General features: G+C 36.7%; 8 protein-coding genes and 7 long non-coding RNA genes across 27 annotated transcripts in view; 8 read left to right on the plus strand and 7 right to left on the minus strand.

Moving 5' to 3' along the window:
• The first annotated feature begins 4,337 nt into the window (after window positions 1-4,337).
• Window positions 4,338-5,683, plus strand: LOC126876772 (omega-amidase NIT2-A-like). The gene is made up of 3 exons (XM_050639653.1): window positions 4,338-4,516; window positions 4,917-5,085; window positions 5,361-5,683. The coding sequence occupies exons 1-3, from the start codon at window positions 4,433-4,435 to the stop codon at window positions 5,492-5,494; spliced, it is 387 nt and encodes a 128-aa protein (XP_050495610.1). The 5' UTR covers window positions 4,338-4,432; the 3' UTR covers window positions 5,495-5,683.
• Window positions 5,684-6,576: 893 nt separating this feature from the next.
• On the plus strand, window positions 6,577-33,252 carry LOC126876779 (uncharacterized). The gene is made up of 3 exons (XR_007694512.1): window positions 6,577-6,832; window positions 14,731-14,921; window positions 32,701-33,252. It is a non-coding gene; the product is annotated as an uncharacterized LOC126876779 (long non-coding RNA).
• A 3,576-nt stretch (window positions 33,253-36,828) lies between these two features.
• On the minus strand, window positions 36,829-37,546 carry LOC126876789 (uncharacterized). Its single transcript, XR_007694522.1, has 3 exons — window positions 37,434-37,546; window positions 37,126-37,221; window positions 36,829-37,049 (listed from the first exon to the last, which is right to left on the minus strand). It is a non-coding gene; the product is annotated as an uncharacterized LOC126876789 (long non-coding RNA).
• Window positions 37,547-43,199: 5,653 nt separating this feature from the next.
• On the plus strand, window positions 43,200-47,393 carry LOC126876773 (omega-amidase NIT2-A-like). The gene is made up of 3 exons (XM_050639654.1): window positions 43,200-43,378; window positions 43,779-43,947; window positions 47,170-47,393. Exons 1-3 carry the CDS (start codon window positions 43,295-43,297, stop codon window positions 47,199-47,201), a joined length of 285 nt encoding a protein of 94 aa, XP_050495611.1. The 5' UTR covers window positions 43,200-43,294; the 3' UTR covers window positions 47,202-47,393.
• A 6,202-nt stretch (window positions 47,394-53,595) lies between these two features.
• On the minus strand, window positions 53,596-56,386 carry LOC126876777 (uncharacterized). Its single transcript, XR_007694510.1, has 2 exons — window positions 56,241-56,386; window positions 53,596-54,223 (listed from the first exon to the last, which is right to left on the minus strand). It is a non-coding gene; the product is annotated as an uncharacterized LOC126876777 (long non-coding RNA).
• Window positions 54,217-58,773, plus strand: LOC126876767 (katanin p60 ATPase-containing subunit A-like 2). Of its 9 annotated transcripts, none has more exons than XM_050639637.1 (7): window positions 54,217-55,395; window positions 55,539-55,728; window positions 55,818-56,106; window positions 56,250-56,451; window positions 56,510-56,640; window positions 56,836-57,035; window positions 57,186-58,773. In XM_050639637.1, exons 2-7 carry the CDS (start codon window positions 55,646-55,648, stop codon window positions 57,544-57,546), a joined length of 1,266 nt encoding a protein of 421 aa, XP_050495594.1. In that variant the 5' UTR covers window positions 54,217-55,395; window positions 55,539-55,645; the 3' UTR covers window positions 57,547-58,773. The 9 variants fall into 9 exon arrangements, with proteins under 9 accessions (XP_050495594.1, XP_050495586.1, XP_050495587.1 ...); XM_050639629.1 differs by having other exon boundaries at window positions 54,217-55,114; window positions 55,188-55,728; XM_050639630.1 differs by having other exon boundaries at window positions 54,217-55,114.
• LOC126876763 (survival motor neuron protein-like) lies at window positions 58,703-65,508 on the minus strand. Its single transcript, XM_050639625.1, has 6 exons — window positions 65,491-65,508; window positions 64,977-65,145; window positions 59,833-59,985; window positions 59,148-59,445; window positions 58,948-59,027; window positions 58,703-58,879 (listed from the first exon to the last, which is right to left on the minus strand). Exons 1-6 carry the CDS (start codon window positions 65,506-65,508, stop codon window positions 58,821-58,823), a joined length of 777 nt encoding a protein of 258 aa, XP_050495582.1. The 3' UTR covers window positions 58,703-58,820.
• Window positions 65,509-66,339: 831 nt separating this feature from the next.
• LOC126876770 (adrenodoxin-like protein 2, mitochondrial) lies at window positions 66,340-68,188 on the plus strand. Of its 4 annotated transcripts, none has more exons than XR_007694505.1 (5): window positions 66,340-66,663; window positions 66,794-66,984; window positions 67,079-67,191; window positions 67,356-67,591; window positions 67,856-68,188. XR_007694505.1 is itself a non-coding variant. In XM_050639650.1 (4 exons), the coding sequence occupies exons 1-3, from the start codon at window positions 66,515-66,517 to the stop codon at window positions 67,544-67,546; spliced, it is 453 nt and encodes a 150-aa protein (XP_050495607.1). In that variant the 5' UTR covers window positions 66,349-66,514; the 3' UTR covers window positions 67,547-67,591; window positions 67,856-68,188. The 4 variants fall into 4 exon arrangements, 1 of the variants encoding a protein (XP_050495607.1); XR_007694506.1 differs by having other exon boundaries at window positions 66,342-66,663; window positions 66,794-66,930; XR_007694507.1 differs by lacking the exon at window positions 66,794-66,984 and having other exon boundaries at window positions 66,349-66,519; window positions 66,617-66,663.
• Window positions 68,189-70,963: 2,775 nt separating this feature from the next.
• Window positions 70,964-72,210, minus strand: LOC126876764 (protein odd-skipped-like). The gene is made up of 2 exons (XM_050639626.1): window positions 71,642-72,210; window positions 70,964-71,500 (listed from the first exon to the last, which is right to left on the minus strand). The coding sequence occupies exons 1-2, from the start codon at window positions 71,681-71,683 to the stop codon at window positions 70,964-70,966; spliced, it is 579 nt and encodes a 192-aa protein (XP_050495583.1). The 5' UTR covers window positions 71,684-72,210.
• Window positions 72,211-73,021: 811 nt separating this feature from the next.
• On the minus strand, window positions 73,022-74,812 carry LOC126876785 (uncharacterized). Its single transcript, XR_007694518.1, has 3 exons — window positions 74,414-74,812; window positions 73,903-73,988; window positions 73,022-73,049 (listed from the first exon to the last, which is right to left on the minus strand). It is a non-coding gene; the product is annotated as an uncharacterized LOC126876785 (long non-coding RNA).
• Window positions 74,813-81,596: 6,784 nt separating this feature from the next.
• On the plus strand, window positions 81,597-84,138 carry LOC126876788 (uncharacterized). Its single transcript, XR_007694521.1, has 2 exons — window positions 81,597-81,985; window positions 84,010-84,138. It is a non-coding gene; the product is annotated as an uncharacterized LOC126876788 (long non-coding RNA).
• Window positions 84,139-111,301: 27,163 nt separating this feature from the next.
• Window positions 111,302-111,937, plus strand: LOC126876781 (uncharacterized). Its single transcript, XR_007694514.1, has 2 exons — window positions 111,302-111,449; window positions 111,601-111,937. It is a non-coding gene; the product is annotated as an uncharacterized LOC126876781 (long non-coding RNA).
• Window positions 111,938-117,773: 5,836 nt separating this feature from the next.
• On the minus strand, window positions 117,774-119,923 carry LOC126876780 (uncharacterized). The gene is made up of 2 exons (XR_007694513.1): window positions 118,784-119,923; window positions 117,774-118,682 (listed from the first exon to the last, which is right to left on the minus strand). It is a non-coding gene; the product is annotated as an uncharacterized LOC126876780 (long non-coding RNA).
• A 60-nt stretch (window positions 119,924-119,983) lies between these two features.
• Window positions 119,984-140,082, plus strand: LOC126876775 (uncharacterized). The gene is made up of 5 exons (XM_050639656.1): window positions 119,984-121,005; window positions 136,900-136,985; window positions 137,840-137,880; window positions 138,224-138,325; window positions 139,389-140,082. The coding sequence occupies exons 1-5, from the start codon at window positions 120,056-120,058 to the stop codon at window positions 139,923-139,925; spliced, it is 1,716 nt and encodes a 571-aa protein (XP_050495613.1). The 5' UTR covers window positions 119,984-120,055; the 3' UTR covers window positions 139,926-140,082.
• A 2,618-nt stretch (window positions 140,083-142,700) lies between these two features.
• Window positions 142,701-144,179, minus strand: part of LOC126876771 (adrenodoxin-like protein 2, mitochondrial) — a 2,158-nt gene continuing 679 nt past the window's right edge. The window contains exons 2-5 of one of the 2 annotated variants that reach the window (XR_007694508.1): window positions 143,905-144,095; window positions 143,698-143,810; window positions 143,298-143,533; window positions 142,701-143,033 (exon numbers count right to left, since the gene is read on the minus strand). Coding sequence is in view for 1 of the 2 variants with exons in the window: in XM_050639652.1 (XP_050495609.1) it covers window positions 143,343-143,533; window positions 143,698-143,810 (304 nt within the window). In the remaining variant the exon portion in view is untranslated. The remainder of the gene's footprint in view (window positions 143,034-143,297; window positions 143,534-143,697; window positions 143,811-143,904; window positions 144,096-144,179) is intronic. The other variant, XM_050639652.1, reaches the window with a different exon arrangement.

Genomic DNA, 144,179 nt, shown 5'->3' on the forward strand with positions numbered 1-144,179 from the left:
CACTTATAAGCATAAGACACAATACCTATTAAATACGAGGTTAATTCATGTTGTATCAGCAGTGATCCGCCGCGGTCAGCCTGAAAGGATCGTTAAATTTTTAATCAAAGATACTGAAATATATCGATCGAATTGTATTGAAATTATACTTATATACAGTAATAATCTTCTATTGATTTGTGTATTGAAATACTCCAATTTATAACGTACATGTTATATGTATTTTGAGCAAAACTAAGATTAGAGGAAATTAGATTAAATACCATAACGAGGTGTGAGAAGTGGGCAAAACTATTAAATTGTGTTTATCTATTATTTTTAATGTTTAAGACGTCGATTTGATGTTAATTCGAATCGACGTGTCTTCAGATACCGTATAGTTTGTAGTAACTCTGTAACTTAATTACCGTACAAGAATCCTCTCCACCCTGAGCATGTTCGGCGCATATTATACCATCAGTGATATCAGGTGCATTAGGAAATTTGGAATAAGCTATTTTGCATTCGGCGTTCTTAATCACTGGCATTTGTACTTCCATTAATGCATTAGGTCGTGGTCGTCCTACGAAGAAAATAAGAAAGATATTTAAGACTGGAACTATTTAATTTTATTATAAAATTGATATCACTTACTATATCTTAATGCTCCCGATCCAGCAACAAGGGGGTTATAGCCGACGAAGTTGCTCTTTCGTAGGGGCTCTTTCGTACAAATGGGATATACGTACCCTGAAAAATAAAAAAATAAATGAAAATGCAGGAAACTAATGACCAAAAGTATGAGAAAGAATTATACACGCTTTATGACACAATATATGTGTACAGTAAGAAATTTCAGGATATGATACTTCAGTAATACTCAATAGCATATATATATATATATATATATATTTGAGGACTTACTCGAAAATGGCACCTCCTCCACCAATCTAAGAATGGCAATATTATGATTGTGTATGTTTTCTATTCCATCCATATGTGCACAGTGTGCTGCGGTCAAAACATGCCTAGCCGATATCAGGGAACCTCCGCACTTCCATAGTGGTTTGTCTGGGTTTCGGGGATTACGAAAACCTAATGCAGCGATTCATGGCCAAGCGCCTAAAATGCAATAGTCATAGTTGTGAATATACATAATTTTTTCTCACATAACGAGTAACAACGATTATTACCTATTCGAAATTCGATCATACAGCAGACGATAAGTACATACGTACAAATACTCTGAAACAGAGATTTGATAAAGACAGAAATTAAATTTTTATTCCAGTGGAATACAAATTATTAAATAATTCTATATAATTTCTATTTGAACTATACTGAACTATAAAGTTCAAACGTGTAATTTCTGCCCTAACAGTTTTTGATCTCTATCCATATTATTACTCCTATATCAATTTTTTATTTCAAGCAAAAAGATACTCTTCCTAACATGAAGTAAAAGAAAGAAATAATTCAAGTTAATAAGTAAAGTTACTACCGATAAAATCATAGCATTATTATTTAGTCTAATTGAAATGTACATTGATGTGCTGTTTAATGCCTTTAAAGTTCATTCTTTGCAGTAAATGGCTTATTATTAATCGGAAAGAAAGACATAAAACGTACCAAGTTCAGCTGGTTTACCATCGACCACCCTGGTATGAGAGACGTTGCTAAAACCTCAGTATGGTGGTCGCAAAGCCTTATACTTATACACAGTTTTTATTAAAATTTCTCTCTTCTCTTTGTTTGGATCGTTCGGACAGCAAACGATCGTAACATTGCCCTGGTATCTGCACACTGATCGTCTATAAAAATCGGTGGCTGTACGGTACTGTATCTGCCATATTTCTTGCAGAGGTTTACATTTTCTGTAGTCAAGGCACCTGCCTTCTTGATTGTCCGGTGTGGTACATTCTGGATCAAACAATTTTAAAACATTTATACAGTTCAAAGATGCGTAAGAAAGCGACACCGATTACTCAACTTTCGAAGTAAAAAGCCGATCGAGTCCACCGGATTGCCCTACAGACACGTATTAATCCGTAAGAGTTAGTCATCATGTTGATAATAATTATCTAAAGAAACTTTTCACGTGAAAATATAAAATTTTAATTGATTAGATATTGTGTTAGCCATACTTAAGAAAGAAAATGAAAATGAATGAAATGAAAGAAAAGGACTACCTTCAACCTCATTTTTTAAATAAACACTTTGTCAGTTTTGCGGTAAATAAGTTCTTAGGAATTCAGGACAGTTTTTAGTGAATCATTTTGTTTCGACCGTTCGCGGAGAGACGCGATCGCGAGATAGCACGTCAACGAGAGTTGTAATTTCCCGTTACGATTAAATAATCGACGCCACGAACTGATCAGTTCAGTAGTTCAATGAAATTCCACAGAATTAACACAAATAAATTAATGTTTATTTCAACAACTTATTAACTAGAAAGATATAAATGGAACAAAAAAAATGTAACTGCGTTTTGGTTGATAAGTAATGCGCGACATACCACCTGTGTTGACGGTTCGACTTCTCGAAAAGTTCTGAACGCCTTTCGATTTTTTTCGTTTTTTCTGGAAGGCGACCCCCACTACGTTCGGATCACGCCACATTCTTTTACGCGAGGTAAAATAACGACCACGAGTCGACGTTTCTGGAAGTCGCCCTGCTTAATGAATCATGCGCTTGCCACTACAATGTTTGTTTGCCGGGCAGACGCGACGGTCCGTCTGCGACATTATAGTGCCGCGATCGATAGTTAAGAATATGACCTATGGTAAGCCGCATGGCGTAACATTCTCCCCCCGTTGAGAGGGTACCGATCAAACTAGCGAGGTGTGGTTGAAGTTCCCATCTTATTTCGTCTCGGTGGCTAGTTGTTCGGGTTTCTCGAGATCGGGTTGAATTGGCAGTGGGACAAGCCTTTTGACGCCCCGATCCAAAATGCTTTTTGCCGTCTGAACTGTAGCTGTCCGGATGACACTGTCACGACCGGCATACTTCAAATCCGACGGACTGACGATAGAGATAAAGCACTCGGCGACAATGTATATCGCTGAAGTGCCTAATGAACCATCAACATCCCAACGGTCCTTCCACCGAAGGTTCTAGAAGAAAGAGCACGTGGCAACGGTCGCGGACGCCTAGCAAATGCATGGACGGTGGGGATGTTGAGGGATGACAAAAGAAAGTAATCGGATCCGATCGAAAGTAAAATCATAAGAGTCAGTCTTAAAAAGTCACGCCCAGAGTTCGGAAGTAGATTGTAAAGTGTATTGATGTTAGAAAAAAAATAAAGTTTTCTTTTTTTTATTTTTTACCTCAAATTCCTTTTTTATTTTGTTATTTTACGTGACAACACCATCGGCGCCTGGATGAACTCGGCCCAGAGGCCAATGCATGGAGGGAACGTTGTCCTCTCTGAGGATGACGATTGTGCCCTTTTGGATGCTGTGTCCACCCTTGCTCCATTTATTGCGGTTGGTTAGCTCGTTCAAATACTCCTTATGCCAGCGGTTCCAAAAATGTTGTTTAAGCTGTTGGATATGCTGCCATTTGGAGAGTCGGTTCGATGGAATGTCTCTGAAATCTCGATCACGTAAGCACATTAATGAATCGCCAATGAGGAAATGTCCGGGAGTGAGGGCTAGGAGATCATTTGGATCGGTGGAGATAGGAGTTAGCGGGCGGGAATTGAGGACTGCTTCTATTTCTATGATAAGAGTATTACGGTGTTAAGCTCATATGTTTCTGTTTCTCCACTCGCGCTGCGCCATAATATCCTTTGATATTTCCGATCCTCTGGTCGTACGAGGAATTGCCGATACATTTTCTCGATCTCGCCAGTGAGTACGTACTGATGAGCGCGGAATCTAATTAATATACAAAATAAATTGTGAATTGATTCGAGAATATAGGATTTCCCCATTTTCATGATTATCGTGATTTTTGTATAAATATATTTTTGAAGATACTAATAATTAGGTACTTATAAATTAGTATTATCAATTATTTTGCATTTATAATTCCGCCTCTAGTATAAGTGTTAATTGAAAACTAACTTTATGTTTCAAAAAGTACTAGCAAAGTCGTTGAGTAACAAGCCACTGATGCTAACACAAATAGCATTGTCGTAATTAAATATTTCTAAATATTCATTTTTCATTTTGAACCTGTAGAAACAATTTATTATATATACTATTAGCTAAGTAATTGCATATTTAATTAAGTCGAAATATAAAACTTAGTTATTTTAATAATTTAAAAAATAAAAAACTGACAAACATTTCAATTTAATTTATGGTTGGAACAAAAGACATTTCATTAATTGAAATATTGTAACGCAGAGTACTTTCCAAAATACGCCGAGAGTATTCCTGATGGTGAAACGAGCGTTGCTTCATCGAACGCAGCTAAAGAAAACAACATCTATGTAGTTGGTGGTACGATGCCTGAAATAGAGGGCGATAAATTGTACAATACCTGTACTATTTGGGGTCCCGATGGAACTTTGATAGCAAAACACCGAAAGGTAAGTAATATATTCCTTTATGGCTTTGAATTTGAAAATATTGGGGCGAAGAAAGTGACTCTATCTAGGAATAATTTAGGAATATACATATGTACATACGTATACTATAACCAATTCTATAATTTACGGTTTATAAAATACGTTATGATACGGGAAACGCCCATTTTTGTTGTAATGTGTTTGTGTTGTATAAATTTTTCAAATACTTAAAATATTATTATACTTATTTTTTCTCCTTTTTAAACATTATTAAATGATAAGATTTTTTAATAAAAGAAAGTGATAAAAACGCTGTCAGTTATTAAATAAAAAATAATTAAAGTTTAGGAGTTGGTAACTTTGATATTAAATTACAAAAGTTGCAGCAATAGAATTAGCGACTACATTTTTATGTTATTAGGTACATCTATTCGACATCGACATTCCTAATAAGATTACTTTTCGAGAGAGTGATTCACTCAGTCCTGGTAACTCCCTAACGACGTTCGATGTGAAGGGCTGCAAAATAGGTATTGGCATTTGCTATGATATTAGATTCGAGGAAATGGCACGCATTTATCGGAACAAAGGTACAGTAACTTAATCGATCAATACTTAACTAGCAAAAAATTAAATATCTTTCTTAAATATATTCTATATAAAATTAATATAATCTGTAACTCTGTATAAACAGAAGCTTAATTTAAAAAAACCAGTATATTTGCTGAAAATGAAACAAATAAAAGAATTAAAAGCACAATAAGAGGACTGTCCTCGCATATTCAGAAATGATGGAATGTGAACCGTGCAACTACGAAGTTAATTGGTATTCGGTAGCTTCATATTTCCTGCTTCTCTGGGTTAGGTTGCCAAATGCTGATATATCCAGCGGCATTCAATATGACCACTGGACCACTGCACTGGTCATTACTTCAGCGTTTCAGAGCGAATGATAATCAATTATACGTTGCCTGCATATCACCGGCTCGTGTTCCTTAAGCAAGTTACGTCGCATGGGGACATACACAGTTGACCAATCCCTGGGGAAAGATTCTTTACGATTTGGAAACTCAAGAGAATATGGCAGTCACCGATATCAAAAAAAAAAAAAAAAAAAAAAAAAAAAAAAAAAAAAAAAAAAAAAAAAAAAAACTGGCGAACCGTGTGTTACCACAACGAGACACGCGATGCTATTTGTCGCTTTAAATTGTGCCGCAACTCGTTTTTGAGATCTTTGCCAGGGGCGCGTTAAAACATGCTGAAAATATATTTCTGGCTTTTCTGGGGTTTAACTGAAATATGACAAATAACGTTGTAAAACATATGTACTTATGACTTACAGAGTAATTGAGTGTACAAAATATATAGTATACAAAATAGCCAGCGATTTAGGGCTTTAAAAGATCAAAAGGAAAGAAAAGGAAAGAAAAGAAGAAAGATAATATATTGTGGCAGTCTAAGTCGATCTAAGAAAATAGATAAAGGGAGGGAGGGGCAAAGCTAGTTAATCTGGAAAGAATCCAAGCGTCAATTTCAAGCATTTACAGAGAATCAAGCGGGCTGGTTAAAGTCGTGAGTTGAGCAATTATCCCGCGTTAGGTTCAATCAGGTTAGTCCCACGCGAAATTGATCCAACCATGCGAAAACGAGTGTATTCTGATTTCTGTCGCAGATACTTCTGGCTAGTGCAGTACCTACACGGTGGTTGTTGAAATAGCCGCTTCTCATCTATTTTCCCTAGCGCGGACATCATCCTTTGATCCCTTACGACTAACGAAGTTTTCTAAGATGTACGGCAGTTTGAGATTCTACTTGAAAATGATCATGATTGCGGTCTGTGTGTCGTCTGCTCTTCTTTTTGTCCTTCCGTTAAAGACTGGTAAGTTGATACTGATTAATTATGCGATCGAAACCCTATATAATGGCTACAAAAATGCCGCTAATATAATATTCCTTCTTTCTTGTATCTTCTTTCTTGTATCTTCTTTCTTGTATATATATCTTGTATATATATATATATATATATATATATATATATATATATATATATATATATATATATATATATATATATATATATATATATATATATATATATATATATACACAATATATATATATATATATGTCGGAGATGAAAGAACACCGGAGCCTTTGGAATTTTGGATAACCCCGCAACATTGTAACCTAGAGTCTACTATAGCTGTAACTGAACAATTGTAGTTATTCAACCCGATTGTAATTATTCGAGAATTGTGATAATGAGCTTGGGCTCGAGGCGACAGTCAGTCGCCGAACGTAGCCGCGGTCACGGGATGAACGCTTTGCCTGACAGAGGTATGAAGTAATTCTATAGCTCTCCTTAAAAGAAATATTTGTGGCGACACGTGACAGTAAACATTCCAACGGTTTCTGTCCCGTGGCTCGCCACGTGCAGACCCTATTCTTCGAGTAAGATGATTGCCAGATGTCGATGCGTCTCCGCAGTACATGTTCGGCTAGCCCGAGGGCCCGTCATAAATCTTAAGGTTTAGTTAACTAAAGTCCTTCTAACAGACAAACAGTTTTTGGCCCAACTACGGGAAGATAGGGGAGACATATTTTTCAACGAGCGGCGTCTCCCACTAGCAACTTTCCCTCGAGGGCGGCTAGCATCCTTTTCTAACCACCGATATGGAGATTAACCAATTAGCAGCAACACTTTCTGAACGAAGGCTTTTCTCGACGAATCCGATGATCTCGTACCCTTAGACACACCCCGTTATAGTTTTCCTGTGTGGCATCATCGGGACGGGAAAGGCATTCTCGCCCGCGATCTCATCGATCCAAGAGTAACGCCTTCGCGATCAGTGATTATTCTCTCAGACTTAGACTTTGTGAGTACGTTCTGTTGTCATCCCGTTGACCGCGGATTCGTTATTGAACCTAGGATCATTGTCATTAGTATCTCGAGCACCTAACTACCGCGGTTACTTGTCCGGTTCTATAATAATCGTATTTGCACTAGTCAATGTCTTCTCTATTGCATAACGACAACGTGTAACCCAAACGAAGATTCGTTTCACGCCCCTAACCCTAATTCTAATGTAAACCCGACATCAGAAGTGGGATCAGTGCCGGTTATAACAGTGCAAGAGCTTACGACCATCGTGCGCGAGTTAATTCCGTTGCTAGTACAAAAAATCGAGTGTGGAATCTATCAAGTTTTCGACTCCGCTGCCTGGTGCGCAGCTTCCAACCTGATTATGGAGGAAGATCCTTTACAAAGCAGTGCCCTGAATATAATTTCAATACCGAGTGTCGAATTGACTTCTACGTAGTGGAGGCGCTAACTGGTAGATCAAGCCATCCGGGTGAGTCGTTTCCATTTTACCCCGATTTCGGAGCCGAGTGTTCGCTAATCAAAGAATCCGTAGTCTTGAGAATTTCTGGCAAAAGAACGATTGATATAGTAGTAATGCGAGGAATAAGAGATATTGGTACTAAACGTATCGCTCAAATCTTGTCCGTTGCAGGTGTTAGTGGTTAGAGATAAATTTTTCATGTCCTCGCTGATAGTTATTTAACAATACGATATCGCGATTACTCGTTAAATTTTAAGCCAAGATTTTGACGTAATATTACACAAAATAGCCTCGCTATGTGTAAAACAAAAATAATTAATGCCTGTAATAAAACCGCCGAAAACGAGATCGATGTTAATGAAGTTGACAATGAGGTACGTGGTAGTGATAAGGGTAGATTAATCTTTCTTTTCGAAAATTCAGAGATTCATCCGTTACGGGTTCCCTACGTACTCGTACAAAAAAATACAGACCAGTTAGAAGTACAATTAATTGATCCTGACATCGCCGTACAAGGAGTCCTAATAAACTTCGCGAGCGCGGAATAGTACGTGAGAGAACAAGCGATTTAATTACAGCCAAAAATCATAAAGCCTAGTAATTCACCGTTCGCGAGCCCTGCGTTACTCGTGAAGACGAACAATGGTTCAGATAGATGATAGGTAGATTTTCGAGAACTAAATAGATACACGGTCGCGGATCGGTATCGTTTACCCCTCATTGCGGATCAAGTCGCGAGATTGCAAAAGCGAGATATTTTATTATTCTGGACATGGCCGGTGGGTTTCTCCAAACCCCTATTCATCCTAATTCTAGGAAGTATACAGCCTTGATTACCCTCGATGATCAATTTGGATAATAAGTTGTTGTTTTCTTCGAATTCTTTTGTGCCTTTGTTCGATCCATTCGATGTCCTTTATTTGCATAACATAAGTGCGTGCGCGTTTAATGTTTCTTCCGGAAGTCATTTTCGGGACGGCGATACTATGCTGACTCCGTCGAGAATGGGGATTCTTATATTTTCGGACAACCCTAATAATTTTGCAACTCATACTTGTCTAAATATTCTAATATTTATGTTCTTCCTTGCTACCATTTTGTGTAAACCATCAAAGCGTTTACTACGGAAATCCTCAGGAGTAGTGGCATGCCAAGTCTTCTGTAGCATTTGACCCTTTTTAATTATGGTGACATAAGAAATCATTTGGTCGAAGTGATCTGTACTACACTTTCCTTCATTGTATTCAGCAGCGGCTGCTGACTTCGATGTTGCGAACAAACAAAACGAGAGATCATTCTTGAGATCCCTTTGAAAACACGTATAACAGCCGACGTGCCATTCGTACGTTGTCGCCTATTTGGACGATGTCCTAATTATTGCCGACGCGATAGATCAAGCCCTAACAGGATTGCACACCGTACTAGATACCCTTGTAAAAGCCGGATTCTCCTTTAACTTTGCAAAATGTTCTTTTCTAAAGGCATCGGTACTCTATTTGGAATATGTAATTTACGACCTAGAAGTTTGTCCCAACCCGGGTATAATGCACGCCTTGAGTTCTTTACCTGCGTCAACGACCGTCACACAGCTTAGGCAGTTCATAGGTTTAGCCTTTTATTTCCGAAAATTCGTCCCTAAATTTTCACGGGTAATGAAACCCTTGTATGCGCTTACTTCCGATAATAAAAACATGACTTGGACAGATAGGTATGGAAAAATAAGGCAAAAGGTAATTTCCGCCCTGACCTACGCGCCGGTATTAATGGTATTTGACCCGAACTACCCGATAGAACTTCGTATCGACGCTAGTTCGGATGGATATGAGGTTATTTTAATGCACAAAAATTGAAGGTAAAAATAGAGTAATAGAATATTACAGTATAAGAAGTAACCCTGCGGAATCTAGGTATCATTCTTACGAACTAGAAACGTTAGCAGTTGTGAACGCCGTCAAGCATTTCCGTCATTATCTCCACGGACGAGAATTTCTTGTCGTCTCCGATTGTAATCCTTTGAAGGCATCCAGTGGTAAGGTAAATTTAAATGACAGGGTTTACAGGTGGTGGGCTTACTTACAAACTTTTACTTTTGACATTCTGTACCGGGAAGGTAAACGAATAGCCCACGTAAATTTTGTCTCGCGAAATCCCGTAGACTTGGATCACCTTACGATCAACGAAGTCATAGAGAAGGAAATCAATCTGACCGAAATCTCCGAAGACTAGCTATTAGTGGAATAACGTCGCGACTCCCAAATTTCTAGGATCGTCAATAAATTACAGAACGAAGAGCTCGCGGAAGACGTCGCGAATACGTATGAGTTACGGTTCGGTACCCTTCATCGTAAAATACAGAGAAAAGGCAGAACTCTCTGCTTGTCCATTGTCCCCAGAGGTTTTAGATGATCTGTTATTAACCATGTGCAACAGTCAATTATGCACTTAGGTTGGGATAAAACGCTTGAGAAACTGTGCGAGTGTTACTGGTTCGAAGGAATGGCGGAGTATGTTCGCCAATTCGTAGAGAACTGTCACGCTTGTCAAGTTTCGAAGGCCAGTTCAGGTAAAATACAAGCTGAATTACATCCTATACCTAAGACCAGCATACTTTGGCATACAGTTCACGTGGACATAACGGGCAAACTAAGCGGTAAAAGTGGTTCGAAAGAGTATGTCATTGTTTTGGTCGACGTCTTCACTAAATTCGCATATCTGCATCATACTTGTAAAGTAGATTTCCTTAGTACCGTTAAAGCACTTAAGTACTATATTTTTATTCGACAGTCCCTGCCGGATAATAGCGGATCAGGGAAGATGTTTTACGGGCAAAGAATTTCCAGACTTTTGTCAAGATAAATACATTAAACTCCATTTAATTGCGACCGGAGCTAGTAGGGCCAACGGGCAGGTAGAGCGTATTATGAGTACGCTAAAAAACATGTTCACAACAATAGAAACCACCGGGCGGTCCTGGCAAGACGCGATCGGGGAAACACAACTGGCCTTAAATTGTACCACCAACCGCGTGACTAAGTCAAGCCCGTTGGAACTACTAATCGGTAAAACAGCGAGACCCTACGGCTTATCCCTACCCGACAGTATCGAAGAAAGAGAGGTAAATATCTCCCATGTAAGACAGCAGGCGATAAAGAATATAGAAGCAAGCGCCAAATACGATAAGGATAGGTTCGACAAAAACAAAGCTAAAATAGTTAGGTTCAACCTTGGCGATTTCGTGTTACGTAAAAACGAGGAAAGAAACCAGACGAAGTTAGATCCGAAATTCAGGGGTCCATTCGTAATAGCCGAGATTTTGGAAGGAGATAGATATACCCTAAAAACCTTAGACGGCAAACGATCATATAAGGACAGACACGACAGACTGAGAAAAATGCCAGAAGGTTGCGTCCCTGCTGAGTTAGACGTCTGCGGTGATGACAACGGCGGTGATAATAACGATGCAAGTACACTGACCTCAGAGGATCATTAACACTGCGTTGTGGTCATAGTAGTACACCGAGTGGTTTTATGTGTTTTTGTTGTAACCCGTTGAAAGGGTTGATGTGTTTTTGTTGTAACCCGTTGAGAGGGTTGATGTGTTTTTGCTGTAACCCGTTGAGAGGGTTGATGTGTTTTTGTTGTAACCCGTTGAGAGGGTTGATGTGTTTTTGTTGTAACCCGTTGAGAGGGTTGATGTGTTTTTGTTGTAACCCGTTGAGAGGGTTGATGTGTTTTTGTTGTAACCCGTTGAGAGGGTTGATGTGTTTTTGTTGTAACCCGTTGAGAGGGTTGATGTGTTTTTGTTGTAACCCGTTGAGTGGGTTGATGTACTTTTTGTTGTAACCCGTTGAGTGGGTTGATGTACTTTTTGTTGTAACCCGTTGAGTGGGGTTACGTGCTTTTGTTGTAACCCGTTGAATGGGCTTACGTGCTTTCTGGGTGTAATGCACCCAACGTGGCAATATGATCCAACAAACTGAGGTTCACCGGTGTACGAAATCGAAAATGATCTGTTATGTCATTACGGTCTGACTGGCGACTCACAGAACGCACCTAACACTTTGAATACAAATTATAACATTACAAATTCCTATTCTCTTTTATTTTCCCGTTGTCAAACCTCCGAACGAAACTTTGTTATTGCACTGGACCCTGGACTTACTTGGACATTTAGCTAAATCGCAAATAATGTTAGTTGTATCGAATCTAATGTAAGAAATACGATATTTTAGTTACACACGAGGACGTGTGATAGTCAGGATGGCCGTGTCGGAGATGAAAGAACACCGGAGCCTTTGGAATTTTGGATAACCCCGCAACATTGTAACCTAGAGTCTACTATAGCTGTAACTGAACAATTGTAGTTATTCAACCCGATTGTAATTATTCGAGAATTGTGATAATGAGCTTGGGCTCGAGGCGACAGTCAGTCGCCGAACGTAGCCGCGGTCACGGGATGAACGCTTTGCCTGACAGAGGTATGAAGTAATTCTATAGCTCTCCTTAAAAGAAATATTTGTGGCGACACGTGACAGTAAACATTCCAACGGTTTCTGTCCCGTGGCTCGCCACGTGCAGACCCTATTCTTCGAGTAAGATGATTGCCAGATGTCGATGCGTCTCCGCAGTACATGTTCGGCTAGCCCGAGGGCCCGTCATAAATCTTAAGGTTTAGTTAACTAAAGTCCTTCTAACAGACAAACAGTTTTTGGCCCAACTACGGGAAGATAGGGGAGACATATTTTTCAACGAGCGGCGTCTCCCACTAGCAACTTTCCCTCGAGGGCGGCTAGCATCCTTTTCTAACCACCGATATGGAGATTAACCAATTAGCAGCAACACTTTCTGAACGAAGGCTTTTCTCGACGAATCCGATGATCTCGTACCCTTAGACACACCCCGTTATAGTTTTCCTGTGTGGCATCATCGGGACGGGAAAGGCATTCTCGCCCGCGATCTCATCGATCCAAGAGTAACGCCTTCGCGATCAGTGATTATTCTCTCAGACTTAGACTTTGTGAGTACGTTCTGTTGTCATCCCGTTGACCGCGGATTCGTTATTGAACCTAGGATCATTGTCATTAGTATCTCGAGCACCTAACTACCGCGGTTACTTGTCCGGTTCTATAATAATCGTATTTGCACTAGTCAATGTCTTCTCTATTGCATAACGACAACGTGTAACCCAAACGAAGATTCGTTTCACGCCCCTAACCCTAATTCTAATGTAAACCCGACATATATATATATATATATATATATATATATATATATATATATATATATATATATATATATATGTCGGGTCACGATTCGAATTTTGGGCGCGCGACGACTCTTCGTGTGGACTAGCCATCGTTTCACAAAGCCGAGATTTTATTTAGACATATATACAGGTCTATCACTAAGCTTAACAAATAATAAGTACAACTAATAATAAGTCTAACAAACACTAAGCCTAATGAATAATACGATCTACGAATAATTAAATTAAATAATACTATTAGCAATGTTTGAGTTCAAACGAATCCACGATCACCGGGATAACTCCTTACTAAGCGAAACTAACTTAGACGCAAATGCGATCGTCGAAAATGCTCGATGTATCACTGCGCCAAATACGATAAGGATAGGTTCGACAAAAACAAAGCTAAAATAGTTAGGTTCAACCTTGGCGATTTCGTGTTACGTAAAAACGAGGAAAGAAACCAGACGAAGTTAGATCCGAAATTCAGGGGTCCATTCGTAATAGCCGAGATTTTGGAAGGAGATAGATATACCCTAAAAACCTTAGACGGCAAACGATCATATAAGGACAGACACGACAGACTGAGAAAAATGCCAGAAGGTTGCGTCCCTGCTGAGTTAGACGTCTGCGGTGATGACAACGGCGGTGATAATAACGATGCAAGTACACTGACCTCAGAGGATCATTAACACTGCGTTGTGGTCATAGTAATACACCGAGTGGTTTTATGTGCTTTTGTTGTAACCCGTTGAGTGGGTTGATGTGTTTTTGTTGTAACCCGTTGAGTGGGTTGATGTGTTTTTGTTGTAACCCGTTGAGTGGGTTGATGTGTTTTTGTTGTAACCCGTTGAGTGGGTTGATGTGTTTTTGTTGTAACCCGTTGAGTGGGTTGATGTGTTTTTGTTGTAACCCGTTGAGTGGGTTGATGTGTTTTTGTTGTAACCCGTTGAGAGGGTTGATGTGTTTTTGTTGTAACCCGTTGAGTGGGTTGATGTGCTTTTTGTTGTAACCCGTTGAGTGGGTTGATGTGTTTTTGTTGTAACCCGTTGAGTGGGGTTACGTGCTTTTGTTGTAACCCGTTGAGTGGGCTTACGTGCTTTCTGGGTGTAATGCACCCAACGTGGCAATATGATCCAACAAACTGAGGTTCACCGGTGTACGAAATCGAAAATGATCTGTTGTGTCATTACGGTCTGGCTGGCGACTCACAGAACGCACCTAACACTTTGAATACAAATTATAACATTACAAATTCCTATTCTCTTTTATTTTTCTGTTGTCAAACCTCCGAACGAAACTTTGTTATTGCACTGGACCCTTGACTTACTTGGACATTTAGTTAAATCGCAAATAATGTCAGTTGTATCGAATCTAATGTAAGAAATACGATATTTTAGTTACACACGAGGACGTGTGATAGTCAGGATGGCCGTGTCGGAGATGAAAGAACACCGGAGCCTTTGGAATTTTGGATAATCCCGCAACATTGTAACCTAGAGTCTACTATAGCTGTAATTGAACAATTGTAGTTATTCAACCCGATTGTAATTATTCGAGAATTGTGATAATGAGCTTGGGTTCGAGGCGACAGTCAGTCGCCGAACGTAGCCGCGGTCACGGGATGAACGCTTTGCCTAACAAAGGTATGAAGTAATTCTATAGCTCTCCTTAAAAGAAATATTTGTGGCGACACGCGACAGTAAACATTCCAACGGTTTCTGTCCCGTGGCTCGCCACGTGCAGACCCTATTCTTCGAGTAAGATGATTGCCAGATGTCGATGCGTCTCCGCAGTACATGTTCGGCTAGCCCGAGGGCCCGTTATAAATCTTAAGGTTTAGTTAACTAAAGTCCTTCAAACAGACAAACAGTCTTTGTCCCAACTACGGGAAGATAGGGAAGACATATTTTTCAACGAGCGGCGTCTCCCACTAGCAACTTTCCCTCGAGGGCGGCTAGCATCCTTTTCTAACCACCGATATGGAGATTAACCAATTAGCAGCAACACTTTCTGAACGAAGGCTTTTCTCGACGAATCCGATGATCTCGTATCCTTAGACACACCCCGTTATAGTTTTCCTGTGTGGCATCATCGGGACGGGAAAGGCTTTCTCGCTCGCGATCTCATCGATCCAAGAGTAACGCCTTCGCGATCAGTGATTATTCTCAGACTTAGACTTTGTGAGTACGTTCTGTTGTCATCCCGTTGACCGCGGATTCGTTATTGAACCTAGGATCATTGTCATTAGTATCTCGAGCACCTAACTACCGCGGTTACTTGTCCGGTTCTATAATAATCGTATTTGCACTAGTCAATGTCTTCTCCATTGCATAACGACAACGTGTAACCCAAACGAAGATTCGTTTCACGCCCCTAACCCTAATTCTAATGTAAACCCGATATATATATATATATATATATATGTATGTATAAGATTTATAAAATGAATGCTCGGTAAAATGTCTGTGATAAATAATAGCAATTAAAATGGAAAAATTTTTAATTGCATTGCTTCGACTATACATATACATATACTTAATGTGACTTACTTTGTATGAGAAAAATTCTGTTTGCCAATTCGATATCGAGAGCTGATAATGCTAACATACGATGAAACGATAACAGAAGAATCCGAATATTCAGAACTTTTCACGATATATGTTAAATAATATTATGAAATAAATTAAATAATTACCCCGCATTGCTTCCAGCGTACGTGTTCACGATTCTCGGCGAAACCGAATATGGCAGCAGGAAATCAACCAATCACAACTTCGGAAGAAAGTAAAGCGCGGGAAGAAATCGCGGCATCCAGCTTCCTGCGAATCTATTCTCGATCTCGATGTAAGCAGTAATCTTTCGATAATCGTTTTGCAAAATGGCGTGTCTTAAACGAAGTGTATAGTAAAATTCGTATTTGAGAGACGCATAAATAAACGATATCAGGCTATTTCCCGCGAGAAATTCACGTTCGGTTGCAACATAACATGTCACGTATGTATTTTCGTCGAAAACTGATTTCGAGGGACGTGTATATGTGCGTATCAAGTTACTTGGCGAAAGTTCAACGACAGACTGTGACTTTAAAACAGTATGTATGCCTATGTTTGTTGTCCGAGAATTGGAAGAATCTGTCATGTTTTGTTTACGTCGGCTGTAATGGAGTGGTGTTTTTGTCTTGTGGTAACTGAATGTCTCAAACAACAAACTCGAGATTTCAATCGATCTTCGAAAAGAAGTCATACCCATTGGCCTTGGGTGAGTTGTGATTTCATTAACTTTTTAATTCATAATTGATAACATAAGGTTATTGTAAGACCGATGAAAATATGGATAGCAACCAATTGCAATTGAATATCTGGCCTGTCTTGCACTATTGAAATTTTGCAAGTCACTAAAGTTACCAGCATTAATATGTTCCCTTGCACAAGTTTGACGATAAAACAAATGAAATTTTACTATTTGCAAGTTATTTGATTATTGTATTTAACGAAAAATTATAAAATCATAAAATAGAATTCTATATAACCTGTAAATCGTAACTTGTCAATCTACTAGTACATATATTATAAATTGGTAAACTTTTGTGTGTGGGGGAGGGGGTGCTAGATGTAACACTGATACGACATTTTGAAAAAATATTTAATTATAATCATGAAAGGCGTTATTGAAATATTGAGTTTTTATTAATGTTCCTTGCAACTTCGAGTTTGCGTACTATATTTAAAATGTACATAAGATATAAAGTATATTGACAAGTAACAGTCACAAAATTGTTTCAAATGAGGATAATCATCCTAATATCAACTTATCAATTGTGATCTGATAAACAAGAATTCAAAATACAGTTAAACTGTGTTCTACATACAATAATCTTTTTCGGAGGAGATTTAAATATATGAACATATTGTGATATTTTGTCCATAATAACATGAATAATATAAAGTTTCGTATTACATATACTCTATTTTTTAATATATTCTGCATATCTCATTTTATGACAACAGACAAGCAAACTATATTCCCATTATAAGCTTCGCTCTAATTTCGCATCGTTTCACCTGAATATATCGTGAAATTTCATCCCGTCAAAATTTTGCGTCAATCTTTTTTATCTTAAAGGATTAAAGACAGTTGCAAAACGCCACGGTGTTTCGGGGTTTGTTTAAATTTCCGCCAAATGAAAAAGAAGTTTCGCGAAAAATGGTAGTTACTAACGGCACGTCTGGTTACAATTTTCGTTTACAATTCTTTTGGCGAGTAAATATGACGTACTGGGTCGATACTAAGTAGTCGGTTGTCCCTGAAATTTGAACTGTTGAGAACGAGGTAATAACAGGGCGACTGGTTTGTTGCTGTGTAACGTATACACGTTTCTGAATAGTTTTCTACTTTAAATGAAATTAACTGCTACCCGACGGAGTTTCGACGTAGCGATAAACACGCCACTGAAAAAAGCGACGAATGGGAATGGAAAATACGTAAAGATTTTTTTGACAAAATAAAGAATCATTTTGTCAGATTTCAAGAAGAGTTTGGGTAAATTCAATTTATGCTCTTTGCTACTTGACTTATGTTTATAACACTAAAAGTTATCTTTACAAGCAGCGAAGTGATTTAGTTTCATCCGTAGTTCGGTTGCTTCCAATTTTTTCATTTTCACATTGTGTAAATTTCGACCAATTGCGGGGAGACGTAATCGCGAGGAGAGACGTCAACGGGGGTCGTAAATCCCCGTTACGATTATAACAATCGACACCACGAATTGATCGATCCCCTGATTTCCGTTGAGATAATAGGGGTGATTGAGTTTGTATAACACTGTGATTCACAGAATTATAAATTATATATTTCCAACACTTAGATTACACTGACGTAGAGAAATAAATAGTTAACAACTTGTCGCATGAAGATGCGATAGATATGTACGCTAGAGCAGGGCTCTTATAATGGAAATTAATGTATTAATGGACTTAGCACTATAATATATTTAGGAGAGAAGATGTGTGTTCGACAACACCGAGAACCGACAAAAGATTTGCGTGAAGTATGCGACTCTCGCGCTATGTGTAGACTGCCGCGTTAGGCGTTAGTTTTTAGACTGTCTGTCGCTCTTTTTCTAATACGGAAGAAAAGTTCGGTGTGGGTGTGCCCCTGTGCCTAAAGAACGCGGATTCGTTGTTCCCACTTTCGTTAGAAAAAGTGAGGGCCACGAAGCGCGGTGTCGATTGGTCATGACCTGCACTACTGCTCGAAGGGATGAGTATCGAGTCTCCTACCATCGTGGTGGATAGATGACTGTGTGCGTGAGAAAAACCTAGCTTGTTTTATTACAGGGCTATTCGGATTTTCCTAATGGGTGCATACCCGCTTTCTCCGTGTTTTAAGTGCGACTAATAAACCCAAGGACCTCTCTAAAAACCGACTGTGTTTCGAGAATATTTTTAAGCTTTAGAAATTCTTCAAGACAAACGGATTGAAGACACATGGCGAAACAATACAGGGAAGTGAAAGTTATGGTGGGTCCTTAGGTTTATTGAGGGTCGAAGTGACGTTACGCAGGTCGGTTGTTGCCCGGTCGCGCGGGCTGGCGTGCAGATGTTTTAGGCGGCGTAACACATTGCGTATTACAATATTGATGTTAAAATATTATTATAGAAAAACATGTTAGCAACTTAATTTTCTATTTGTTCGTTTCTCTGTTTTCCTTATTCTGTTTTTGGATTTGTGGTGGATGATTTAAATAATGACGTGACGAGTTGATACTTGATATTGTCAAATATATTTAAAATTATTCTAAATACAGAATTAATCGCACGGGAGACAAAGATTTTGTAACGAATCCTAGCGGCTGCCATTTGTCGTTCACGCGCTGTTGCCGATACCGAATGCGCTAATGTCACGTAAAATAACAAAATAAAAAAAGAAATTTGAGGTGTAAATAAAAAAAAGAAACTTTATTTTTTTTCTAACAACAATTCACTTTACAATCCACTTCCAAACTCTAGGCGTGACTTTCCAAGACTGAAGCTCTTATGATTTGACTTTCGATCGAATCCGATTACTTTCTTTTGTCATCCCTCAACATCCCCACCATGCATTTGCATTTGCTAGGCGTCCGCGACCGTTGCCACGTGCTCTTTCTTCTAGAACCTTCGGCGGAAGGACCGTTGGGATGTTGATGGTTCATTAGACACTTCAGCGATATTGCCGCCGATTGTCGCCGAGTGCCGCCACATCTTTATCTCCATCGTCAGTCCATCGGATTTGAAGTATGCCGGTCGTGACACTAACATTGTGGCGTCAGAGACGATGCGTTTTGACTCGCGAAAGGCGTTTTCGGTTTGCTTCGACCACTCGATTCGCCGCGAACAGCTCGTACGTATCTTTGTTCGCGGATCCGCGTAGTTTGTTGCACGAGTATACGTTTATATTGACACCGGTGTTCACAAGAAAAGAGATCCTTGGTGCCCTGTCCGTCACGAAAATGCGATGGGATACTAAAGCCATCGCCACATGCCGCGTTTACGGACGGCTGGTCTCGTTTCACTGGGTCCAGTTGCAAGGGGCCCGGCACTTCCTTGCGCGGTCTCGAAAGGTCTCGTGGTAATAGCAGAGACCAGACTTCTGCGGTCTGTCCTTCGAACTTGATATCAATCTTGCCTTCCGTATGTAGAATAACGATGTGAGGTGGATAGTGGGTGAAGGTGCCCACAAGAAATACTCTTGATGTTCAACAAAAAAGTTAATTAAATTATTAACAATCAACAGTCAACAATTTATGATCAACAATTAACGACTAACGATTAACTGTCAACAACAATTAACGATTAACGATGAACGATCAAAAACAATTAACGATTAACGATGAACAACGATTAACGATTAACGATTAACTATCAAGAGTCAATAATCACGTATCTCTAATTGTGTTTGCTTCGCTATGACGCTTAACCTTTCGCACTCCGCAGCTCGGGGCAGAATGAATCTTTGATTCGAAACCAAATGGATTCTTTTCTTTGTTGCCCCTCGATATCTCCACTACGCACGCGTTTATTAGATGTCCGCAACGGTTGCCGCGTATGCATTCTTCCGAATATTCGGCGAAAGAACTGTAGGGATATCAATGGTACATTAGGCGTGTCGGCCTTACGCTTTGAAGGTATAGCGCTTTGTGTCGCGAAGCCGTTGGAAAGTTCCATGGTCGAGTGCCACCACAGATGCATGACGATTAGATACAAACGCTTCAAGTATTACAATTAATAGCTGATACAATTGCAACAAAACAGATGTCCTTTATGCAAGACTACTGAAATTACACAGCTACAATAAAATAAGGAATACGTCTGTACTATGGGAAACATAAATAAATATACACATAGTAGCTTATACAACATGTATGTGGAGGACGATTAAACGCGTTGTTGATTAATGACCAGACGAGTTGATACTTAGTGTAGTCAAATGTATTTAAAATTATTTGCAGTACAGAATTAGTCGTCGTTCGCTTAGTGTTGCTCGATATGTGTATACAAGGTAATGCTTACGTTCGTTCGATATTAATTCGCTATAAGAATGTTCGATACTAACTGTCTTAACGATCGTGTTCTTTTATTTATACTCGGGGGAGTATCGAAAACTTTAAATTCAACCTCGGTTGACGATTGCACGTAGCGGCAACATTGTTTTGCCCGGAGTTTGTTTATCGTTACGCTTTGCTTGTCACGTAAAAGTAATGGGAAAATAATAATAAAAAAATGTTGGGTTCTTGAACCAGAGTTCGAGATACCTCTATTCTATAATAGGATTACAAGTGTGCGATTAAACTGTTACCGAAAGACTGAAGCCTCGATCAAGAACCAGCCCTTCTAGATGTTCGTTTATCTTATGCCTACGTGCCGAATTCATAATCCTTTATTTTGGGAGTCGGTGTCGTGTGCAAGGCGGTTCAGGTTTCCTGAGTCGGTTGGACATATTTGTTGACGTTACATTCCCCCAGTGTTAGAGTGCGGCTGGTCCTCCAGACTCTTATTTTCGGTGTAGTGCCTCCTTTTGTATGCCCTTTTGGAATCTTACATGCCTTGCTTCGAGGATGACTGAATTGGTGTCTTCAGGTAATTCTCGTAATGGTTGTATTTCAGGTGTGGAATATGTGTTTAAAGGTGCGCTCTATTGGTCTAGAGATATTGCTTATACCTGTGTCTTTTTTTTTCTTTGGTTTTACAACATAATACGCGAATACATAATTTGGAAGGTAGGCATTTGCTTATAATATCGAATAATCCTATTTTGTTAAATATACATATGTTCCTAGTAATGCTAGATCAATATAACTAATAATTTATAAGACACTTAGTTCCTATTTCTTAAGACTTCTAATTCTATGTTCATAATTAAGAGAGTTTACTTCGTTGGAAATTTGATTGAGGTGCATTCTATACGATTATACATTATTAATGATTTTTGGAGCGTTTTCAATTTTTGTTAGGATTTCTTCTAGACTGTCAGTTAAGGGTAAAGCTATAGTTTTGAAATTTGTTTTGTAAGTTATATTGGTTTTTAAGTTATTGTTTTCATCAAAAAATTTATCTATATTTTTATTCATTAATTCTAAATTATCGTTATCCAGAGTTACAAATAGACTTCTAGAAATGGATCCAACAAAATTCAATGAGCCTCTTCGGTAACAAGTGTGTGTCATAAATTTAATATGCATGATTACATTGTCTAAATTTCTTTTGCGAGCGCGTGTAATCATTTCATTGGAATACGGGCATTCACTTTTAAAATGTTCTGTTAACATTAGTCTAAATCTTTTAATTTCGCTGAGTTTTGCATATATATCCTTAATGTCTAAACCTATAATTACGTTTACGGATTCGCTATATAAGTATGCATGAGCTAATTTTTCTTGATATATAGAACTACCATTAAGGGGTATAACGTTTAGCTTAGCTAACTATGAAGAAGGTGAAGATCGTCCTGGAAAGTAAGGTTTAATACGGTTACCATGTATTTTCCTAATCGAGTGATTTACTATTATTTCATAATAAGGGGTTTTTCACTTTTTCAATGGTGTATGGCCCTGGCCATTCAGTATCTATCTTGTGTTCTTTATGATCGTTATGAATTAATACTAAATGTCCTTCTTTAAAAATAGATTGAGGTTTGGCAATTTTAGAGAAGTTTCTAATAAATTTTCTATAGTATCCAGCTAGCCCAAGGAATGATTTTACATCTGTAGGATTTTTTGGTAGTTTGAAATTCTTTACTGCTTCTATCTTTTTAGGGTTAGGTTTTACTCCATCTGCTGTCACTACATGTCCTAGATATTCTAATTCGGGCTTTAAGAATTCACATTTATCTGGTTGTATTCTTAGACCTACTTTCCCGAGTCTTTGGAATATAATGACTAAGTTTTTAGTATGTTCTTCCATCGATTGCCCGAATATAATGATATCATCGAGATAAACGAAACAATGATTGTTAATCAAACCTCTTAACGTGGTATCCATCATTCTTTGAAAGGTAGCAGGTGCGTTCTTGAGCCCGAATGGCATTCTATTATAGTGGAAGTGTTCTTATGGTGTGCTAAATGTAGTGTATTTCTTTGAATTCTCGTCCATGGGTATTTGATGGAACCCTGAGGATAAGTCTAAAGAGGAGAAATATTTCTTATTTCCTAGCTGTGATAGTATATCGTTAATGTCAGGTAGTGGATACGCGTCTTGGTCTGTTAGTTCGTTTAACTTCCTAAAGTCAATCACTACTCGCCACTTTTGTTTCCCTGATGCGTCGATTTTCTTTGGAACGACCCAGACAGGAGAGTTATAGGGAGAGTCGGAGGGTTCTATAATCTCTTTGTTTAACATTTCAGTCATCTGTTTATTTATTTCGGTTTTATGATGTTCGGGAGGACGGTAGGATTTTACGTTGATGATCTTGTTACGTAGATGATACATTTACACTGTACACGTGAATGTGTGTGTAAGCGTCAGAGGGCGTCCAGGTCTCAGTAGAGACAAAAGACGATTGGAGGCTGTTAGGAGAATCTAGAGGAGGTGGTTGACAACAAGCGTGCGTGCAAGAAGGTTATCGAAGTCTTCAGAGTGTAATATATATATGTATAGCTGTTGTGTGCGAAATAAAGTAAACTATTTGTATTTTCGAATCCTCTCTATACCTTAACATGGTAGCAGAGCGTGGTTACTAGTTTTGCAAGCTATTTAGTGCGTGGTTTTTAGTCTTGCGAGTTTAGTAAGGGAAGAAACGTTCAAAGAATATAAAATAAAAGAAAAAATACTTCAAGCACGTAGGAACGCTTGAGTAAAGAATAGGAAATCAATTAAAATGGAGAGATCGGAAATTATGCTATCGATATTCGATGGTGAGGGTTACGGTATGTGGAAGAAAAGAATAACAATGTTTCTGAGATATAAAGAATGTGATATTGTTATAACTAGAGTGAAGACTGAAACAGACAATCCAGACTGGGATAAAAAGGATCTGAAGGCGATAAATATAATTTACAGTGCCTTCTCAAATAGACAATTAGAATATATTAGGGAAGAAAAAACAGCGTATGAAATAATGAAAAAGTTCGACGAAGTGTACTTGAAAGAATCGACGGCACTAGATCGTGTGCAGAAGGAGATTGGAGAAGATAAGTCTTGATAAATACAGTGATTCAGCATCGTTTTTTAGCGATCTTGAAAAATTAATAAATGAATTAAAAGGTGCAGGCGCAAAAGTGAGTGAGAGGGAAAAGCTGAATTACATGATAAATACGTGTTACGTCGCGTAACTCTACCTAGCCCAGGCCACACACCGCGGGCAAGATGGCAACCAGATGTCTTCGGATACTCACTGCGTACCCTCAATAGTCTCAAGTATCTTCCATAAATCTTAGGAATTTCCTAGTCGAGGTCCTTCAAACTGAACAAACGTCTGTTTCCAAAGCATTTCTAAAGACCTTTGTCTACTACGGCTTGACAAGGGAAAGTTGGTTTTTCTCACGTATGATGCAACTTTCCTCCCACGAACCACTTTCTCTCGAGGGCGGTTAAGACCCTTCGTTTAACCAATTAACAACGAAGACTATTTCCCTCACTCCCTTAGTCAAAATCGTCACCAACAAATCCGATGGTCCCGTGCGCTAGACACACCCATCCTTAGCTTTCCTCCGCCACAGCATCGTCTCCGAACATCACTGACTTTACATCCTTCGAACAGTCAACATCCTTCGACCGGGTTTACACCCGAAGATCAGTCAGTCTCAATCAAGCATCTCGTCAAGCGGTCAGCAATTCGAATACAATGAGTCGACAAATCCATCAGTATACGCGATAATCCGTCTAGAGACTCAGGTCGCACTCATTCGTAGTCATCTCATAACAAATATTCATTTTGTGTTACACCGAAGTTGTTGGTTTGTGAAAATATATAATAACCTGTTAGCAACAGCGTTATCCTTCATTTAACTACCCTTATTATCCTAAACGAAATAAGGGATCGAGCGATTCGCGGCGTCGATTAGCAAATCGTAACGGGAATTTACGACTCCCGTTGGCGCGCTTCTTCGAGATCGCGTCTCCCAGCGAACGTGCGAAAACAATACGTTACCCGAAGAGTATAGCTACATAGCGGATATAATAGATGCAGTGAAAGAAGAGAAACAAACGGTAGCGTGCGTGAAGAATAAAATAGAAATAGCGGAAAAGAAAGATAAGTCTAATCGAGGAGAAATGAAAACTAATGCCTTTGCTGCAAAAAAGGAAGGATGCTTCAAATGTGGAAGAGTGGGATATTTTGCATGAGAGTGTCAAAATGGCGTCCAAGCGGGAAGCAGTAACAGTTATCGGCGTGGGTCAACACGTGGTCGCAGCAGAGGAAGAGGAAACAAAGGCAATACGAACAGGGGGCGTGGAAACTTCCATCGTCAATCAGCAGCCGGCACGAGCGAATATGGCAACTCAGGAGCAGGCATATGGATGGCAACAGCGCACGCAGCACACAGCAGCGAGATGAACGAGATAAGTGGTAACGAAATAACATACTTATTTGTTAGGGAAGTGATACATTTACACTGTACATGAGAGTGTGTGTGTAAGGGTTAGAGGGCGTCAAGGTCTTAGTGGAGACAAAAGACTGTTGCCAGATGTTAGAAGAATCTAGGATAGTCGGTTGGCGACCAGCGTGCGTGCAAGACGTTCTTCAGAGAGTAATATAGATGTATAACTGTTGTGTGGGAAATATAGTCAATTATTTGTATTCCCAAATCCTCGAATTTCCTTAACATGGTAGCAGAGCGTGGTTACTAGTTTTGCAAGATATTTAGTGCGTGGTTACGATCTTGCGAGTGAGTTTTCAGTAAAGAAAAAAAAACTTTCAGAGAAAAAAAATATACTTCGAGCACGTAGGAACGCTTGAGTAAGAAAAGAAAAAAAAAGAAGAATCAATTAAAATGGAGAGATCGGAAATCATGATACCTATATTCGATGGTGAGGATTATGGAATGTGGAAGCAAAGAATCACGATGTTTCTCAAATATAAGGAATGCGAGGTTGTTACAACTAGAATGAAGAACGAAAGAGACGATGAAGACTGGGACAAAAAGGATTTGAAGGCGATAAATATAATTTATAGTGCAATATCGAACAGACAATTGGAGTATGTTAGGGAAGGAAAAACGGCGTATGATATAATAAAAAGGTTCGATGAAATGTACTTGAAAGAGTCGACGGCACTGCAGATCGTATGCAGAAGGAGATTGGAAAACATAAGACTGGAGAACTACAGTGATTCAGCATCATTCTTTAACGATTTCGAAAAATTAATAAATGAATTAAAAAGTGCGGACGCACAAGTAAGTGAGAGGGAAAAGCTGAATTACATGCTGAATACGTTACCCGAAGAATACAGCTACATAGCGGACATAATAGACGCATTGAAAGAAGAGGATCAAACGGTAGCGTATGTAAAAAATAAAATAGAGATAGCAGAGAAGAAAAATAAATCCAATCGAGGAGAAAGGCAAACCAACGCCTTTTCTGCAAAAAAGGAAGGATGCTTCAGATGTGGAAGATTAGGACACTTTGCGAGAGAGTGTCAAAATGGCGTCCAAGCGGGAAGCAGTAACGGCTATTGGCATGGGCCAACACCTGGTCGAAACAGAGGAAGAGAGAACAAAGGCAATACGAGCAGAGGACGTGGAAACTTTCATCATCAATCAAGAACCGGCACGGGCGAGCATGGAAACTCAAGAGCAGGCATATGGACAGCAACGGCGCACGCAGCAAACAGCAGTGAGACGAATGAAATAAGTAAGAACGAAATAGTGTGGCTATTAGATAGCGGTTGTACCGATCACATAATTAATAATATAAATTATTTCGATAAATCTATCGACCTAAAAGAACCGGTAAATATATATTTAGGCGATAATAGACCGATAAAAGCGACAAAAGTTGGGAATGTTATAAGTTATTTTGAAGCATTCGGAAAACAAAATAAAATAAATATGAGGAAAGTATTTTACGCGAAAGAAATGTCCGCAAATTTGATTAGTTTAGGTAAACCAGCAGACGATAAGAATACGGTTATTTCCAAAGGAAATATTGCGAAAGTAATAGATGAGGATAATATACTTACAGCTCAGTTCAAAGAGAATGGGACATATAGAATAAAAAGTATATTGAAAGGGAAGAAGCACTTAGTAAACAGCGCCGAACGTAGTGGTATGAGTAAAAAGGAAAGATGGCATAGGATGCTAGGACACGTAAATTTTAAATATTTAGAGATTTTGGGTAAAGAGCAGCTAGTGACTGGCATACCGAATGAATTTGAAAAGGAACTTTTGAAATGTAGGGTGTGTATAGAAAGCAAAATGCATAACTTACCTTTCAAAAATAATCGAACTAAGGCTAGGGAAATAATGGAAATTATTCATACGGACGTATGTGGTCCCTTTAAGACTACCGGATTCAATGGAGAAAAATATTTCATTTCATTTATCGATGATTATAGTAAAATAGCTAGGATCTATTGTATAAAATCAAAAGATGAGGTCTTTGATTCTTTCGTACAGTTCGTAAATGAAGCCGAAAATTTAACGGGCAAGAGGTTAAAAATATTAAGATGCGATAATGGTAAAGAATATTTAAATAATCGAATTTATAAATTTGCTAGGGATAAAGGTATAAGAATAAATAATTGCCCAACATACGTACATGAATTAAACGGGACAGCGGAAAGGTATAATAGAACAGTGATGGACATGGCGCGTTGCTTGTTAGCGGAAGCGAAAGTACATAAAAGGTACTGGCCGGAAATAGTTTGTACAGCGGCATACTTGAAAAATCGAATATTAGCGAATACTATAGAAAGAAAGACACCTTTTGAAATATTCTTCGGGAGAAAACCAAGTGTTAAAAATCTACATCTATATGGAAGTAAAGTTTTTGTAAGAAGGCCAGAACAAAAAAGAGTTTCCAAATGGGATAAGAAGGCAGATATGGGAATTCTGTTAGGATATAGTGAAGTAGGTTAGAGAGTCCTATTAGGTGTAAAAATAACAGTAGCGACATGTAGAGGTCGTAGAAACAGACAAAAAATGTATCGGTTTTGAGGAGAATTCATTCGATGCAGTTAGCGATGATAGTAAAGATAATTATTTATTGGACAGCATGAATAAGGAAGAGTTAGAAAGTAGAGAAGATGAAAATGATAATAGTTCTGAAAGCGTAAAGATTCCTAGGAGATCTACACGTAATAAGAAAACTCCAGTAAGGTATCCAGAAAAGGAAAACAGTAGTGAGATTCACGCAAATTATTGTAGAGTAGATATCTTTTGCACATTTGAGGAGGCGATTTGTTGTGAAAATAGTGAAGTTTGGAAACAGGCTATGGATAAGGAAATAGAATGTCTCTATAAGAATAAAACTTGGAAATTGGTAGAAAGGGTAAAAGGCAAAGAAGTATTAGATGTAAAATGGGTTTACACGAAAAAATCAGAGGACAGGTATAAGGCTAGATTAGTGGTAAGGGGATTTCAACAAAGAAACGTAGCCGATGACATATATTCTCCAGTGGCGAGTAATCAGACCTTTAAGATATTGCTATCATATTGTTGTCAAAATGGAGTAATAATTGAGCAAATGGATGTAGAAACTGCCTTTTTAAATGGTGAAGTAACCTCGGAGGTATATGTAAATCAACCAAAGGGATATGCGGACGGAACGAATAGAGTTTGTAAATTATCGAAAGCGCTTTATGGGTTAAAAGAAAGTCCGAGGGATTGGTATGAGTGTTTTGATAGGTATGTGACGACATTGGATTTTAAGAAGAATAACATAGAGTTGTGCCTATATACTCATGGAGAGGGGGAAAATGTTGTTTATTTGCTAATATATGTAGACGATTTGTTAATCTGTAGTAAAAACAAAAAAAGGATACAAAATGTAAAGAAGCTATTACCTGATAAATTTAAAATGAAAGATTTAAGTGAAGTAAAAGAATATTTTGGAATAAATATAGAGTATGATTATATAAAAAATGAAATGAAACTAAGCCAAACGAAATACATTGAATCATTAGCGAACAAATATAAATTACAAAACAGCAAATTGTACTGTACACCAACGGAAACAAATTTAAAAATTGAAAACGCTGAGATAAATAGAAATGACATTGGATACAAGAATTTAATTGGCGCATTGCTGTATATTAGTACAAATACCAGACCCAATATAAGTTATAGTGTGAATTATCTTAAGTAGATTTCAAGATTGTTGTAGCGAGACACATTTTAAATATGCTTTGCGAATATTGAAATATTTGTACCGAAATATTGAAATATTTAATATTAAAGATTTAAGGTTACATTAGAAAAGGAATGAAAAGTGTGAAACGATAGATTGTTATGTGGACGCTGATTGGGCAGGAGATCATTTAGATAGAAAATCTACTTCTGGATATGTAATTAAATTGTATGGAAATGTAATCGGTTGGAAATCTAAAAAACAAAGGTGTGTGACAAAAGCCTGGACGTATGCAGAGTATGTAGCTCTATCGGAAGCGGTGAGTGAATTAATGTCTATTAGAGAAATTATGAAGGTCTTCAATGTAAATCTAGACAATAACCCTGTAAAAATTTATGACGATAACTCTGGAGTGATAAGTATAGCAAAGTACGGAAATTTCACAAAAAATTCTAAACACATTGAAGTTCATTACCACTACGTTCACGAATGCTTAAAGGAAAATAAGATAAATATAATTTAAGTAGGTACAGACGAAAATACTACATAGGTTCTCTAAGAGGTTTTTCTATGTGCGATAGTCGAATCAAAGATTTGAATTTTTAGATTTGATCTACAGTGTTTATATTTTCAATAATGTTAGAAATTTGGACTGAAAACTTACCACCATTGATAAAGCATACTGGCGTTGGCTTTCCGTCGAAGTATACAATTTTTTGAACGATTTCTCCCGATGCGAGGGGTGGTTCTTGCTGCAGCAGAAGAGTATTATTATCTAATTTTAATGTTTTATTGGAGAGTTCGAATCGATATTGATTTAAACCGGGTAAGCCTAATATGCCGTCTTCTATGATAGGGAAATTATCATCTACTAAGGAAAATTCTATCTCTTTGTTGAATAAATTTAGTTTAATTTTGGAATTGGATTCGTATTTGGAATGTTCCATGGAGAATTTCTATGTGTCTGGTATTATTGTCCTTCCTGGGTAGCATCCTCGTTTAAGCAAGTTGATTCCTGCTCCCGAGTCAACGAAAAATCGCAATCCTCGTCGTCCTGGTAATTGTAGTCGTATTGTGGATAATCTTCCTGAGGTAGCATTGTTAATTCTGATTGTTCTTGAATGTGGTTTATTCCTGGAGGGGCTTTTGTTTGAGGCGGTATTCGAAAATTTTGGCATTGATTGGCAAGGTGTCCCAATCGATCGCATTTGAAACATTTCGTTTGTGGCCTTTCGTTTAATGGTCGATTTTCAAGCTTTGTAAAATTATTCATTCTTGGTAGAATGTTTTGTGTGGGTGGAGTTTTGTTATTCATGTTACTTGTAATCGTGAAGCGGTTACCTACTGGACGAGACGTCTGGTTACGATAAGATGGTGGAGTGGTTGTTTGTCGTGTCATCCGTCTGCGAGCGTTGTCTTCGCGAAAGTATTTTTCCACGTCCATTGCCTTTTTTTCTGCATCGATGATGTTTGGGGGGGGGGGGATTAGCCAATAGCACGTGTCCTATTTCTGAACGAAGGCCTCTTACATAGTCAATCACAGAAACCATGTATAGTCGATCGTTCATCGCTCATCGAGTTAGTTCGTCTTTATATTCATTGGTAATGCTGTATTGAAGTTTGTTGAAAACACGTCGAAATCTAATGTTATAATTTTGCACGCTTTCGGTTATTCCTTGCTTTATCACTCTTAACTGATCTTGGTGTTCTCTTACTGATGCTTGAGTAGCTACGTTACGTCTTAATCCTTCGTACAGAGTTTCGAATTCGTTAATATGGATATTGCGGATTGTCATTGCGGCTTTTCCTACAATTTTCTCTATTTTGATCATTTTTAATAATAACGTTTGTTCGCTACACATCATTCTCATTTCTTTTATTTCACGAATAAAATCTTCTACACTTATATCGTTTTCTCCGTTTAGTATCGGAGATACTAAACAGCTTTTAGATTTCCAGAGTTTCCAGCTGTTGAATTGGATGGTTGGACATATGTTGGTGGCTTTTGTGGCATAGGTGGAGGTGGATTAGTATCGTGTTTTAATACTGATATATTATCGTCATCGTCAGTCATCATAGAACCGAATTCAGTTGATTTTACGTTTATTTGTGGTAGTTTAACACGAGAGAGGTTTCTACTTAATATTTCCATTTCGTTAGCGCGTTTTCTATTTTCTTCGTTCGCTAATTTTAAAGCATTCTTTATTTCGTTAAATTGTTGTCGAAATTCTTCGTTCTGTCTCTGTATTAAGTCTAAAATTGCTCTGGTAGAGGAATCGAGTGTTCCCGTTTTATTTTGAACTCCACTTGTAGAGGGTAAACTTGTCTCGGCTTTTGTGTCTTTCTTGTTCATATTGTCTCTTCGCTAGAGTTACTAGAGAAACTAACTTTTCGCGTTCTATATTGTTTAAAAGAATTCCGACTTTTCTCACCTTGATACGTAAGTTCGTAGAATGAGGTTCCCTTGCGGTGTTTTCCTCTGTGGCGCGTTCAAATGCGTTTGAGTGTCAAACTCGTTCTGTTGATTTGTTCTATGCTGACAGTGGCCCCGTTAATTTGGTCCACCGTGGTAAATTATTGACAGCAAAGTTCATAACACAAGTAGTTCGAATCCTTCGATCTTCAATAATGTCCGTAGACCGAAATCGTAACTTCGTTTACACTGAAGCGAATGGATCCTGGCAGGATCGCCAAAATGTCACGTAAAAATAATGGGAAAATAATAATAAAAAAATGTTGGGTTCTTGAACCAGAGTTCGAGGTACCTTTATTTTATAATAGGATTACAAGTGTGCGATTTGACCGTTACCGAAAGACTGAAAGACTCGATCAAGACACAGCCCTTCTAGATGTTCGTTTATCTTATGCCTATGTGCCGAATTCATATTCCTTTGTTTTGGGAGTCGGTGTCGTGTGCAAGGCTGTTCAGGTTTCCTGAGTCTGTTGGAGATATTTGTTGACGTTACATGTACGTCAAGACTGTGTAAGTGTCACGAGGCAAAACAATAATATGAGTCGCTCTCGATTTGCATCGTTCTCTAACTCATGCGCCGCTACATACTTATATAGCTATTATTTCTTACAACCTAGCGTATGCAGTTGTGTATGGGGCCTTAAGTTCACTGTTTATAGATACTGCTAGGAATTAATCGAACGAATTCAACGCAGTCGCGTTTACAGAGTTCCGTATTATCGGAAATGCCGAATTCGCGTGGTTTCGCTTTGACGTTCGTCCACGTTGACGATTGTTCAAAGAACAACCGAGAGGCCTCCGCGTCGCAGCTACGAAAGACATCGAAGCCGCGACACCCTTCAGTGACTTCCCTATCTTTTCCTAAAACCAAGGATGACGCAACTCAGGCAATCGTTACAAGCGTTCGAACTTCACATTTTCTTACCATACTATCAACAAAAAATGAAAGCTGGTTTTCAATGAGTCATTATATAATTATATGTCGGAGATGAAAGAACACCGGAGCCTTTGGAATTTTAGATAATCCCGCAACATTCTAACCTAGAGTCTACTATAGCTGTAATTGAACAATTGTAGTTATTCAATCCGATTGTAATTGTTCTAGATTAGTGACGGTGAGCTTTGGCTCGAGGTGACAGTCTGTCGCCCAACGTAGCCGCGGTCAAGGGATAAACGCTTTGCCTAACAAAGGTATGGAGTAATTCTATAGCTCTCCTTAAAAGAAATATTCGTGGCGACACGCGACAGTAAACATTCCAACGGTTTCTGTCCCGTGGCTCGCCACACGCAGACCCTATTCTTCGAGTAAGATGATTGCCAGATGTCGATGCGTCTCCGCAGTACATGTTCGGCTAGCTGGAGGGCCCGTTATAAATCTTAAGGTTTAGTTAACTAAAGTCCTTCAAACAGACAAACAGTCTTTGTCCCAACTACGGGAAGATAGGGGAGACATATTTTTCAACGAGCGGCGTCTCCCACTAGCAACTTTCCCTCGAGGGCGGCTAACATCTTTTTCTAACCACCGATATAGAGATTGACCAATTAGCAGCAACGTCAATTTCCCTTACTTCCTAAACGAAGGCTTTCCTCGACGAATCCGATGATCTCGTGTCCTTAGACACACCCCATTATAGTTTTCCTCTGTGACATCGTCGGGACGGGACGGGCATTCTTTTACGCGCTCCCGTCGACCAAAGAGTAACGTCTTTACGCTCAGCAATTATTTTTACGAGTCAGACTTAGATTCAGCGAGAACGCCCATCTGTCATCCCGTTGGCCGCGGATTCGTTATTGAACCGGAGACCACTGTCACTAGTGTCGCGGACGTCTCACCGCCGTGGTAGATTGTCAAAACCTGTGTTATTCATACCTGTGTCAATAAATCGTATCTTCGTTACACCGCAACGATGGCTACCTTCAATGAAGACTCCTCAAACACCGACAACCCTATCCCCAATGTCATTCCGACATATATATCCACCGAAAATGCGCTCTTGTAGACAAACGCTCGATTCGCGTCATAGCTTTTAAAGCTTGTCGCATCTCAATCCGTTGGAAAAAATTTTTCCTGTAGCATATTTTATTTTTACGAACCAACAAGGTCTTTGTTTATTTCCTTCTTTTTTTTTTGCTCCAATTTCCCCATTGTTTTTTCAAGGATAGTATTTCAGAGCCACTAGTCAAGTTTATTGTAACAATAAACTTACGTTTCGGAAACATTTTGTGCTGTGAAACAGAATACACTAAAGTTTGAAGGTCACATCGATTTTCGAAAGTTTATAAATGGAGGTGTATGACAGTATCACCAGCTGTTGCTGTCCAAGTAACTCCAACATCGAAATACTACAACGATTCCAATCGAAAGCGCTAAGAGCCTTAATAGACGCACCTTGGTATGTTACCAACGAAACCATCCATCGCGACCTCAAGATACCTACAGTCAAAGAGGAAATAGCAAAATATAGCGACAGATATAGCAAAAGAGTCAAGAAACACCGAAACCCCCTAATCACTGGACTACTCGATACGACGGACCAGATTCGCAGGCTGAAGAGGCACTACTCGCTAGACCTAAACGTTAGATTCATTTAATTATCCAAATTAAGCATATGCACTTACTTATAATACTTATAAATTATACCTATCTATAATAAGTATTAACTTATTGTAAATAAACAGCCATGTCACTGCGCCACGCCGGAAAAATTACTGAAAATTCTCAACGCGAGAATTGATTGTAATTTCAACAAATAAATAAAAACAAAAAAAAAGCTGTTGCTGTCCCCAAGCGCCAAAATACGTTCTGACTACTATTTTATGTATCTCACAGAAGTATGTCTTCATTCATCATCTCCCATGCCATCCACCAACGTGTTCTTAACATGTTATCTCCTAGTAAAATATTGATGTTGAGTCAGATATCCAACTGAATAATCTTTTCGGTGTCTACTATAAGACATTTAAAACCAAGGCTCGTACACACGTGTGCTTATACGTCAGATGTAATACTTAACACGAAACCTGCTTATATTAATATTAAATTTATGCATAGTAGGATGTTCGACCTTTGTAAAAATGAAATTATAATACATACAGTTTCACCGTGGAAAAGTGAATCTTTCTAGCATGTCCACGCAAATGCAGCGGAGGGGAGGACTGTGCATGCACCAAACAACTTTACGTTCGTAATTTTTCACACAAATGTACAACTGTAGGGAAAAAATTATCTCTGATTTTTCGGATGTTAGGAATCGACAATATCGCATAACGGAATGCTGTGTTCTACGTATTCTATTTTTGTTACGAAAGTGGTACAAACGAAGTCCACGTAAGAATAGTACAACAAAATCGGTTGAGGTTAGGTTATCGTGCAGATATCGCGGCTCTTGCATTGGAAATCACGCAACTGCCAGTCTCGTCGTTCCTTGTAAACGAAAGAAAGGTATTGTAATCGGTCGGAATTAACATAAAACTCGTCGTTTCATGATAATACTGTGCATTCTGAATATGCTATGATTTGGTTTAAAATAATAAATAGTCCATTCTTGCATACTATTGCTCCAGCTTTACTTGTATTTTCGATATTGGTATAAATAGAAAGACAATTAATGTCGTTCGAGTCTATTTTCGGATCATTTATATTACGTTTAATCCATATAGTTATCATATGAGACATAGTATCGTAAAATTTGGAAGAATAAAACGTTCGTACAGGAAGTACATTTTATAAGAACTCCAACAAATCTGCGTGTGCACCTAAAATACAAACTGATAGTAATAGTGATTGTTCATAAGTTTATATACATTATCTAATGTCAATCGAAGGTATCAATTCTTTTTCTCCATAAGAGTACTTTTTCATTTATATGTGTTCAAAAATACATGTGTTCAACCGTGAAGCATATGTCACCTACAACGAAAAAGAGTTTTCCTATACTTAATATTTCCTTTATATACCTATGAAAGTCTATTCTTCGCGTAGTATGAAATTATGAATAAATCTGGAATATTGTTCAATCTGAAAAGAAAAATAACTTATTGACATCATTCATTGATACGAGATTCAGAATGTTTGTTTTGTCTTGCAGAAAAAGAAGGCAGCCCTCCCTTTCTTTTAATGTGAAATAGAAAGCGAAAATTTGAAAACAGATTTTTTGGAAATTTACTTGCAAATATCGTTTTCAATATCGTGATTTTCTTCCCAATGGTACTGTACTTTCAAATTTTCCAGTATCCCTCTAAAAACAAAAAGTCGAACCTCGTTATTGTTAACGTAGGCATTACAAGGAAGAGAAGTATTAGAAAGCAGCTCCTTTTTATTATGGATTTCTTTATAATCATGTAAATAAGAAATTCCGGAAATTTTTTCCTCAAGAATTTAATTCTTGTGTTTTGATTGATAATTATTACACTGCATACTAACTTTTCGCATACTGTTCGCGTCTAACAGTTTCCTAATAATAACTACTTCAAAATTACATATGTTCTTGCACGAATTCAAAAGTACGTATGATACGTACGTACGTATGATAATTATTTAAAGATATTAAGATACTAATTAAACGTTTCACTGTATTTCAAAATCTGGAACAACAAATTTTTATTTATAAAAAATGAAACTGTCTTTATATATTCTTTGTCATGATGCTATTTCTTATTACCGTGTCGACATTTTTTAAAATTCATTTTGTTATCTCTACGCAATACGAAAATTCATATACTGCTTAATATTTTTTGCATATTATCCATCCACCGCATGATATCTTCTGAAAAATCAAAATATTAATGTTATATTATTACAATGCTTCTTAAATATCAATTTTTGACAAATTTGAAATCCAATATATTTTGCACAATTATTATTTATCAAAAAATTCCAAGTTAGTAACTTTCTTTTCAAATGGCAAATAACATATACTTTGACTTACCTGTAAGTTTTTGTTCCTAATCATCATTTCCTCTTATAGAACATCATTATTGTTCTTATAATTACTACCAGTGTCATAGATATTGTAGTGGCTACAACTGAATTAATAGAAAATGATAAATAACTGTGTATAACACTAACACATAATTGTGTATAACAATGACAGATAACTTTTACTTACATATCAGTCGATAAGGGATTACTGTGATATCCTGTTGATGTTTCTTAAGGCACTTGATTAGGTGCGATACGGTATCATTCCTTATGGTATACTGTAGATAAGTATTTTAGAAAATAACAAGAATAAATCTAAATTATTCAGAGGTTCCAGTTTCGGCTTAGACATAAATACAGGACCATTTGCAAAGAAGAAAGGGTGCGTTTCTACAGCCTCGTTATAGTAACCATGAATACCAATCTCTGAATTACTGGTTACTAAACATAAATATCCTATAAAATTTAATATATTTCTTTAATTTTTAATACATACATGAGTTAGTAGTTCTAAATTATGAATCATCCTACCTGTGATATTACGCTTTTCCTTATAATATCATCACTCGAGTGAACAACATTAAGATCATGTAAACCATGTCATCCTATCTTACTGTGAAGATACTTAGTTATGTTATCTAACATTATAAAAATATCATCAAATTCAAGTCCTTTTATTCACATCACATGGCCACGACGATCTGGTTCTTCGTTATATAATGTTCTAAAATTTGTCGTATATATAGGATGTACAAACCGTGATATCAAGGTATCAGTTCTTCCTTCCCAAGGGACAGTTTCATTAAAATTCTGATAGAATTAAAAATTAATTATTAATATTCTAACAATCATATATGTTAAATACGTTATAGTCAACGATATATACCTGAGCGAATGTAGGGGTGATTCCTTGATAATTATAAATGTCATCAGCCCACATCATTGTGCCACTTCTTTGTACTCCAGCCTCTAGATTAACAGCCTAAACAAACATACGAAATTTTATAGAAGCTGTACAAAATATAGTATATATGCGCAATATTGAAGCGTTCAAGGGGATATAAAGGTAATGTACATCACATACACGTGTACTCTCATGCAACAAAATACAATTAGATTTAATAGTATAAGCTCTTTTATTCATCATAATAGATTGGAAATTTAAGTGTCTTACGAGGGTGAGTAAAAAGTTACCCGCTCTGTCGGTGTAGAATTTATTTTAAGCAATTGTCAAAAAAGACATACATCATTTTTTGACATAATCACTCGATTTCTGTATACACTTTGTCCATTTGCCGAAGGACCTTTATATTTTCTCATTAAAAAATGTTTTGGGCTGAGCTGCGAACCACGAATGCATCGTCGTCTTCACCTTTTCATCAGCTTTTTCGGCATCCATCTCGCACAAACTTTTTAAAATCCAAATCTGTCGTGTACTATTGCATAAGCAGAGCCGTGGCTGATTTGCAAATGATTTGCCACATTATCCACTGTCACTCGTCTATTCCATAGAGCATAAGTTCATGAGCACGTTCAATGTTGTCATCGTGGATGTGGACGGGCGTCCAGCTGTTTTTTCATAACACTTGTGCGATCTTCTTTGAACTTTTGTGCCCATTCAAACACACTTCGTGACAAAACACTTTCTCCATAATGTGCATTAAATCTTTGATAAATATAGGCATCAAACATAACCTCCGACCACAAGAAACGAATCACAGCATCCTGCACTGTTTTCCTGCAAATCACCATTGCAAAGCGCCATTACTCGCGCAACGGTCACAAACGAATTGACGTAACACAAAGAAACCTGCGCAGCAGCACTGAACAGATATTGACGTCATACGAAGAGTGCAGATGGATCAATACGGTCGACAGAAGTTTTAACTATCTGGAGTGCGGATAAATTTTTACTGAGAGTCGTATAGGAATCTATAATCTGTAAGTACACCTTTGGCTGAATGGAAATTTCTCTTACATATAGTCAAAAATGCAGAAACTGTGTATTGAATTGGAAAGTGATAAAAAATAAGTGAAGTTTCGAGGTTGCATGTGATTGCATGAGTACACAGGACGTTTTTAGCGAATAAAAAATAATTTTGAAAGACACGAGACTTATCTTGTATTTTATGCACTCTCTGTGTCCGAATTTCCAGAAGCTCTCTATCTTATGAAGTGTTTTAGATTAGCCGGAAAATTTTGTACGTACGTACAAGAAGTATACGATCTAAGTGGAATATTCCATTATTCTCTTGATACAACAGAAACGAAATTTACAGAACTTCTCAGAAAGTTGGTTTATTATTACCAAATTAATAGAATTAATACACGTTTATCATCTTTACATACCTAAGTTGTGGAGGTTTATCGTGCGTAAAAAATTAGTGTCGTTTCAAAGTTACATTTCGTACATTTTAAGCCTATAATTTGTAACGTACAAAACAATGTAAATTTGAGCTGTTTCTTATCTCCACAATAAGAAAATCCAACTTTACGTTTTTTACACAATGATATTTATGGAACAGTAATATCATATTATTGCATCGCTTGGAGAATGAAGTCAAGGTACGATGTGACCCTAGTGTAAACGCTGGGATACCCAGCTGTGCCGCACTTATAAGCATAAGACACAATACCTATTAAATACGAGGTTAATTCATGTTGTATCAGCAGTGATCCGCCGCGGTCAGCCTGAAAGGATCGTTAAATTTTTAATCAAAGATACTGAAATATATCGATCGAATTGTATTGAAATTATACTTATATACAGTAATAATCTTCTATTGATTTGTGTATTGAAATACTCCAATTTATAACGTACATGTTATATGTATTTTGAGCAAAACTAAGATTAGAGGAAATTAGATTAAATACCATAACGAGGTGTGAGAAGTGGGCAAAACTATTAAATTGTGTTTATCTATTATTTTTAATGTTTAAGACGTCGATTTGATGTTAATTCGAATCGACGTGTCTTCAGATACCGTATAGTTTGTAGTAACTCTGTAACTTAATTACCGTACAAGAATCCTCTCCACCCTGAGCATGTTCGGCGCATATTATACCATCAGTGATATCAGGTGCATTAGGAAATTTGGAATAAGCTATTTTGCATTCGGCGTTCTTAATCACTGGCATTTGTACTTCCATTAATGCATTACGTCGTGGTCGTCCTACGAAGAAAATAAGAAAGATATTTAAGACTGGAACTATTTAATTTTATTATAAAATTGATATCACTTACTATATCTTAATGCTCCCGATCCAGCAACAAGGGGGTTATAGCCGACGAAGTTGCTCTTTCGTAGGGGCTCTTTCGTACAAATGGGATATACGTACCCTGAAAAATAAAAAAATAAATGAAAATGCAGGAAACTAATGACCAAAAGTATGAGAAAGAATTATACACGCTTTATGACACAATATATGTGTACAGTAAGAAATTTCAGGATATGATACTTCAGTAATACTCAATAGCATATATATATATATATATATATATATATATATATATTTGAGGACTTACTCGAAAATGGCACCTCCTCCACCAATCTAAGAATGGCAATATTATGATTGTGTATGTTTTCTATTCCATCCATATGTGCACAATGTGCTGCGGTCAAAACATGCCTAGCCGATATCAGGGAACCTCCGCACTTCCATAGTGGTTTGTCTGGGTTTCGGGGATTACGAAAACCTAATGCAGCGATTCATGGCCAAGCGCCTAAAATGCAATAGTCATAGTTGTGAATATACATAATTTTTTCTCATATAACGAGTAACAACGATTATTACCTATTCGAAATTCGATCATACAGCAGACGATAAGTACATACGTACAAATACTCTGAAACAGAGATTTGATAAAGACAGAAATTAAATTTTTATTCCAGTGGAATACAAATTATTAAATAATTCTATATAATTTCTATTTGAACTATACTGAACTATAAAGTTCAAACGTGTAATTTCTGCCCTAACAGTTTTTGATCTCTATCCATATTATTACTCCTATATCAATTTTTTATTTCAAGCAAAAAGATACTCTTCCTAACATGAAGTAAAAGAAAGAAATAATTCAAGTTAATAAGTAAAGTTACTACCGATAAAATCATAGCATTATTATTTAGTCTAATTGAAATGTACATTGATGTGCTGTTTAATGCCTTTAAAGTTCATTCTTTGCAGTAAATGGCTTATTATTAATCGGAAAGAAAGACATAAAACGTACCAAGTTCAGCTGGTTTACCATCGACCACCCTGGTATGAGAGACGTTGCTAAAACCTCAGTATGGTGGTCGCAAAGCCTTATACTTATACACAGTTTTTATTAAAATTTCTCTCTTCTCTTTGTTTGGATCGTTCGGACAGCAAACGATCGTAACATTGCCCTGGTATCTGCACACTGATCGTCTATAAAAATCGGTGGCTGTACGGTACTGTATCTGCCATATTTCTTGCAGAGGTTTACATTTTCTGTAGTCAAGGCACCTGCCTTCTTGATTGTCCGGTGTGGTACATTCTGGATCAAACAATTTTAAAACATTTATACAGTTCAAAGATGCGTAAGAAAGCGACACCGATTACTCAACTTTCGAAGTAAAAAGCCGATCGAGTCCACCGGATTGCCCTACAGACACGTATTAATCCGTAAGAGTTAGTCATCATGTTGATAATAATTATCTAAAGAAACTTTTCACGTGAAAATATAAAATTTTAATTGATTAGATATTGTGTTAGCCATACTTAAGAAAGAAAATGAAAATGAATGAAATGAAAGAAAAGGACTACCTTCAACCTCATTTTTTAAATAAACACTTTGTCAGTTTTGCGGTAAATAAGTTCTTAGGAATTCAGGACAGTTTTTAGTGAATCATTTTGTTTCGACCGTTCGCGGAGAGACGCGATCGCGAGATAGCACGTCAACGAGAGTTGTAATTTCCCGTTACGATTAAATAATCGACGCCACGAACTGATCAGTTCAGTAGTTCAATGAAATTCCACAGAATTAACACAAATAAATTAATGTTTATTTCAACAACTTATTAACTAGAAAGATATAAATGGAACAAAAAAAATGTAACTGCGTTTTGGTTGATAAGTAATGCGCGACATACCACCTGTGTTGACGGTTCGACTTCTCGAAAAGTTCTGAACGCCTTTCGATTTTTTTCGTTTTTTCTGGAAGGCGACCCCCACTACGTTCGGATCACGCCACATTCTTTTACGCGAGGTAAAATAACGACCACGAGTCGACGTTTCTGGAAGTCGCCCTGCTTAATGAATCATGCGCTTGCCACTACAATGTTTGTTTGCCGGGCAGACGCGACGGTCCGTCTGCGACATTATAGTGCCGCGATCGATAGTTAAGAATATGACCTATGGTAAGCCGCATGGCGTAACATTCTCCCCCCGTTGAGAGGGTACCGATCAAACTAGCGAGGTGTGGTTGAAGTTCCCATCTTATTTCGTCTCGGTGGCTAGTTGTTCGGGTTTCTCGAGATCGGGTTGAATTGGCAGTGGGACAAGCCTTTTGACGCCCCGATCCAAAATGCTTTTTGCCGTCTGAACTGTAGCTGTCCGGATGACACTGTCACGACCGGCATACTTCAAATCCGACGGACTGACGATAGAGATAAAGCACTCGGCGACAATGTATATCGCTGAAGTGCCTAATGAACCATCAACATCCCAACGGTCCTTCCACCGAAGGTTCTAGAAGAAAGAGCACGTGGCAACGGTCGCGGACGCCTAGCAAATGCATGGACGGTGGGGATGTTGAGGGATGACAAAAGAAAGTAATCGGATCCGATCGAAAGTAAAATCATAAGAGTCAGTCTTAAAAAGTCACGCCCAGAGTTCGGAAGTAGATTGTAAAGTGTATTGATGTTAGAAAAAAAATAAAGTTTTCTTTTTTTTATTTTTTACCTCAAATTCCTTTTTTATTTTGTTATTTTACGTGACAACACCATCGGCGCCTGGATGAACTCGGCCCAGAGGCCAATGCATGGAGGGAACGTTGTCCTCTCTGAGGATGACGATTGTGCCCTTTTGGATGCTGTGTCCACCCTTGCTCCATTTATTGCGGTTGGTTAGCTCGTTCAAATACTCCTTATGCCAGCGGTTCCAAAAATGTTGTTTAAGCTGTTGGATATGCTGCCATTTGGAGAGTCGGTTCGATGGAATGTCTCTGAAATCTCGATCACGTAAGCACATTAATGAATCGCCAATGAGGAAATGTCCGGGAGTGAGGGCTAGGAGATCATTTGGATCGGTGGAGATAGGAGTTAGCGGGCGGGAATTGAGGACTGCTTCTATTTCTATGATAAGAGTATTACGGTGTTAAGCTCATATGTTTCTGTTTCTCCACTCGCGCTGCGCCATAATATCCTTTGATATTTCCGATCCTCTGGTCGTACGAGGAATTGCCGATACATTTTCTCGATCTCGCCAGTGAGTACGTACTGATGAGCGCGGAATCTAATTAATATACAAAATAAATTGTGAATTGATTCGAGAATATAGGATTTCCCCATTTTCATGATTATCGTGATTTTTGTATAAATATATTTTTGAAGATACTAATAATTAGGTACTTATAAATTAGTATTATCAATTATTTTGCATTTATAATTCCGCCTCTAGTATAAGTGTTAATTGAAAACTAACTTTATGTTTCAAAAAGTACTAGCAAAGTCGTTGAGTAACAAGCCACTGATGCTAACACAAATAGCATTGTCGTAATTAAATATTTCTAAATATTCATTTTTCATTTTGAACCTGTAGAAACAATTTATTATATATACTATTAGCTAAGTAATTGCATATTTAATTAAGTCGAAATATAAAACTTAGTTATTTTAATAATTTAAAAAATAAAAAACTGACAAACATTTCAATTTAATTTATGGTTGGAACAAAAGACATTTCATTAATTGAAATATTGCAACGCAGAGTACTTTCCAAAATACGCCGAGAGTATTCCTGATGGTGAAACGAGCGTTGCTTCATCGAACGCAGCTAAAGAAAACAACATCTATGTAGTTGGTGGTACGATGCCTGAAATAGAGGGCGATAAATTGTACAATACCTGTACTATTTGGGGTCCCGATGGAACTTTGATAGCAAAACACCGAAAGGTAAGTAATATATTCCTTTATGGCTTTGAATTTGAAAATATTGGGGCGAAGAAAGTGACTCTATCTAGGAATAATTTAGGAATATACATATGTACATACGTATACTATAACCAATTCTATAATTTACGGTTTATAAAATACGTTATGATACGGGAAACGCCCATTTTTGTTGTAATGTGTTTGTGTTGTATAAATTTTTCAAATACTTAAAATATTATTATACTTATTTTTTCTCCTTTTTAAACATTATTAAATGATAAGATTTTTTAATAAAAGAAAGTGATAAAAACGCTGTCAGTTATTAAATAAAAAATAATTAAAGTTTAGGAGTTGGTAACTTTGATATTAAATTACAAAAGTTGCAGCAATAGAATTAGCGACTACATTTTTATGTTATTAGGTACATCTATTCGACATCGACATTCCTAATAAGATTACTTTTCGAGAGAGTGATTCACTCAGTCCTGGTAACTCCCTAACGACGTTCGATGTGAAGGGCTGCAAAATAGGTATTGGCATTTGCTATGATATTAGATTCGAGGAAATGGCACGCATTTATCGGAACAAAGGTACAGTAACTTAATCGATCAATACTTAACTAGCAAAAAATTAAATATCTTTCTTAAATATATTCTATATAAAATTAATATAATCTGTAACTCTGTATAAACAGAAGCTTAATTTAAAAAAACCAGTATATTTGCTGAAAATGAAACAAATAAAAGAATTAAAAGCACAATAAGAGGACTGTCCTCGCATATTCAGAAATGATGGAATGTGAACCGTGCAACTACGAAGTTAATTGGTATTCGGTAGCTTCATATTTCCTGCTTCTCTGGGTTAGGTTGCCAAATGCTGATATATCCAGCGGCATTCAATATGACCACTGGACCACTGCACTGGTCATTACTTCAGCGTTTCAGAGCGAATGATAATCAATTATACGTTGCCTGCATATCACCGGCTCGTGTTCCTTAAGCAAGTTACGTCGCATGGGGACATACACAGTTGACCAATCCCTGGGGAAAGATTCTTTACGATTTGGAAACTCAAGAGAATATGGCAGTCACCGATATCAAAAAAAAAAAAAAAAAAAAAAAAAAAAAAAACTGGCGAACCGTGTGTTACCACAACGAGACACGCGATGCTATTTGTCGCTTTAAATTGTGCCGCAACTCGTTTTTGAGATCTTTGCCAGGGGCGCGTTAAAACATGCTGAAAATATATTTCTGGCTTTTCTGGGGTTTAACTGAAATATGACAAATAACGTTGTAAAACATATGTACTTATGACTTACAGAGTAATTGAGTGTACAAAATATATAGTATACAAAATAGCCAGCGATTTAGGGCTTTAAAAGATCAAAAGGAAAGAAAAGGAAAGAAAAGAAGAAAGATAATATATTGTGGCAGTCTAAGTCGATCTAAGAAAATAGATAAAGGGAGGGAGGGGCAAAGCTAGTTAATCTGGAAAGAATCCAAGCGTCAATTTCAAGCATTTACAGAGAATCAAGCGGGCTGGTTAAAGTCGTGAGTTGAGCAATTATCCCGCGTTAGGTTCAATCAGGTTAGTCCCACGCGAAATTGATCCAACCATGCGAAAACGAGTGTATTCTGATTTCTGTCGCAGATACTTCTGGCTAGTGCAGTACCTACACGGTGGTTGTTGAAATAGCCGCTTCTCATCTATTTTCCCTAGCGCGGACATCATCCTTTGATCCCTTACGACTAACGAAGTTTTCTAAGATGTACGGCAGTTTGAGATTCTACTTGAAAATGATCATGATTGCGGTCTGTGTGTCGTCTGCTCTTCTTTTTGTCCTTCCGTTAAAGACTGGTAAGTTGATACTGATTAATTATGCGATCGAAACCCTATATAATGGCTACAAAAATGCCGCTAATATAATATTCCTTCTTTCTTGTATCTGTCTGCCTCTCAGGTCGTTTTACTAATTACAATAAGTAATTTCGACTTCTTTGCGCTCTCTTTTAACGCATTCGAGACCGAAAGAAATTCATATCAGTCATATATATATATATATATATATATATATAAGAAAGATATATATACAAGATATATATACAAGAAAGAAGATACAAGAAAGAAGATACAAGAAAGAAGGAATATTATATTAGCGGCATTTTTGTAGCCATTATATATGGTTTCGATGGCATAATTAATCAGTATCAACTTACCAGTTTTTAACGGAAGGACAGAAAGAAGAGCACACGGCACACAGACCGCAATCATGATCATTTTCAAGTAGAATCTCAAACTGCCGTACATCTTCGAAAACTTCGTTAGTCGTAAGGGATCAAAGGATGATGTCCGTGCTGCGGAAAATAGATGAGAAGCGGCTATTTCAACAACCACCGTGTAGGTACTGCACTAGCCAGAAGTATCTGCGACAGAAATCAGAATACACTCGTTTTCGCATGGTTGGATCAATTTCGCGTGGGACTAACCTGATTGAACCTAACGCGGGATAATTGCTCAACTCACGACTTTAACCAGCCCGCTTGATTCTCTGTAAATGCTTGAAATTGACGCTTGGATTCTTTCCAGATTAACTAGCTTTGCCCCTCCCTCCCTTTATCTATTTTCTTAGATCGACTTAGACTGCCACAACATATTATCTTTCTTCTTTTCTTTTCTTTTCTTTCCTTTTGATCTTTTAAAGCCCTAAATCGCTGGCTATTTTGTATACTATATATTTTGTACACTCAATTACTCTGTAAGTCATAAGTACATATGTTTTACAACGTTATTTGTCATATTTCAGTTAAACCCCAGAAAAGCCAGAAATATATTTTCAGCATGTTTTAACGCGCCCCTGGCAAAGATCTCAAAAACGAGTTGCGGCACAATTTAAAGCGACAAATAGCATCGCGTGTCTCGTTGTGGTAACACACGGTTCGCCAGCTTTTTAAAAGCGCTCTCCGTCTGCTTTTTCCTCTCTTCCCTGTCTCTTCGTTTTTCCTTAACAAGCGAAACCATTTTCGCGAGGACGAGAGTACGGAAATGACGTACTGGCAATTTTGTTTTGTGATAATACAAGCAGCTCGGTTTCAGTGAATTAAACTTGACCCCAAGCTTCTACTTATCTATCTTCCTTTCCTTTATTTTCCCTTCTATATCGGTTTTGCGGTTTTCCACATTTCCATCACAATAAACCATGTTTTTTCTCGATTTTACATGTTAGCCAATGATTCACGGCAAAAGCGTCGACTGTAAAAATATTTGTAGTTGCAATAGCAACAAGTATGTTTTCTCAAATAGAAAATATTGGGAGCGTACACGCTGGCAAAACAATTCATGAATAGCTCGTCCTCTGCTTGTTATTTATTTCGATACTGTTAGCAAACAAATTCATGAAACATACTGGTAGAGCGTAAAATGAACATAAAAGTTTTGCGTACACTTGAGAGCTGAACTTTGGTTGTTATACGTATATTATACATATACGCATACAGTTATGTATATGTATATGTATATATAGAAAATTCCTTAGAACTTTGAGCTTAATAACATATTAAAATCATTAACATTAAGGAGGTGAACTTTACTTACCAATTACCAAAGTTTCTTCCGCCAAATAATACATAAAAATTGAATAAGATAATATAACTAGTTTTAACTTTTTTTTGTGTTATAATTTGAATCACTCGATTTATCCGACTGAGGATGGTCGATCGCAATCTCAATTTATACGTATTCTCATCGCATGAAATAGATCACATGAGGGATTTTCAAAAGTCGATGGAATATTAATCGCGATTAATTATTTGTAGGTGTATTCTGTGCGGCTAAAGCAGTCACCTAATGAATTATTGAGTACCAGGAATGTTAGCGGTAAACAGGATTGCGGCTATGAATGATTCTCTAATGTCTATATTAGAGATGAATTTGATAATTTATCCTCATAATATGCAATCCGCTTTTAAGTGGAAATCATAATTAACAATTTCTGTTTGATTAAATATGAAGAGCAGATAAATCGATACGCTTAAATCAATATTAGAATTTCTTAACATTTTTATCAGATATTTTAGCACTGTAAAAGCGTCGTAGTAGAGAAATATTAGGTTGTTTTAAAAGTTTCTTTCGTTTTATAAGATAGTAATAGATGTACAACATTTTTCGTTTTATATTATTTTATTGAATTACGTGTGATCCACCTTTTTCCAATTTAATGTAAAATAATATAGAATAACATAAAACAAAATATGTTGTGCATCTGTCATTTCTTTATAAAACGAAAGAAACTTGGGACAACCTAATAGGAATTTACTTTTATTATCCATTATAAAAATGGATTGTTAATCCTCTAGGAGATACGAACAATATAATTGCAATTAATAAGGAATAAGCTAGCATAACTTAAACCAGCTTTTGCAGAAAGCTATTAGCTGAAGATGTTTATTAAACAATGACAACATGAATTTTCTTAAGTACCCCATTTGGTACTTAATCTACTTCGTAAGTACTGTGTGTCCTAGCCTTCAAAGGATGCAATTTTAACCAGAATGTTTCACATTACTTACCCGTATTATTTCCTTGTAATATAATTTATATTTACATTATCTACGTTACGTTACATTCTACGCGTTAATGTAATGTGATTTTTATTTCTAATCGAAGTTATTCAAAATTTGTACTATCTCAATAAAAAATTAACAGCCTGCAAAAACTTCACAGAAGCATTAGTATCTTCGAAACTATTTAATTCAAATGGCTAATATTCTTTAACAATATGCACTCGACGACGTTTATCGAGAGAAGTATGTGGCGTAATAGTTAAACTTTCAATTCATATACATATATCGTTTATGAAAAAGTAGTCATTCTGCTTTTGTGATCTGTGACACACTATAAATTCTCATAAGCTAACTAACGCGTAATCTTCTGTAACGTATTAATATAATATAGGTATGTATATCTCGACTTTGAGCAACCAATTGGTGCTAAATAAGCTTTAGTACATACTTCTTACACGTAACAAAAGACCAGTTAACATCTCTGCTCTTAAAAGAAAAACGAAAGAAGCTCTGAAAAGCTGCAGAGTTCAGGTCGAATAACACCAGCTCAGATAAATGACCCTCTAACTTACCTTTGTCCTCATCGACGTCAGCGATTTTAAAGCTAGTTATAAAGTGCACTTCTCAGCCAGCGTCCACGGCAGTCAATATTATTTAACGGGTCTTAACGCGATGTAAAAAGGGAAAAAGGAGGAAAGAGGGAACAGGGAAGCAAAGAGAAGAAACGAATTTTTCATTTTCTCGAAACTGGATCAAGTTTCAGGCTGCTCGCCAAAGAGTCTGTAGCTAACGAGACAAGATTAGACAAACCACGCTTTAAAATTGCCACAGAACTATAATAATCCTCGAAATCAATACGATTCGTCGATCCATCGCCTGATTAAAAAATGAGATAGGATGAAGCTCACTAGTCGGCCTTTGAACTTTCAATAGCGCTTACGGCTCGTATACTCTAGTTTGAATGCTACAATGTAAGCCAAGTCAGCTGTAACTAGCGTTCGCGTGATTGTCGCTATCTATTATTCACGCGTTACACGTTCACCAGACAAACGCGTCTACCGGTTGACATTGTTTTCTGTCCTGAGTTTCAAAGCAATTATGTTGCTTCGTGTAATCAAATCTCGCCAAACTAACGATAAGTTCTTGTTTGATCTTACACAGTTATTAAAACTATACAAGTTAAACCAATCTAGCCTAAACAAGTAATGTCGTTATATATTCTTTTTTAAATCTATATATTGTTTAATAAATCCTGGTTAGGATATAGTAGCTGACAAAAATATTCGGACAAATATATTTGTAGAAACATTTTAGGAGTGTATTATGCATAGTGGCACTATTTAATACTGTACTGTGACTATCATGGTCGTGTTGGTATTATTCGAAACTAATCTGAAAATCTGTATGGAATTTGTAAGATATTTAGTACGAGTACTGTGCATTACTGATATGTACACAGCCGAGACGAGATAACGAAGGTACTGCTCTCCATCGTTCATCGCTACGCGTTGCTAATAGCAACATATAATGCATATATATCTCGCAAAGACCATAAAAGTACCCAATGGAACCACGTTTAATATTTGATAATAATGTCCCATTACAGTTTCGTCATTTTCAATTAATTAAACACGACCCTCTCTTTAAAAATTAGAAGATAAAATACGTAATACAAATCTACTCGAAATCTTTTAAACCTTACGGACGACCTTACGGACCTTACTTATGGTCTTTAAAAGCAGCAGGGATTAGCAGAATATTAACTGCGGATTTTTCTTGGACCGCAGCATGCAATATGAAATATGGTTATTAAAATGTACACTGAAAATTTCATATCCATAAGATACTCGTGCTTGTAGAACCTTGAAAATGAATTCTTAACCCAAATAGTCGACCGCGATACTCGAGAAATTTTGTGAAGCTGACGTCAATACCAATATGTACCGTCGTTGTGCTATTATTTCGTGATAAACCGTATTGATTGCACTTCCATTTCACGGAATTAATTTTTCCACACAAAAAGTGATAACGATAATCGAAAAAAGAAAAATATACTACCACATTTCGTATCAGCATACACAAGCGCACTCGATTTTACACGAGTATACAATTTGCAAATTCGACAGAACGATCGGATTTAATTATTTTTTCGATATTTCAGGCATCAAGTTCTATTTACATATCGAACGTTGAAATACGGCGAAATACAAAATGTACAAACCACTCTGGACATTAATTAACTTTAAACGTTATTGATTAATTAAAGAAACCAACCATTGTGTTGATTTTTACATTTTGAAAAATTGTTATCCACTTTTGCTTTGTTTAAAAATTGAAAAAAAATACTTTTATTGTAAGTCACGAGTATCTCTTTTATTTATTTAAACTTTAGATCAAATATTACAATTTATAAATATATCATTTATTTAGATATACTTGTAATATCTGTTTTATAAGTTTGTACAACCATTTATCTATTTATCTATTTTATTTGCACATAATCTTTATAGACTGATTTTGTAAAGAATAAAAAATTGTGATTCTATTTAAAAACGATCGTGTCAGACTCAAGTGATAAGCGATATATATTTCAGCGATATATATATATATTCAGATTCCACTATCACATAAACGGTGCTATTGGAAACGTTTCACAACAGACGTCTTATAAGCGCCTGCGATGTCCGTCATATGTAAAGCTATACCACTGAATCACGGCCGCCATTTAGTGATTAAGGTCGATCACTTAGAGTTGTTAATCCGACATAATGGCGAGCAATACATCGAAGACATTATTGGAAACACAGTTACAGTTTAATTTCATTGAGCTTATTTGCAAATAAATGTGTACTATATATTTTAGAGGTTTTAAATATTATTGCTGACTAAACTTCGCATCTACGCATCATCTTTATTTAACTTTTTTTGCATTTTCTTATCGACGCATGAAGACGAAATGCGTAAATTTTATTATTTATTTAAACATTACTATATTGTGCTCAAAGTAGCGGAATATCGTTCTATTATCAATATATGAAGAACTAAAAGAATTAAAAAAGAATTAAAAAAATATGTAGTTCAATCAATACTTCGTGTATTTTTCTATCTCCACAAGACAATATCCGGACCAGTTACGCTTACAGTATCAACAAAGATTTGTCCAGCCATACGGAATAAGTCGTACTCAGTAGTTTAAAAGTATTAACCGCACAAACTCCAGAAACACTTTTGAAGTAACTTTCGAACCAATAAATCCCCGAACTAAGAACTGTCATATTTCGTCTCTATTTATCGAATATTGTGAGAAAATGCAAAAAAAAGAAGTTAAATAGAAAAAGTACTTGGAAACTTAAAAGAAAAAATCTCGAAAAATCTCTTAATACTTTTTACTGTCGTCTTGAGACGCACCATATGTTAAGCTTCTTCGTAGTTACAACTTTTACCGCAGATGTAACGAACTGACAAATGCTTCGAATGGCGCGCGCGCGTCAACGCCTACACTTAAATTTTAAATAAATGTTTTTAAATAAATGTTTAAAATAATACATTAAATGTATTAACTTTCTTGCGCAATTTCATTTAATTTCTTACGATATGGAGGGTTTAATTACGTTTAAGATATCTATTTGAATCTTTTAAATTCGAAGTTTTTTAAAAAATTACCTTAAACTTTATAAAATTAAATCGTTTTTCCACTTTGTTGTATCATAAAATAGTTACTTAAATTCAAACCTTACCGTCGTCTTGAAATATTCTATATTTTCCTCGTCTTAAAAAATCTCCCTACAGAAAGAATAAAGAAGAATAAAATCCCATACGTTAAATTTCGCGTGATTGATGGAATACATAACGATAACGAGAACTAACTAGCGACAACAAGCAACCATTAGCAAGGACAACTGGCGACTATAACCGTCGTCTCTACGATGTATGGCGACTAAGGAGAACAGCCAGCAACTACGGATGACATGTAACAACCAACTGCCCCACTTCTAAAAGGCAACTAACTTGCAAACCCTTTGATGGTTTCTGTAGCGTGATATACCCCTTGAACGTGGTTAAAGAATGTGGTCGCCGCTGGACGGCGGTTTGACAGCAAAGCGATCTCGCCAATTCAAAGCTTGACATTACAAACTACCGAGAATCATTAGGCTCGTTATCGAGCATCTAGCTTTCAGAAGGTGCTTTATCATATGATATGACTTCACGATATTTTTATAGCAAGAAGAATGGCCAACCTCTAACAAAACAAATTTTTACTAAGTGCTGCATGTGAGCTGCAGGCCGGCCTACTAGGGAAATTTGACGAATGAATAAACTAAAATATATACGAATATATTCGTTATATCATAAAATGCTCGCATTATGTTCTCTAACACCATAGAGGAAACTAAATTTATATATTAAAAAATTGGAATACCCTCGTACTTCGCAGTCCATGTGTCCGAGCGATGAATTCCCTCCAAACAAGGAAAAACCAAAGGGAGGTCTTCTTCGAAGGACGTGAGAGGGTAAGGGGAGCAACGGGAACGATGATCACGCGATATACTGGCGGCGTACGTATAGAACGGCTGTTGCGAGAGAGTTCGCAAGAAACAAGAAGAAAAAAGGAATCGTAGGCCGACGCGACTATACGCTGTCGACGGACAAACAGCGACTGAGCCTAACTGAAACGAACTCTGTCGCAGTATGAGCACAGGCTACGTTCGCGGGTCGATCGAACACGTTCTGCGCCTTTCCTCGGCACCAGCGTCAAAACCACCCTCGACGAGCGCAACGCACTGGTGCACCTGCAATATTAACCACTGGTCTTTCCTTTTTCGCGCGATATTATATCAGCACCTATGATACCATTTCAAAGACCGCAATCAAAACATTAAATACCGCATTAAAGCCATACAATAATTCGCAATATTCATTCGTAAACGTTATTGTATATGTGCTTAATTAATCGTTATTATGTTTCGAATGATTTACTACCTCATATTCCATAAGCAGATATATGGTTCATTTTCATCTCAAGTACGATATAATTTGTAACAAATATTTATAATTCACAATGTAAAATATTTATAATTCATTGGAAATATTATTCTATCACGGTATAGTGGTCAAATTTCACATAAATCACAAACATATGGTAGTCAGAAGCTATACTCACGACATGACAAATCATGATGATGTCATGAAAAATGGCGTCCGTCCATATATATTCAAACGCAACGAACAAGTTCGAACTTTTCGAGAATAAACGATTTGTTTGATAACATCTGTCGCGAGCTTCTCTTCCTTTAACGATAACAATTGACAACTAAAGCTCGAGAGGCTCGTAAGGATGAACAGCGACGAGTATCTAGAAGCTATGTACTCACCTGGGCAAGGAGACTCCAACACCAAGGACGTTGGAAGTTTCAAGAAGCGAAGATGGAAACTGAAGTAGCACGTCAGGTCAACTCTGGCAAAAACTGCTAAAGAAAGAAAAATCCAACTAATTTGTTTCCAACAATAAAATGAAATTAATTTGTTTCACAAATTATTAACTGGATATTATTCAAAAATTATTCAAAATTCGCTTGATTGATTCACGGCCCGGGACACTTGGGTCATGCCATTTTGGTAATGGACGAAAATGGCAGAAGGAAGAACGACCGTTTTTTTTCATATTTCTCTTTCCCCGGGAAACGAAAGAATGCCCGAGCACCTTGTTTCATTTCTTCTCGACATCAATTTCAATCTTTTTAAACGAAATATAATCTGAACGATGAAAAGTTCATTCAAATAATGCTCCGCGCCAGACACTCACGAAAATTAAGAAGAAACACGGAAAATTCGCGAATAAAACGGATTTCTTTGTCCCAGTGAGATAATAAATCTCGTACACGTATTGGTTTTTAAAATCAATATATCCACCAATGTGCACTCGTTTAACAAGGGTGATGGAACGTGCCAAAAATCTCTCAAGAGAGTCTTGGCAACGGAAGAGTCGAAAATGTCACAATTATGAATGAAAAATTCGAATAGTTGCTGATTTTACAGTCGAAACCGATAAAGAACTCCAGATATTCCCCCAATTATTTTACAATAAATTCGCGAAAATGATCGATTGCTGACGTCATTGTATTCTAGAAAGATTGTAAAACGATAAGAATTTATTGAAAAAACTTATATTCGATGATAACACTTCTAATAAGAGTACTAAGAGGAGCGATTCTGTACTCACCTTCCTGCCTCGAAGTACCGAACGCAATTAACCGTCCGCCCAGGATGGAACCGTTCGGAACTTTTGTAAGTCACTGCACGGCCGCTGCTTATGGTGGAAATGTAATAGATATAAGTACAGAGCTCGTGAGCGAACTAAAAACGCGATAGAGAAGTAGAGAGAGGATGTTCCGTCCTTGTCTAATGACGCGCACTTGTACAGGAAATATGTAACAGCGGTATACGAGCAGCGTCAGTGTCCACTAGTGTGCATGCCTGATTAAACAAGGACAGGAAGTATCTATACATGGTGTTCTCTTTCTATTTCCATGTTGCATCCATCTTACTATACAGTACACACACTCAGCTATTCTATCATTATATTTGTGCGTTGCTTATGTGTGAACCAAACATTTCCATGACAACAAATCGTTTGTCTCTTGTTTGATGCTCGGTTTTCAACAGAGTTGAAAGAATTTTTTAAGAGAAACGCAATGGACGGGTTGTTTTTAAAGCAATAAACGGAAATTCTCGTATGCATTGAGAAACGATAGGCGATTTGAAAGTGTCACTATGAACGGTGATTTATCGATGCAAGGTAGTATGAATAAGATATTTTATAATCTGCGAAAAAAGGTAAGGAATATTCTAGATTTTAGATTTTAGAATTTCCACGTCACAGACGAGTGTGTTTTGTTATTTGATTTGTAATATTGCTGCAGTTCTCTTAATAGCTGTTCGTTTCATGCGATACTCGCACATAGTATCTATGACTTTTGCTTCTAACAATTTTTATAATTAGGCTGTATCAAATATTTTTAACGTTCGTGTTTCATGAAAAATCATGTGTAACTCGTTGAATTCGCAAATGTAACAAAAAATTACATGAAAAACCTTATATTATTGTAATGAAAAAATAATTATATTAGGAGGAGAGTCGTATTTCGGAACGTCATCGGAACATATTACACCTTGTATGTGATTATTTGGAACACAATGGGTGAGTATATTATAATTAAAATATATTCCTAGTTCCAATTCTTTTGAATAGTGTCAGTGACCAATCGAAATAGAAATCAGTGGACATCATGGAGAGAGAAGGCGAAACCAAATTTGAAAATTCGACATCGGTAATTCAGTAGTTAAGAATAACTCAATCGATTATGTAGATTAACTAGTTATAAACAAATATATGAAGTATAAATTCAAATTATTCTTATCCATCTAAAAATTGGAAATTAAAAAGCAGAAGACAAGAAATTATCTTCGAGGATTTATATAGTAAATACATTCTTTTGCCTGTCTTACCTAGAGATAAAACAGTTGTTTGATGGTTATCTTATAGTGTTCAGTCATTGCGAAAAATATTTTTAATTAGTTAAAAACTATAATTAATTAAAAACTACATTTTTTTATGTATATAGACGTTAGCGATGTATTATTCCGGGAAGCTCGTCTATCTCCCGAACATCGGGTTTGCGACAACATCGATTTGGAAATTATCGTTGCAGAGTATGAAAATTATTACAAGATGAAATTTCAAAAATATCCCATATTGTGTAAGAAAATAACTGGAAGGGAAATGACGAGGGAAGTGACAAATGCAAGCAAAACGTAAGAATTTAAATTATTTAACGATATTAAACGGTATTCAACGTATTCAACGTATCGTATTCAACGTATCGTATTACAATATGATCCAGTGTTTGTAGAAGTATTGAGACAAAAGCCAAATCTGTTAGTAAACAAGCGAGAAGTGAGCCTGTGAAAGAGACGAATCTACAGCAGAAGATAACTGATGACAATACGAATCATATTAATCTCGCAATGACAGTGACGTCAATATTCCCCAATGAGAATGATGGACGTTCATCAGAAGAGCTATTTAACGTCCCAATGGAACAATCCATGCAATCGAAGATATTGAAATGCGTTGAAAAGCTTTATTCAGATAATCCGGAATTACGAAAGATTGCTGAGGACATCTCATGCGTAAGTTATTTTCGATTAATATACGTATCGTAAAGCTTTTAAACGATAAAATTCCCGTCGATAAACCGTCCAACGTATATCGACGATGACGTGATTTCAGTAACGCTTCAAATATCAAATTACGTAACACTTACTTAATATAGAGAAGACGCCATTTTATCTTTGTATCGTCACAGGAGATCATAGTAAACAAATTAAATGTACATTGGGATGACGTTATAGGCCTAGAGGAATGTAAAACCGCTGTTAAGGAGGCCGTTGTGTATCCCCTTAAGTATCCTATCTTTTTTGATGGCCCGTTTTCCCCCTGGAAAGGTATTTTGCTGTACGGCCCACCTGGTACAGGTAAGATACTCGTATTCTTTTCATTTCTGTACGTGTTTACAAGAAATATACAAAACAGGGAAAACGAAGTTAGCGAAGGCAGTCGCGACAGAATGCCATTGCACCTTTTTTAACATAACTGCCAGCTCATTGGTCAGCAAATGGAGAGGCGATTCCGAGAAGTATATACGTGTAAGTTGCTTTGTCTATGTAAGTTTCTTTGTTCCTTTGTCTATGAAGGAGAGATTCTAGGTATAAAAAGATTTGATTTTATTTTTCGTCATTTATATATAAATAGAATAGTTGTTTGGAAAACGAAATGATATCATATTCGTGATGAGGCAATGAATTTAAGGAATTTCGAATATAATATTTAATGAATAATACATTTGTTAAACTGAACAGGTTTTATTTGAACTTGCCTATAGTCATTCGCCTACAATTATTTTTATCGACGAGATTGGCTGGATCGCCACAAATAAAGGAGACTGTATATTGTCTGAACCTGCAAAGAGATTCAGATCAGAACTTCTTTCTAGATTGGATGGATTAGTGTCTAATGAGAATTCTAATGTAGTTCTTCTGGCTACAACTAATTCCCCTTGGTACGTATATCACGTTATTTCAATGTTTTCTAAGTAGAAAATATCGTAATATTTCTCCAAATTCCAAATATGTTATTGTGTTGTTTGAAGTATTCCTTCATTATTATTAGTATAATAGAACGATAATATTTATTGTAAATATGTTATTAGGGGCATTGATGCAGCTTTACTCAGGCGTCTCGAAAAGCAAATATACGTATCATTACCCAATGAAGTTGCTCGACTTGGTATATTCAAATTATACCTTAGCAACCACTTATTAGAAAATACAGATATTGTAAACCACATAGTAAAATGTACTGAAAGATATTCTTGTGCAGATATAAAATTGCTTTGTAAGCAAGCGTGGCTACTAGAAATAAGCCCGATATGGAGGAGACTTGAAAAGAAAGAAACACCTGTTACCACTTTGAAATATGAATTAAAAAGTTATGAAATATTAGCAAAATTGTTAAAAAAAATGTCACCTACAGTTATGCAAATAGATAAATATGATACGTGGAACAAATAAATACGCAATCGTAAGGACAGATATTGAAAAATATAAATAAATGGATTATCGTTCGAGAAATCATTCGTATGTGTGTGCATGTGTGTGCGCGCGCGCGCTATAGGCTAAGTTTAAAATGTTCGGTTGTATTATATCCTTGTATTATATATGTCGGAGATGAAAGGAAAACCGGAGCCTTCCCTTTGCAATTTTGAGGAAGCCTTCTAATGCTTTAGCCTAGATTTTATCATAACTGTAATTAAGCAATTGTCATTTGTAATTGTTTGATATTTGTGAAAGCGAAAGTGGGTTCGAGGTGACAACTGGTCGCCGAACGTAGCCACGGTCACGGGATAAACGTTTTGCCTGACGAAGGTGTGGATCGGTTGTATTGTTCTCCCTAGAAATCACATAGAATTGTACTTTAGAGATGTCGATATAATGGGACACACGTTGTATTAGGAATCAATCTCCAGACAGAAACTGCCTAGTAACGGCGTTTGAATCTTTCTCGATGTTTCCAAAGAGTATACAACAAACTTTTGACAGAAATTGCCTAGCAACAACGATTGGAACCTTCTCGATGTTTCCAGCGAGCATATAACAAACAAATGCAATCGTATAGCGAAAAAGATTTTCATCAGATATTCATTCGTGTGATCACCTTGGAAAGTGATACATCGAGCAATTTACCGAGTGTCTCAGCAATTGCAGTTTGTGTTTAAAATTATTCTACACATAGTAAAGAGTTATCCTGTTGACCGTGGATTCGTTTGAACCCCGGAACATTGTTAATAGCGTTAATTAAATTCATTATTCGTGAAACTTATCAATCGTTAATCTCATTATACGTTAAATTCATTATTCGTAAGACATATTATTCGTTCCTCTTATTGTTCGTTAAACTTATTAATCTTTAATCTAATTATTAGTTAAACTTATCGTTTGTTAATCTTATTATTTATTAAACTCATTATTCATAATATTTTGTAAAACCTTGTTTATTCGCGTAAATATATTCTCTGTTTCGTAAAACAATGGCTAATTCAAACGAAGGATCATTACGCGCCTTAAATCCTAATGATAACCCGACATATATATGTGAGTGTATTTTATCAAAAATATGTTTTTTATGTTTTCTTATCTTAGTAATTATTTTTAAAAAAGTCTTAAAGTCTTATATGAAAATAAAGCTGTTCTTTATTTCAAATAATTGAAGTAAATAAATACAATGAGTTTTATATTTTATTATATCTTATATTATTGTTATATTGTTATTGAAAAAATTGATATAATCAACAGTTCTTCCTGTTCTCTTGATTGTTTCTTGCTTGTTTCAAACCATGGTAATAACCTACAAAAGAAATAACATAGTCCATTGAAAATTTAATATACAATAAAATACTTATATGAAATAATTACCTGTGTAATATACCATGCAACCACTAATATACCATGACATCAACATACTTGAAAGTGCGTCTGTATCATTATCTGGTAATCTAGTACATTTTATTAAAATTTCGTATTTTTTTTCCAAATAAAATGTTAAACTTATTCCAAATTACTTATTAATATTAGAAGTATTCAGCATTCCATTAGAATTTTTAAATTGTACTTACTTGGCCATTAATTGTGGTGGTAAAGGAGGTGCAGGTGGCATTATATCAGTCATCGAATTGAAAGATGGTCCCGGTATGAAGTGATGTTTATACGCATTTGCTTCTTCAGAGTCACAATCCATTTTTTCTACATTATATTTTTTCGAATTTACATTTGTAGAAAAATTAGTCTCACAAGTCTCATCGTTCTCTTCATTGAATTTCTCTTCCAAAGCTTTCTTTTGTTGTGCTATTTGACTTTGCAAACCTTCTGATTCTAAAAGAGAACTCAACTCGACTTTCTGTGTATTACCATAGCCTAAACACAGAGTAAAAGAAATTTTTGTCATTTAATAGAATGACTGAGTGCCATTCGGTTACTGTCCTTACAGGCAATGTATTAGAATTTCCCGTGCATAAATGTATATGTATAAATGTTTACCTTGATATATGTAGTAATAATCACTCGTCTAATGAGGAGAATTATATTCCAAGCAGCTAATAATGAACAATAAGTAACATGCATGTTTATGGTTCATGACCCTATATCCCACGGGTCTCCCCATAGACATTGACAGGTACTCCTGCCCAGTTAAGGACCTGCTGAATGACACTGTGATAGACTATGCGAAAGCCTTTACTTCATATATATATGTATTTTTAGTACATTTCTTAATTGACATAACCATCATGCTAAAGGTATTACCTACAAATTTTACAACACACGTGCTGTTGAGGTTATTCGGTGTGTAAACAGAGAAAACACGTGGATAAATTGTAAGGTAGAAAATATATTTAAATAGAAGTGTAATAAGTAAAAATACAATTTGAGCTGGTCCAGATCCGCACGCTAGCTGTGTTACCTAATAACTGAAAAACCCCGAAGCCAACGTCGCCTGTCTACTGTTTATGGCCTGACTTCGTCGCAGTCTTTTGTCTACACGCTGTCGATGGCTTCAGTGCTTGAGAAAACTAAAAAAGACCAGATGTAGAGTTTTCTTAGAAGTGAACTTCAACACCCTCCCTAAAACTCTACATCCCTACAAACAATTATCTCAAATTTACAAATTATCTCTTAATATTTTCTAACTCTTGTCGTAAATATCTGAAAATTAATTTGTCAATGCCTTCTCAAGTACATTTGCCAGCCGCCTTTCTCTTTTCCATACAAATTAATTTATTACACAAAAAAAAAAACTAGAAGACTAAACAGATCATGTAGAGTTTTTCCTCTTTTTGTTTGAGAAGTAATAATCACTTCGACACCCTCCCTAAAAACTCTACATGTTTACAAACAATTACATCTTAATATCTTTTTTACTTTTCAAACCTAACTTTTTCCTTAAATATTCAAATCTCGGTTTTGGCAATGCCTTTGTACATATATCCGCCAATTGCTCTTCGCTTGTTACATACGTTATATCAATTTCGCCTCTATTGTATAAATCTCGCAAAAAATGATATCTTACGTCAATATGCTTACTTCTTTGATGGAATTCTGGATTCTTAATTAATTTCACGGCACTAGTATTGTCTACACATAGCATATACTTAAGGATCTCTAATTTACATTCAAGAAATATTTTCTTTAGCCACATAATTTCTTTCGCTCCTGAGGCTGCACTGACATATTCAGCTTCGGTCGTAGATAAAGCTATACATTGTTGTCGCTTACATTGCCATGTGATGGCCGCATTCGCATACTTACATACAACGCCTGATGTCGACTTTTTTGTTTCTTTGTCGCCTGCATAGTCAGCGTCGCTAAAGGTTTCGAGACTGCCTGCTTTTGTATATAAGAGTCCCATGTCTGCGGTCCCTTTTATGTAGCGCAAAATTCGTTTGACTAATTTCCATTGATACTGGTTTGGATTCTCTAAGTGTCTCGCCGCTATATTTATTGCAAAACTAATATCTGGCCTACTTACGGTTTGTAAAAACATTAAGTTCCCTACGGCTTCTCTGTATGGTGCGTTACAATCATTATCGCCTATGTTACTTTCGTTCCAATTAGTCTCGATAGGTGTAGAAACACTGTTTGCCTCATTCATATTAAATTTTTCCAATATGTTTTCGATATACCTACTCTGATGAATGAATATTGAACCATCTTCTAATCTATTAATTTCAAGTCCAAGAAAACTCTTTACTTCTTTCGAACTCGTAATTTTGAATTCTTTATTTAAATCATCGAAGAATTTATCAATTAAAGATTCGTCTGAAGCTGCTACCAGTCCATCGTCTACGTATATGGTCATCAACATTAATTTGTCGTCTTCTGTATAAATATAAAAACAAGGATCTGCGTTACTCTGATAAAATTTTAAGTTCGAGATAAATTTTGTGAAACGTTCCGTCCAACATCTTGGAGACTGCTTTAAGCCATATAGGCTTTTTAGCAATTTACAAACCCGATTTGTACCATCATCATAACCTTTAGGTTGTTTCATATAAATATCTTCTTTCAGACTTCCATATAAGAATGCGGTTTTAATGTCGAACTGTCCGAGGTGTAAATTATTTTTGGCTGCAATACTGAGCATTAATCTAATTGTGTCAAACCGAGCAACGGGACTATATGTTTCCTTATAATCTATGCCTTCTTTCTGTGAACACCCTCTTATTACAAGTCGCGCTTTGTATCGTTCCGAGTTGTCCGGATTTAGCTTTATCGTTAAAACCCACCTATTGCTAAGTACCTTCTGATCTTTAGGTTTTTCTACAAATATCCACGTCTTATTTTCATGGTGCGATTTCATTTCATCATTCATAGCTGTTTCCCATAACTCTTTCTTTTCGGATCTCATCGCTTCGTTAAAATCCACCGGTAATTTTTCCGCCACGTACGTTACTGGGTAACCATAAAAATCGGTTCGTTTGATCTTATCTCTATCTCTCAATTGTCTCATATTGTCGCTAGTTCCATGAGGTTGTTTTTCATGTTCACTCTCTGCACTTTCATACGTACATGCTCTATCGCTCTGCGCACTCACATCTTCGCGCTCGACAATTTTCGGTAAACTTAATTTTACGAATTTCGCATTTTCTAGTTCAGGCTTAAATATTACGTCACGGCTTAATATTACATTTTTTACTGTTGGCACGTACACTCGATACCCTCGTCCGTCATCTAATAGCCTACCAAATATCCTTTGTTAGCCTTTTTGTCAAGTTTTGTCCTTTTCTCCGCAGGTATGTGAGCAAAGCACTCAGTACCGAAAACCCTAAACTTTTCTAAATTCGGCGGTTTCCCGTACCACAGTTCATATGGTGTTTTCTTATCTTGTCTTGTCGGCCTCGTCTTATTTATGACATGTACTGCTGTGTTCATGGCTTCGGCCCATAAGAACAGCGGTAGATTTGGTTTCGAATATAGCATCGACCGACCTGCCTCTACTATTGTTCTATTTTCCCTTTCTGCGACACCATTCTGTTCAGGAGTGTATGGGACGTTAATCGTGTGTCTAATTCCCTGACTTCTTAAAAATTCTTTGACTTCTTTATTTTGGAATTCTTTCCCTCCATCACTATGAATTTCTTTAATTTTATCCTTAAATTGATTTTCAACTTCTAGGCAAAAGGTTTTTAGTTTTTCAATTACTTCTGACTTACGTCGTAAGAAGTAAATCTTTGTGAATTTTGAAAAATCATCTTTAAATGTCAGAAAATACAGTTTCTTGCCTAATGACTCGACTTTCATAGGTCCACATACATCCGTATAAATAATTTCGCGAGGTTTAGTCGCCCGATTGATTTTCTCGTGAAAACTCGATCTATGCTGTTTCCCGTACGCGCAACCTTCACAGAAAAAGTTATTGTCCTCTACAACTTTCATATTTGAATTCTTTAAGAATTCTTTAACATGTCTGATGTTCTGATGACATAGCCGTTCGTGCCATAACTGCAATGTGTCCGCGTTTGACTCCGCTCTATTGCTAAAATTACAAACTGACGGTATGATAACTCGCATATCTACTTTATACAAATTTCCGATAACAGAACCTCTTGCTATTATTTTCTGATTTTGTAAAAATATGCAATTGGTCCCTTCCTTTGAAATACAAAAATCTATGCCTCTTCTTGCGACAGATCTAATCGAAAACAGATTTCTTTTCATACCTGGTACGTATAGAACATCGTTCATTGTACATGTTACCCATTTGCCGTCCACAAAAGTCTCTACTCTGATTTTTCCTTTGCCGCACGCATCCATGAACGGACCATCGCCGATCTCTATTTTCACCGTGTTATCGAATTCTTCGAAAACGCTGAACCATTCCCGTCGTCCTGTCATGTGATCCGTAGCTCCTGAGTCGATTATCCAAACATCAGCGTTTGCCGTTTGTATCGCTGAGGTACTTCCTAATAGACCAATTCCGCTGTGATCCCGATTTTGGTTTCTAGGTTCCTGGTTGTCTCTATTGTTGCTTCTTTTGTTATTTTTAAAACAGTTTTTGCTAGTGTGGCCTTTCCTTTTGCATATAAAGCATCTAAAGCAATCCTTCTTTAGATGGCCAACTTTTCCACAGTTAAAGCAACTTGGTCCTTGTTTCTCGTATTCACGTTTACTTGACTGCTTCTGCTGTTCCCTTTTATAATTATTACCTTTTGTTACCAGTGCCACCGATGTTTCCTGGTCGTCTTTCTTCCATCTAATTTCTTCCGTCATCAGCCTGGTACTAAGCCTGTCTAAGGTCTTCTTTTCTTCTTCCACGGAATCCCACGCACTGTGAAAATGATCGAATTTGTTTGGTAACACCGATAAAATGCGTGTTATCAGCATTTTCTCGCCAATTTCACTCCCAAGGACTTTCATCTTCGCCGCTATGAGTTCCAACTTTGATAGGTTGTAAGAGACATTTTCAGATTCTTCCCATTTAAAATCGAAGAACTGCTTCTGGACCATATTTAAATTCTCATCCGACTTCATGTCATATACTGTATTCAGCTTTTTCCACATTTCATGTGCTGTCGTGCAACATAAAAGAAGATCCAACGGTTTCTTTCCTACTGAGGTCACGATTAATTTTCTCGCTAATCGATCTGCTTTCAAAAATCTTCCACGAGCGATTTCTTTCTCCGCGCTGTTACCTGGATGACACAAATTCTCTTCACACACGTTGATCAGGTCGTCATCTTCCTCCAAAAGTGTACGCATAACAAAACGCCACTGGAGCCAATTTTCTTCGCCGCGTAACATCTCGACCTTCGCACTTGCTGATTCCATTTTAGCACTATCCCTTATTTTACTAAGCACAACACTTTAACAATTTATTCATTTCACGTTGCTACCTTGCAATTTACAGCCCTGGGCCCATAACCTGTTGAGGTTATTCGGTGTGTAAACAGAGAAAACACGTGGATAAATTGTAAGGTAGAAAATATATTTAAATAGAAGTGTAATAAGTAAAAATACAATTTGAGCTGGTCCAGATCCGCACGCTAGCTGTGTTACCTAATAACTGAAAAACCCCGAAGCCAACGTCGCCTGTCTACTGTTTATGGCCTGACTTCGTCGCAGTCTTTTGTCTACACGCTGTCGATGGCTTCAGTGCTTGAGAAAACTAAAAAAGACCAGATGTAGAGTTTTCTTAGAAGTGGTAACCACTTCAACACGTGCCATTGTTTTCGTAAATTTTTGATATTATAGCTTCATAAGTTTCTCCATCCTCTGAGTATATTGCACGATAAGGTGCTCCTATGATCCATTTCTATAGAGAGAAGATGTGTATACAAATAAATATAAGTAAATAGCAAAATAAAATAATTTGCTTCTTAATCAATATATTTAATAATATTCTGTATCAAATTTGTAATATTCTATCAAAATCACAACCTTGTGTAATTTACTTGCGTGTTTAGGCTGCTTAAGATTTTGTAGGTTTTCTTTCGGTTGAGAATTTCCAACATCCATTCCCATTCGCTTGATAACTTCTTCTTTTGCTAAATATATTGCTTTATCATATGCTTCTATTAATGCACTATCATCCCAAACATTATCATTGGCTGAGTCTGTATCCTTTTGAGATAGCAAATTATACGTTATTAATATTGATACAAGTATTTTATTATCAAACTATTGCAAATTATCATATATGTCATTTTTCAAAAATTGACTAAAAGGTAGTGGATACTGTTAATTACTATTATGCTAAGATCTTGTACTAAAATAATGTTAAAACCATTACGTTTCCATTACCATACATACGTTTCCATTTCCTCGTATAAAAAGAACATTCATATCATCTGCCATTTTAAAATAACATCATTTAAATATTGAATTTGCTTCTGAAATATTAATTTGTCTCATTTCTTTAACTCTAACACATTGTAAACAATGATGACATTATACCAACTATAATACTAAAAATCTATTCCCCATACATTCTAAAGATTATTTTTTGAAGCAAGGTTAACATTGAATGTTCCCAAACTTCAATAACTGTACTTTACTTTCTTTACAATATCTAACAATATATTAGAATACTATAAAAAAATATTGTATGCACAAGAAACTGTTTATAGCGAAATAGCAAAAGAATTAATCACATATTATAACTAAAACGAGATTGTTAAGTAGATTATATTATACTGCATATGCGTTAGTGTTTCAGCTGGTAAATATAGTTTTTATATCTGAAGATAAATAAGATTTAATTCTATAAAATTGCATAATGAATTATACATCTATCTATTACTATTCGTATTTCCCCTTAGTTGTATGTTGTCAATAGCATCAATCACGAACATATAAATAAATATAGAAGAAACCGTTCGGAAATGGAAAGGGAAAAATGAACATGGAAGACAAGAAAGTTTTCTTCAGGTTTAGCGTATGCGTGATACGCTTTGAATGTCTCAGATAAAGATAAAGATACTCTGCTCATTTCTATTTGTTCCGCAGAACGAGAAATTTGTTGTCTTTCATATTGGTTTTTACGATTCAATTTTTGGGCAGTTTTCCCTAGCGAGTGTCGGTCCCTGTTTGATATAACCAGACCGTAATTTATACAGATATGTATTATAGATATATATTTGTAAAACTGAAATCAGATGAAATAAATGTTGCCTGAGGTTTTAAACGTTTAATAAAAACAATATTTCATTTGGAAAAAATGTAAGATATGTAAAATTACACATTGATCATTTTGCTGGTCTTGTATCATAAAACGTGTGGCCCGAAGAGCACGTGTCCGGTAGAGATACGTCACTTGTGTTAGGAATCGTTTTATAACCTATCACAGTAAAGGAACGTCCCAGTATAGCAGCCGAAGAATGCCGTGGAAGTTTTTGTACAAAGTACAATTGATCTACAATTGATATTTTCCGCAATACTTATCTGGTGTTCGGTCAGGGTGTCCCATACTCATGATATTTATGACAGTGGAATGGCGTTAGTAAATCAATTACAAAAATTTTCGAGATCAATTCTCGGTATTGCATCAAATTATTCAAAATATACAAGCAACACAACGTTGCCCTTTTTGCAGGCAACAAGAGGAATATCGACCACGCAACCACTTTCAGAAAAACAAGAGTAAGTGATACAAATTTTCTTGTGCTTTCCTTCTTTTTTTAATAGAATTTCAGTACTTGCCTTCCAATATAAAATTGGTGTCAAAATAATAATGCTAATAATAATGTCTAAGAAATTTTTCTCTTTGTAGGAGTATAACATCTAGAAAAATAACATAGTATTAATAGAATAGTATTAATAAGAACAACATTGACAGTGAACAACTAAAAATATAACACTGTTATAAATATATGATATACGAATTTTATTTATGTATTATTAAGACAAGTATATCTTATTTTTAAATTATTTCTATTATCATAAGTGATACATATAATTAAGGTATAATTAAGAGAAGATTAATTGAAGAAACACAAAAAATAAAGAAAATAATTATATTGAGATAATTTTTATCTTTCATAAATATTATTTTCAGAGTAAATATAACGTTTGTTAAAGCAAGTGGAGAGAGAATCAAAGCAAAAGGGAAAGTTGGAGATACTATATTAGACATAGTAGTAAATAATGAAATTGATTTAGATGGATATGGTATGTTTTAAAGAAGCATAATTTACTTAATTTAAAATAAATAATTTTGAGGTAGAAAATATTTGAAAATTTTCATTTTTATCAAGTTTAATATTCTTATTATTTTTAACTTTTGATACTTTATTATATAAGTATGTTGTAATCTTAAAATATAATTGATATAGGTGCTTGTGAAGGAACATTAACTTGTAGTACGTGCCATTTAATATTTTCGAAAGAAGTTTATGATGCACTTCCTGACAAACCAACAGATGAAGAATTAGACATGTTGGATTTAGCATATGAATTAACAGATACGTTAGTTCATAATAATCAGTATCAAATCATTCACATTATTAATTCTATTACCTTTTAATATTTTATAAAGTGAATTTTTCTATTTAAATTTATGTAAAAACAGGTTAGTATTGGGTATTTCGAAATCTGCATCTCAATGTAGAATTTCAAATCGCTATCTCTGAATACTACGAAACTGAAATTATAATAAATTTTCATAGTTTTTTATTTATGACCCTATAATCATTACAAATCTATGTTGGAATTAGCATATTTACAATGTTGATTTTCAAATGGATAAATAGAAATCTTATTGTGTATTAGTATTAATTTGTATAGCAATAAATATATTTATTGACATATTCAGTTATATAATATTTAATTTCAGGTCACGGCTAAGCTGTCAAATAGTAATGTCTAAGGAACTAGATGGAATTGAGGTAAGAGTTCCATCAACAATTAATGATGCAAGAGCATAACTGAAATTATCTATAGGTTTTTGAAAATTTGTATACAATGTTATACATCTCTTGTTAAAAAACCCTTGTTATAATTATTAAAATATTGGTATTAAAAAAATATAATAAAGAATCTTGTGTTTAAATGTGAAGCTTATATATATACATATGTTATAGTATAATTGCAATTTTGATATTTGTACATTGCCATTGTAAAAAGCCTATCCAATTATGAAGAAAATATATCTTTTATTTTTAATATACAGGGTGTCAATTTTAAAACGTTCATCTAAATTATTTTCGTTACTATTAAAGATAAGAAGAAATTACTAAGGAAGACTTAAATGGTTTTAAGATGTGTACTTGGTTATGATAAAAAAGACTCTTGTGGAATAAATTTTGCAACTTCTGAAAGATTAGATAAAAGCTTAGAACCTAAAAAATAATTTGAAATTAATTTCGTTTAGATATACTGTTTGATTTCTTAGCTATGGGCAAGTTTAAAAGATCATCAAACTCATGGTCAACAAAACAACAGAAATGTACATGCAATGCTTTTTCGTTTCACAACAAGTTATCTGACACTATCATCATTTTCGTGGCACATGCAACATTATCGATTCAGTATAGTAATGTTTTGGATTAAAACAAATGTCTCGACATTGGAGCAAAATATTTCAACTTTTAAGGACTAAAATTAAAACTTATGAGTTTGTTTATAATTTTAATAGATTTTATTAATATTGTGTTTACTGGTTTATTAATTACAAGAAAGTTTGTAAAAGACTGAAGTTTTACGTAAAAAGTACAAATATTCTTTCAACAAAATTAGTCAAATCACATCATTATTTATACATATTGTATATAAATAAAATATGCGGATATATTACTTTACCCTAGAACTAAAATTCAATAATATTGAAGAATCTTATTTATTCAGATTTTGTACATTATCGCTTCTAACCTCGGATAATAGAACAACAAATTAAATATTTTTAAACAAAAAAACTTTGTTCCTTTGTTTGATTTCCCTTGCTCGCGTTTCTTAACTACTTAGATATAAAATACTTGCGTTTTCGAAAATTCATACTTCACAAGCTACTAAACGCTTTATCTGTTCAGAATAATTTATTGTTTTCTTAACTAGGTACATACCAAATACATCTATTAAGTTGGTATTTCTCATAATTACCAGTACATAAAGCTAAAACACTTTTGTACTATGCATGTTATACATGGATCTAACAAATAATTTAACTTGTGTATTGTCGTTTGTATATTTTGTTACGTGTAAAATATTCTATTTCTACACTACTTACAAGTTCGATAAAGTGTACATTACACATCGTGAAATTTACATATTTTCACTTGGTTACCCTGCCCAATTCGAATATAATTCAGAACGTATGTGCTATATTTATATATTCTGCATTTGTTTTGTATATTATGTACACTGATCTGATCTTTGTAAACGCGAGTTTTACGATATTAATGAGAAATTTGCCAATTTAATGGAAGTTGTTAATTTTTTCTGGCACGTTTCACGTTAGCAGACATGTTTCTTAAGTTACAGTCGAAAAGTGTTTTTATGTAAAAGAATAGGAATGATCAAGTTATTTTAAGATGACAAGATATTTCACGTCTTCTATTTAAATATAGCGTTAAATTTTAATTCCGTCAATTCGTATATACTCATACATCGAATTTCCTTTTCTCATGTCATTTCTTTTCTTTCATTTCACATTTAATTACAAAGATAAAGTGTAAGTACGTTCCTCATAAAATTAATATCAAATGTCGCAAAATATACAAAAGTAAACTAAGAAGAGGGGACATATTATTACACAAACTGTCGTTCATATTGCATATGTACATATGCAGTATAAAAACAATACTTTTTAGTTTTTAATCTCTTGTTTAAATAATCCTAATATCTAAATTTGTATCGGTCATTGATTCGATATAACTGCGTTTATTGGAAGTAATTAAGCTATAGCCTGCGCACAAGAGAAGAAGGAACAAACACGTATAGTATACACGCTTAAATAACAAAATTAAGTCAGTTTACGTTCAATGTGAACTTGATCAAAGTTCCAGTCTCGAATTATAGAGTTTCTTACTATCAGTTTACAAAATTCGATATTACGATTATGTACCGTATTTGAAAAACATAAAATGCTTTGTTCAATTTTAAATAAAACTAATATTTACCAAAGCGAATACGAAAAAAATGTTATCATCAAACTCAATTTTCAATTATCAAACTTAATCCAGCACAAATACAAATGTTATTCGTGCTTTTTTACTTTTACTACTTTTCAACTCTCTATAGTTCGAGATTTGAGTTCCGCTAACTTTCTTTCTACTGCGCATGCGCAACAGGAAAACTTGAATTACACGTAATAGTAAAAAATTCGAAAATCTTATCCTTTCGTGGCAGCGAAAGTAACCTAGGACTAGAGGTTCCATAACATTAATAATAATAAGGCAATAATATTAATATTAATAATAATGTAATCGAGTACTACTAACAATATTAATAATAATAATAATAGTATGGTAATGGCAAGATACACGCGGGTATAAATTAATCATTCCTTTCGTAATATCTACGACGTCTTCGGGATATTCTTTAGAAATTACTTTATTTCTGGTCAATATTCATTAACGAGCAACTTTTCTCTCTGTTTCTTATCACGATTTTTTTCACTTCATCACAATTGTACCGTTAGAAATTATTCAAAACATTGTTAAAATGTCCATGAAATATATGCAATTGCCGTATTGAATAAGCGAGTAATGAAGTTGCTGTTTCACTGAATAAAAGTGAAATCTCCAATGCGTGTGCTCAAGTAAAGATTGGTACATCAATGCCTATTATTCTTAATCAATATTCATCATTTAACAATTAGGACCGAATTTTTACAAACCAACTCTAAACCACGACCCAATTTACAAATAAAAAGATCGATGTGTAAATTAACTATCAACTATTAATCTCCAATCCTATGTGAAGATATAATGTTCGGACCAAATTTCTAAACTAACGTGGACAATTCATGCGGACTATTGGTGGTTGCTGCGCTACTTAGATCCAATGTGGCAGCCGGAAGACCAGGACTGACGCTGCCGGTTGCTTCCCGTGGCAAATGCTGCGATCTATTTAGCTTATTTCCAGGACTCGGTGGCGATCTATCTGCTGGTGTATCCGGTGGCGTAACCACGTTTCTGTGTCCGCTCACGTTCAGATGATTGTGCGTCGCCGCGATCGGAGCTGGCGATGAGAGCAACAAGAGCGGTGGAGACATTGACACGTGTCGATGATGATGATGGTGATGATAGTGTTGGTACTGTGCAGCTCGGCCGTGCGTTGCGTGGCTGGTATTTAGTTGGTTCGTCACGGGCCCGACTTTCGTTGGGCAGCCAGCATGGTGGATGGTTAACGGGCCACGTAGTTGTTGTTGCTGTTGTAGCTGGTGCTGGTTCTGGTGCTGTTGCAGCTGCTGCTGACGCTGCAGCTGTACCGCCGCTTCGCACTGTTCGCGCGCTAACGCCTTCACGGCATTCGTCTTCTCCTACGAAATAAGAATGATAGGTTAGGTTGTAGTCAGGGGCCATAACAAATTAAAAAAGTTATAATATAAGAATTTACATTTTAGTTGAAATGATTCTAGTTACGAATAAGTATTAAAGATGATTCAAATCTTTTTCGTTACCGATAACCATGGTGAAAACTCTTTTGGATTACTTTCAGCCATTGTCAATCTTATTGTCAATACTACATGCTTGAAGTAGAAGGAGGGGTACAGAGAAAAAGACTTTTTCTCAGCAAATATAATCGTTACTCAATTATTTTGTTCAACAGTTTTACAAATCTCCCAAAAATAAACGAGAATACGAAAATACACTGAATATCGTGTGTATGGTTATTTATAAAATCCCCTTGAAATAGTTGCGATCGCGGATCACATAAACAAACGAACCTGTCATTCTACAGAGTATCTTTTTCGGTGAAATTATGCAAACGTAAATGTAACTTCGGTAGAACTCCTCGAGAACTTGTAAGCTTATATCACTCTGACCCAACCAGTCCACTCTAAAGTGTATAATTTATAAAAGGGGATTATATTAATACGCGGAGGATGTGGTAGGTGGTAAGTTTTGCATATGAATGTTCGTTGATACAACGAATGGTTAAATGGAGGTTTTCATGAATGTGATAAGGACTAGATCGAATGTTTTAACACTTATAACTAGAATGCGTATTTTTATACAAGTTTGTAGTTTTACGAACATAATCAAGGAAATAAAATTTTAATCGAGATTTGTTTTCTTATATACGTATATTTTAGCGCATTTTATGCATTTTGCGCCATTTGCGTACTTTTCAATTTCGCACGAATAAAATAAAGATCAGCAATATAATTATAACGCTTCTTAAAAATGTGAAAAATCCTGGTTTCCTAAAAGCTTGCAATTGATTTCAGAAAAATTTTTATGAACTCTACCAGATAAATTATGGTAACTCTGAAAACAAAATTTCACGATAAAATGATTTCCGAGTAAAATACACATAAAAGATGATTTAGACGTGTTTTAACGTGTTCGTTTTCTTTTTTAATAGCGATATGTTCTTACCCTCTGCCACACGAAGACGTTATGGACCATTGCGCATCCACAAAACACGATGCCAAGGCCTATGAAAACGGACGTAACGATTGCCGGTGTGACACCAATTACCTCTCAGAGGAAAGACATCGACTCCCGACTGTCGGACGCCAACGCCGCGACGCATCTTAGTCCCCATCAGAGATAAGGCCCCAACCCCGACTTTCGGACTCCTTGGAATCCACACCAAACCCCCCAACATCCCCAAGCCAGGGTGTATATAAGCCGAGACTTCACCCAGCCCGGGGAGTTCTCGTTCTAGTTGCTGTTCTTGTACAACACCCCTTTCTCTGTTCAACGTTATTCTACTGTAAGTGCCAAAGTCATAATAAAGTTCGATAAAAGAGAATTAATAGTTGGGCTACGACTCAGCTTTCTTTTCTCTCGCAACCCAAGTATCCATTTTACGTGACACCGGCGTCGAATAAAACTGGATGAATGTATACAATATCATACCTGAAAGCATTGTTAGAGGATCATTATAACACGTATGCCATAACAAGCGGGACAAAGAATCAGCGCAAATACATATTCTCAATACATATAATTCTCGAAGCGTAAACTATATACATATGCTTTTCATTGAAATTTTCAATACTAGTCGCAAATTATTTTTCAATTAATTTATTATTTAAGTCTTTATATATCAATTCTCGACGAATAAATTACTTAAATTATAGAGAATCTATCTTCAGACAATAGAGAATTCAATATTTTTGGTCGTTAAGTAATTTACAAATTTCTAAAACGATTACGTTCGAAGTTTTGGACAGTATTTGAAGTTTCTAACATGGCATTAAAAAAAAATAAATAAATTTTATGATATAATTAAAAAAACATTGTAGTCTATCATAATTTCTATTCCGTCAAATTTATTAAAACACAGTTTTCTTCTGAACAGAGCCAAAATGTCCGTCTTGAATCGAGTTCAACAGCTTAACGATCGATCGAGCGAATGATAGCTGTGTAAACTAGCATGACACAACGTAAACTTTAGATTAGATCTCGATCCATCCACCAGCCGTATTCATGCATGACATGAATATTCTGTTTCAGCTCTTTATAAATTAATCTGTTAAAACTTCCCTAAAAGACGATCATTTTTATTTTTCTAAGAAAAATAATGACTATTCGGCGTTAAAATTAACTTTATTTCCATTGGATTTCTAAACTGATTTCATACACTCAGAGATAGTTCACAGTATCTTTTAGATTCATGCCTGAATTCAAGAAAAATTAAAAGTATAACTTATGTACTAGTATCTTTCAAAAGGTTAAAGTTGACAGAATTGAAGGAATTGGTTCTTACCAGTTAGAAAGACGGGAATGCTAATGAAAAACCCTCCGACAGCACATATCCGGCTGATGGATGATTTTTGCAGGTACTTGTTACTCCTGAAACAGACAAAATTTGAAGTGAAAGTCAGTTTCACGATTCTATGATAATTGAGCGAAATATAAAGGAACCAGTTTTTTGTTTAACAGCCAAGAATCTTTCAAAAATTCTACTGTAATTGATACTTCAAATATATTTAGTCAGACAAGGGATAATCATAATCGCAACGTTAATCTTAACTTTAATTCAAGGATCAAACAGTATCATTATACATATAAAAGTAAACATAAAGTCTATCCACATTATTGTTATTATTATTATTATATGTTATTCTATAATTGATTTTTATTTCTTTATTATCAATATTATTCTATTTTCTATAATGATTCAATTATATATCTTATTTTTTGTCAATCATATTTCACTGAAAAGATCACTTTGAAAATGATCTAATGGTAAAAAATGAAAAATAATCTTTTTCTACCTTGTCTTCATTTTTTACAAACTCTGTCCACCGCCGTAAACCTATTAAATGCATGAAACGACAAAGCAAAGCTGCTTCACATAATTCCCCGCTCACGCAGTGTCAATCAGCTCACGACCGCAAACGATACTGCCAATTTCCAGCGACCACGAACGATTTCACCGTAATTGCCGGTGTGAAATTTACCAATACGTGCTCGAATTGGTCAATAATGGATAGAGCGCTCTTGCACACACTAATCTACCAACAAATAATATTGACTCAATTGAACAACAGCGCCTAGATTAACGGACAAACCGCATGTTCCAAACAGATTTACAATCACGGCAGAAAATACATGCCGTTATAGATGTTTCCTGGTCAAGACTAATTTCCACGCGTTAAGAACATTGTAACCGGAATCTAGCAAGAACTAGCACTTCCTGGAATAATACTATTGTGTCCTCGATTAATCTTTTCCCACTCATTTTCATCTCTAATTTCTCATGAGGCTAAGATTCCTGCATCTTTTATCATAATAATTTATTAATACTATTAATAAATTGAGACAATTTTACACGTCGTATTTTGCGTTATAAGATGACTTGTAATTTGTAAAATTTACCTGTAAAATTCCTTTGTTTGTTTTACCAAAGCAATAGTTGGCATTTCTATACGACAATAAGAATTTGTTAATACTAATAATTTGTAAGGTTATCAGGTTATCATTCTTCTAATGGATAGTATATTATTGAAACTTTTTTAATATTGAAACGCGATATTTTTTTGGAGAAGAAGTGCATAGTAGTAAAGAGTTGAATTCTACGGACGTAAAAAGTGGACATAACATTTTCTGTACATGGAGTCGCCTGGCCTAAACATTTTATGATTTCCGGGCAAAATACAGACGAATCCAGCGCTGATTTTAAAGCAGCTTCATCCAAATAAGCCACAATAAGAAATTCCCACGAAACAGTTGCGTTCATCCCCTTTCGAGGTCGCCGACCTCTTTGAATGCGTTTCAAGAGCGTCGTACCAATGAAACTTCGAGTTCTAAACTAATTTCTCAGCCTTTTGCGTTAAATTTAACCTTCCGCGTTAGTGTATTTCGGACGAGTTCCTATTTTACGCTTTCGTCGACTTCACCAACGTAACATGCAGCATCCGCAAGTAAAACTGTCTCTTAAATTTGATGTGACACCAATACACGACGAGAAGAATCACAATGCCATTTTTATTTCACTTCGTTAATTTTTCGTCGTAAGGTTTAGCTGTAAATAGGATTAAAAAAATTTAGATTAACGAGGAATTTAAAATTGATCTGTTAAATCAACAATTTCCATTAGTTGTCAATAGATTTTATAAGCTTCAGATTACTGAGAAATTATACACATTGCAAAATATTTACCATTGGTTACCCACGCTACACGTAAATTTGATCAATCTACCAATGCACTAACACTGCAATAAATTTCTATTGCAACATTCCACGCTCCTTTGCCGCACCTTAAACTCCTCGCTAGATTTATTCCACCTTAAAGTGTCACATAACTCCTACGACACCGATATCAAATCTTAAACTCCATCAAATTCCAGAGAAACTTGATTTCGTCGAAAGTAAGAGATTAAACTTAAAAAGCAATTTATTTCATCTTTAAACTATCCCAAACTTCCTAAATATAATTTATATATGTCGGACATAAGAGGACACCGGTGCCTTCCCTCTGAAACCTCGGGAAAATCCATAAAAACATTGTAATTAAAATCTACAGTTGTAACTAAACGATTTGCCGTCATTCTAACCAATTGTATTTGTTTGAGACTTGTGACAATGAGCTTGGGCTCAAGGCGACAATTATACTATAGCTCTCCTTAAAAGAAAGATTTGTAGCGGCACGTGGCAGTAAACATTCCAACGGTTTCTGTCCCGTAGCTTGCCACACGCAGATCCTATTCTTCGAGTAAGATGATTGCCAGATGTCGACGCGTCTCCGCAGTACATGTTCGGCTAGCCCGAGGGCCCGTTATAAATCTTAAGGTTTAGTTAACTAAAGTCCTTCAAACAGACAAACAGTCTCTGTCCCAACTACGGGAAGATAGGGGAGACATATTTTTCAACGAGCGGCGTCTCCCACTAGCAACTTTCCCTCGAGGGCGGCTAGCAACTTTCCCTCGAGGGCGGCTAGCATCTTTTTCTAACCACCGATATGGAGATTGACCAATTAGCAGCAACGCCAATTTCCCTTACTTTCTGAACGAAGGCTTTTCTCGACGAATCCGATGATCTCGTATCCTTAGACACACCCCATTATAGTTTTCCTCTGTGGCATCATCGGGACGGGAAAGGCATTCTCGCTCGCGATCTCATCGATAAAAGAGTAACGTCTTCGCGATCAGTGGTTATTTCACGTTTTAACCAGACTTAGACTTTGTGAGTACGTTCTGTTGTCATCCCGTTGGCCGCGGATTCGTTATTGAGCCCGAGAGCATCGTCACTCGTGTCGCGAGTGCCGAACCGCCGTGATCAATTGTCGAGACTGTACTAATTCTATCATTGCAATAAACTACACCTGTGTGTACCGTATCAATGGCTAATCCTCGAGAAGATTCCTTTGACGCTCACAACCCCACTCCCAGTGCCAATCCGACATCAGAAGTGGGATCAGAACGGCTTCGAGCGCTGGAAGGGCAGGTCGCTGTCATGAACAACCTAATTCATACGCTAATGCAAAGGCCAAATACGGGAGCCACCAAATTACCACATTTTAACCCAGAAGTCGCAGGCGCCGACCCAGCCGCGTGGTGCGCGGCTGTTAGTAGGGCCATGAAGAACAACCTCCTACGAGATGACGCGCTATACTCTGCCTTAAGTGACTCTCTACAGGGTTCTGCAGCACATTGGCTGGCACGAATGACGGGAGACGGAGAGGTTACTTGGTCTACCGTTAAGGAACGATTCCTTATACATTTCGGTGGCCGAGAGACGACGTCCTCATCGTTAATCAAGGTATCCAGGGAACCGCGGGGAGTGGGCGAATCCACGGGGGCGTTTGCCGGCCGTGTCCGTTCCCTCCTGCAGACGCGGTGGCAACATTCTACGCTAGACGAAATACTTAACGCTGTCATTCTCTACATATTAATTCCACACGACCAACGTCTTAAACGATTGGCCCTCACGAGCGATATCAGAACGGAGGACCAATTTCTGAGCGAAATGCGACCCTTTTGTTACGAAGAAGAGTCGACATTTTCGCCGAGAGATGCACCGGCGGAACCCGAAGCTAAGCGACGCAAGTTATCGGGCCACCAGACGAGGTGTCATTACTGTGGTACTCTCGGACACAGAATAAAGGACTGCCGCAAGAGGATGCAGAACGAACAGCAGAGGGATGCACGACGCCAGGAAGGAAGCCGACCGGCCGCACCGTCCAAGGCGGTTTGCTACAGGTGGCATGCGGAAGGCCATATCACACCTAACTGCCCGGCACGACGGGACGGTAGACCAAGCCCCAAGGATGAGCGTAAAGTCAACTCCTGCGTGGTGGAGTCCCCAGCCGGTAGTTTAAGTCATCTGGGTGAGTCGTTCCCATTTTACATCGATTCCGGAGCCGAGTGCTCATTAATTAGAGAATCTGTCGCTCCGAAATTCTCCGGTAGGAGAACGACAGATATAGTAGTTATGCGAGGAATAGGAAACACCTGCGTTAAGAGTACATCCCAGATCTTATCTACGGTACGCATTAACTGTTTTACATTGGAGATAATCTTTCACGTTCTGGCCGATAGTCACTTGCATTATGATATCATGATTGACCGCGAGATCTTAAGCCAGGGTTTTGATGTAACTATTACACGAAATAGTGTCGATATTTGTAAAACGAAGACTATTAATGCCTGTAGTAAAACCTCCAAAAACGAGATCAATATCAATGCGGTTGACACTGACGTGGTTGGTAACGATAAAAGTCGGTTAATTTCTGTTCTCGAGAAATTCAAAAATTCATTCATTACGGGCTTCCCACGTACTCGCGTAAGCACGGGCCAGTTAGAAATACGGTTAATCGATCCTAATGTCACCGTGCAAAGAAGTCCTTACCGACTTAGCGAAGAAGAGCGTAGGATAGTGCGTGAGAGAATAGACGAGTTAATTAGAGCAAAAATCGTGAGGCCGAGCAACTCACCGTTCGCGAGCCCTATCTTACTTGTAAAGAAGAAAGACGGCTCAGACAGACTGTGCGTAGATTTTCGGGCATTAAATAAAAATACGGTCGCGAACCGGTATTCCCTACCCCTCATCGCGGATCAAATCGCGAGATTGCAGAAGGTGAGATACTTCATTAGCCTGGACATGGCCAGCGGATTCCCATTCATCCTAATTCGACGGAATATACGGCGTTCGTTACACCCGACGGGCAATACGAGTACGTGACTATGCCGTTCGGATTGAAAAATGCACCATCCGTTTTCCAGAGGGCCATTCTCAACGCCTTAGGCGACCTCGCGTATTCGTTCGTTGTTGTTTACTTGGACGACGTCCTAATTATTGTCGACTCAGTAGATCAAGCCCTAGAAAGGTTGAGCACCGTATTAGATACCCTCGTGAAAGCCGGATTCTCCTTTAACTTTTCAAAATGCTGCTCTTTAAAGACATCGGTACTCTACTTGGGATATGTAATTCGTAACGGAGAAGTCCGTCCAAACCCGGGTAAAATACAAGCCTTGAGTTCTTTACCTGCACCGTCGACCGTCACACAACTTAGGCAATTCATAGGTTTGGCCTCTTATTTCCGAAACTTCATTCCCAAACTTTCACAAGTAATGAAACCCCTGTATGCACTTACCTCGAATAACAAGAATATACCTTGGACGGATAGGCACGAACAGATAAGACAAAAGGTAATTTCCGTCCTGACTGACGCGCCGGTGCTAATGATATTTGACCCCAATTACCCCATAGAACTACATACGGACGCTAGCTCGGAAGGATATGGAGCCATTTTAATGCACAGGGTCGAAGGTAAAAATCGAGTAGTGGAATATTACAGCAAAAGAACTAGCCCTGCGGAGTCTAGGTATCATTCCTACGAATTGGAAACGTTAGCAGTTGTAAACGTCGTCAAGCACTTCCGTCATTACTTACACGGACGAGAATTTCTCGTTGTCACCGATTGCAACTCCCTGAAAGCGTCCAGTAATAAGGTACACTTGAACGACAGGGTTTACAGATGGTGGGCTTACCTGCAAACTTTTACCTTTGACATTATGTACCGGGAAGGTAAACGAATGGCCCACGTAGATTTCTTTTCGCGAAATCCCGTAGACTTGGATCGCAGTACGTTCAGCAAAATTGTAGAGAAAGAAATTAACCTAACCGAAATCTTCGACGATTGGCTACTAGCGGAACAACGTCGCGACCCACAAATTTCTGAGATCGTCGATAAATTACAAAACGAAGAGCTCGCGGAAGACGTCGCGAATACGTATGAGTTACGGTCCGGCACCCTTCATCGTAAAATACAGAGAAAAGGTAGAACTCTCTGCCTGCCCATCGTTTCGAGAGGGTTTAGGTGGTCTGTTATTAACCATGTGCACCAGTCCATTATGCACTTAGGTTGGGATAAAACGCTTGCGAAACTGTACGAGTATTACTGGTTCGAAGGAATGGCGAAGTATGTTCGCAAATTCGTAGAGAACTGTCATGCTTGTCGAGTTTCAAAGGCAAGTTCGGGTAGAGTACAAGCCGAATTACACCCCATACATAAGACCAGTATACATTGGCATACGGTTCATATGGACATAACGGGCAAATTAAGCGGTAAAAACGATTCGAAGGAATACGTCATTGTGTTGGTCGACGCCTTTACTAAGTTCGTATACTTGCACTATACCCGTAAGATAGACTCCGTTAACACCATTAAAGCGCTTAAGTCCGCTATATTTTTGTTCGGCACTCCCTGCCGGATAATAGCGGATCAGGGAAGATGTTTTACGGGCAAAGAATTTCGAGACTTTTGGCAAGATAAATACATTAAACTCCATTTAATTGCGACCGGAGCTAGTAGGGCCAACGGACAGGTGGAGCGTATTATGAGTACGCTAAAAAACACAACAATAGAAACCACTGGCAAGACGCGATCGGGGAAATACAACTGGCCCTAAATTGTACCACCAACCGCGTGACTAAGTCAAGCCCGTTGGAACTACTAATCGGTAAAACAGCGAGACCCTACGGCTTATCCCTACGCGACAATATCGAAGAAAGAGAAGTAAATATCTCCCATGTAAGACAGCAGGCGATAAAGAATATAGAAGCAAGCGCCAAATACGATAAGGACAGGTTCGACGAAAACAAAGCTAAAATAGTTAGGTTCAACCTTGGCGATTTCGTATTACGTTCTAACGTCATACCATATAACGTAATACGTTATAACGCCATACCATATAACGTAATACGTTATACCGTCATCCCATATAACGTAATACGTTCTAACGTCATACCATATAACGTAATACGTTATAACGTTATACCATATAACGTAATACGTTATAACGTCATACCATTTAACATAATACGTTATAACGGCATACCATATGAGGTATTACGATATAACGTCATCCCATATAACGTAATACTTTATAACGTCATACCATATAACGTATTACGTTATAACGTTATAACATATAACGTAATACGTTATAACGTTATGCCATATAACGTAATACGTTATAAAGTCGTCCCATATAACGTAATACGTTCTAACGTCATACCATATAACGTGATACGTTATAACGTTATACCATATAACGTATTACGTTATAAAGTTATAGCATATAACGTATTACGTTATAACGTCATACCATATAACGTATTACGTTATAAAGTTATAGCATATAACGATATACGTTATAAAGTTATAGCATATAACGTTATACGTTATAACGTCATAGCATACAACGTATGACGTTGTAACGTTATTGAATATAACGTAATACGTTATAACGTCATCCCATATAACGTAATACGTTCTAACGTCATACCATATAACGTGATACGTTATAACGTTATACCATATAACGTATTACGTTATAAAGTTATAGCATATAACGTATTACGTTATAACGTTATAACGTTATAAGATATAACGTGATACGTTATAACGTTATATCATAAAACGTAATACGTCATAACGTCGTCCCATATAACGTAATACGTTATAACGTCATACCATAAAACGTAATACGTTATAAAGTTATATCATGTAAAGTAATACGTTATAACGTTATACCATATATCGTTACATACATCGACACTCTGTGTTACCACAGATTTTATACGAAATAGTGAAATTGGAAATTGAATACTGTATTCAGAGTTAAAATATAATGCTATATGGAAATGAAATAGCACTTCAAAGACTTGATAGATTTCGTTAATAAAATAAAGCAAAATAAATCTTTAATTCACTCACTACGAATTTATGGTATTGATTAAAATCAATGAATGTAGAGTTACTTCCGATTAAGGGTACAACTGTTATAAATTAAGAGCATAATTACATTGAATTAATGGGAAAATGTTGTTATAAATTATTGGTATAACTGTTAAGAATTAATGATGTAATTGTTTTAGATTAATGGCTTAAATGTTATAAATTAATGGCTTAGAAGGTATAAATGAATAGCTTAAATGTTATAAATTAATAGTTTAAATGTATAAAATAACAGTTTAAATGTTGTACATTATTGGCTTAGATGTTGAAAATTAATAGCTTAAATGTTATAAATTAATGGCTTAAATGTTATAAATTAATAGTTTAAATGTTATAAATTAATGGCTCAAATGTATAAAATAATAGTTCAAATATTGTAAATTAATGGCTAAGATGTTGTAAATTAATAGCCTAAATGTTATAAATTAATAACTTACATGTATAAAATGACAGTTCAAATATTGTAAATTAATGGCTTAGATGTTGTAAATTAATAGCTTAAATGTTATAAATTAATAGCACAAATGTTTTTGACAATTGTGGATCTTTGAAGCCGAAATAATGTTATAAGAACACTAAATTTATACTGAGGATTAATATTAAAATAGTAATCTATTTATTTCATGGACGATTTCTTATATATTCATCGATACACACTTGCGCGCGTCTCAGCACTTTCTTCTATACCCGACTGTTAAACGACTGAACAGTTTACATTCATCTGTTTTCGAGACGCCGCGCACACACATACATCCACACGCTGATATTCACATACAAGTATCTCTACTACACACTTAACCCAGTCCAACACAGAAAATTATACATATCTCAACAAATGTTATAAATTAATAGTTTAGACGTTATAAATTAATTGCTTATATGTTATATATTAATGGCTTAAATGTTATAAATTAATAGCTTAAATATTATAAATTAATTTCTCAAGTATTGTAAATTAATGACTTAGACGTTATAAATTACTAGTTACAATGTTGTTATTTGATATTTTTTTTTATTTACCTTATATTTAAATTCTTCTTGGATGTTCACTGTCCGGAATTTCAGGCACGAAAGAGCTCGCGCGCGACTTCTCGCGTTCCTTATATATCTTGACAAGGTGTCGAGATGTCAATCAAACGTTAACGATCTCTTGACATAGCAAAGGACGGGTTTTCCATTATAACAAAATCAAATTGAACAATTTCTTAATTTTTATCGTAAATTGGCGCCTTCGACGATTTAATACGGTATCCATTTTTATCATTTTAATAGTTTCTACAAACTAAGACTAAATTCACACCTCCTTGATACTAGTTTTCGACTATCAATTAGTTTGAACAAAAAGGGAAAAGAGCCTAACGGCAGTCGATGACGTTACTGTGAAATATGTTATGGTATTTAAATAATCAGCCAGATAAAATTCATATTAATCATTATATTATATTATCGATATTCGTTCATTTACTCGTGCTAATTACAAAATAAAATGTTCTCTTTTCTTGAATAACACCTACATCACCGTCTGCGATATTTAAATTTCTTATTTAATGCTTATTTAAAAGTCAGGTACCTTTTTAATTCCTCTCAAGTTAAACGAGTAAATTTACTCGTTATAGTTGTAACGTAAAATGGCTATTTTCTTCAATACCACTTGCATCGCTGTACGTGATACAAATATTAATTATGTATCGAATAATATGTACCAATTGGCTGTAATCGCGGTTAGGTATTTCTTCGTTTGATCTATCAAGAGATCTATTAGGCTATTAGCGAAACACTTATTGATTCCTCAAAGATGTATCTTAACTTAAATCTTAAAGATTAACTAAATGATTATATTTGCTTAGTATTCGACAGTGTCTATCACATTCAGCCATCTTCTTTTATAATTGATACTGCTCGGATCAATTATTTTATAATAAATTGCAGATTATGCCACGGTATATTATAAGATATTTGTCTATAGCTCTTTTTTTCTAATTCATTGATTTTATTATTAGTCTCGTTGGTTTTTCCTGTGAGTATCTGCTGTACGTACATTTCCATTATGCTCAGATTTTTAACATCGTTGTACGAATATGTGCGTGTTCTAGTAGTAAACATTGGTTTCGTTAAAATGAATGTAAGTAAACTTGGAATTATAATTGTAATTGACAACGATAACGATTAAGAGCGTGGTTACACTTAATCGTGTGCATGATATTATCAGAAATTGTGATTGTAATTAACAATAATTCAAACAAAATTCAAAGAATTGAAATTGTTAGGGAAGAGATACATTTACACTGTACATGAGAGTGTGTGTGTAAGGGTTAGAGGGCGTCAAGGTCTTAGTGGAGACAAAAGACTGTTGCCAGATGTTAGAAGAATCTAGGATAGTCGGTTGGCGACCAGCGTGCGTGCAAGACGTTTTTCAGAGTGGAATATAGATGTATAACTGTTGTGTGGGAAATATAGTCAATTATTTGTATTCCCAAATCCTCGAATTTCCTTAACATGGTAGCAGAGCGTGGTTACTAGTTTTGCAAGATATTTAGTGCGTGGTTACGATCTTGCGAGTGAGTTTTCAGTAAAGAAAAAAAAACTGTCAGAGGAAAAAATATACTTCGAGCACGTAGGAACGCTTGAGTAAGAAAAGAAAAAAAAGAAGAATCAATTAAAATGGAGAGATCGGAAATCATGATACCTATATTCGATGGTGAGGATTATGGAATGTGGAAGCAAAGAATCACGATGTTTCTCGAATATAAGGAATGCGAGGTTGTTACAACTAGAATGAAGAACGAAAGAGACGATGAAGACTGGGACAAAAAGGACTTGAAGGCAATTAATATAATTTATAGTGCAATATCGAACAGACAATTGGAGTATGTTAGGGAAGGAAAAACGGCGTATGATATAATAAAAAGGTTCGATGAAATGTACTTGAAAGAGTCGACGGCACTGCAGATCGTATGCAGAAGGAGATTGGAAAACATAAGACTGGAGAACTACAGTGATTCAGCATCATTCTTTAACGACTTTGAAAAATTAATCAATGAATTAAAAAGTGCGGGCGCACAAGTAAGTGAGAGGGAAAAGCTGAATTACATGCTGAATACGTTACCCGAAGAATACAGCTACATAGCGGACATAATAGACGCATTGAAAGAAGAGGATCAAACGGTAGCGTATGTAAAAAATAAAATAGAGATAGCAGAGAAGAAAAATAAATCCAATCGAGGAGAAAGGCAAACCAACGCCTTTTCTGCAAAAAAGGAAGGATGCTTCAGATGTGGAAGATTAGGACACTTTGCGAGAGAGTGTCAAAATGGCGTCCAAGCGGGAAGCAGTAACGGCTATTGGCATGGGCCAACACGTGGTCGAAACAGAGGAAGAGGGAACAAAGGCAATACGAGCAGAGGACGTGGAAACTTTCATCATCAATCAAGAACCGGCACGGGCGAGCATGGAAACTCAAGAGCAGGCATATGGACAGCAACGGCGCACGCAGCAAACAGCAGTGAGACGAATGAAATAAGTAAGAACGAAATAGTGTGGCTATTAGATAGCGGTTGTACCGATCACATAATTAATAATATAAATTATTTCGATAAATCTATCGACCTAAAAGAACCGGTAAATATATATTTAGGCGATAATAGACCGATAAAAGCGACAAAAGTTGGGAATGTTATAAGTTATTTTGAAGCATTCGGAAAACAAAATGAAATAAATATGAGGAAAGTATTTTGCGCGAAAGAAATGTCCGCAAATTTGATTAGTTTAGGTAAACTAACAGACAATAAGAATACGGTTATTTCCAAAGGAAATATTGCGAAAGTAATAGATGAGGATAATAAACTTACAGCTGTAGCGTTCAAAGAGAATGGGACATATAGAATAAAAAGTATATTGAAAGGGAAGAAGCACTTAGTAAACAGCGCCGAACGTAGTGGTATGAGTAAAAAGGAAAGATGGCATAGGATGCTAGGACACGTAAATTTTAAATATTTAGAGATTTTGGGTAAAGAGCAGCTAGTGACTGGCATACCGAATGAATTTGAAAAGGAACTTTTGAAATGTAGGGTGTGTATAGAAAGCAAAATGCATAACTTACCTTTCAAAAATAATCGAACTAAGGCTAGGGAAATAATGGAAATTATTCATACGGACGTATGTGGTCCCTTTAAGACTACCGGATTCAATGGAGAAAAATATTTCATTTCATTTATCGATGATTATAGTAAAATAGCTAGGATCTATTGTATAAAATCAAAAGATGAGGTCTTTGATTCTTTCGTACAGTTCGTAAATGAAGCCGAAAATTTAACGGGCAAGAGGTTAAAAATATTAAGATGCGATAATGGTAAAGAATATTTAAATAATCGAATTTATAAATTTGCTAGGGATAAAGGTATAAGAATAAATAATTGCCCAACATACGTACATGAATTAAACGGGACAGCGGAAAGGTATAATAGAACAGTGATGGACATGGCGCGTTGCTTGTTAGCGGAAGCGAAAGTACATAAAAGGTACTGGCCGGAAATAGTTTGTACAGCGGCATACTTGAAAAATCGAATATTAGCGAATACTATAGAAAGAAAGACACCTTTTGAAATATTCTTCGGGAGAAAACCAAGTGTTAAAAATCTACATCTATATGGAAGTAAAGTTTTTGTAAGAAGGCCAGAACAAAAAAGAGTTTCCAAATGGGATAAGAAGGCAGATATGGGAATTCTGTTAGGATATAGTGAAGTAGGTTAGAGAGTCCTATTAGGTGTAAAAATAACAGTAGCGACATGTAGAGGTCGTAGAAACAGACAAAAAATGTATCGGTTTTGAGGAGAATTCATTCGATGCAGTTAGCGATGATAGTAAAGATAATTATTTATTGGACAGCATGAATAAGGAAGAGTTAGAAAGTAGAGAAGATGAAAATGATAATAGTTCTGAAAGCGTAAAGATTCCTAGGAGATCTACACGTAATAAGAAAACTCCAGTAAGGTATCCAGAAAAGGAAAACAGTAGTGAGATTCACGCAAATTATTGTAGAGTAGATATCTTTTGCACATTTGAGGAGGCGATTTGTTGTGAAAATAGTGAAGTTTGGAAACAGGCTATGGATAAGGAAATAGAATGTCTCTATAAGAATAAAACTTGGAAATTGGTAGAAAGGGTAAAAGGCAAAGAAGTATTAGATGTAAAATGGGTTTACACGAAAAAATCAGAGGACAGGTATAAGGCTAGATTAGTGGTAAGGGGATTTCAACAAAGAAACGTAGCCGATGACATATATTCTCCAGTGGCGAGTAATCAGACCTTTAAGATATTGCTATCATATTGTTGTCAAAATGGAGTAATAATTGAGCAAATGGATGTAGAAACTGCCTTTTTAAATGGTGAAGTAACCTCGGAGGTATATGTAAATCAACCAAAGGGATATGCGGACGGAACGAATAGAGTTTGTAAATTATCGAAAGCGCTTTATGGGTTAAAAGAAAGTCCGAGGGACTGGTATGAGTGTTTTGATAAGTATGTGACGAGATTAGGTTTTAAGAAGAACAATATAGAGCTGTGCCTATATACTTATGGAGAGGGAGAAAATGTTGTTTATTTGTTAATATACGTAGACGATTTGTTGATTTGTAGTAAAAACAAAGGGAAGATACAAAGTGTAAAAAAATTATTAACTGATAAATTTGAAATGAAAGATTTAGGTGAAGTAAAAGAATATCTTGGAATAAATATAGAGTATGATTATTTAAAAAATGAAATGAGATTAAGCCAAAAGAAATACATCGAATCATTAGCAAACAAATATAAATTACAAAACAGCAAATTGTACTGTACACCAACGGAAACAAATTTAAAAATTGAAAACGCTGAGATAAATAGAAATGACATTGGATACAAGAATTTAATTGGCGCATTGCTGTATATTAGTACAAATACCAGACCCAATATAAGTTATAGTGTGAATTATCTTAAGTAGATTTCAAGATTGTTGTAGTGAGACACATTTTAAATATGCTTTGCGAATATTGAAATATTTGTACCGAAATATTGAAATATTTAATATTAAAGATTTAAGGTTACATTAGAAAAGGAATGAAAAGTGTGAAACGATAGATTGTTATGTGGACGCTGATTGGGCAGGAGATCATTTAGATAGAAAATCTACTTCTGGATATGTAATTAAATTGTATGGAAATGTAATTGGATGGAAGTCTAAAAAACAAAGGTGTGTGACAAAAGCCTCGACATATGCAGAGTATGTTGCTCTATCGGAAGCGGTGAGCGAAGTAATGACTATCAGAGAACTAATGAAAATCTGCGATGTAAATGTAGACGATAACCCTGTAAAAATCTATGAGGATAACTCTGGAGTAATGAGTATAGCAAAATACGGAACTTTTACAAAAAATTCTAAACACATCGAAGTTCATTACCACTACCTTCACGAGTACGTAAAGGAAAATAAGATAAACATAATAAAAGTAAGTACAGAAGAAAACACTGCGGATATTTTTACGAAGGCACTGTGTAGAGAGAAATTTGAAAGGTTTAGGTCATGGATGAATGTAAAATAAGAGAAATGTAAATAAAGCGATAAATGTTAAATATTTTGTTAATTCGACAAGTATGTAAATAAAATTAAGTGTACAGTATAAATGTAAGGAGGCGTGTTAGGGAAGTGATACATTTACACTGTACATGAGAGTGTGTGTGTAAGGGCCAGAGGGCGTCAAGGCTTAGTGGAGACAAAAGACTGTTGCCAGATGTTAGCAGAATCTAGGATAGTCGGTTGGCGACCAGCGTGCGTGCAAGACGTTCTTCAGAGAGTAATATAGATGTATAACTGTTGTGTGGGAAATATAGGCAATAATTTGTATTCCCAAATCCTCGAATTTCCTTAACAAATATATATAAATATAAAATTTTCTTTTTCTATAAAAGGTTATTACTATTTCTGATAAACTCAAGAAATGAAAACATTATACCATGATACACTGACACAAAGATACACCACACAGAAGAAACTAACAGAGAACGCTTTAAGCTTGGCAAACTTACCGCCCGACGAATTTGCATACACCATAACCAAAACCCAGGACACATGGCTCTGATCGCAGGAGAAGCGATCCAGATAGTCAAATGCATTCCGGTACAAGTAAAGGTACGACATACAACAAAATGCTACTCGGAACTACCCGTTTGGCAAAGGAATCGCACCACAGGAACTCCGCCCGGACGTGCGCCAAACGTGGCGATATTCAGCACCATCGTCGTTGGCCACGAGCGGAATATATACCCAAAAGACCTCGATACACTACGGGACCACGTCATGTTCCCGGCAGAAAATCTGCAGTCTTGAACGCATTGGCCAGAGGAGCAACAGGAAAAACAATCGTCCCTGGAACAGTAAACATCCTGGGAATGATGGACAAAACACATTAACGACAATAGCGAAAAATACCGTATCAAGCTTATGGACTGGTTTTATGGAATTTGGAACTGTCAGTGCAGCAATATTTGGAATACTCGCAATATTTAAACTAATCGAAACAATAATAGATATAGCCGCACACGGATACCAGTTACGTGAAACTTACGAATGTGGAATCGCCCTATTAGGAGCAATATGCGGCTCAGTCACCCACCCGCTACGATACCTCAAAAGAAGACGAAATATCGATGATCAAACAGCACAACCTCAAGGGATATCGATAACACGGGTAGTCACTCAACTACCAACGACATCTACGTCCGCCTTGAGCGAACTCAGAGATACCATCAGTCAAATTTCCTTTGGAAATTTGAACTTCAAGGGCGGGGGTGTCACGTCCCGCGCTCCGCACGCGCCGTAACAAGAACAAGAAAACCATTCTATACAAAACACGCGAATAAGTATTTGAATGCACAAACGAACACACGGCACTACGAAACGAAAGGAAGGATTAACAAAACGAGGGCGATTAACGGATCCAACCAATAAACAAAATACATATACACACAATTCTAAATAAACCAGGAAATAAGAATAACTACAAAAGGGGAAAATAATTGAAACGCCAGGAATATATATATATATATATATATATATATATATATATATATATATATATATATATATATATATATATATATAATATATTTCAATCAATCAATTTGGAGAGTTACATATAAGTATAAACATATATGCCGAACATGTAATAACCTAGTAAATATTAGAGACAGTGCTTCCAATACTATGCAATAAATACAATATTATCAATTTATGAAATAAAAGTATACATGAAGTCAAAAACTAATAGTTTAACGAATACATAAAACATACAATATTGTATTATTAAAGAAATGAAGGTTACATTGTCAGAAACATATATATATATATATATATATATATATATATATATATATATATATATATATATATATGTGCGCATTCTATCAAATCGATAATCAAAGATACATACTTATAACTAGCCTACATTCCGGTAAAGGATTAATAAGTAATTGATTAATAAAGTAAGTATGAATACTACACTGCCAGGAGAAATATGCATATGAATACGTATATATATATATATATATATATATATATATATATATATATATATATATATATATATATATGTATGTGTGCGCGTATGTTTTATATTATCGAATACTCTATAAAATAAACTACTCAAAACAATAAATAACGCAATCGAAGAATTACAAAACATTAGCCATATTAAAATGACACACAACATAAATATATATATATATACGTATATTCACACGAACAATACTTTTGTCACTTTAAAACAATATTAATAAATAAATGGTCTAATTGCGGTAGAATAAGGAAAAACGAGCGGCAGACGGAAAATTACTTCGATATCAAGCAAAACTAAAGACCCGTCACTATAACTTTACTGATGACATTTATGAGCAGCCATGTTAGATTTACACGCGTATGGCGACAGGAATATTAGGGATTAATGGAAGTCAGTCGCGAGAAATAAATCATGAAAACACATTGTTAACACTTTTCTTTAATAAAATCTGTGCGCAAGTACAAATGTAAAAGATATATATATGTCGGAGATGAAAGAACACCAGAGTCTGTAATTGAACAATTGTAGTTATTCAATCCGATTGTAATTGTTCGAGAGTTGTGATAATGAGCTTGGGCTCGAGGCGACAGTCAGTCGCCGAACGTAGCCGCGGTTACGGGTTGAACGCTTTGTTTAACAAAGGTATGGAGTAATTCTATAGCTCTCCTTAAAAGAAATATTCGTGGCGACACGCGACAGTAAACATTCCAACGGTTTCTGTCCCGTGGCTCGCCACACGCAGACCCTATTCTTCGAGTTAGACGGTTGCCAGATGTCGATGCGTCTCCGCAGTACATGTTCGGCTAGCTGGAGGGCCCGTTATAAATCTTAAGATTTAGTCAACTAAAGTCCTTCAAACAGACAAACAGTCTTTGTCCCAACTACGGGAAAATAGGGGAGACCTATTTTTCAACGAGCGGCGTCTCCCACTAGCAACTTTCCCTCGAGGGCGGCTAGCATCTTTTTCTAACCACCAATATGGAAATTGACCAATTAGCAGCAACGTCAATTTCCCTTACTTTCTGAACGAAGGCTATCCTCGACGAATCCGATGATCTCGTGTCCTTAGACACACACCATCATAGTTTTTCTCTGTGGCATCATCGGGTCGGAAATTCATTCTTTCTTGCGATCTCATCGACGAAAAGAGTAACCCCATACGACCAGTGAATATTACGCGTTTTATTAACAAAGAGTCCGACTTAGATTTTGTGAGCCCGTACATCTACTATCCCGTTGACCGCGGATTCGTTATTGCACTTAGGATCATTGTCATTAGTTTCTCGAGTATCTAATTACCACGGTTACTTGTCCGATTCTATAATAATCGCAGTTGCACTAGTCAATGTCTTCCCTATTGCACAACGACAATGTGTAATCCAAATGAAGATTCGTTTCACGCCCCTAACACTAATTCTAATGTAAACCCGACATTTATAATGTAAAAAATGTATATGTAATACAAAAAGAATGTAGAATATAGGTACTAATGTTTAATCTGATTTTCTGTAATTTTGACAGTTTTGTAATCTTTTATTTTTATATTTTTATATTTTCTATATCTTTGTGCTCTTGTATTTTTTATATAATTCTATATTCAAGTAACAGTATAAAAAGGATACGAAAAGTATGGAATGGCAATGCATGTAACGGTACGTGAATGTTACGCGTGCGCAAGATAACCAGGAGAGGTTGTATAGGAATCAAGAGGTCGTTGGACAAAGAGAACGTTTTTTAGCATTACGTTATGTTTAAGACATTCATATATTCTGCAGATATTAGTTCCTATCAGTATACCCACGTCGTTATTAACAAGATGTTTATGTATTTCCATTATCTTTGTTCTAAAATTCACTGTTATTTTGGGAATTTGTTAAAAAATCTCTTAATCCTTTTAGGAGATGTATCACTCTAAACTGAGATCTAAACTCAGATCACAGGTTTTTTTTTATTTTAGATTAGATTCACAATTTGTCCAGTTTGGACATTTGGTAGAATTTTTTAGCTGTTAGATTATTATGTGGGTAGCTACCCCCAGTGGGATACCATCTTCGTGTTTGTTTGGTTGTGTCCTTTGTGAGGTCTGCTGGGTATTTCCCTTTCAGCCTTCTATCCATGTTTGAGGTGTTAATCGTTTCCGCAGCTAGCCAGTTTGGCTGTGTTCCTATTCATTCTTTGTATTTTTCTGCGTGTCTGCTAATTTTCTCTTTGACCATTGGTATTCCCAGGTCCTTCCGTATGCCTTCGTTTCTAACGTACCATGGGGCGTTTACTATTGTTCTAAGAATTTTAGCTTGTACTGTCTCTATTTTGTTTATATGGCTCATTGCCGCTGCCCCCCATAGTGGTATTCCGTACGTCCAGATTGGTTTTATGATCGTTTTGTATATTTTTAATTTATTTTCTATGCTTAATTTGGATTTTCGACTTGTTAGCCAATGCAGTTGTCTCCTTGTTGTCTGTATTTTGTCTATTATTGATTTAGTATGCTGTTTCCATGTGAGTTGTGTTTCTAGGTGGTCTAGTCCTAGGTATTTGACTTGCTTTGTTTGCGGTATGTGCGTGCCGTTCAGTAGGATGTTTGATGGTGTCTGTTTTCGCAGTGTGAGTGTAATATGGTTGCATTTATCGGGGTTTGCTTTTATTTGTTTATCTTGCAGCCACTTTTCTATTTTTGTGATATGTTCTTGTAGTAATTTGACTACTGTTTCTGGGTTAGTGTGCCTGACTAGTACAGCTGTGTCGTCCGTGAGTGTCAGTATTTTGCTATTGGTAGTTGTTGGTATGTTTTGTGTATAGTATTGATCCTAAGACGCTTCCTCGCGGAACCCCTGCCTTGATGTCTTTAACTTCAGAGTATGTGTCCTTGATTTTTATTACGAAGGTTCTGCTGCTTAAGTAAGATTTTATTAATTGGTATATTTGCTCCGGAAATTGTTTCCTGATTGTTTGTAGTAGGCTTTCGTGGTTTATTTTGTCAAATGCTTTATCTATGTCCATAGAGAGGGCTGTACAGTATTGTTTGTTTTCTAATGCTAGTATTATTTCTTTAATGAGCCTGTGCATTTGCTCTATAGTGGAGTGTATGTTTCTGAATCGAAATTGGTGATCTGGTATTAATTTTTCCTTCTATATTATTGGTTTTATGCGGTTGCATATTATTTCCTCTAGTATTTTGGAAAACACAGGAAGTAGTGATATTGGTCTGTAAGTTTGGTGTGGTTCTTTGCCTGGTTTAGGTAACATTATGTCCTGTGCTAGTTTCCACAGTTTAGGAAAGTATTGGATTCTTAGTATTGCATTGAATATTATTGTCATTAGTGTTATCGCTTTTGGCGGAAGGTTTTTCAAGATTTTACCATTGATTAGGTCGATTCGTGGTGCTTTATTGTTTTTTGTTTTCTCGATTATGTTTCTTATTTCTTGTGCTGTTGTTTTAGGTATGGTATAGTGGTTGTCAGTTGAGGTACTAGTGGTAAACGCATCCTCGTCCGTATGACATTTGGGGTTGCTGTTGTTGATATTATGTGGTATAAATGTGTTTCAAAGGTGGTTGGAAAATTCTTCAGCTTGCTCTTCGTTGCTTCTTGCCCATGTGTTGTTTGCCGTCCTGATTGCTGGGACTAGTTTTATTGGTTTCTTTTTTTTTTCGTGGCTTTCCATAGGGAGTAGTTGGAGTTCTCGTGAGCAGAGAGTGACTCTATGAATTTTGTGAATTCTTTATTGTTGTGCACTTTTATTTTGTTTTTTATTTCCTTTGCAAGTTTGTTTAGGCGTTTTTTGTTTTCTCGTGTTCTATGTTTTTGCCATTTTGCTTTCGCTTTTCTTTTTTCTCTAATTTTTTCAAGTATGTCTGATGGAATTATTTTTGTTTGTCTGTTGGTTGGTTCAGGTATAGTGGTTGTCCATGATGCTTCTTGGATAGTTTCTGTCAATGGTGTTACTGCCTGTCCGACGTGTTCGGGTGTTTCCAATGGGATGCTGCAACTGGTTTTGCTCTCGATTATTTCTTTAAAAATTTGCCATTTGGTTGTTCTGTTGCATAGTGTCCCTGGATTGCTATAAAGTATTAATTTGTTTCTATAAGCAATTGGGCTGTATGCAATGAGGCTGGGTGTTATTTTTAGTTTATTTGCGTTTAGTCCCTTTGTAACTGCAAAATCGAGTAGGCCAGGTATTTTGCTCAGATCTGTCGGCCAGTATGTCTTCCTGTGGATAATATATTGAGGTTGTTCTTAATGTATTTTTCCAGGGTTCTATCTCGAGGTGTGGTAATTCTTGATCCCCATAGCGTGTGGTTTGCATTGTAGTCTCCCGTTGCGATATACTTGTCACCTAAGTGTTGAAAGTACTCTTCCCACGTTTGTGATGTCATTTTGTGTCGCGGTGGTACATATACTGCTGACAACTGTAAATGGTTGCTGCTAGTTTGTACAGTAACGGCGGTTGCTTGTATATATTCCTTACTAGCTTGGCTGTGTTAGTGGTGTTTAATGTCGTTTCTTATTATTACTGCGGTCCCTCCGTGTGATTTTCCTGAGGGATGCTTGGTATCATATATTGTGTAGTACGGTATTTTTATGTAACTTTTTATAGTGAAGTGTGTTTCCGATACGAGTAGTATGTCGATATTATTATTATACAGGAATGTTTTAGTTTCTAGGGCCCTTTGTTATAGTCCGTTAGAGTTCCATGCTGCTATTTCAAGCATGTCCATTTTTATTTTTTACTTAGCAAGTTTGTGAGTAGTTGTAACATGACTGTTGTTTGTTGTACTTGTTGCCTTAGTATTGTGTTTTTCTCACTTACCATTTTTCTTAATATCTCTGTACCTTTAATGGATTGTCTGAGCATTTCTTTGATTTCTGTATCGTCTTCGGTGTTGTTGCTTTGATTCTGTTTGTTTGTGGGCGTTGTTTGTCTAATGTTTTGGGTTACTTGCGCGTAGCTGCGGTTTCCTTGGGGATCGGTGTTTCCGTTTATAGCTTTTGGTTTATTTTGTGCTTTCAATGTTGCTTAATTATCCGTTATACTTTGTTGTGGTTGGTAGTTATTGATTGATCTATTGCCAAGTGGTGGAAACTGTTTACGTTGTGATTGTTTTCTGATTTCGCATCCTTTATAGCTGGCTAGGTGGTTTCCATTACAGTTGTAACATTTTACTTCATTTATTTTCCCTACGTATGGACAGTGTGTTGTTAAATGCTTCGTATCGTATCTTGTCATATTGTTTATTGCTCTTGTTTGGTGACCAATTTTTGCTAATTCGTCACTTAACTTTTTTTGTGTTAGTTTTTGAATGTAGTCCTCTTATAACTATTTCGTAGCTCCTTTCCGTTTTCAGCTGGTATGTGTGGTACACAGCGTTTTTTCTTTTAATTCTTTTATCACTTTCCTATAATTTTCTGGGGTGTTTATTTGAATTTTTACTTGTTCTAATTTTGTTTGTTTTATTGTGTAGTTTTCCTTCCCAACTATATCGTTTAGTCGATCAATAAGCGGGTCTATTATCTGGGCGTCGACAAATATTGGTGGTGGTTTTGTAGTTTGCGTTGATTTAGTTGTGTTTTTGGTTGTTGGGTCGTCTATTTCTTCCGTAAGTGAGCTGAAGGAGTTTCTTAATGGTAATTCTTGCAGCCATCGCTGCTTTTCTGTAACAGAATTTCCTGTTATTTTTCGTTTCTTGTTATAACTTGCCACCTTCCAGCTTTCATCCTGTTGGGTTAATTCGTTATTGGTAATATTCTCTTCATTGTTTGGTATTGTTTCCATATCAACTTCGTTTGTAGCTGAGCATTCCTGTTCTTCGTTTATTGGTTGGCTTGGTTTTGATATGTTTGTTGTTTTATTTATGTAGTATTGTTCGTCTTTGTTAATTATTTTTATCGGTGGGATGTGCTTTTTCATTTTAGTTTTGCTTGTAGTCTTCTTAGTAGAGGACACGAGTTTTCACCATTTAGCTATGGGCGTTGCCGTTCGTAACTTTCTCTTCCCCACTTGCCGCACTTTTTCTGAAGCACTGTTTTACACGTCCGTTTGGCTCGGTTGCTCTGGCAGAACTCGATTTACAACATTGAGAACATTTATATCGAAAATTCTTTCTCGCATGAAGCTTCTGTATTAATACAAAAGGCACGAATTAAGATATATGATTGTTCGCAAGTATTAGAGCACTTGCTGATCTTATAGATTTTATAGAAAATGTGATACATGATTGACCAAGATTATTAAGAAAATGAAGTTTACATCCGTATGAGATTAACGATCCGAAATACACACTTTGTGAAAATTCGTGACAGTTGGAGGAAAAGTAATGAATTAACGATTATGTGACAGCAATTAAAATCCGTCGATCTAAGGTCTTTATTAAATTAAATAGTTCAAAATCGTTTACATATTAGGTGATCCCATAAGTTTTTGTGTATATATTTATACACTTTTGTGTATATATTTCATGTGTCGATTTCTAAACATACGGCGATACGGGACCAATGCACTTGAGCTTAGCTAATCGAGAACAGGCTAGAGTAGATCTTCGTGGGCATAAGATCGTAATATAGTGAACACAGTGACTTCTAACAGTAAAAAATCACGAGTGAAATGCGTATCCATTTTCGACATCTCATGTTATATGAATTTCGGAAAGAAAGTTCGGTAACAATTGCCAGGAAAAACATATGTGCTGTTTACGGAGAAAATACGCTTTCATCTCGCACCTGTAGGAAGTGGTTCCAACGTTTTAGAGCTGGGAATTTCTGTTTAGAAGAGGAGGTACGCTCCGGGCGTCCTCCTCAGACAGACGGAGATAAAATTCGGGATCTTGTTGAAAAATCACCAAGTTTGACAGTTCAAGAGATGTCAAATGTCCTGAAAATACCTAAGACAACGATTCATAGGTGTTTAAAAAAAATGGGGATGGTGTCAAAGTTGAACGTTTGGGTGCCCCATGAACTTACGGAACGGAACCGTCTTGAACGAACGACAGCGTGCATGTCATTAATTGCACGTAATAAACGTGAACCATTCCTTAAACGCCCCTGGTAACTGGTGATGAAAAGTGGATACTTTTCGAAAACCCTGAACGGAAACGTAGCTGATCCCAACGAAATCAGCCACCTGAACGCTGTGCAAAACCAGGGTTACATCCACGTAAAGTTCTTTTGTGTGTATGGTGGGATTATAAAGGAATACTCTATTTTGAACTTTTATCTAGTGATGATACCATTAATTCAGATAAATATTGCGCTCAGTTGGAAAAATTAAGGGAAGCACTAGCTGAAAAACGGCCAGGTTTAGTGAATAGGAACAACGTTATCTTCCATCACGACAATGCTAAACCGCATGTCGCGAAAAGCGTTACAAAAAAATTGTCTGAATTTAATTGAAAAATTTTACCACATCCCCCATATTCCCCAGACATTGCCTCATCTGATTACTACCTGTTCAGAGCATTACAACACTTTTTAGTAGCTAAAAAATTTGAAAATATTGACACTCTCAAAAATAGCATAGAAAATTATTTTAAAGAAAAACAAGAGAACTTTTATCGAGACGGAACCTACCAGAAAAATGGGAAGAAGTTGTACAACGAGAGGGGGATTACATTTTTTCATGAAACTGAAAGGTATGTAAACGATCTTAACATATATAACCTCTTGAAAAACGGCAGGAACTTATGGGATGACCTAATAATTAAACAACTATAAATATATCAAAAGATTATAATAAAAGAATGTAATAGAATATCTAATGTCCGTACTTGTAAATACAACGAAAAACGTAACGTGTAGATTGCAGATGTTTATGAATGTAAAATTTGCGAAAAGCATATGAAAGTTATACACATAAAATATACAAATATTGATATATGCACGAAAACTATGCGTATATGCACAAAGATATGTACAATTTATGAGTAATATGTCTAATATTGATTTATTAACGTTATGTGAATTGATACAAAAGGATATTTAAGAATTTCGTTTTAAATAAAAATCTATTTATGACGACGCGCCAAAATTCGCATTACGATAAATTACGATAAATTATAAATTGCTTTTCCGTATCTGCAGCACTCGAATTGTACAAGTAATGTGTGCGTTTGAGGGCCCGACCTTTTGGTCGACCGCGCCATACCTGCAGTAAAAACGCATACTGGCTTCGCATTTAGATGTTCGCGTTCGACTTGGGAATGGCGCGCATAGATGGTCGGCGCGCGACTTGCCCTCTCCTTGCGGATCATTGGACAAGTTAAACCTACCCTTTCGGGCGACAGCTCGCTTAGCTGGCGCCACGCGATACCTGCCACCATATAGCTCGGTCCCAGCAGGTTGGCTCTCCAGCCGATTATTCCTGCTCGGCAACCATTTTGTATGCTTACCGCTTGCACCGACGGTCACAGGTTTCCTCTCCAGCTCGCACGCTTCGTGCTTTTTTCTGCGCCCCGGTTCTTCGTTACTGTTGTTTTCTTGGTTCTATCTTGTTTATTGTTCTATCTTCGATCCAGTGTTCTGTTTGTTGTATCCGTTTATTTCTTCGTTGCGATTCTTTGTTTGGTTGTTGTTGTTGTCTCTATAAACTTGAAATATAAATGCAATTTCCTTTTAAATACAGTAACGAGGTTTATTCAATTTCGATAACATTGTATTAGTAAGATATCGAAGCTAGCAACTTTTCGTTGAAGTTTATTTTATATTTCTTAAATTATTCGGGTAAAGATAACTCCACACTGACGGCCTATTGTCGCACAGACAGATGTCGTAGTAATCGGCGGACAATGTCTGTCAGTGAAACTTAAGGCGCGTACGGGCAGACTACAGGCGTCTGTAGACATTGCCTGCCGACAACACATGCCAAAACATGTATATAAACTGCCTGCAAGCAACGTCGCTTGTCCACTAGAAGTTTGCCGGGTATCACTGCGTATCGATGAGTCGAAGATGCCTTGGAGATGCAACACACGGATCGTTTAAATCTACCTGTAATCAAATCAAGCTAGCCTAAAAAAAGACAAATTCAACATTAAATTGTATCGGACATTTTGCTACAATTTGCTCAACTGATAGAAATCATGCTCAGGAACAAATATATGTCTTTGCTAACTTTCTAAATATATGTAGACGACGTTTTAAATTGCTAGTAGTTGAAACAAACAATATGATATATTTTTGAGTGATCTATAAGGATTTACAGGCCCACTGGGAAATCTTATTAGTGTTCTCTTGCACTATGTATTAAAGCGCATCAACACCGATAGAAGCACTGTACACGCGATATCGTCGCAGTGTCTCCTGAAAATCGGCGATAAGTCGCTCGAAACTTTACTGGAAACATTTCTCCATGTTCTACTGACAATCACATAGCATGTGTCATTGCTGGAATTTGATAAATTTGGTTGAGAACACGAAAGAATTTTCCGTTTACAGTAAAGCAAGGGACTATCGAGTTGGAACAGTTCGTGTTTGAAAATAGCGTTCTATGCTAAAATAGCGGTGGAAATTATACTACATGTAAAAGTGAGTCATAAAAACAAATACAATTTTCTTATTTTCTATCTTTTTTACTTTTATCGCAAGTTTGATTTCTATACATATAACTGTTTTCAATTTAAGGAGGAACTTATTTTCTTCAGGGCTTTTCATACAAATTTGAAAAATAACTGTTGTTTTTGATCCCTTATCTCTATCTTTATCCTTCTATTTTTGTGAGACTGTATCGGTTATTTATTCTTAATATTTACAATCCGAAGTCTAATTTATGTGCCGTATTAATTTTCTGTGAATAATTTAGAGATACGTAAAATCTTGCTATATATATATATATACTGTTTGGTACCTATTAGAAGTGCGTTCGATCTAATGTGGAAAATTCTTAATTTTAATAAAATAGTTTCAAATTGCTAAGGCTGGGGCAAACTAAGAAGTTTCTGGAATATACAGGGTAGTAAGTCGCTTCGCAGATATGTGTACATCGGGACAATATGTTACATATGTAATCCCTTACACAGTTTCATATTATCTTGTAAAATAATCATTCTTCTTTTAATATCAGTTGGTTTTTGTATTTTTATTTCATTTATCTCATAGATTATAATTCCTTTAGGAAATTTTTGCAAAAATTTTCGCAGGAAATTTTCAGAAAACCTTATTCCTGAACAAAATTTGTTTTGTACTACGAACTGTCGCATTTAAATAAGAAAAATTCTATTTATGTAATTTTGTTATTAAGCTTGTTCATATCTAACTTCAAATTATCTGTAGCTTGTTTATAATTAATTAAGTTTGAAATGTTTGTTTGTTAGTTATTACAAAAGGGTCATAGCTAAGTTTTTGAGTTGTGCTCAGGTTATTATAACTTCAGTTATTATGCTCTGAGCGTCATGTTGTTTCTTAATAAAATTCTTTAGTCTCAATAAACAATTTTCTCTGTTCGTAAAGATGGTGGTTGTTTATTTTAAGAATTTTGTTCTTAATTCCAAATATTGCGGACATTCTTTTATTATGCATTAGTTGGTATCCAATCTTCTTGGATAGGACGTATTGCATATTCCATTTCTATTTGTTTTATATTTTATCCTGTTTCCTAGACTCACTGCACAATCACGTTTGTCTCTCTGCTAATCTAACTTGTACTATTATTCTTTTAGTTATTAACAATAATTTCATATCTAAGCAACTCACTTCAATTATGTTTTCTGAGTCGTTAGTATATTTATATACTTCACCGTTGATAATCCTGTAGATTATTCTATTCTCTCCGTTTATTACGCCCCAAGGCTTACTATAGGCCGTGTTCCTAACCGTCGCAAACAGATCGTCTTACATGACCGTCGAGATATACACAAAGTAGCGATAAACGCATAGTTGTCGTCAAGCAGCGAGTTCCAGAAACATCTATTCGCCTTCGGTGCGTTATTTTATCCGCATAAAGAAGCTGGTATACGTGATCATAGGCGCGAACGGTGGCGTGATCCGAGCGTAGTGGGGGTCGTCTTCCAGAGAAGACAACGAAAAGGATCGATGAGTAATCGGTCCCTTCTGAAGAGTCAAACGTTATAAATTGCTTAGTCTAACGAATTCATTGAGAGATATCGCAAAGTCGGGTCGAATTCCTATAACATATCAACTGTATTTATCGCTAAATAATTTGTGACGTTTTTATTATTACATTCATTATTTTTAAATATACAAGCTATATTAACCTGTTAATGCAGTGTTAAATTCATTGAACCACCCCTATTATCGTAACAGAAATCAGGGGATCGGTCAGTTCGTGGCGTCGGTTATCTAATTGCAACGGGAATTTACTACTCCCGTTGACGTGCTTTCTCGCGATCGCGTCTCTCCGCGAATGCTCGAATAAACACGGATTGTTTTTTAACTAAACATATTCATACCCTGTTTTCTCAAAATCGAAAGCTTAAAACATCCGTTCTTACTGATGTTATTTCAATTATATTTATATCGCGTTATTTCAATTATCTAATATATTTTTTACTTTTTTCATGTAAAATCATCATTTTACCAATTGTACCATAATTATTAGGAAGCTCTGTTAGAATTTAATCTTGGAATTGAGATTAATAATCTGTGGGACACAATGTTTGTGTTGAAACAATATAATGTGATATTTATTAAACAATTATTACAGGAATTATAAGTGTGTGTGTTCTGGAATGTAGACAGTTGGCTAGTTATTCACAGACTGACTGGCTTAGTGACCCATGGCCCTTGAAAGGGTTTTGAACCCCACTCTCTACGCAGTAATGAGTGTGACCTGTGTGGGTGTCTGTGTGTCGTCACATGTGCCACAGAACCTTCTAGTAGCTTTTCGACGTGCCCATCGGGAATGTTCCATCCATATTCCTACGCTTCTTCCGCCGAATTCTCGAAAGAGCATGCACGTGCTAGCCGCCGTGGTACATCTCACGAACGCACGCTAATGTGGATATCGCTGAACAACGAAGGAAAGAATCCGTTCGATCAATCACCTCATCTGTATGCGATTAATATCGTTGTATTCCAACAAACTCTGAACAATAACTTAAACACGAAACTGTAATTTGTGTCTTTGTAATTTGCAACGTTGTTAAAATTTTGTATCTCCCTTTGCAAATGCAAATAATTTAAATGAAAAAATACATGGTTTTTAAATCGTTTCTCTTATATTCGTAATAATAATTTCGTTCTACAGTGAATGCATTTATTATTCAACGACGTGATTTTCGGTTGTTTATTGGAAAGTTACAATGCTGCTGATCTATAGAATTAGTACTGACTGTTATAGTAATATGCACAGCGAGTCATTTGTAATAAATTGTAATTACTTGTAATGTATATCGATTGTAATTACTTGTAAACCACTCAATTCAGAAATGCATACATATGTGGCGGCACTCGACAGCACAAATACGACAACTCGACACTAACTAATACCAGACAACGGTAGCGCAGTGGTTAGCGCCTCGAGTTACGAACGTTCGGGATCTGGGTTCTTAAATCCCGGCGACCGTAGTCCGATTTTTCTTCCACGATTCTTAAATGAAAAGAAAATACAGCAGTACCCTAGCAGCGACATCTACAGCCAGCAGCTACAATTATCATTTGTGTCTTTGTTCTCTCCTAAAGGCCGTCCAAGGGACTTGAGAATGCAAAGAAGAAGTGCTGCAAGAACATAACAAATATATTTACAAACCAAAACCAATTCATTACAACGCTCATCCTTCAATTACATCCTCCGTCGCGAAAATCCTCCGCTTCCTTTCTGTCAATCCATCTTGCCCATATGTGGTTCCATAGTTGCTGAATCGTATATAGACAAACAACAACTTGAGTAAGCAAGGGGGATGGATGTAGAGCCGACAAATAAAGGAAAAGGAGAGAGAAGTGTTTCGTCCTTGAGTTTATCATATTGTGGTGGCCGGGGTATTCAACGCTATGTCCTCGATTCGCTCTAAGTACTCAGGTTCTAGACACCCTTGGAGGGCGGTAGATTTTTCTTCACCGCCCGCGATGCTCATGTCACGACCGGCATACTTCAAATCCGACGGACTGACGATAGAGATAAAGATGTGGCGGCACTCGGCGACAATGTATATCGCTGAAGTGCCTAATGAACCATCAACATCCCAACGGTCCTTCCACCGAAAGTTCTAGAAGAAAGAGCACGTGGCAACGATCGCGGACGCCTAGCAAATGCATGGACGGTGGGGATGTTGAGGGATGACAAAAGAAAGTAATCGGATCCGATCGAAAGTAAAATCATAAGAGTCAGTCTTAGAAAGTCACGCCTAGAGTTCGGAAGTAGATTGTAAAGTGTATTGATGTTAGAAAAAAAATAAAGTTTTCTTTTTTTATTTTTTACCTCAAATTCCTTTTTTTATTTTGTTATTTTACGTGACATTTTGGCGATCCTGCCAGGATAGTGAAAAGTGTTTGTTCGGAAACCAAAAGACATTCATTATCTACGGAAGATCGAATTATTTGGGACTACGGTCATCCGCAACAACAAAGTAACTATCACGAACCAAGTGAAGTAACAATAAAAGGTAAACTGAATTCCTTTGTACGTTACCGTGAAAGAAAATTTAGCTTCAGTAGCCAAGACTCGTCTTCGTCTGAAAATTATAAATCAGCGCAATAATGTCTAAGGCAAACGAATCTCAAACTTCAACCTCAACTGACCCAATGTTGCGAGCAATATGGGACAGTATTCAAAAACAGAACGAGAACATTGCCCTTTTACGAGAGGAAATGTTACGTTTGTCTATGCAAAATGACGAAGAGAACAGACACAGGACAGCAGAAATCGAGAATCTCGGGAAAACCGTCGCAGCGCTACGGACTGGGTTCGGATCCCATGCGACCGATGAATTTGCTTTCATTATCACCGAAGACAATGAAAGTGCGTCGACAGCAATCAATCGTACCGTGAATATGGCAAAAGCACGCAAACTGTCAGGGTTAGCAGCTTCAGACACCCCACCTGCCCACCTCGACATCGAACAACCCGAGGTGGAAGAAAGAGGCTATTTTCCGCCCACTCCTCCCACTCTACGAGCTAAGATGCAATACGCTACATCCCAACGCTCAACGGAGATGATGATGTAGGAGTTGAAGACTTCATCAAAGAAGTGAGAAGTATGAAGGATCGCTGTATGGAGCAAGATCTATTGCTAAAAGCAATAAAAGTGGAAAAAATCGTGGGGAAAGCAGCCCAAAGTATTTGCAACATTCCTATTGAGTGTTACAGTGATCTGTACGACGCACTGAGAAATAACTTAGCAGCACAAGTGACTTCGGATGAGTACCAAGAACAATTACGAGAGTTGAGACAGGGATGAGAGGAATCAGTGCAAAGTTTTAATATTCGGTTTAGAAGAATACTCAACCGTTTGCTGTACGCAGTAACCAATGAGTACCCACAACCACTAACACGTAAAATTATGACTGAAGAAATCACGAAGAAGACTGTTCGTGTGTACCTAAAGGGACTCAGACGCGACATAGAGCGAATACTATTAAGCAGTGAACCCTTGAATCTTCCGGAAGCTGAAAAAAAGGCAGCCGATGTAGAACGCTACTTGCGAGAAGAACGACAACCTAATTGGTCATGTAATCGCTTACCTTCGGTTAGTAATCGCCCCGACAACCAGCATATGCAGATGAAGTGCTTCAAGTGCGGAAAGCTGGGACACATTGCTAACAAGTGTCAAAATTTTCTACCACCGAGCCAGCGCGATCGACCACCCGCAAGGATTCAGGCAGTCCAGGAATGGGACGAAATACAAGAAACAACATCGAACCAGGAGATGGACGAACCGTACGAGACATACGAGTCAACATCGCCACGGGAAGATTACTCGCAATACCTTTGTCAACCCGAACCGAAGAGCGAGTATTTCTGGTCGACACAGGAGCAGGGATAAACCTGGTGAAACGTAACAAAACTGTCAACGCGATACAAATAGGGCCTAAACAAAAATTTTCTATGGGACGAGACAAATACGAAACTAACGAATACGTAACGAAACGAATTTTTGGACAAAATCACATTTTTCACATAGTGCCGAACAATTTCCCTATTATCGAAGACGGAATCATTGGGCTACCATGTTTAGAGAAGTATAACTATTCAATATCCAATGACAAAATCCGATTAAACGACAAAACCATTTTATTTCAGAAACCAATACATTTGACTCCTGGAGAAAACAGAGTTGAAACAATCTATTTGGAAGGCAAACCAACTAAAGTATGTTTTATCAACATTGGTGAGCAAAACATTGAAATTTCTAGCAATATTCAAAATTCTCATGACTTTTCCAACGCACCAAAACTAAAAAGCCTAGTGAGAACAGATCACATTGAAAAACCAATCCGTGAATCCATCGAAAAGATTATCCTCCATTATATTGACATCTTTAATTTAGAAACCGATCTTTTACCCTGTACTAATTTAACTCAGCACACAATTTCGTTAACCAAAGACAAAATTATTAACACACGATCGTATAGACCACCGGAATGTCACCGTGACGAGATATCGCGACAAGTAGGAGACATGTTGAAGAAAAATATTATAGAAGGATCCGAATCCCCTTATAACTCTCCGGTATGGGTAGTTCCGAAAAAATTAGACGCCTCAGGAAAACAGAAATGGAGGATAGTTATCGATTTCAGGAAACTAAATGAACTCACAGAATAAGACCCTTTACCTGATATAAACGACATTTTAACACAACTAGGAAACGCAAAATTCTTTTCGGCACTTGATTTATCCTCAGGATTCCATCAAATTCCAATGAACGAGAAATCTAAAAAATATACCGCTTTTTCGACACCGCAAGGGCATTTTCATTTCAATCGAATGCCATTCGGACTTAAAAACGCACCCGCTACCTTTCAAAGATTAATGGACAGAGCCTTAGCTGGACTTGTAGGAAAATACTGCTTTGTTTATTTGGATGACATAGTGATATTCGGAATAACGATTCAAGAACATAACGAAAACCTCACGATAGTATTTCAGAGACTCAGAGAATTAGGACTTAAATTGCAACCGGACAAATGTGAATTCGTAAAACCGGAATTAGAATACTTAGGCCATGTAGTTTCATCCGAAGGAGTCAAACCAAACCCCAAGAAATTAGACGCTGTAAAAAACTTTCGATTACCTCGCAATGGCACGGACGTGAAATCATTCTTAGGTTTAGCAGGTTATTACCGCAAATTTATTCGAAACTTTTCCAAAATCGCGAAAAGCCTTACAGACTTAACAAAAAAAAGGATACACCATTCCATTGGACTGACAAACACCAGATTAGCTTTGATACTTTAAAAGACAAATTCTATAATTTCCCAATATTAGCTTATCCAGACTTTAACAAAACCTTTACCTTAACTACCGACGCAAGTAACGAAGGACTAGGAGCAATACTGTCGCAAGACGGTCATCCTTGTTGTTACATTTCAAGAACACTGAATCCACCCGAACGAAACTATACCACGACAGAAAAGGAACTCTTAGCCATCGTATGGGTCGTGAAAAGATTAAGACAATATTTGTTAGGACGACGCTTCATTATTCGAACCGACCACCAAGCTCTTAAGTGGCTACACAATTGCAAAGACCCTTCTAGCAGACTGATTCGTTGGAGACTTAGACTCGAAGAATATGACTATGAAATCGAATATACAAAGGGTAAAGATAACACAGCTGCAGACGCTTTATCTAGAGTTCACGCAGTAACTCGCGACGAAGTAGTTAACCTCGACCTAGTAATTGATCACACTAATTCATTCAACGCATGGAAAGACAACAACGAGAATCCGAAACTCTTAGAAATTAAACCAAATGACCAAACATTTTACCAATTAACTCGAAACGACTTAGGAGAATACGACGAGACACTTTGGATCAGAAGACTTTACAAAATTCTTAAAGATACAACAAAAATCGGCATAGGAAATAACGACTTCACTGAATTAGAGAAAACACAGATTAAACTCATGATAATATATTTTAACGACACGTACAAGAAAATTACTTATGCACCTAATCCCATCTTAAAACTAGACGAAAACGAAATAGTACAAGCAATAAAGGAAAACCATAACGACACCGTAGGACATTTAGGGATACAGAAAACGTATCAACGGATCAAGGATAAATTCAAAATTTCCGGACTTTTAGAAAGAGTAGAAAACTTTGTGAAAACATGCGACACATGTCGAAAGGAGAAACTAACACGTATCAGACCCAAAGAATCCCCACAAATCTCAGACACGCCACTTAACCCTAACGACAAAATCGCTATGGACATCATAGGACCGATGACGAAAACCAAACGCGGAAACCAATACATACTTTCAATACACGATGAACTTACGAAATATCTGATACTAGTTCCCCTTAAAACGCAACGAACTGAATCCATAATTAACGCGCTCATTGAACACTATATTTACATATTTTCGGCACCAAAAACGATCCTAACAGATCAGGGACAAAATTTTGTTAGTGATTTAATGACGAAATTTGAAGAAGCTTTTAAAATCAAACACATCAAAACAACTTCATTTCACCCACAAAGTAACGGATCCCTCGAAAGAACGCATGCCTCAGTTAAAGATTTAATTCGTACTGCATTACACGACAATGACAAAGAATGGGATGAAGTACTTAATTTCATTTGTTTAGGGTACAACACCGCGAAACATGAAGGAACAGGATTCTCTCCCTTTGAATTGACCTTTGGGCGAAAAGCTAACTTACCTTCCGCAATATCCAAATTTCCCACACTTACCTATGATGATATGTACTCACTTTGGCAAAAACAGTTGAATAAATATTGGGAAACAGCTCACAAAACACTTATTCAGAATAAGCAACGATACAAGCGAGACCAAGAAAGAAAGATTGTTAAAACTCAGACTGTGTTTAGGAAAGGAGACTTTGTTTTAATTCACAACGACCATAAAAGAGATAAGTTGGACATTGAATGGTTAGGACCCTACAGGATTAACGATGTGAAAACTCCTTATTACATTATTTCTATCGACAATGCTAAGAAAAAGATACATGGTAACCGATTGAAAGCGTACTTTTTTCAGGATAATGCTGACCCTAGCACTAGTAACAATACCCTTAATTAGTTGCCTTAAATTCACGGGATAGGAATTACGCTTTGTAAACAAACCCAATCAATTCACGATCGAAAACTACAACATGATTACGCCTCTGAAATTATTAGCTTCTCGAACACTAACAAATATTGTAAAATTGCTATATTTAAGATTAACGAAATAACTTTTGTACCATCACATGCAGAAAATCAATTCATAGCGATCTCTGAAAAAAAAGCGTAAACATATCCTTTGATCTACATTTAAATAATTCCATTCTACTTCGATCTTAGAGGACCAAGATCAATCTAACCAGGGGGGTATGTCACGACCGGCATACTTCAAATCCGACGGACTGACGATAGAGATAAAGCACTCGGCGACAATGTATATCGCTGAAGTGCCTAATGAACCATCAACATCCCAACGGTCCTTCCACCGAAAGTTCTAGCAGAAAGAGCACGTGGCAACGATCGCGGACGCCTAGCAAATGCATGGACGGTGGGGATGTTGAGGGATGACAAAAGAAAGTAATCGGATCCGATCGAAAGTAAAATCATAAGAGTCAGTCTTAGAAAGTCACGCCTAGAGTTCGGAAGTAGATTGTAAAGTGTATTGATGTTAGAAAAAAAATAAAGTTTTCTTTTTTTATTTTTTACCTCAAATTCCTTTCTAATTTTGTTATTTTACGTGACAAAGGGAACGTTGTCCTCTCTGAGGATGACGATTGTGCCCTTTTGCATGCTGTGTCCACCCTTGCTCCATTTATTGCGGTTGGTTAGCTCGTTCAAATACTCCTTATGCCAGCGGTTCCAAAAATGTTGTTTAAGCTGTTGGATATGCTGCCATTTGGAGAGTCGGTTCGATGGAATGTCTCTGAAATGTCGATCACGTAAGCACATTAATGAATCGCCAATGAGGAAATGTCCGGGAGTGAGGGCTAGGAGATCATTTGGATCGGTGGAGATAGAAGTTGGCGGGCGGGAATTGAGGACTGCTTCTATTTCTATGATAAGAGTATTACGGTGTTAAGCTCATATGTTTCTGTTTCTCCACTCGCGCTGCGCCATAATATCCTTTGATATTTCCGATCCTCTGGTCGTACGAGGAATTGCCGATACATTTTCTCGATCTCGCCAGTGAGTACATACTGATGAGCGCGGAATCTAATTAATATACAAAATAAATTGTGAATTGATTCGAGAATATAGGATTTCCCCATTTTCATGATTATCGTGATTTTTGTATAAATATATTTTTTAAGATACTAATAATTAGGTACTTATAAATTAGTATTATCAATTATTTTGCATTTATAATTCCGCCTCTAGTATAAGTGTTAATTGAAAACTAACTTTATGTTTCAAAAAGTACTAACAAAGTCGTTGAGTAACAAGCCACTGATGCTAACACAAATAGCATTGTCGTAATTAAATATTTCTAAATATTCATTTTTCATTTTGAACCTGTAGAAACAATTTATTATATATACTATTAGCTAAGTAATTGCATTTTTAATTAAGTCGAAATATAAAACTTAGTTATTTTAATAATTTAAAAAATAAAAAACTGGCAAACATTTCAATTTAATTTATGGTTGGAACAAAAGACAGTTATTTTTCATTAATTGAAATATTGCAATGCAGAGTACTTTCCAAAATACGCCGAGAGTATTCCTGATGGTGAAACGAGCGTTGCTTCATCGAACGCAGCTAAAGAAAACAACATCTATGTAGTTGGTGGTACGATGCCTGAAATAGAGGGCGCTAAATTGTACAATACCTGTACTATTTGGGGTCCCGATGGAACTTTGATAGCAAAACACCGAAAGGTAAGTAATATATTCCTTTATGGCTTTGAATTTGAAAATATTGGGGTGAAGAAAGTGACTCTATCTAGGAATAATTTAGGAATATACATATGTACATACGTATACTATAACCAATTCTATAATTTACGGTTTATAAAATACGTTATGATACGGGAAACGCCCATTTTTGTTGTAATGTGTTTGTTGTTGTATAAATTTTTCACATACTTAAAATATTATTCTACTTATTTTTTCTCCTTTTTAAACATTATTAAATGATAAGATTTTTTAATAAAAGAAAGTGATAAAAACGCTGTCAATTATTAAATAAAAAATAATTAAAGTTTAGGAGTTGGTAACTTTGATATTAAATTACAAAAGTTGCAGCAATAGAATTAGCGACCACATTTTTCTGTTATTAGGTACATCTATTCGACATCGACATTCCTAATAAGATTACTTTTCGAGAGAGTGATTCACTCAGTCCTGGTAACTCCCTAACGACGTTCGATGTGAAGGGCTGCAAAATAGGTATTGGCATTTGCTATGATATTAGATTCGAGGAAATGGCACGCATTTATCGGAACAAAGGTACAGTAACTTAATCGATCAATACTTAACTAGCAAAAAATTAAATATCTTTCTTAAATATATTCTATATAAAATTAATATAATCTGTAACTCTGTATAAAAAGAAGCTTAATTTAAAAAAACCAGTATATTTGCTGAAAATGAAACAAATAAAAGAATTAAAAGCACAATAAGAGGACTGTCCTCGCATATTCAGAAATGATGGAATGTGAACCGTGCAACTACGAAGTTAATTGGTATTCGGTGGCTTCATATTTCCTGCTTCTCTGGGTTAGGTTGCCAAATGCTGATATATCCAGCGGAATGATAATCAATTATACGTTGCCTGCATATCACCGGCTCGTGTTCCTTAAGCAAGTTACGTCGCATGGGGACATACACAGTTGACCAATCCCTGGGGAAAGATTCTTTACGATTTGGAAACTCAAGAGAATATGGCAGTCACCGATATCGGTAATTTACAGCTTAAAATTAAAAGCGAGAGATCTATGATGTAATTAATTTTTAGTCTCGTTAATTTATCGATTTAGCCATCTTCCTCTGTATTTGTTGAATTTATTAGTAAGCATTACTTATTACTTCGTATGTTTCTTTTTTCTATCAGATCTAAAAGTTGTTGAGGAAGTAAGGGCTCAGATACCTACATTTTCTCAGAGACGTACAGATTTGTACGACACTGTCTGTAAGAAGGAGTAACTCTACACTAAAACAGAAAATGTTTTTTTATAATATTTCTACTACGATATCCTTTTTTTGTGAATTATTACTAATTTCTTATCATTTGTACTGAATGAATGACTCAATTAAGAAAACCAAAACGTTATAAATAATAATCTGTATATCTTGTGTATCAACATGTAATTGGATATTATAATAATATAGGATAATAATATAGGAGAATAATAATATAGAAAAAAATACATGCTTTTAAACACCTTTAATATCGATCACATAAATTGTTATAATTCACAATGATTACGCATACATAAAAGACCCCTTGATAGTAAAATTTACGATCAAAAGGCAATTACGTATCGTTTAACAACATTTAATTTATAACACCTTTTAAACATTTAGACAGATTAACACATAACACTTCTTATATATAAACATCAATTCGAAGTTATCAGCTTGGAGAAATTGGTCGATTAATACCTGTAGATTGTCTGTCTCGATGAAAGACTTAAAGAGAGCAAAAACATGATAATGCCGCTAATATAATATTCCTTCTTTCTTGTATCTGTCTGCCTCTCAGGTCGTTTTACTAATTACAATAAGTAATTTCGCCTTCTTTGCGCTCTCTTTTAACGCATTCGAGACCGAAAGAAATTCATATCAGTCATTAGGCAAGGGTATAGTATACATATTTTATATATAACTTATGTAGTAATGTATATATCATGTTAATTTCATATTTTTTTCAATATAGAATTATTATATATATATATATATATATATGACTGTACATAATACATTATAGAATAACATAGTATATAATTTTATATTTTAAAAATATGAGGCATACTATTTAAGATTGTCATCGATTTAAAATCAAAGTATGAAAAGGATACCCTGGAGAGAGTAAAACACAGAATCATTCTAACTAAACATTCAGATCGTACCGACACCTAGGTATCGTCTTACAATTAAATCTCGGTCTCGAATGGATTAAAATGAAATACATACTTGCAGCTTCAACATCTTCAATATCGAGAAGATTCAAACTTTACAAATAAATGTAAATTGCGATGTAAAACAACGCGATGTAAAAAGGGAAAAAGGAGGAAAGAAGGAACAGGGAAGCAAAGAGAAGAAACGAATTTTTCATTTTCTCTTGCCAGGAATATAAGATGTTAAGTAATCTTCCTAAGTAATCTCCTCCAGCTTTTTCTAGTTTGATCAATAATTATTAGTACATGTTAGGAAAACAAATAGAACTTTTGTTCTCAAGCGAGGTATAATTTAAATTTTGTATGTACACAAAAATGTTAAATATCTGTAATAAACATGGTATAATCAATTTTTTTACATAAAATTATATTGTATAGGCTATTGTTATTTAAACATTTTAAATTGGATGAAGAAAAAAAATGACGCAAATAAAACGTAGGACATTTTAATTAAAGAGACTAATATAGAGATTTATCTACTTAACTGTGATTAAATCATCTCCACTTAACGCTCTACCTCTTCTATTAATTATGCTTCGTTAAACTATGATTACAGAGGATGGGTTTTTTGATAAAATGACATTCTGACAAATATATATAGATCGATATATATAGATATAGATAGACAAATATATAGATTCTTACAACAGTAGTTATGAATGAACAGTAGTTATTGTATCAATTCCGTTCTTCAGAAGCTTCATTTGTGAAAAGACAATTCGCCAGAATATGGATTCACTGTAGTTATAGCTATAGGATTTCAATCTAGTTGACAGACTTGCTTTACGTAGAGAATATCTGTCTCTTGTTCTACCTTATCGCGATTCTCTCCTCATCTTATACGCTTTGTCGAGCAAAGTAATATTGGCATATATCTCGGCTCTGGTTACAATCATTAGTTTCCGCCTAAACGGTTAGAATCACATAGCTCGCGCTCTACTCTCGTTTATTCAACATTCAGGCCATATGGTCGCATGCGACGAGTTTTATGTTAATTCCGACCGATTACAATACCTTTCTTTCGTTTACAAGGAACGACGAGACTGGCAGTTGCGTGATTTCCAATGCAAAAGCCGCGATATCTGCACGATAACCTAACCTCAACCGATTTTGTTGTACTATTCTTACGTGGACTTCGTTTGTACCACTTTCGTAACAAAAATAGAATACGTAGAACACAGCATTCCGTTATGCGATATTGTCGATTCCTAACATCCGAAAAATCAGAGATAATTTTTTCCCTACAGTTGTACATTTGTGTGAAAAATTACGAACGTAAAGTTGTTTGGTGCATGCACAGTCCTCCCCTCCCCTGCATTTGCGTGGACATGCTAGAAAGATTCACTTTTCCACGGTGAAACTGTATGTATTATAATTTCATTTTTACAAAGGTCGAACATCCTACTATGCATAAATTTAATATTAATATAAGCAGGTTTCGTGTTAAGTATTACATCTGACGTATAAGCACACGTGTGTACGAGCCTTGGTTTTAAATGTCTTATAGTAGACACCGAAAAGATTATTCAGTTGGATATCTGACTCAATATCAATATTTTACTAGGAGATAACATGTTAAGAACACGTTGGTGGATGGCATGGGAGATGATGAATGAAGACATACTTCTGTGAGATACATAAAATAGTAGTCAGAACGTATTTTGGCGCTTGGGGACAGCAACAGCTTTTTTTTTTATTTATTTATTTGTTGGAATTACAATCAATTCTCGCGTTGAGAATTTTCAGTAATTTTTCTGGCGTGGCGCAGTGACATGGCTGTTTATTTACAATAAGTTAATACTTATTATAGATAGGTATAATTTATAAGTATTATAAGTAAGTGCATTAGCTTAATTTGGATAATTAAATGAATCTAACGTTTAGGTCTAGCGGGTAGTGCCTCTTCAGCCTGCGAATCTGGTCCGTCGTATCGAGTAGTCCAGTGATTAGGGGGTTTCGGTGTTTGTTGACTCTTTTGCTATATCTGTCGCTATATTTTGCTATTTCCTCTTTGACTGTAGGTATCTTGAGGTCGCGATGGATGGTTTCGTTGGTAACATACCAAGGTGCGTCTATTAAGGCTCTTAGCGTTTTCGATTGGAATCGTTGTAGTATTTCGATGTTGGAGTTACTTGGACAGCAACAGCTGGTGATACTGTCATACACCTCCATTTATAAACTTTCGAAAATCGATGTGACCTTCAAACTTTAGTGTATTCTGTTTCACAGCACAAAATGTTTCCGAAACGTAAGTTTATTGTTACAATAAACTTGACTAGTGGCTCTGAAATACTATCCTTGAAAAAACAATGGGGAAATTGGAGCAAAAGCAGAAGGAAATAAACAAAGACCTTGTTGGTTCGTAAAAATAAAATATGCTACAGGAAAAACTTTTTCCAACGGATTGAGATGCGACAAGCTTTAAAAGCTATGACGCGAATCGAGCGTTTGTCTACAAGAGCGCATTTTCGGTGGATATATATGTCGGAATGACATTGGGGATAGGGTTGTCGGTGTTTGAGGAGTCTTCATTGAAGGTAGCCATCGTTGCGGTGTAACGAAGATACGATTTATTGACACAGGTATGAATAACACAGGTTTGACAATCTACCACGGCGGTGAGACGTCCGCGACACTAGTGACAGTGGTCTCCGGTTCGATAATGAATCCGCGGCCAACGGGACGACAGATGGGCGTTCTCGCTGAATCTAAGTCTGATTCGTAAAAATAATTGCTGAGCGTAAAGACGTTACTCTTTGGTCGACGGGAGCGCGTAAAAGAATGCCCGTCCCGTCCCGATGATGCCACAGAGGAAAACTATAATGGGGTGTGTCTAAGGACACGAGATCATCGGATTCGTCGAGGAAAGCCTTCGTTTAGGAAGTAAGGGAAATTGACGTTGCTGCTAATTGGTCAATCTCCATATCGGTGGTTAGAAAAAGATGCTAGCCGCCCTCGAGGGAAAGTTGCTAGTGGGAGACGCCGCTCGTTGAAAAATATGTCTCCACTATCTTCCCGTAGTTGGGACAAAGACTGTTTGTCTGTTTGAAGGACTTTAGTTAACTAAACCTTAAGATTTATAACGGGCCCTCGGGCTAGCCGAATATGTACTGCGGAGACGCATCGACATCTGGCAATCATCTTACTCGAAGAATAGGGTCTGCGTGTGGCGAGTCACGGGACAGAAACCGTTGGAATGTTTACTGTCGCGTGTCGCCACGAATATTTCTTTTAAGGAGAGCTATAGAATTACTCCATACCTTTGTTAGGCAAAGCGTTCATCCCTTGACCGCGGCTACGTTGGGCGACAGACTGTCACCTCGAGCCAAAGCTCACCGTCACTAATCTCGAACAATTACAATCGGATTGAATAACTACAATAGTTTAGTTACAGTTATAGTAGACTTTTGATTGCAATGTTGCGGGGCTATCCCAAGATTCCGGTGTCCTTTCATCTCCGACATATATTTAACTATATATATATTAACTATATATTTTCCCTAGGAACAGTAAGATTTTAACGATACAACTTTATCAAGAGATCTTAATGTCATAAACGGTATCGAAACTTCGTAATTGATATTGTTAAGGAAGAAAATATTGGTAATCTCCTCAAACGACGAGCGCTTGATATTCACAATTAGAACTCGATATCTTAGCTTCTTATAATATCCTAATAAAATGTTATTTATCGATTACAATTGTCCTGTCGTATTTTATTGTGTTTGCTTTATAAATGTGAACTTTATTCAAAAAGAGTTCATCGATATAACGGTATTGAAGAGAACTACTCGAGAAACTATATCTAGCCCTTGGATGGAGGGATTGCTTGCTTCTTACAATCGAATAATTGGAGTGTAACTAGAAACACGAACGGTAATTTAGCAATGGAGAAGAACTTTAGAACGACAGCAATTTTCTTCTTGTTTCTTTGAGAAAGGCACCGTTCATTTTATGTTTGACGAGAATGGGGTTGTTGGACGAATTTGATTAGAAAGGAAAGATCTTTAACAAATATTCTTCCCATTGATACATTCCTATATTTTTTATTTAATTATTTGAAAATGCAATTTTGCATATACCTATGTGCAATTATATACTATAATCGCAGGCGTTTCTTTAAAATGATGTACTATTGAAACAAGGCAAAGTATCGTCGAATTCTTCTAGATTCAATTTCTCAAAAGAATGGCTCTATTGATTAACCAAACATAGTTCCCATAAGCATATACGTACTTCTCAGAAAAGGTAGTTATATCTAGATCAATATTACTCCCCACAGTGACCTATATGTCAAAGAAAAAAAAGACACATCAAGTATTAAATCATACTACTATTACGTCCACTATCTCTACAAATCCTCCACTCTTGGAAAAGTCTATCTTATTCAAACGTAACGTAACTCAAATTAAATCTTTTCCATCATCATAAATACGAAACATTTATAAAATTATCATCTTCGATTATTTACTCAACATCTAGCTAACAAAATCTTCTCCATCGCCGTACCCCTTAATCCTGACCGCGTACAATTAACGTATGAATAGTTAATTTATTGAAATTTAAACGACCATTTTACGCTACTTGTACTCGAATGATTTTAGGATCTTGCTGTATCTCTTGCACAGTGTTATACTGACAGGCGAGAAACATAGAAACGTAACTTCCGATCCACTGATTTACCCTAAACACACGATGATAGGTTATACGGTGGACGCAATACAGAAGCGTTTCCGATGCAATTCGAAGGTGCGTTGTTACAATGGAGTTCATCGATCCATAGTGACTATTTCCCCGCCAACTACAGCCTGTAATAACGGAATAGCCAATAAAGTATATCCTGTCGATTTAATCGTTACCCCCACGGTGCACCGCGCGCACGGAGATCGGATCGGTGATTTTCACGTGATGTTTCGCAAATCGTGAGGCGCTCGCGTGATTCGCGCGTTTTAAGCGTTCCCGCTCTTCCCGTCCGATAGAAAGAGAAAGGGAACAGGGGGTGGAAGGAAGAGGGAAGATACGTGATGCGAGTTCAACCTGCCGCGGGAACCTTTAAAGAAGGTCGGTGCAACGGGAGAGATGTAATTTTAATAAATTGGAGAACAAGTCATTGTAAAAGATTGATATTCAGATGTTGGAGATGCAGCAGATTTACAACTCGCTGGAATTAAGTTAGTTAAGGCGTTGAAAACCTAACGTCTTTTCAAAGGCGTTTGCCGCGTTTCTTTTCAAATCAAAATACATACATACGATACGTACAATGTATGCGCCTAAAGTTTTAAAGTTAATTTCTATTCAAGGAATGGACTGTTTTATTATAGATTTAGGAAATTGAAAAGAAGCAATTGCTTGTTTCTAAGAAAGAATCGCGAGAAGTACAGTTAGAAACTGTATTGTGAATCACTTTTCCTGGTTTCCGTAACGAGGAAGTGAAAAAAAAACGCAGACAAGTCAGCGTTTACCGCAGCTAAATGGAAGATACGCAGGTACGAGTCGTTACAGTTTTGTCGTTGCAACGATTCCCGCTGCGTAATTTGATAATGAACAGTTGAAAAATAGCAGCGTTGTATCCGTACTCTTTAATATCCCATTATATGGAAGTTAACGACCGGAAAATACACCGCTCGACTACTTGAAGGAAGTAGCTCATGAGCAAGTCTTTTGTATCCTCGCAATGGTATAATTCCTGTAACGTCTCGTTCTCGGAGGATTTATTTCGTTGATTTGTACTTGTTTATTGCTTTTGTGTTTTCATGAATGGAGCATGTCGCATGCGAATCGTAATATGGTTTTAATGGCGTTTCGACTTCAATGATATCAGCGGCTGATTGCGCTTCCCGTAAGAAGCTTCCAATCATTATGTATTTTAGGAACAACAGATAAGGATATTTAGAGAACGAATTAATTATTCAATTGTTCGCGCAAGAAATACCTGTCTCTTTTTCGAAAGTTATAAATGCTGTTTTCAAAGAGTTCCTTAGCTCACCATAAACCAGATAAGAATCTTTGGTTCCATCTAGAAAAAGAAACCTTCAGATCAAACCGAAAGGGGTTCGGATTATATTTTCTAATCGTATTTGTATATTTCTTTTTACGGTCAGCTTGTCATCCACGTACAATCGAACAGAGAGTCCATTAATTATTTCCCTTCGACTTGTTTCAGGGGGAGCATCTCGGAAGCCATGCCGGCTGACGAGTTCGCTGGAAATCGAAACAGAAGCAAACCAAGACTGCAACCACCTTAACGAACCGCTATTATCACTGGCAAGGTCATCGGGCAGACCGGATCTAATCATGCTCACGCCGACCATGCTTCCTGTGCACTCGTTCCTCTTTCTTAACGACGTCAACCAGAAGATCGGGTGGTAAAAAATTCGAAATCGAGTTGATTGAAAATCTCAAGGAATATTAAAAAAAAAATACGAATAAACAATTTGATATAGAAATCATCCATTTTGGGCAAAGAAAAGAAACAATCAGAAAAAGGAATAACCACAGAAGCTCTGAATTTCATTGCTTCCTAATGGTACTTCCTTGGATATTTTTACATTCTGGAGGCGTGAACGAACTCTGAAAAACAGAAACGACTTCTATCGGATGATCGAAAAAACTACCTGGACACTGAGTATAATTATTCACACGTGCGGATGCCATTTCCGGCATGTTTCTCCATGAAGAAGGTCAGCTTCAGTTTTTGCCACTTGTAGATAGAAGTTGAAGTGGCGGACGTCTTAACGAGGTTGCTAGAATATCAAAGAAATAGATGAGGGAAATATTATGAAGATATATTTATGAATATCTAATTGAGCATTTAATTAAGAACTTAATCGAAAGACCAAAATAAGTTGGTTCTTGAGACCAAGTACCTATCTAAGTATAATAGTCTTTTGTACTTACGGTTTAGTAAGAGGACTCGAGTAAAACGATTACTCGTTAAAAGGAACAATAGAATAATCATGCCTCCGCAGACGGTGGTCTCTGCTTTCATGCCTTATCGCGGAGAATCTCAGCGAAAAAAGTATCCCGAAGCGTGAGCTGAAAGGTGGCTATGTAGGCTGCCTAGTGAATGCCGTCGCCATGGTGGAGCTGGCGTGTAGCAACTCCCTAAGTCCAGGAACCTAATCCCGCGTCAGAAAGACAAAATTCGCTACGGAGAAAAGTAAACAAAAATATATATATAGGAAAGAAGAGACAAAGATTAAAGATCGTTAAGAATTAAAGGTAATTTAATGATAAAAGAGAGAAAGAATTGTGTAAAAATTCTACTGAGAAAGAAAAGAAAGAAGAAACCTCCAACGAGAAAGACGTGCTCAAAAGCGAGTCCCGCGTAGCGCCATGTAGAGGAGCAGGAAGAAGCGCAGTCTTCCTCAGGCATTCCAGCGTCGAGTAATGCTGAAGCATATCCTGACGGTGCAACCGTCGTCAGCGGGCTCCAGGCACCAGCACAATGACTACCAGGCGAGCTCGGGCTCGTTGCACAGCGGCCACCACCACCACCATCATTCTGGTCACCAACAGGATCAACAGCAACACCATCATTACAACCAAAACAGCAACGTTCGTGGAACGACAGGGGGAAGCCAAGGATGGGGAATCGACGTTTACGACTCGGTGGTCCATCAAAGAGCCAACGTGCATCAGGCTGCCACCACGCCATCTTCCACTCACAGACACCCTTTGAATCATTCTCAGTTGAGCGTGAACAATCTTTCTCAACGATTGAATCACTCGCACGCTCTTAATCTGTCCACGTTGTCCACGTCGAAGCATTCTGTGAACAGCGTCAGTCCTGTTGCCGGTGGGAATAACAATAACAATAATAATAATCTGTCGACTACATTGGGGGTGATATCCCCGGCGCCGCTGCACCAGGACAGCAGACCTAAAGCGAATGGAGGCTTTGATATCTCGAGACTGTCCAGATTACCCAGTCAGGCGACACCTTCGCCTGCACCTGCTCTTCAGGGTACGACTACCGGGGGACAGTTAACCGGTCCCGGTTCCACGGCGTACCCCTTGAACGCTTCCTGGTCGTCGTCCCTGTCAAGGAATCACAAGGACCACGAGGTTAGCGCGAAAGAGACGTTGACCAGTTTGGGTTTATTGTGTCTAGTGTCGTTGTTACTGGCGCTACTCTCGTTGATCTTCTTGCTGAAGATCTCACCGTTAACGGTGACGCCGAGTAGCCTGATCAGCCCGAAAGAGTATACGATTGTCTACGAGGTGACGTTAGCGCTGTGCGCACTCGTCCTCTCCCTAAACCTCTGCTGTCTCCTCATGTGCGCTATACAGTTCCTCTTCACTGTGAAACTCGTCAAGACTTCGTATCAAGGACATTGGTGAATAGAGTTTTCGTTTTATACCACGCTGGGTAAATCTGTGATTCATAACGCTTTAAATACCTTTGTACATAATCCGTACTTTACTCAACCCGAAGGTCGAACAAGGTGTGAAAAATATATACGTTTAAAGTTTGTATCCTTAAGATACTGTTATCTTTGAAAATTCGGAAGTCAAACAAAATACACAAAGAGAAACTTCTAAAAGTGCAAATAAACGTTGAGATACAAATATCCTTTAATCCGAACTATACATATGATGGAAAGAGGACTCTCATAGTCATCCACATTTTCCCTCCTAAATGTCAACAGCATCCATATTTACATTGTTGCTGTTGTACATGTAACTTTTCAAACTTACTTAGGTATTGATAAAGAAAAGAAAAATAAGCATTTTCCTGGTAGCTGGGAATTCGCGGGATTCGCGGTCGAACGATGATTACCATTAATTTCTATAATCTGGCGACGCTATCCTCAATCATTATCCTTGTGCCGGAATATAAGTTCTCATTCGTCCATGCGTGGCCTATCTGTGTGCGTCTGGAACAAACGCAGTGTCCCGTATCCCGTGCGATATATCAGAGGCCTGTCTAGTGTTTCTTCTCACGCGGCCTGGAGGACGAAACGCAAAAATTCACATCCTGTACTTGACGTGCAAGCGTTCACCGACCGCGTGTCCCGTTTTTACTGATCAAACACGTGTCTGCAATCACAATACGATACTGTGTAGTGAGATGTATCCGTAAATGCGTATGTTTCATGACGCGAACCTTGAAAATGAAAATTACACTTTCGTTTATTCCTCGAGCGTCGTGCACGCAGGAAATCGTATAATAATTTTATTAGTAAGATTTTTTTTATATAGACTACGCTATATTAATTTGTGACCAAGCTGAAAGATCGTGACACGCCCTTTGTGTAGAAATTGCAATATTCTCCGTTTTACCTAATAATTCTCCTAGCAAATTCAGCACGCACGTTCGCGAAAAATATTATCGAATACACACAGTGCAGTGCAGATCAAGTTACAAAGGGAATATAGATATGCTCGCCTCCCGTGACACGCAACTCGAAAGCGAAAATAAGGCTCGTTAAAGACGATACATACTCCTCGAGATGGGATCTGTGGTTTCTGCTCGGAAGTTCCCTTATCGTTGGTCAATCGGATTTCTTTTTTATCTTTTTCGTTGCCGACCGAGACAAAGTAAGCATCGCCGACTCTAATTACTAGCGAATGGAAACGCGCGTTAAGTTATGCAGATTGGCCGAAATCGTCGGCCAAATCACTGTGTGTTACGTCGCGTAACACTCTACCTAGCCGAGGCCACACACCGCGGGCAAGATGGCAACCAGATGTCTTCGGATACTCACTGCGTACCCTCAACAGTCTCAAGTACCTTCCATAAATCTCATAGATTTCCTAGTAAAGGTCCTTCAAACCAAACAAACGTCTGTTTCCGAAGAATTTCCAAAGACTATTGTCTACCACGGCGTGACAAGGGAAAGTTAGTTTTTCTCACATACGCTGCAACTTTCCTCCCACTAACCACTTTCTTTCGAGGGCGGTTAAGACCCTTCGTGTGACCAATTAACAACGAAGCCTATTCCCTCACTCTCCTAACTAAAATCGTCACCAACAAATCCGATGGTCCCGTGCGCTAGACACACCCATCCTTAGCTTTCCTCCGAGACAGCATCGTCTCCCAAGACAGTACTGATTTTACATCCTTCGAACGGTCAACATCCTTCAACCGGGTATACACACCCGTAGATCAGTCACTCACTCATCTCGTACATACGCACCAGCGTAACTGTCTTCGTTATAAGTTGTTGGAATAAACGGTGAAATATAACTTACTCTGCTGTGTCATATTCATTTAACCACCTCTGTTACCTTAACCGAAACAGGGGAACGACTACTTCGCGGCGTCGATTCACCGAATCGTAGCGAGAATTTACGCCTCTCGCTGACGCGTTTTCCTCGCGACCGCGTCTCTCCGCGAACGGTCGTAACACTGTGATTACCCTCAACGGACACGCCGTTTTGAGTTTTCTCTTTGGTTCTTTAATTCCGTCCTTTTTCTTTCGCTCAGTTTTTTGGCCAGTGGCGGTCTTTTATCGCGTGGCGAGTTTGATTCGCGTGGGAAAATGTCGTGTGCTCTTCGGCAGATAGAAAGATCATTGTTTCTTAAAGCATCCAGACGTTGTGCGTGATTGGCATATTAAAGTTTCTTGCGAATGTTACCGTGTAACCATGTCTCCCTTGTGACCGTAATTGTGCGACGATGTTTTCCTGCAAATATTACCATCTAACAAGTTTTTCCAACGAATATTACTGTTCGATCAGGTTTTACTCGAATCTTGTTCTTCCCTTGATAGGGTCCTTTCCTTATATAGAGTGTCCCAGGATTTCGCAGTCAAATCTATGCCACTATATTCCACTGACTATTTTAATGTACCAAACTACGAAGATGCGGCTGATATTGTGCGTGTTGCGTTATTCCACAACTAGGCTTGATTGGCAGGCCATTGGAACGAGATTTGTTCAAGCTGTTCGAAATGTTGGAGAACGAGCCGTTAACATTGTAATGTATGCAACTACAGAGACGTATCGTAACTTTTGTTTCGAGAACAAATAACAGAGAAGAAGAGAATAATGAAGATTGGACACGGACGAAATTAGCTGTCGATCTTGAAACTCGTGCACTGCGATTTCAAATAATCAAATTAGCATAGAATGAGATTTGGGAACGGGCAGAGTATATTCCGGAGTTTGGATATATATATATTTAGATTAAAGATTGGTTCTTTGCGAGAAACGTTTTTAAGCAACATATGAAATTCTTCGTCTATTTATAGTATATTTCATTTTACTATAGTGGGAGCAGTATTCTATAAATCGGTTTATAAGAGTGCGAATTTATTATCTTAACGCTAGCCTTGCTAAACCCGGTCAAATGACCGGTTTCAAAATTTAATATGAAATTGTGCGTTCGTCGTTGTTTCTTTTCTTCCTCCAACTTTATGTAAATTCTTATATTATCCGACTAATCAATTTCTCAATTTTTGTTAACGTAAGAATCTACATAAAGTTAGAAGAAGAGAAGAAACAACAATGACTGCACAATTCTAAATTAAATGTTGAAACACGGCCTTTTGACCAGGCCTGGTAGAGTTAGTGTTAAATCATGCTTTGTAATTATTTATTTTGGCTGGTGGTAAGCAACGGTAACGCAAACACTGATCGAAGTAGACAGGTGTTCGTTAGACAGGTATTCAGGCCCCAGAATTTCCAGGTCACCGATTGGGGCCCCTGTTGTAAATTTCTGGTGATTCGCCCAACTATTGGTTAACTAAGAGTAAAGAGAAGAGGACAGTTTACATCTGAGCTACTGCTTCGATTAACCACATCTGGCAGAATGGCCTTTAGGGAAGAAAGTGTACCGTTTTCTGTGGTCGACCATCCTTTGTTTTCTTTTCTGAACAATAGATCTAGCTTGGACATTGATAACTAGCGGCTTATCGATCGTTCGATGACACAGGACACAGCCATTCTTTATGCTACATTATCACCACGACTAACTTTTACAGCTGTCTGCTAAGTTAATATTACCGGTTGTGTCACACTATCGCAGTGTGCCCAGAAGAGATAACCGGAGGACGATTAAAATTGCAACGTCACCGGACGCTTCTCGTTTCCCTTCTTTCTCTCTTTTCCTCGTCCTTTCGCTCAACGGTTGTTTCCCCTGCTTTGCCTCCGGGGCTTCCAGACAATTCAAGATTCTGCTGAATTGGAATGCTCGATTTTCTCCTAGAGAGCTGTTTAGCTAGAAGGAATAGTCCGAGTGTCGACGGGTATGCGAAGAACTGTCTTCTTGTGCTCTTAACCACTTAACTACGTTCGACGTGTTTATTCGTTATTGCTTGATTTTACCTGCTCACCCCATAGAGGCATTTTTGAAATTAAACTTTAAAAAGTTAAAAATTAATTGTTTCCAAAATGTTTTCAAATACTCCGAAAATCGTTGGATATTTTCGTGTTAAAATTAATAACAAAGTAAAATATACACAGCTGTATCCGTATTATTAACAATTAATTATCCTACGATATTTTTACGGGTTACTCGCGCTCCTGAAAAATTTCTACCATGGACCTCTCCCCCATATGTAAGGAAATAAACTCCGCAGTTAACAAATTAATTGTTTCCAAAATGTTTTCAAATACTCCGAAGATCATTGGATATTTTCGTGTTAAAATTACAAAGTAAAATATGCACAACTGTATCCGTATTATTAATAATGGAGGCTGACTCCTACGATATTTTTCTACCATAAAAATTTCTACCATAGACCTCCCCCAAATGTAAGGAAATAAACTCCGCAGTTAACAAATTAATTGTTTCCAAAATGTTTTCAAATACTCCGAAGATCACTGGATATTTTCGTGTTAAAATTACAAAGTAAAAGATGCACAGCTGTATCCGTATTATTAATAATGGAGGCTGACTCCTACGATATTTTTCTACCATAAAAATTTCTACCATAGACCTCCCCCAAATGTAAGGAAATAAACTTCGCAGTTAACAAATTAATTGTTTCCAAAATGTTTTCAAATACTCCGAAGATCATTGGATATTTTCGTGTTAAAATTACAAAGTAAAAGATGCACAGCTGTATCCGTATTATTAATAATGGAGGCTGACTCCTACGATATTTTTCTACCATAAAAATTTCTACCATAGACCTTCCCCAAATGTAAGGAAATAAACTCCGCAGTTAACAAATTAATTGTTTCCAAAATGTTTTCAAATACTCCGAAGATCACTGGATATTTTCGTGTTAAAATTACAAAGTAAAATATGCACAGCTGTATCCGTATTATTAATAATGGAGGCTGACTCCTACGATATTTTTCTACCATAAAAATTTCTACCATAGACCTCCCTCAAATGTAAGGAACTGCGGCATAAGTTCCCTAATAAACAATAGGAATTTCTGTTGTAAACTACAAATTACAAATTACGAAACCTTCCGCTCTAAATTAACTAAAGATCACCAACAATTCTCCTTCGTTCTGAAACTAATTCTCCGACAATGGTGTTCCCTATGAATGAGTCAACTGGCAACGAAAGACCAAAAGCAAGAGGGTTCTCGGTCAGTGTCTCTGGTGCACGCCAGCTAGGAAGCCTTAGCCGAAGGTCGTCCGGCTGAAGATAACTGCGAAGTCTGCAAAGTGGCATTGTTAGCGAAGGAGAAGGAGCCCTGGGGTGTGCAGACGTACTCCGAAAGAAGCACAAACTTTAATGGTGGGTCCCAGTAGTAGACGGCCGTTCCTCTTCGCTTTCTCATTGTCACTCGAAGCTCGGTGCCCGTCCCTCCTTCCGTACCACGCTACCGAGTCTGAGACGCGAGGATGAAAGGAAAAAAAGCCGAAGTATGACACAGGTCCAACGACGACACCAACGACGACACCAACGACGGCGACGACGATCACAGAGACACGAGAAGAATGAAAGACAAGCGGCGCTGCTAAGTGCCGGCTCATTACTTAAATGGTCCGTGATAAGGGATCTCTGGTGCTGCTGGCGCGAACACGCTGAACAGCAGACTTTTCGAATAAAGCCACTTTTGGACAAAGTAGTTGCTGGCTCACGAAGTTTTCTTCTTTCGTTGTTAGATGGCGCGATCCTAAAGTAGGCGCGCATTTTTCTTCGCGATCTCACGTTTCGATCGCGGATTTCGACTTATTGGGGAAACAGGTTAATTGGATTATTACTGGAGAGACGTGGATGGATGAACGTTTTCATCGTTTCGTTCAATGACGGGTGAAACGCGTGAAAAGAGTTCGTAAGGTTTAAGCTGGGTGAGAAAATACAGCTTTGAATTTCCTATAAATGAGAGTTTAACAACGACGTGTCAAACACGACGCATGGAGCATTTGTACTAAATTTCTTATTAAATCTTGTTAATTCACTAGCTAAAAAACCAACTATCACATCGAACATGATACGACCAATAAAAATAAAGATATCGATACAAAGAATACGAAACATAGATTCTTATGAATATGTGCGTTTCTTTAGGTGTATCGCTCTTCCAAACGACAATTCGCCGAAACACATATCAACTTTAACCAATGTATGAGAAATCGTCTCTAGCGCGTTTTTATGCCAAGATGAACGCTACTGTGACCCCGAACGAACCGTGAAACTGAACGATTCGATCTGTCATTGAAAACGCCCATCGGTCGCGAAAGTCTTGTTCGTTTTTCATCGACGGCCCGGTTTAACGTTACACGCGTGTCTGGTTTCTGTTCACGGGCGGTTCTTCGTGCGTCAGAGCGTCCGAGCATACGCGTGCACCCGTTCGTCTTTCCACCAGAAAGAGAGAAGAGGGCTCTCTGTCGTGGCTGTTGGCATTCCACGCCTTCGAATCCGGCATTTCAAATTTTTTCACCGACACAGGGCACTACGGAACGGGAATAAATTTGGCGGGCCGTGACTGCGCCTTAATATTCCAACAAGCAGACAGAAAAATAGAGAAAGAAACGGGCACTCGCGTATCTCAATGCTTGTAATTTATTTTTCGATTAATTCCCAATCACCAGCCGATAATTTTGATGTTTCCAGCTGATGATAAATCGAAAAAGTGAATAGAGGACTTCCAGTAGAATTTGCGTGATTCATTCTTGGCGTTGATTGGCGTGAATTGTTCGTCAAGACGTTATTTTTCCAAGGGTATAAAAATCTGTCAGTTAGGTGGAAACTATCAATTTGTATACGAAAGATACGATCGTATTTGAAGATTGTATCGTAGTCATCTGATTTATCGTGCAAATTTTGCACGTGACACTCTATATTAAGTTTGTTGTAGCATTAATTAATCACAGAATGTTACAAGAAAACAAATTTGGTTTGGCAAATATAATGGCCGATGTTATATAGATATGTGTGGCGGATCGGTATCAATAGGACGCCGACAGGTCGAGCCGCGGGTACCAACCGCCAACACTAGAGGGCTACGACGACAACGAGTCTGTCTGTCTAACTCGCTAGTGGTCGAATATACGAGCGATTGATATAAATACCGCACCTAGCGAGACTCGCTCTACGTCTATGGCAGGGACTACCGAGCATAGCCTTACTGACAAGTCCACCGGTAGTCCCGGGACGAAACGCACAACTCTCTCTCTCTTTTCATCCGCCTCATTGGTGACCACCGACGACGAACACGCACCTCTGGAGAAGGAGTCAGGAAAGGAGCCAACCACCGACGACGAACACGCCAAGCAAGGTGACCGGATACGAGACGACGACCAAGCCAAGGAAGTGATGTAGCCATTGCAATAGTTCATGGGCATCACCTCCAGCAGCACGTCAGAGAAAGAGAGACAACCACCTCGTCCCCACGACGATCAGCCTTCCATCATCGACGACGAGCCATTCCCTCTAACTTGTATCGCGCTATATAGCTTTGGGGTCACGCTATAGCGCTAGGGGGAGGCTGTGTGGCGGATCGGTATCAATAGGACGCCGACAGGTCGAGCCGCGGGTACCAACCGCCAACACTAGAGGGCTACGACGACAACGAGTCTGTCTGTCTAACTCGCTAGTGGTCGAATATACGAGCGATTGATATAAATACCGCACCTAGCGAGACTCGCTCTACGTCTAAGGCAGGGACTACCGGGCATAGCCTTACTGACGAGTCCACCGGTAGTCCCGGGACGAAACGCTCTCTCTCTCTCTTTTCTTCCGTCACATATGTAATGTTCGAATTTGTAAACTATTAACTTTTTCGACAAGGAGGTATAAGGAACAAGTTAAAGTAGACATCATGTTATGAATCATCTGCGAGATATAGAAGACTTCTTTTATGAGGGATCAACACCTCGTGAAGTCAGATTTTATTTATAACATACTTTACGATTTTGATTTATTTGTTTGAGGTGGTATGTCGTGATAGGGTCGGAAGGAAAACTCAGATTTCTTGAACGATAAATGTTTATTCACTCTAATGTCAATGAGTACACTTGATGCAGGATTCGCGATTGTATTCGGTTCGCGAATGCGCGGTTATTAGATAGAGCTTGGATAGCTACGATTCGAGATACGCTGCGAGTGCGGACAATGATTGCACGAGATGTCGAGAGCTTAGATAATTATTCGGCTCGAACCGTGTAAGTATAACGATCGTGATATACTGCGGTAACTCGCGGTAATAGACTGACATTTTTGTCGCGATGCTGCTGCGGAGGAAGACTCGTTGGGATGTGTCTAAGGATGCGAAGGCATCGGATTCGTTGAGAAAAGCTTTGGTTCGGAAAGTGAGGGAAATGTACGTTAATGTTTATTGGCTAATTCGTGTTGGTCGTTGGAAAAGGATGCTAGCTGCCCTTGAGAGGGTGTTGCTAGCGGGCAGCGTCGTATGTGAGAGATAGCAGATTTCTCGTGTGTCCCCGTGGTAGGTGGTCGACTTTGAGACTGATAAACAAAGACTGTTTGTCTCTTTGGAGGACCTTAGCTAAAATAAATCCTAAGATTTATAGCGGTCCTTAGGCTAGCTGGAAATATTCGGTACGAATGTATCGACATCTGGCAATCATCTTGTCCGCAGGTATAGGGTCTTTGTGTCGTGCGTCAAGCGACGTAAACTGTTGGGAAGTTTACTGTCAAGTGCCGCCACATGTTCAAGGAAAATGTATCTGCAGCCGGTTATAGCGGTATTTACGTTACGGATGATCTATGGGAAGATTCACACGAACAAACCTTTATGGACTAACCAAATTTATTTTGTTATTAAAAACGATCTACAGAACCGATCGACGACTGGTGTTCAATTTAAAAATTGCTTCTCTATAAAAGCAAGAAATCTAATTTACATCGTGTTCTTCATCTGTCGCCTCCATATACATCCTGGTGGCAATAAAATTCTGAATTTACGAGAAATCCGTATTTCAACTTAAGCTTATCGATGTTACCGACTGGACAAAGCCTTCGAGAGTTTAAATTAACCGATCGACCCTTCGTTGAAAGGACGAGCAAGTGCCAGGAAACTATCGCGGGAACGCTCGTAAAAGCGCGCAATGGTTCGGCGTGGTAACCTAGGAAGAGGAACAGGTGCGACTGAATCGTAACGGTTGTCGTGGCCCCTTTCAAACGATCCGTGGCCACCCTTCAGTTTCGGCGTCATTAACCCTTCCCTTCTTTCTTCCTGGTTCACTTAGAAACGAAGAAAATTCCGGAGGTAGTTTGCTCTTAGCAACTGCCATTTTTTTTTCTTTGTTTAGTCGACACGAAGCATTTTGGAGAATTTCTGTGATTGCATCGCGAAGGTACAGAGAATAAGAAAAAGCGCTCTTTGTTCGTTGACGACTTTCTGTCAATTAGAAATAAGAGTAAACGGCATAACAGTTTTCTTCTTTGCCACTGTATACGTAATTTTTGTTAGACTTTAACAACTCGTATTTTTCGTGAGCAAATACTGTCGAGTGGTTATACACTGTATATGTGAAGCTTCGTTTTCTTCGCGCGAAATATCCATGTTGTTCTTTCTATACTTGTGTTCATATATCATGACGTTCAGCCTACACGTGCCCGAGAATGTAATGTAACAGATAATTGGGTTCGAGCTGTAAATCTTTTATTTGCAGCATGACGCGAATCTAACAACACTTCTTTCCTTGTTCAGATCATGAATATTTTTGTCGCGTGCAGGTAGAATCATATGTCTAGAGTATCCACGGGTTTCGTGTTTACTTATTTCTTTAACTAACTTCGGTTTTAACCAACTTCCTATTAACCAGCAAATTAATCAAATACTTTCAGAATCAATGACAAGAATATACCGAAAAGTGTCGAAAGAATTTTAAAGGTACAATCATTTTCCTAAAAGTTATCTTGAGACGTATTGTATCGTTAGTCTCATAGAGTTAACCACTTTTCTCTAGAATAATACTCGAACACAGCTGTAGCTTTCTATAAATTTCCTCGCTATTCGATTGAATTTCCCGAGATCGTTTCCAATGACGAGGTCGCAGCAGTTGTTACGAAGAATATCGGAAGAGCGAAGAACGCGTATGTGTGTCTGATCCATCATTCACGATAGTCTCTACGGTCCATGCGTATGATCCATCATCTGCGTAACCATTTTACAATCCTCACCGTGGAAATGCCGATCCGCGATGCTATTCTCGCGCGCACTCGACCGCTTAAGAGTGTCGTGTAAAATTAAGGTAAAAAGTAAGGAACTTGTTAATTTCCGACAAGGAGATAAAGTCCTTTTTATTTTTTAGTCAATTTATACAATTTTTTCGGTTCGCGATGATGTACTTTCGATATTTGGATTAGTTAAGAATTTTTTTATTAGACTGACTGGATGATTTTGAAGGGAGAATTTATATTCTTCCATTCGTTGGAGTGGGAGAAGGTTTTGTTTATACTTAGTGTAAAATTCGGAGAACGGCTGGAGTGATCGAATGCCACTCAGGCGGCTGAGAACGGATGCTGACCGGACGGTCACACGCGATAAGGCGTTCGGAATTTCGGTTTGTTATATACAGCTGCTCGAATTTCGTCTGTGACAAGAGCATCGTCCAAAGACGTTTCCATCATACACAAATAACTTTGTTTTTCTTCTTGCAGTCGGAAGCGTGGAGAATTCGATGTTTCTGGCTGATCTGTTGTTTTATCATTTGCGCGGCATTTTTTCGCGGTTAGAAGAAAGATGAGATTAATATCTTTGTGGTATTTTGATACTTATCGATCTGCCGATAATGTCGGTGCTGGTAGGGGAAAGCGTGGTTGAGAAGAAGCGCGCTTTTTCGATAAATTATGAATTATGGCTAACGGTAATTCACGCAATTTACATAATCTAGATGGAACAGACGCTTTTCAAGATCGCTTGTCGACTCATTTATGTTTATAATTTTCAGGAGAAGAAAATCTAAACCTTGAATATATTCAATTCGAATATGTACTGTAGCCTAAATTCGGGTCTTTTTTCGACTTTCAACGATATAGATTTTGTCTCGATTGACTTCCTGCCGGTTTACGTGCTTTTATTCTTACTCCTTCTTCTTCTTCCGGTGTCCAATGATTCCTTTGAAAATCGACGCGGTTAGTACCGAAGCGTACGCTTCCGATGCGGAAAGTACGCGATCGAAGCGCGTGGCTTCTGACCGGAAGCGTAGCCTTGCAAACGCGATTAGATTGCATTAGCTACGAGACTGAAATTAAATCTCGAGTCGGAATTGTATTTAATTTTCTTCGGGAAGTTCAATGCCGGAATCGAAAATTGGACGATTGAATAGGGATTCCTAGTTGATTTTAGACGTCCCTCTTCCTGTAACTCCCACCGAACTTGCATTGGGCGTTGTTCGTAGGCTTGTCGTGCGGCAAACCGTTTCGCAAGAGCTTATTTGCATTTCCTCTAACTGCGGTTCGCATAAGACGCGTCAAAGGAATATTGACTACTATCTATTAGGTCAGATTTTTTCACTATTTTCTGCTTCTCGTAGGATTGTAATGTTACAGTACCGGTAACACGAAGCTTGATCTACGGCAAATAATAAAATATCTTTGAGATTAAAAAATATAAAGATTTGAAAATTAGGACATTTGAAAGTTTGTACTTACTCGACTGAATTGCTATTAAGTGACGTTTAAAAATTTTAATCACAAGGTTGAAAGTAATATAGTTAGTAATTCTAACGAACACCTATCCTCAGATAGATTGGTATACACACGCGAGTCGACCGTATTCTCCGGAAATGAAAACAACTACATCCCTGGAACCTGGAACACGTGATTTTCCGCATATCTATTAAAGCAACATCGGTCAGTGACTCGTCTACGGTGCAGTCGCTAGACTCAATTAATGACCACGTTCTGGTCGTAAATATAGAAAAGGCAGCGAGATATTTTAGTTTGTCGGCTAACTGGGCTGAGGTTGGGTCAATGTTTCTGTGGATTTCATTTACCTCTTCCGGCCTCCTTATATTTTCTGAATTCTTACAATTTCCGAGATACCAGTTCATAGCAAATTGATTCTTATTATGGCGTAGGATATAGTAAATCTTATTGTCTAAAAATACAGGAAAAGATTTCATTTTAGATGATTATTTCATTAAAAGATTATTATTTTTTTTAACATTTTATTCAAGCGTTTCTTAAGACATTTGTTCAAAGAGATGTCAGGTTATAAAAAATTGAATCAACCTTCCCAAAGCTCCTTAACCTCTTGTTATTTTTGATAAATCAATAGCATTACGCAATATATACCGTGTGATTTCCCTAGACGATCTAGTAGCACTCTTCTTTACAACCTTCTTTCAAAACGAGAAACAAGAAGAGGATTTACCAAATATCATTGTCATCGAAGCGCAGAGACGCTCCGGTGATTCTTATCTCCATTCATCTCTCCGAGTGAAACTATTTGACGTCGCCTTGAATAGGCTCAGACAGTTTTGTCGGGGGTCCGTGTCGTCGCCTGTAGCCAGCTCGCACGATCGTGAATGGAAAGACTCGTATAAAATCAAAGGGCCGACAGACTCTTCCTGCTTAGACGAGATCAATGAGATCTCGTTCAATAGAGAAGTTACCTTCTCGACCGCCGGCGCCGTATTACCCTTCAAAGTCACCGGAAAGTCATATAAGCCAACTGATGCAGCCTAACCTTTATCCACAGATAAAATAGGTTTCTCTTATTCCATCTGAATTTCTAAAGAAACCAAGACTTGATTTCAGTCTGGTTAAAAGCTTCGCTCGATTAAAGCTGTTTTTCAAGCAATAACCTACTTTGTGAATTTCATGCACGCGAATCCAAGTATGTATGCGGCAGAAATGAAGCTTTCGTGCATGTCTAATTGTAAGTTGATGCGAAACAATGCGCATGCGCCGAAATCCCATCACTTTGCGGACCCACATTGTGCCTTTTATTAAGGCGCCTTGTTTGTTTACTCTTCTCGAGCTAATTCTTCACTATTATTATCTACATTATTTTCACTGGCTAACAACTGGTTGGTCTGCAATTGACTAACCAATACAAATTTTTCGTTACGTGCATATATTCGAAAGAATTCGAAATTAAATTATCATGTATTACGGGCAGTTACGATAGAGTGACACAAAGCAATCTGTGTTTGAATGCCTCCACTCGTGGACAATATCGATATAACCTAAATGCGATAAATCGCGAACGTTTGATTCGACTCATGGGAAATTTACGCGTTTTTGAATCGTCCCGAGTCGCACGCGAAATGCAGGTCAGAGAACCGTCTAATATTTATTGTTGAGATCGTGGGCTTGATCTTAATGGCGCGGCGGCACGCGATTCTTTACCAACTATGCTCCTTAACTCCAGCTCTCGACCTTCTTCCCTATTCAACTAGCTCGAGCAGTGAAATTGACTCTGCATGCCTGTGATTTTGGCAGGGAATGGGAGTCGAGTTCGTAGTGAATGCACATTGTGTATACGTGTTTTAGGTGGTTTGTGTGAGTTTGTTGCGGAGATTCGAGACATTTATTTAACCTCTTTATCATATTCGAGCCTGTGCGATATAACCATATCTTAAATGTAATAAGTTTTATTTTTTATTGCAAAGTTCTTGAAATATATAATGCACACAATAAGTGTATAATATTTTATATATATAAATTATATTTAAGAAGTTTGGGATAATTTAAAGATGAAATAAATTGCTTTTTAAGTTTAATCTCTTACTTTCGACGAAATCAAGTTTCTCTGGAATTTGGTGGAGTTTAAGATTTGATATCGGTGTCGTAGGAGTTATGTGACACTTTAAGGTGGAATAAATCTAGCGAGGAGTTTAAGGTGCGGCAAAGGAGCGTGGAATGTTGCAATAGAAATTTATTGCAGTGTTAGTGCATTGGTAGATTGATCAAATTTACGTGTAGCGTGGGTAACCAATGGTAAATATTTTGCAATGTGTATAATTTCTCAGTAATCTGAGGCTTATAAAATCTATTGACAACTAATGGAAATTGTTGATTTAACAGATCAATTTTAAATTCCTCGTTAATCTAAATTTTTTTAATCCTATTTACAGCTAAACCTTACGACGAAAAATTAACGAAGTGGAATAAAAATGGCATTGTGATTCTTCTCGTCGTGTATTGGTGTCACATCAAATTTAAGAGACAGTTTTACTTGCGGATGCTGCGTGTTACGTTGGTGAAGTCGACGAAAGCGTAAAATAGGAGCTCGTCCGAAATACACTAACGCGGAAGGTTAAATTTAACGGAAAAGGCTGAGAAATTAGTTTAGAACTCGAAGTTTCATTGGTACGACGCTCTTGAAACGCATTCAAAGAGGTCGGCGACCTCGAAAGGGGATGAACGCAACTGTTTCGTGGGAATTTCTTATTGTGGCTTATTTGGATGAAGCTACTTTAAAATCAGCGCTAGATTCGTCTGTATTTTGCCCGGAAATCATAAAATGTTTAGGCCAGGCGACTCCATGTACAGAAAATGTTATGTCCACTTTTTACGTCCGTAGAATTCAACTCTTTACTACTATGCACTTCTTCTCCAAAAAAATATCGCGTTTCAATATTAAAAAAGTTTCAATAATATACTATCCATTAGAAGAATGATAACATGATAACCGTACAAATTATTAGTATTAACAAATTCTTATTGTCGTATAGAAATGCCAACTATTGCTTCGGTAAAACAAACAAAGGAATTTTACAGGTAAATTTTACAAATTACAAGTCATCTTATAACGCAAAATACGACGTATAAAATTGTCTCAATTTATTAATAGCATTAATAAATTATTATGGTAAAAGATGCAGGAATCTTAGCCTCATGAGAAATTAGAGATGAAAATGAGTGGGAAAAGATTAATCACTGGTCCTCCTAAAAAGATGCAGTCCCATGGATGGATGGTTGTGCGAGTATTAAAGCAGCGCAAAACCGTTCCCCGAATTCTCATCCCGGACGTCGTACGACCGAAGACAAAAACAACTCACTCGAGGGCATTGCGGAGAGACATTCATCGAGGACACAATAGTATTATTCCAGGAAATGCTAGTTCTTCCTAGATTCCGGTTACAATGTTCTTAACGCGTGGAAATTAATCTTGACCAGGAAACATCTATAACGGCATGTATTTTCTGCCGTGATTGTAAATCTGTTTGGAACATGCGGTTTGTCCGTTAATCTATGCGCTGTTGTTCAATTGAGTCAATATTATTTGTTGGTAGATTAGTGTGTACAAGAGCGCTCTATCCATTATTGACCAATTCGAGCACGTATTGGTAAATTTCACACCGGCAATTACGGTGAAATCGTTCGTGGTCGCTGGAAATTGGCAGTATCGTTTGCGATCGTGAGCTAATTGACACTGCGTGAGCGGGGAATTATGTGAAGCAGCTTTGCTTAGTCGTTTCATGCAATTAATAGGTTTACGGCGGTGGACAGAGTTTGTAAAAAATGAAGACAAGGTAGAAAAAGATTATTTTTCATTTTTTACCATTAGATTATTTTCAAAGTGATCTTTTCAGTGAAATATGATTGACAAAAAATAAGATCTATAATTGAATCATTATAGAAAATAGAATAATATTGATAATAAAGAAATAAAAATCAATTATAGAATAACATATAATAATAATAATAACAATAATGTGGATAGACTTTATGTTTACTTTTATATGTATAATGATACTGTTTGATCCTTGAATTAAAGTTAAGATTAACGTTGCGATTATGATTATCCCTTGTCTGACTAAATATATTTGAAGTATCAATTACAGTAGAATTTTTGAAAGATTCTTGGCTGTTAAACAAAAAACTGGTTCCTTTATATTTCGCTCAATTATCATAGAATCGTGAAACTGACTTTCACTTCAAATTTTGTCTGTTTCAGGAGTAACAAGTACCTGCAAAAATCATCCATCAGCCGGATATGTGCTGTCGGAGGGTTTTTCATTAGCATTCCCGTCTTTCTAACTGGTAAGAACCAATTCCTTCAATTCTGTCAACTTTAACCTTTTGAAAGATACTAGTACATAAGTTATACTTTTAATTTTTCTTGAATTCAGGCATGAATCTAAAAGATACTGTGAACTATCTCTGAGTGTATGAAATCAGTTTAGAAATCCAATGGAAATAAAGTTAATTTTAACGCCGAATAGTCATTATTTTTCTTAGAAAAATAAAAATGATCGTCTTTTAGGGAAGTTTTAACAGATTAATTTATAAAGAGCTGAAACAGAATATTCATGTCATGCATGAATACGGCTGGTGGATGGATCGAGATCTAATCTAAAGTTTACGTTGTGTCATGCTAGTTTACACAGCTATCATTCGCTCGATCGATCGTTAAGCTGTTGAACTCGATTCAAGACGGACATTTTGACTCTGTTCAGAAGAAAACTGCGTTTTAATAAATTTGACGGAATAGAAATTATGATAGACTACAACGTTTTTTTAATTATATCATAAAATTTATTTATTTTTTTTTTAATGTCATGTTAGAAACTTCAAATACTGTCCAAAACTTCGAACGTAATCGTTTTAGAAATTTGTAAATTACTTAACGACCAAAAATATTGAATTCTCTATTGTCTGAAGATAGATTCTCTATAATTTAAGTAATTTATTCGTCGAGAATTGATATATAAAGACTTAAATAATAAATTAATTGAAAAATAATTTGCGACTAGTATTGAAAATTTCAATGAAAAGCATATGTATATAGTTTACGCTTCGAGAATTATATGTATTGAGAATATGTATTTGCGCTGATTCTTTGTCCCGCTTGTTATGGCATACGTGTTATAATGATCCTCTAACAATGCTTTCAGGTATGATATTGTATACATTCATCCAGTTTTATTCGACGCCGGTGTCACGTAAAATGGATACTTGGGTTGCGAGAGAAAAGAAAGCTGAGTCGTAGCCCAACTATTAATTCTCTTTTATCGAACTTTATTATGACTTTGGCACTTACAGTAGAATAACGTTGAACAGAGAAAGGGGTGTTGTACAAGAACAGCAACTAGAACGAGAACTCCCCGGGCTGGGTGAAGTCTCGGCTTATATACACCCTGGCTTGGGGATGTTGGGGGGTTTGGTGTGGATTCCAAGGAGTCCGAAAGTCGGGGTTGGGGCCTTATCTCTGATGGGGACTAAGATGCGTCGCGGCGTTGGCGTCCGACAGTCGGGAGTCGATGTCTTTTCTCTGAGAGGTAATTGGTGTCACACCGGCAATCGTTACGTCCGTTTTCATAGGCCTTGGCATCGTGTTTTGTGGATGCGCAATGGTCCATAACGTCTTCGTGTGGCAGAGGGTAAGAACATATCGCTATTAAAAAAGAAAACGAACACGTTAAAACACGTCTAAATCATCTTTTATGTGTATTTTACTCGGAAATCATTTTATCGTGAAATTTTGTTTTCAGAGTTACCATAATTTATCTGGTAGAGTTCATAAAAATTTTTCTGAAATCAATTGCAAGCTTTTAGGAAACCAGGATTTTTCACATTTTTAAGAAGCGTTATAATTATATTGCTGATCTTTATTTTATTCGTGCGAAATTGAAAAGTACGCAAATGGCGCAAAATGCATAAAATGCGCTAAAATATACGTATATAAGAAAACAAATCTCGATTAAAATTTTATTTCCTTGATTATGTTCGTAAAACTACAAACTTGTATAAAAATACGCATTCTAGTTATAAGTGTTAAAACATTCGATCTAGTCCTTATCACATTCATGAAAACCTCCATTTAACCATTCGTTGTATCAACGAACATTCATATGCAAAACTTACCACCTACCACATCCTCCGCGTATTAATATAATCCCCTTTTATAAATTATACACTTTAGAGTGGACTGGTTGGGTCAGAGTGATATAAGCTTACAAGTTCTCGAGGAGTTCTACCGAAGTTACATTTACGTTTGCATAATTTCACCGAAAAAGATACTCTGTAGAATGACAGGTTCGTTTGTTTATGTGATCCGCGATCGCAACTATTTCAAGGGGATTTTATAAATAACCATACACACGATATTCAGTGTATTTTCGTATTCTCGTTTATTTTTGGGAGATTTGTAAAACTGTTGAACAAAATAATTGAGTAACGATTATATTTGCTGAGAAAAAGTCTTTTTCTCTGTACCCCTCCTTCTACTTCAAGCATGTAGTATTGACAATAAGATTGACAATGGCTGAAAGTAATCCAAAAGAGTTTTCACCATGGTTATCGGTAACGAAAAAGATTTGAATCATCTTTAATACTTATTCGTAACTAGAATCATTTCAACTAAAATGTAAATTCTTATATTATAACTTTTTTAATTTGTTATGGCCCCTGACTACAACCTAACCTATCATTCTTATTTCGTAGGAGAAGACGAATGCCGTGAAGGCGTTAGCGCGCGAACAGTGCGAAGCGGCGGTACAGCTGCAGCGTCAGCAGCAGCTGCAACAGCACCAGAACCAGCACCAGCTACAACAGCAACAACAACTACGTGGCCCGTTAACCATCCACCATGCTGGCTGCCCAACGAAAGTCGGGCCCGTGACGAACCAACTAAATACCAGCCACGCAACGCACGGCCGAGCTGCACAGTACCAACACTATCATCACCATCATCATCATCGACACGTGTCAATGTCTCCACCGCTCTTGTTGCTCTCATCGCCAGCTCCGATCGCGGCGACGCACAATCATCTGAACGTGAGCGGACACAGAAACGTGGTTACGCCACCGGATACACCAGCAGATAGATCGCCACCGAGTCCTGGAAATAAGCTAAATAGATCGCAGCATTTGCCACGGGAAGCAACCGGCAGCGTCAGTCCTGGTCTTCCGGCTGCCACATTGGATCTAAGTAGCGCAGCAACCACCAATAGTCCGCATGAATTGTCCACGTTAGTTTAGAAATTTGGTCCGAACATTATATCTTCACATAGGATTGGAGATTAATAGTTGATAGTTAATTTACACATCGATCTTTTTATTTGTAAATTGGGTCGTGGTTTAGAGTTGGTTTGTAAAAATTCGGTCCTAATTGTTAAATGATGAATATTGATTAAGAATAATAGGCATTGATGTACCAATCTTTACTTGAGCACACGCATTGGAGATTTCACTTTTATTCAGTGAAACAGCAACTTCATTACTCGCTTATTCAATACGGCAATTGCATATATTTCATGGACATTTTAACAATGTTTTGAATAATTTCTAACGGTACAATTGTGATGAAGTGAAAAAAATCGTGATAAGAAACAGAGAGAAAAGTTGCTCGTTAATGAATATTGACCAGAAATAAAGTAATTTCTAAAGAATATCCCGAAGACGTCGTAGATATTACGAAAGGAATGATTAATTTATACCCGCGTGTATCTTGCCATTACCATACTATTATTATTATTATTAATATTGTTAGTAGTACTCGATTACATTATTATTAATATTAATATTATTGCCTTATTATTATTAATGTTATGGAACCTCTAGTCCTAGGTTACTTTCGCTGCCACGAAAGGATAAGATTTTCGAATTTTTTACTATTACGTGTAATTCAAGTTTTCCTGTTGCGCATGCGCAGTAGAAAGAAAGTTAGCGGAACTCAAATCTCGAACTATAGAGAGTTGAAAAGTAGTAAAAGTAAAAAAGCACGAATAACATTTGTATTTGTGCTGGATTAAGTTTGATAATTGAAAATTGAGTTTGATGATAACATTTTTTTCGTATTCGCTTTGGTAAATATTAGTTTTATTTAAAATTGAACAAAGCATTTTATGTTTTTCAAATACGGTACATAATCGTAATATCGAATTTTGTAAACTGATAGTAAGAAACTCTATAATTCGAGACTGGAACTTTGATCAAGTTCACATTGAACGTAAACTGACTTAATTTTGTTATTTAAGCGTGTATACTATACGTGTTTGTTCCTTCTTCTCTTGTGCGCAGGCTATAGCTTAATTACTTCCAATAAACGCAGTTATATCGAATCAATGACCGATACAAATTTAGATATTAGGATTATTTAAACAAGAGATTAAAAACTAAAAAGTATTGTTTTTATACTGCATATGTACATATGCAATATGAACGACAGTTTGTGTAATAATATGTCCCCTCTTCTTAGTTTACTTTTGTATATTTTGCGACATTTGATATTAATTTTATGAGGAACGTACTTACACTTTATCTTTGTAATTAAATGTGAAATGAAAGAAAAGAAATGACATGAGAAAAGGAAATTCGATGTATGAGTATATACGAATTGACGGAATTAAAATTTAACGCTATATTTAAATAGAAGACGTGAAATATCTTGTCATCTTAAAATAACTTGATCATTCCTATTCTTTTACATAAAAACACTTTTCGACTGTAACTTAAGAAACATGTCTGCTAACGTGAAACGTGCCAGAAAAAATTAACAACTTCCATTAAATTGGCAAATTTCTCATTAATATCGTAAAACTCGCGTTTACAAAGATCAGATCAGTGTACATAATATACAAAACAAATGCAGAATATATAAATATAGCACATACGTTCTGAATTATATTCGAATTGGGCAGGGTAACCAAGTGAAAATATGTAAATTTCACGATGTGTAATGTACACTTTATCGAACTTGTAAGTAGTGTAGAAATAGAATATTTTACACGTAACAAAATATACAAACGACAATACACAAGTTAAATTATTTGTTAGATCCATGTATAACATGCATAGTACAAAAGTGTTTTAGCTTTATGTACTGGTAATTATGAGAAATACCAACTTAATAGATGTATTTGGTATGTACCTAGTTAAGAAAACAATAAATTATTCTGAACAGATAAAGCGTTTAGTAGCTTGTGAAGTATGAATTTTCGAAAACGCAAGTATTTTATATCTAAGTAGTTAAGAAACGCGAGCAAGGGAAATCAAACAAAGGAACAAAGTTTTTTTGTTTAAAAATATTTAATTTGTTGTTCTATTATCCGAGGTTAGAAGCGATAATGTACAAAATCTGAATAAATAAGATTCTTCAATATTATTGAATTTTAGTTCTAGGGTAAAGTAATATATCCGCATATTTTATTTATATACAATATGTATAAATAATGATGTGATTTGACTAATTTTGTTGAAAGAATATTTGTACTTTTTACGTAAAACTTCAGTCTTTTACAAACTTTCTTGTAATTAATAAACCAGTAAACACAATATTAATAAAATCTATTAAAATTATAAACAAACTCATAAGTTTTAATTTTAGTCCTTAAAAGTTGAAATATTTTGCTCCAATGTCGAGACATTTGTTTTAATCCAAAACATTACTATACTGAATCGATAATGTTGCATGTGCCACGAAAATGATGATAGTGTCAGATAACTTGTTGTGAAACGAAAAAGCATTGCATGTACATTTCTGTTGTTTTGTTGACCATGAGTTTGATGATCTTTTAAACTTGCCCATAGCTAAGAAATCAAACAGTATATCTAAACGAAATTAATTTCAAATTATTTTTTAGGTTCTAAGCTTTTATCTAATCTTTCAGAAGTTGCAAAATTTATTCCACAAGAGTCTTTTTTATCATAACCAAGTACACATCTTAAAACCATTTAAGTCTTCCTTAGTAATTTCTTCTTATCTTTAATAGTAACGAAAATAATTTAGATGAACGTTTTAAAATTGACACCCTGTATATTAAAAATAAAAGATATATTTTCTTCATAATTGGATAGGCTTTTTACAATGGCAATGTACAAATATCAAAATTGCAATTATACTATAACATATGTATATATATAAGCTTCACATTTAAACACAAGATTCTTTATTATATTTTTTTAATACCAATATTTTAATAATTATAACAAGGGTTTTTTAACAAGAGATGTATAACATTGTATACAAATTTTCAAAAACCTATAGATAATTTCAGTTATGCTCTTGCATCATTAATTGTTGATGGAACTCTTACCTCAATTCCATCTAGTTCCTTAGACATTACTATTTGACAGCTTAGCCGTGACCTGAAATTAAATATTATATAACTGAATATGTCAATAAATATATTTATTGCTATACAAATTAATACTAATACACAATAAGATTTCTATTTATCCATTTGAAAATCAACATTGTAAATATGCTAATTCCAACATAGATTTGTAATGATTATAGGGTCATAAATAAAAAACTATGAAAATTTATTATAATTTCAGTTTCGTAGTATTCAGAGATAGCGATTTGAAATTCTACATTGAGATGCAGATTTCGAAATACCCAATACTAACCTGTTTTTACATAAATTTAAATAGAAAAATTCACTTTATAAAATATTAAAAGGTAATAGAATTAATAATGTGAATGATTTGATACTGATTATTATGAACTAACGTATCTGTTAATTCATATGCTAAATCCAACATGTCTAATTCTTCATCTGTTGGTTTGTCAGGAAGTGCATCATAAACTTCTTTCGAAAATATTAAATGGCACGTACTACAAGTTAATGTTCCTTCACAAGCACCTATATCAATTATATTTTAAGATTACAACATACTTATATAATAAAGTACCAAATGTTAAAAATAATAAGAATATTAAACTTGATAAAAATGAAAATTTTCAAATATTTTCTACCTCAAAATTATTTATTTTAAATTAAGTAAATTATGCTTCTTTAAAACATACCATATCCACCTAAATCAATTTCATTATTTACTACTATGTCTAATATAGTATCTCCAACTTTCCCTTTTGCTTTGATTCTCTCTCCACTTGCTTTAACAAACGTTATATTTACTCTGAAAATAATATTTATGAAAGATAAAAATTATCTCAATATAATTATTTTCTTTATTTTTTGTGTTTCTTCAATTAATCTTCTCTTAATTATACCTTAATTATATGTATCACTTATGATAATAGAAATAATTTAAAAATAAGATATACTTGTCTTAATAATACATAAATAAAATTCGTATATCATATATTTATAACAGTGTTATATTTTTAGTTGTTCACTGTCAATGTTGTTCTTATTAATACTATTCTATTAATACTATGTTATTTTTCTAGATGTTATACTCCTACAAAGAGAAAAATTTCTTAGACATTATTATTAGCATTATTATTTTGACACCAATTTTATATTGGAAGGCAAGTACTGAAAT

This window comes from Bombus huntii, unplaced genomic scaffold (assembly GCF_024542735.1).
Source record: "Bombus huntii isolate Logan2020A unplaced genomic scaffold, iyBomHunt1.1 ctg00000093.1, whole genome shotgun sequence".
Classification (NCBI taxonomy): Eukaryota; Metazoa; Arthropoda; class Insecta; order Hymenoptera; family Apidae; genus Bombus; species Bombus huntii.

Coding starts and splice junctions, on each gene's coding strand:
- LOC126876770 (XM_050639650.1), top strand. CDS start 66,515: ATGGCGTTAGTAAATCAATTACAAAAATTTTCGAGATCAATTCTCGGT. Junction 66,664..67,078: donor CCACTTTCAGAAAAACAAGA/GTAAGTGATACA, acceptor TATTATTTTCAG/AGTAAATATAACGTTTGTTA. Junction 67,192..67,355: donor AATTGATTTAGATGGATATG/GTATGTTTTAAA, acceptor TAATTGATATAG/GTGCTTGTGAAGGAACATTA.
- LOC126876767 (XM_050639628.1), top strand. CDS start 55,529: ATGTATATAGACGTTAGCGATGTATTATTCCGGGAAGCTCGTCTATCT. Junction 55,729..55,817: donor GTGACAAATGCAAGCAAAAC/GTAAGAATTTAA, acceptor AATATGATCCAG/TGTTTGTAGAAGTATTGAGA. Junction 56,641..56,835: donor GTGTAAGTTGCTTTGTCTAT/GTAAGTTTCTTT, acceptor TAAACTGAACAG/GTTTTATTTGAACTTGCCTA.
- LOC126876772 (XM_050639653.1), top strand. CDS start 4,433: ATGCCTGAAATAGAGGGCGATAAATTGTACAATACCTGTACTATTTGG. Junction 4,517..4,916: donor TGATAGCAAAACACCGAAAG/GTAAGTAATATA, acceptor TTATGTTATTAG/GTACATCTATTCGACATCGA. Junction 5,086..5,360: donor ACGCATTTATCGGAACAAAG/GTACAGTAACTT, acceptor TCTCTGGGTTAG/GTTGCCAAATGCTGATATAT.
- LOC126876763 (XM_050639625.1), bottom strand. Junction 59,446..59,832: donor GTGTGTTGTAAAATTTGTAG/GTAATACCTTTA, acceptor CTCTGTGTTTAG/GCTATGGTAATACACAGAAA. Junction 59,028..59,147: donor CCACCACAATTAATGGCCAA/GTAAGTACAATT, acceptor AAAATGTACTAG/ATTACCAGATAATGATACAG.
- LOC126876773 (XM_050639654.1), top strand. CDS start 43,295: ATGCCTGAAATAGAGGGCGATAAATTGTACAATACCTGTACTATTTGG. Junction 43,379..43,778: donor TGATAGCAAAACACCGAAAG/GTAAGTAATATA, acceptor TTATGTTATTAG/GTACATCTATTCGACATCGA. Junction 43,948..47,169: donor ACGCATTTATCGGAACAAAG/GTACAGTAACTT, acceptor AATTATTTGTAG/GTGTATTCTGTGCGGCTAAA.
- LOC126876775 (XM_050639656.1), top strand. CDS start 120,056: ATGCTGAAGCATATCCTGACGGTGCAACCGTCGTCAGCGGGCTCCAGG. Junction 137,881..138,223: donor TCCAGTTTTATTCGACGCCG/GTGTCACGTAAA, acceptor TTTCTCTGAGAG/GTAATTGGTGTCACACCGGC. Junction 138,326..139,388: donor ACGTCTTCGTGTGGCAGAGG/GTAAGAACATAT, acceptor CTTATTTCGTAG/GAGAAGACGAATGCCGTGAA.
- LOC126876764 (XM_050639626.1), bottom strand. CDS start 71,683: ATGGCTGAAAGTAATCCAAAAGAGTTTTCACCATGGTTATCG. Junction 71,501..71,641: donor AGTTTTCACCATGGTTATCG/GTAACGAAAAAG, acceptor CTTATTTCGTAG/GAGAAGACGAATGCCGTGAA.